The sequence below is a fragment of the Hyperoodon ampullatus genome (genome assembly GCF_949752795.1).
Source record: "Hyperoodon ampullatus genome assembly, chromosome: 19".
Classification (NCBI taxonomy): domain Eukaryota; kingdom Metazoa; phylum Chordata; class Mammalia; order Artiodactyla; family Ziphiidae; genus Hyperoodon; species Hyperoodon ampullatus.
The window spans coordinates 23,381,227-23,525,405 of NC_136932.1; positions in this window are offsets into that span (position 1 = coordinate 23,381,227).

Here is a 144,179-nt window from a genome sequence, read left to right on the forward strand (position 1 = left end):
AACAAATGCCTAAGAGACGGCTCAGGCGCAGTGGGTAAATGGGACAGGCACTGCTCGTGTACATTATGCAACATCTATCTATGGGAGCCAGATGAGAAGGCAGACTGAGGATCACAAGAGGAGATATTTCTTGGAAACACTGACTTCATAAAGAGTACGTGAAGGAAATGTCACAGGCAGGACAAGCAATTTTTCACTTAAGAAGCCTGATGTCAATCAGCCTTAATTGAATCAAGACTCTCTGGGACTCCGGATGTTTCTATGAATGAGCACATCTTATCATGAGCAATAGACATGTTTTAAACATTGTAAAAGATCCCTTAAGTAAAGACTTTCATGTCACTTCAAGGCATGAGAAGGGCTGAGAATGTATCCAACGCTGGTTTTCCCAGTGGGACATATGGCACCCGTCCCTTACTGCTCCCTGCCAGCCTAGCACCTCACAAACATCAGTAAATTGACTGAGACTCAGGAGAAGAGAGAAAGGGTATCAAAATACAATATTACTGGCTGTGTCCTAGAAATATCACATCAAAACCATACATGAAGACAGCTCTCCAGCTATGAAATCAATCTTCCTTCACCTTATTTCTTTTAATCCCCAAACTCAGAGATCATTATGAAAATTTTGTTTAAATATTCAATAGCAATGTTAATCACCACCATTGACTCATCAGGTAATTTTCAAATTTCCAGTAAAGCAATGGATAATTCTTACATATGCTTAGCTTTGAAAAGCTATTATAGTGTTTCAGTCTGATTAACATTGTAAAATAGTGATTAAATGTGAAGTTAATTTTTTTCTGCATCTGCCAACTACCTATTCTCCAACTTACTTGATATTAACAAAAACGTGAAATGTGGGTCTCAGTTAAATTTGAACATATTTTCCCATCCAAACTCAGAAGAAAGCGCATCTTATGCTTCTGCTATAGTCTCCAAAGACGGCCGCAAGATTAGAGTTCTGATTGTAGACAAAACTGAGTGCATTGTGTTCCCTTTCCTGTTCTCTTCATAATCACTGCAACATGAATAGCTGTCAGTGGGATGTAGTTGGACAATCAAATGACAGTAATCACAAGAGTGTAAACAAATCAAGGAAGATGGGTGGGAATGGAAAGCGAGGCTGTGGATACTTTCCTTCAGGGAGTTCATGCACTCAGTATCAGTTGACTTGATCATCAGGTCATCAAAAGTAAAAGCCTGTGGATCATTAAAGCCTCAGAAAATGTCTCAGGTCACAGACTGATAGGCTGAGTGGTGGAAATCTAGCAAAATATAAATGGATCAACCCTAAATGTCCATGATTTTCCTTACAGCAAACTTCTTACCGGCTTTCTTCTGTGCAGTGCTAAAATGAGTACTGTCTTTCCATGGCTGACTGAATTATTCTATTCCAAAGAAAACTGGTTGTTAATCAGAATGAAAACAAGAGGGGGCAGGCCAGTTCATTGAGCATCAAGATGATTTTTGCTAAAGTGGAAGAAATCACTTATTGCTCTTTTCATGGAGCTATAACCAAAGAAGCATGTGGATGATTATGAAAGAACTGAGTGTATCCAAGAAAAGTAACAACGAAACACTTTGCCGGAAATCTCAGGAAAGTTCTGAGACATGAGCGTGCATAACCTGCAGACTCCATTTCCCACTTCTGCCTGTCTGCAGCAAAAGTCTGTGTCCCTTCCAGAGACCCTCTGGCTTTCTTCAATCCCCCAGCCACAGCAACAAAGTTCATTTGCTCTCCAAGGACTTCAGATTTCATTTTATTTTGATGGAAATGGGATATTGCAGAGTAGGTAGCTTGTGTCTAAGAAACTGTGCAACGAAATAAAATTTTAAAGTGTACTATATCCTAACATTTTTTAAATTTAGTTTTTATTTTATAGTGGGGTATAGTTGATTTACAATGTTGTGTCAGTTTCAGGTGTGCAGCAAAGTGGTTCGGTTATACATATACATACGTGCACACCACTATACATAAAATAGATAATCCACAAGGACCTACCGTATAGCACAGGGAACTCTACTCGATACTCTCTAATAACCTATATGGGAAAAGAATCTGTAAAATGCTTTAAACTTATAATACAAACTGAAGAAAATGGTGTAGAATAAAAGTCAGAGAATGTAGATGAAGATCACTCCCATTAAAACCAGCAAAAAGGAAGAGATGGATGATGCAAACATAATCAAAGACTAATCATTATAATTGTCTCTGTCTTGCAGCCGAGCAAAATGAAGTGAATCCATGGAATTGTCAGGAATCCATAATCAAATTAGCATCTTTGCACTTGGAGAGCACATTGTGTGACCTTACAGTTCTTCATTCCCAAAGTCTGAAGCCACGTCTCTGCTTAGATGAAGCACAGACTTGGCCCTTGCAGAATCCTGAAACATGCTGTCTGAATGTGCACTGGCTATCAGAGACTCAACCTGAAAGCCACAGAGCATCTAGAATAACCAAACACTTTCACCTGTCTCTAACCAAACCATTTCCAAATATCTAAGGTTTGGTTTTAATTTTCCAGCACAACCAGGCAAGACCATTGGCATTGAAAATTTTTGGTCTCTCCACATCAACATGAATGGTGCTGCATCCTTATTTCAGTTGGTATGCATTATTAATCACCTTCTTGCTTTTACAGATGTCTCCTGTAATATATATATTCTCCAAAAAAAAATCCAATAAAAATAAAGAATGGGGAGAGGTAAGCAGCAGTCAGACGAAAAAGAGCAACTAGAATGCCATGTCTGAGTGATCAGTAAATTTGAACTCACAGCAGTCACTGGGACTCTTAGGGGACTTCTGATTTTCTGTAATTACACTCCTCTCAGCTAGTGTTACATTCTACCTGGTGGGGCCACTCTCGATGATTCTTGTAGGATGAGAGGTCTGACTCTTAAACAACAGCAGCCCACTTTAGAGATGTTTTTGGTTTCTAGCATAAAATAACTGAAAATTATCCAGTATCAATGGCAGCTCATGTTATTTGTGTCCCTCTGTCTCTGCTCCTGCCCCCATCCCTTCTTACCAGGTACCAACATACCTTTCAGAAAGCATAGTTTGAAATGTCTTATTAAAGTGCCTTTTCCCCCTACTTCAGTCTTAACTGTATATGAGATCAATGCACTCTTGTGGTGAGCGTATATTTAAGAAGATCTTACGTAACATCAGGGCCTTACCTTCATTTAGCGCTTTCATCCTGCTCATCACATTCATCCAAATAACATGAGCTAAAGTCATCATTATATCCTAGCACTGGGCAAGTCACCAGAGAGACAGAAACAGAAATAAGATATCACTGGCCTCCAAGAGCTTACAATAGATGTCATTTATAAGCATGTCTATTCAAGAGAAACCTTTAAGGAATGTAACTAGTTTACCTCCATCTGTGTCGATATATCTCCTAATGTATAATCAGACACAATGGTTTATTACGGAAGGACTGGCAGAGTCAAATGATAACTCAGTCTTAACCCACCCCGACATCATGTGTCCCATCTGCCCACAAAGTGAGTAGAGGTTCTCAAATTATTATATCTCACGCCATGTAACATCTAGTGGCAAAATTCCAAGTTTAAAGTCAAACAGACTATGTTTGAATCCAGATTTTGCACCTTCGTTTTACCCGGGCTAGGCACTTTCTTTACAAGAAGCCATCTGTATGTCACTGTACTTCACTGTCTAATTCTAAACTCTCAAGCAAACAAAATTCATTTTCTCCCTGTTCATATTTGATGTTCAAACAAACTAAAGCATTTTCAGTCTCAAGAAGCACACGGTGACCTGTGACCTCCGTGACTCTGCTCCTGCTGTGCCCCCCTGCCTGGAACACCCTTCCATTCACCCATTCCTGGCTAATTCTGACCCATCACTTCAAGACAATGCCCAGGCGTCACTTCCACCAGAGGCTTTCTTTAATTCTATAGACCTATTTTAATACTCTTCCTATGTTCTTTTGTAGTCAGTACCAAGTCTTTCTTTTTCATTGCCATGAAATGATGACTAGACTGATATTTATCACCTTTTTGCCTTCTCAGTGCCTAGCATGTAAGAAGTACTCAGAATTCATCAGCTTATTAATTCTCAATCAAGAGATTACAGCATGTGTTATCCCTATACATTTCTAATATAAAGGCAAGATCATCAGCCTAGGATCAGTAGGCTGTATATTTTGGGTCACTGTTTCGATGACAGTGGTAACATTGGTCTGAGACAATTATACACCCAATCAGCCTAAGGAAGAAGTGCGGCCTCGATGCAAACGTAAATATTTCAAAGAGCCCCACACAGTGCCATGTGAAGAAGAATAAACCTCTGACTAGACAGTAGATGATATAATTCCCCCAAGGATACATTGTATTATCATGCTAACCAGAGTCATCCTAAACACAGCAAAGACTAAAATTGCTCGTAAGGGCATAATGGAGAACCTATCTAACTAATTCAGGACTAAAAGAAATCTGTTTGCATTACAAGTTCATCAATTCTTAGAGACACTGCAAATGTCTGATTCCATAAATGAAGACCCTCAGGCCAAGAGGAGATATGCCTTATTGAAAACTACATACCTTTTAAAGGAATTCAACTTTGCTTCACAGGGCAAGTATTCTACAGTATCAAACTGTGGGCTTGGTCATCAGCTATAACTTCTCCATTTCGGTGGTCCTTATGTTTGACTGCACATCAAGATGAAATGGGGAGCTTTTAAAAAATACATATATAGGGAGATCCCTAGACCATATACCAGACCTATGAGATCAACATTTCAGGAGCTTGGATACTTATATAATATTGTTACCATAAGTCAGCATCAGGACCAGTACTGGGTGGCTCTCTTCTACTTGAAACAGATTTCGAGACACAACCCCCATCCCAAAAAATACCTTAAAGTATTAAATACGAAAAATAGAACATGAACAAGGAACAAAGTCAGAAAGATCTGTCAAAATGGTAACAATGGGAAATATGAAATTAATAAATTTACATATTTTGTAAGGCCAAAAATAAGCCTTCACATGTTAATGAAGATCTTGTTTATATGAATGCAGTGGGGGAACCTCAGGAGTAAGCTCTCAATAGTGCTATAACACACAGGAAGTTATATCAGTACTTGGGTGATACTTTGTCTCAACTCACAAGCACAACAGAGTATGAAATAAGCCACAGTGTTTATCTTTCCACTTTGTACAGAAAAAGCAGGATTACTGGCATGCTAAAGTTTGCTTTCCATTCTCAGTTAATATTCACCAAACCTACTACAAACAAGCTCATCTTTTAGAAAATTTTCAACATGTCAAAAAAAAATTTAAAAAAACGGAAACTTCACTCATACAGTCATTCCCCCAAATTAACAAAATTATATTCATTTCAGCATAAAATGCAATGAATCATCTGCCATGCCAGCACATTCTGCTTTTTAGGCTTAATATGATTGTGCTTGTTTACAGTCCTTGCTGTTACAATCATTAACACGATTCAGGCATGTTCTAACATCCGGAGCAATGCCTGAAACTTCCCTAGGTGGTCACAGACCAGTTACAGTTCACTCGTGGCTGAGTCAGGAGCTCTGGCAGCAAGTGTGGTCAGTTTCCTGAGCAGTAGAAGTCTACACTGCTTGTCTACACTTCTTTTGCGAATTCACTCTAAGATGTCGATTGGTGACCGAGTTTCTCTTCTCTTTCGTTAGACCAACTAAAAAGAGATTGCAGGGTCTGTCTGTTTCAGACAGAAATCAGTTGATGCTTCACAGAGACTCTTCTGACCTTATCTTATTGAATTCATAGTGCCCACGGTTTGTCAGGCTGAGTTAAAAGAAACTAATTGACAAGATATTAAGATGCTGACCATCAATCAAACAAGCAATCAAAAATTTTGAGTGCCTACTTTTACTGCTCAGCTAGATCTGCCATAAGGAAATATGACAGACTGGGTAACTTAACAGAAGTTTATTTTCTCACAGTTCTGGAGTCTGGAAGTCTGAGATCTGAGTGCCAGTATAATCAGATTCTGATGAGAGTTCTCTTCCTGGCTTGCAGATGGCTGCTTTCTTACTGGGGGCAGTTGCAGGGGAGGGTGCTCTGGTGTCTTTTCTTGTAAGGGCACTAATCCCATCATTAGGGCCCCACCTTTATGACCTCATCTAATCCTAACGGCTCCATCTCCAAATGCCAATCACATTGGGGGTTAGGGCTACAACAGATGAATTTGGGGCAGCACATGTTCAGCGCATAACACTTCTGTATGTCAACAAAGTCACCCAAATCCAGACAGATTCCCGGTCAGGAATATTCTAGCTACTACTACTCAGTGGACAGTCAGGTAAAGGTTTGTATTTCATGGTTCTTGACAAGTCAAGCCATGCTGCTGAGGAATGCAGCATCCATTTGACTGGCAGGTGCCAAGCAGAGCGATATACCACAACTGAAAAGATTTTAAACATGTCTCTCGTTGCCTTGGCTTGCTAATTATTATTACTTCAGAGAAAAGGAAACCCCAGAGGGATCAGGTGAGAGAAGCAGAAAAATAGAGCTTTGTCCTGTCGTTTTCTATAATAGGAATTAGCAGAGAATATCATATAAAACAAAACCTTCCAAAGAACATGGTTAATCAATACTAGGAATTCAATAATGAATTTATGCCTTGAATAAATGCATAAGCAAAGATTAAGAATGTTTTAGTGGCTAATAACATGTCCTGAAGCAAGAAATGGGTATTGTACAAGACTAAGTTGACCATCAGAGTAGATTCCAAAAATCTAGAGGAAAATTTCAGTCCCAACCTGAACTATATAACTACACAGGTTAAGAATTATCACTACATTTGGGGGCGGGGGGAGGAGGAACTGAAGACCCGTACTAGAAAACCAATTTTAGTACCAGAACTTTCTTGAGGAATTCGAGAATATTTCTCAAATATAAACTTGTATACTAAACTATATATAGTTCCCATAACAAACACCGCGGTTGGCTCTCAATACATTCTTTTTCATCTTGATAGAAAGTCCTGAGTTAAAATTTCTTACACCTGAAATTTTGAATACCTAGATCTGGTGGACCCTTTCTACTAGATTCAATATTCAGGTCCCCAGAGTGGGCAAAACAAAGAAGACAAACCTCTTTATAATTTTTTAGCCAAGCATATTTCTAAATATGATAACCACTACTCAAAGTAATGATGCTAATAGTAATGATGAAAGAAAGAGTAAAGATGAAGAAACACTAACAGTTTTAATAGAAAGCAATAATTAGAACAACAAAGCTGCAAAAGCTGCAAAAGATGTCAGTGGCCAATCAGAGAGATGTCTGGAATCTTACTCCACACTGCAGTAGCGTGTGGAGACAGAATACTACAGAGGCTCCCAAACATTCTCAGTTCACAGCACTCTCAGCATCTCAGGAACTGTTTCATGGTGCACTGAGGCCAAAAGAAATACCTAAAAATTCAATTTATTGAGTAGTTAGTTAAAATGACTTGGATATAGTAATCTACATGATATCTAAGAGATGATTCTCTAGAAAAATTAAATTCTCTAGAAAAATTAAAACCCCATCAGTTATCTATAATAACCCAGAGTGTGTCAGCACACAGTCTGAGAATCACAGGTATATTCTATTTGTTCATTCAGATTTTTGAGCCACACTACATAGATTGAACCCTGATTCCATTACTTTATTCCATATGCAACTTGTGCAATTTATACTTAGCCTTTTCATGCTTTACTCAATTATAAAATGAATCAGATAATAACACTTACTTTCTAGTGTTGTCATTATGAGTATTCAGTTAAGGTAATCTATGTACAGAGAAGTGGCTGATTCTAAGCTCAATAAATGTGAGCTATTTTCATGAATATCAAGCAGAATACATCATATAATACTCCCTTTCTTATGATTGCAATAAATCTAGAGAAAACTAAATGTAGGAGTGGGTACAAGTTTTTACTTCTCACTCCTCTGTAATAAGCTGGAGTTATATGGTTCTGAAGAGAGACTTATCAAGAGATTCCATGGGTACTTTCTCCCAGGACACAGCAGAAAGAGAACCAGGTCCTTGTTTTAATTAAGGCTTAGTCATGCAACCAGCCAGACTTTCCAAGAAAATAATGTCTCTATATCTTTAGTGTCTAATTAAATACAAAAAGAAATGCAAGAAGTTAGCCAAGCTTTTGATTGTAGACATGAAGAGTTTCCAACTCACTCAGTGGACTGGCATTTCACTCCTGCACATTTATCAACAGGAAAAGGTAGTGGGATTATGATGATTTTTTAAGAAAGAAATTGCTGAAAAAGGAAAACAGTCCATGTAATGAGCTTTTACAGATCTGTATCTAGTTCACTACATTTATTTTGCTTTGCTGAACCACTTACCTGGTCTTTAGTTGAAGGATATAGTCTTATAAGAGGATACAAAGCATAAATATGCCAAAGTTTGGCCACTGTCCTTCTCAGTTTTTTATCCTAACATGATCTATTACCTAGACATTTCTAGCTATTGTAATGATTATCTCTTTGAGCTTTAGCAACTGGTTTACAATCTTTCTCTTAACAAGAGCCTGTAACATGTGGGGTAACCCCAGTATCCAAGTTAGCAACGATGGCAGATGTATTATTCATTCACCATGTTTCCCTATGGGCAAAATGTACTTCTACACCACTGATTTGGGATAGGCCGTGCCACTTGCTTTGGCCACTGAAATGTTAGTGACTAGGGCTCCCCGCATATAGGCTGAACCTTTAATCAGCTTCTACTGTGATTCTGCCTCTTTGCTCTTGTCCCGCAGCATCAGAACAACATATCCTAAATGGGGCTGCTTGCTGGGCTTGGACATGCAGCCGAGGCCAGCAGAACCAGGTCAAAGCCAACTTCATCCTGACGTGAGCAGAAGCGGTTTGCATTTTTATACCCCTCTGAGATATTGAGGTCGTTTGCTACCACAGCAAGAACCGAATAACACCCCAAGCGATCCACACTACTCGAAAGCTGTTTTCATCTCCTCCCCATGTATGATGTTCGCCTCTACTATCCAAGACCATATTCTACATGTAATCGGCATCCCCGATTTCTTGACTTCTGAGATTTTAATCTCCAGTATTTCACTCCCTTTAGGGCCTTTCTCACTTAGGACATCCGAAGGGTTATAAGAGCTCTGAGACAGAAGTGGGGCAAAGATCAAGATATATCTATCTATCTATATATATATATAAATCACAAAATCAACCCCCGGCCTTCGAACACAGATCTCTTATACGAAAACAATCATAAAAGTCACGAGAAAATGGCACACTACTAGAATCCCAGTCAGTCATGAATAACTATCCAGTCCATCATCGTATCATATGAAATGTCTCCCAGGCTGAGGAGACAGGTTTCTATCCAGCTTGTCAGGTTCCAAAAGCAGGAGTGGTCTCAGTAACACATGGCCCCACCCCTTCAGGTGTCTGGCATAATAGAGCTAAGAGACAATATCACCTCTTACCCTGAACCTCTTTTGAGACGTTACTTAATATTGGATTTCCCTCCTTCCATAACATAACTCGCTTATTTATTCTCTTACTCCCAGCTGCTATGTACCCTTCTCTCCGTTTATCCCCAATCTTTTCCACCTTTGGGAGGGACGCTGGGCTCAGCCCCTGTGCTGGACTAGACAGCAGGCAGCAATACTATCCTAGCAAGCCCCTCCCCCTCGGTCCACCCCTGTCCACACAGAGCGGGTGACAGAGCTTACAGAGGTTCACCTAGTGGGCGATTTTTACCCCAGGCAATATAGATGAATTCACTGCTAATCCCCATTTGGCAGATGGGATGAAGGCATATCCTACCCCATCAGGCCCTCAGGAAGTGGGATATAAAGGTTTTAAAAACGGTTACTATTCCTTGCTTTGGAGTCCTCCCTCCTTCCAGCCCTTGGAGTTGCAGCGCTGATCCTGTGGCCACTGAAGCAAGCAGGGGGAATGTTGAAAAGTGGAGGTGATGTGGGAAGGAAAGCAGAGCAGCCCCTTCCTCACCTGCTCTTCCCAGATCCACCAGGAAAAAAAAGAGGAATCTATCCAGTGGGGACGGACACTCCTTTAGCCCCACCGTGCTCATGCTGAGTGTGAACACACACTCACGAAGGCGTGTGAGCCAGCCCTTCATGCTTGTATCTCCCCTTGTTTGGACAACAATGTTTAACTGCCAGGTCCAGGTCTGAGGAGGGTATCCCTGTGTCCATGGTTGGGCGTTATTGGCTGCGTCAACTACAGATTGGCACTTGCCATCTGCCTCTACGAGGATTAAATCAGGAGCTGCTGCAGCCGCTGACCTTCAACCCTCCCTGAAAGGAGCTCAGGGTGGAGACCAGGAATGAGGCGCTCTGTGCTCTGGGAGAAACTGGCAGAACAGGCCTTCAGAGAGTTAGATATTCTCAGGAGCAGACTTTAGGAGCCCAGTTCTTGCATCTCCTCGTATCTAGAAAAGCACTGAAATCCTTCACGGTGACGTCTGCTCCTCGTGACCAGCAGCCAGGCTCTGCCACCACGTGTGCTCGACTGAGCCTACCCCCTAGCTTCACTAAAATCAGATGTAACCCTGACCTTCTCCCCTACCTCTTTGGAGCAGTTCCTTAGAACTATCTGAAATACTGTCTCCCGGGCTATAGTCCCCATTTAGCCCCCAATAAAACTGAACTCACATCTCTCACATTGTGCATTTTCTTCAGTCGACAGCCATATAAGTGAGTGCCTTGGTCTGAAGACGTGATGCTGAGCCATCCACATGGATACACTGTGTTCCGCTCCAGTTCTTTTGTGGCACACGGAGCACTGCATCGGCTGTCGGGGAAGCAAAGTCCAGTCTCGAGCCCGTGCCTATTCCCCTCAAGCCCCACCTGGGCCCCCCGGGGCTCCCACATCGCTCTCCCTGGCCAGCTGTGCTCAGGGCCTTCCCACCAGGAATGTACTGCACAGCTACCTGCAATCTCTCTCTCTTTTGCTGGCAGACAGAACAGCTCCTATTAGCATTCTGTGCCTCAGAAGGAACAAGAGGAATATGTCTAGATTCAGCCCATCTCTGCATTGCTGCAGACTCTGATGTCCACTTAATTCACGGATCTGGGCGGCCAGCCACCTTAAGCAAGCCCACGGCGATAGCTGCTCATCGTTTCCAATCACCTTCCAAAACCGGAAGGGGGTTCTTCTGACGGGCATTGTCATGTTCTACTTTAGGGCACCCCTCAAATTCCCACAGGGCCATGCCCCATACAGGCATCCTTTCAATAGGCCAGGTTTCCAACTGCTGTCTGTCTGACCTTATGGCCAGGCCACTGGCTACTACTGCTCATGAGTTGGTAAAAACCCAAACAGAGGGGCTCTTACCACTGTTCAATTCTCCCATCAGGGCTATAGGAAAACAGTGTGCAGTTCAGCCCACCAGGATGTTCTGTGTTTGCCTTCTCCCAGTCCAGCAGCTCCTCCCACAGTCCCAGAGTCAGTCTTAGAGAAAAAGAGGCTCCCTGCTAGGGATTACTCCTCCTCACATTCCCCAGGGAGCACGATCCTGTATAAATCATTTCCATTTGCTTACGGAACTCTTCTGGGTATCGCCACTCTCATTCGAGAGCACGTCTCTGACAGCACCCAAGACAATGTGGGCATTTCAGGTTTTAAGATCATTTTATGTCAGTCTTAGCAGTAGCTTCCATCAGTAATGTCAGATAGCAAGGTAGTAAATGCCCCTCAAATGGAAATGCTCTAGTGCAGAGGACCGGAAGTCCTCGATGGGAGGTGATCGCAGCCCCAGTCTAGAGCGCCGTCACACGCGGTCTGTCTCCACCAGCACTCCAGTTTCTAGTCTACACTGTGTGGGCTCAGGCAATCTTACTGATTCCCAGTAAGCATGTCCAATTGATGTCACTCAAAGGGCAGATTTACAGCCTTCTGTTTTACAGTACTAGGTGGGGAAACGTTCTCCAGCCAGACACAGTCTCCATCCCCATCACACAAATAGGTAAAAGAGAGGACAGCACATTACAGAAAGCCTGTTCACACATACCAATTCTCCTACAAACTTTTACCTTAATTCCACCAACCCTTACATTGCTAACTGTGGCCTTCATTAAGATTTCATCAACACATTTTGGTTTTACAATATTAGGTTGAGGAAGTGTTCTTCATTAATTCACCCTTTCCCTCCTCGTTCCTACTCCTGCCACCCTGGTGGGTGATTTCAGCATCCACATGAAGGGCTTACCCAATACCCTGTCCTCTCCGTCTCTGCTCCTTTCTTCCAGTGACCTTCTCCTCAGCCCACCTTGAGCACTGCCAGAGTCGCACCCTTGGTTTTGTCATCACCAGTAACCTCACCACCTGCATCATGTTGCTTTTAAGCATCTGGCTTCCTCACTATCACCTCCCATTTTCCAAATTTAGTTGTACTCAGCTTCTCTTGCCAACTATTCTCTGTGGTCAGCTGAACATATAATTTGTTGACCCAACTTCTTTTATATGTTATTCATGATACCTTTTTGTATTAGTTTGTTAGTGCTACCATGACTACAGAGTACCACTGGGTGGCTGAAACGACAGAATTTTATTTTCTCACATTTCTAGAAGCTAGAAGTCCTAGATCAAGGTGTCAATGGGGTCAGTATCTACTGAGGCCTCTCTCCTTGGCTTGTAGATGGTCGTCTTCTCCGTCTGTCTTCATGGGGTTGTCCCTCTGTGTGTGTCTGTGTCCGAATCCCCTCTACTTATAAGGACACCGGTCCTTTCGGATTAGGGCCCACTTTAACGACTTCACTTTCACTTAATTACCACTTTAAGGATCTGATCTCCAAATACAGTCACAATCTGAGGTGCTGGGCATTAGGGCTTCAGTGTACGAATTTGGGGGGCACACCATTCAGCCTATATATCACTCTCTCATCTCCACATTTTTCCACCTTATCCAGCTTAGATTCCGTGGTCCACTACTCTGCCAACACCTTCAGCCCCTTGCATCTTTTTCTTTCTGCCGTACTCACCTAAGAAAACCCCAGACTAGTTAAACCTGTTAAGGTTATTTCTTTATCCCAGACTTGTGCCCATGCAGCTGCATGGAGATGGAGAAAAAATAGGTAGAGCCATGCTTTCTAGTCTTCACTTAAATCAATAACCACCTCTCAGTGTGGGCACTAAACACTGATTTGACAATCTTATTACACATGCCTAGGGTTTCTGAAACAACCGTTTTATACTTTCTCTTACTGCCTCAGCTTCCACTACTTTTTCCTCTCACGATACTCTTAACTGGTAATCTTTCCTCTATTGAGAAAACAGATATATGTTGAGGACTCCCTTACAGACCCACCACAAGGCTAATGACCTACTCGTGTCTGCACGGACATTGCCTACCATCCTTCCTGCATAACAGAGGCCTCTTTCAGCCAACCCTGCCACTGCTCCCGGGATCCCACTTTTTCTTGTCTAATCGAGAATGAGGCTCCTTACAAAAAGGAGTGAAATCATGCCATTTGCAGCAACATGGATGGACCTAGAGATGATCATACTAAGTCAAATAAGTCAGACAGAGAAAGACAAATATCGTATGATATCACTTATATGTGGAATCCAAAGAAAAAGATACAAATGAACTTATTTACAAAACAGAAATAGACTCACAGTCATACAAAACAAACTTATGGTTACCAAAGGGGAAAGAGGTTGGGGAGGGATAAATTAGGAGGTTGGGATTGACATATATACACTATTATTTATAAAACAGATAAACGACAAGGAACTACTGTATAGCGCAGGGAACTCTACTCGATACTCTGTAATAACCTATATGGGAAAAGGATCTGAAAAAGAGTGGATATATGTATATGTATAACTGATTCACTTTGCTGTACAACTAAACTAACACAACATTGTAAATCAACACCAATTAAAAAATAAATAAAATAAATAATAAAAAATAAAAATTACCCTATAAAAATTAAAATAAAAAAAGAATGAGGTTCCTTGATTTTAACTTACCTCTCTTGCATTATTAATTTCTTGCTCTCTACAGGATCATTCCCATCAGAATTTAAACACGCTCAGAATATTCCGTTTTAAAAAGTTTCTTCATCTTACTTCCACATCCATCCACCAACATTTTCTCTCCCCTTCAAAGTAAACTTCCTGAGAAAACTGTCCACGTTCTCAGAACCCATTCGCTCCCCAGCCCACGTTGACCAGGCTTCTGTCTCCACCCCTCCATTCAAACTGCCCTCCCAAAGGTCACCAGTAACCTCTGTGTGGCCAAATCCAGTGGTCACTTTGCTGAGTCTGCACTGGATTCAGGCCAGAGCAGGATTTCAGCCCACTTACGGCTATGTAGTTGTTGCAGTGCCGTCTCTGCTTGGCTCGGGGCTCCACTCTCCTGGCTTTCCTCCTTGCCCACGGCTGCTACAGTTTAGCCTCCTTGACTGGCTCCCTGATTCGGCGCAGGCTGTAAACCTTTGAGTGCTCCACAGATGAATCCTCATTCTGCTGCTTTTCTCTTTCTGTACTTTCTTCCTAAGCTACATCTCCAGCTCCAAGCCCTTAACACTTCCCATATGCTGATGGCTTCCAAATTCATTTCTCTACTACTTACAGTTGTCCTAAGCTCCAATTTCAGATCTCCAACAGCTTAATGTATATCTACAATTGTGTCTAAGAGGCACTTCAAGTGTAACATGATTTATGCAGAATTCTTTATATATAACCCCACCCCTAAAAAGCTCCTTCTTCCTTAACTCTCCCTTGGATTACTGAAATATACTCTGACTGACTGCCCTGCTCTCACCAGCCCCCAAATCTCCCACAGCCTAAAGAATGATCTTTTTAAACTCATAATCCTACCATACCACTTTTTTTTTTTTTTTTTTTTTTTTTTGCCTAAAACCCTCCAGCAGCTTCCCAATGCAGTAAGACTTTAGTATTAACACCTTATACTGGCTGCAATGTCTCACATGAATGGCCCTGACATGCATCTCACTCTTACTAACCTGACACTCTCTCCATGAGTCCACAGAGTTCCAGACATTCTGGCTTTCCTTCTGTCCTTTGAAATGACAAGATCTTTTCTACCTCAAGAGCTTTGCACTTGTGCTTCCCTCTGCTTGTAATGTGCTGCTCCAGATCTTTATACACCAGGACACATTTTGACATTCAGACCTCAGCTCAGATATTCCCTCATCATTGATATCCTCCTGGTCACTCCACCTAAATGAGACCACCATGTTTTAGAGCATCATTCCATATTATTTTTGCCATAACACATAATCTGAATTGATTATTCATTTGTTTGCTTATTTATGATCTGTTTCTTGCTCCTGAAAATGTAAACTCTACAAGACAAAGTTGTGTTTTTACCCTTGAAATCCCCTGTGCTTAAGTCAATACCCACCATAATGTAGGCACTCTATAAATGCTTGTTGAACAAAGGAATAAATGAATGAGTTCTGATTCTGGGAATTTATGGTAATAAGATGATCAGATGACAAATGTTCATCCTAGTGCTCTTCAAATAGCAAAGAACTGGAAACAATCGAAAGGAACACAAGAGTAACTAAATAAATAGTGTCACGTCCACGTAACAGAATAAATAAAACAATAAAACCAAGAACCAAGTAGTACATCCATATTTACTGACTTGGAGAAGTATCAACTAGATATTGTTGAATAAAAAAGTGGGTATTGGCACAAAAACAGACACATAGATCAATGGAACAGAACAGAGAGCCCAGAAATAAACCTATACACTAACGATCAATTAATCTATGACAAAGGAGGCAAGAAGATACAATGGAGAAAAGCCAGTCTCTTCAATAAGTGGTGCTGGGAAAACTGAACAGCTACATGTAAAAGAATGAAATTAGAACATTCTCTAATAACATATACAAAAATAAACTCAAGGGACTTCCCTGGTGGCACAGTGGTTAAGAATCTGCCTGCCAATGCAGGGGACAATGGTTCGAGCCCTGGTCCAGGAAGATCCCACATGCTGCGGAGCAACTAAGCCCATGCACCACAACTACTGAGCCTATGCTCTAGAGCCCGCAAGCCACAACTACTGAGCCCGCGTGCCTAGAGCCCGTGCTCTGCAACAAGAGAAGCCACCGCAGTGAGAAGCCCGTGCACTGCAACAAAGACCCAATGCAGCCAAAAATAAATAAGTAAATTAAAAGACAGATAAATAAATAAACTCAAAATGGATTAAAAACCTACATGTAAGACCAGACACTATATAACTCCTAGAGGAAAACATAGGCAGAATACTCTTTCACATAAACCACAGCAACATGTTTTTTTGGATCCATCTCCTAAAGAAAATAAAAGCAAAAATAAACAAATGGGACCTAATTAAACTTAAAAGCTTTTGCACAGCAAAGGAAACCAGTGACAAAACAAAAAGACCTACTAAATGGGAGGAAATATTTGCAAATGATATGACCGATAAGGGGATAATATCCAATGTATATGATCAACTCAGACAACTCAACATCAAAAAAAAAAAAACCCACCTGATTTAAAAATGGGCAGAAGAACTGAATAGACATTTTTCCAAAAACGACATACAGATGCCTAACAGGCACATGAAAAGATGTTCAACACTGCTAATTACTAGAGAAATGTAAATCAAAACTACAATGAGGTATCACCTCACACCTGTCAGAATGACTATCAAAATGTCTACAAGTAACAAATGTTGGCAAGGTTGTGGAGAAAAGGGAACCCTTGAACACTGTTGGTGAGAATGTAAGTTGGTGCAGCTCCTTTGGAAAACAGTATGCAGGTTCCTCAGAAAAACTAAACATAGAACTGCCATATGATCCAGCAATTCTACTCCTAGGTATATACCCGGAAAAAAGGAAAACACTAATTGGAAAAGATGCATGCACCCCAATGTTCACAGCAGCACTATTTACAATAGTCAAGATGTGGATGCAACCCAAGTGTCCATCAACAGACGAATGGATCAAAAAGATGTAGTATACACACAAAATGAATATTCTATTTTGTGTTTTATTACTCAGCCATAAACAAAACTAATGAAATTCTGCCATTTGCAGCAACGTGGATGGACCTAGAGGATACTATGCTAAGTGAAGTAAAACAGACAGAGAAAGACAAATGCTGTATGATATCACTTGTATGTGGAGTCTAAACAATAAAACAAACAAATGTATACAGCAAAACAGAAACAAACTCACAGATACAGAGAACTAACTAGTGGCTACCAGTGGGGAGAGGGGAAGTGGGAGGGGAAGATAGGGGTAGGGAAATATTATGGGATGATATGAAATCGTGTGTGTGAAATGTTTGAGAATTGTAAACCATTATAGAATTTAAAGATCATTTATTCAGTTAAAAAAAGTTGGATAAACAAAGCCCAAAGTGTGCAGCCATTTATGTAAAATTATGTATACACAATATTATATATAAACTAAATATTTATACACACATACATGCAGTTAGATGTCTAGAATTACATCTGGAAACATTAACAGTGGTTATCTCTGAGAAATCTGGAGTAATTTTTACTTTCTTCCTATACTTTTCTGAATCATTTGAATTTTTATATGAGCATTTATTATGTTCATAATCAGAAAAAATAAAAACTAAAATGTCTACTCCTAGTCTGATTTTTGAGGGGAAAAAAAGCAGCTTTTTTCAGTACGCTGATTCAATACACTGATTCTCTATTTCAATTTCATTTATTTTCCCCCTCTCTTGTTTTTCTTATTGTTATTGGGAGTGTGGAAACATTGTCAGCATTGCAAAAAAATGAAATAAAATAAATCCAAAAAATATTATTAGGCTGAGTTTTTCAAAGTGCGTTTTAATATAGCATCAAGCATGTTCCCATTTTTATTACTGATTGTAATGTTCAGCCGCGTGGGACACGACAATTCAGACTTCTTGGCAGACGGAGCCCAGTTTCCATTTCTTTTAGTACAAGATGTAGGGTGTGGAAACTTTCTACTTCCTTGGAAACTCTTCTGAAAACCGGTTTTCACTCAGTTCAGCCTCTAAGTGTTTAAGAGGTGACTGAACTTCTGAAAGTGGTCTGACTGTTTTAGTGCCGCTGGCAACCACTGCAACTTTCACACTGCGTGAAAGGGGGAACAATCTATATTATTAAAAATTTGCCCTAGATCTCTTTCCCATTTCCTATTTTTTCATTGAGGCCAAAATATCAAGATAATTTTCCTATGGAAATGTTTAAACTTGGCATCGAAAATTACTTATTTAAATAACTACATCTCTGCATAATAATGATAATAATAATAATAAAACTGAGAAGGCAGCTCCAAAGAGAAGAGAGACGTAAGTTCCGTGCAAGTTTTTCTTTCTGTTTGTTGGTTCAGTTTTGTTTTTAAAACCACTATACTACCGAACAGGTTACCCATTTCTATTCAACTGCCTGAGTGAGAGTCAACAAGAGACCTGAGTTACATACATTTTTTTTTTATGGAAGAAAACAAAAACGTCACTTTTAATTAACTCCTTAATAGGGCAAGATATATTATCATAAATTTCTTGAAATGGAAATAGCTTCTGTCTGCTTCAATTATTCAGCAGTAGGTTGGCTTCCTAGGACAAAATCCTAAAAACAGGCAGCTTTTATGTCTGATCTGGTTGTAGCACTTAGCTTCTGTGGACTAGCAAGGTAGTATTAGGACTTCCCAGGGAGTCCTTTTGCATTCTCTACTAATGAAATTCAAGAGGATGCTAGCCTTGAATTTGGAGGCGGAGGTGGGCGGGTAACTAACTCTGTTTCCAGAGTGAGGAGGGGGGAGGGTAGATTATGGTGAATGATCCAAATCATTCTACATACTTTGGTGAATCTTCAGAGATTGAATGTGGGCTTCCTAAAGCCCCTGTGAGTTTATTTCCTTAAATGCCAGCAACTCATCAATTTCCATGGTGTCCGTGATCAAGGTATCACTGATGAGCTGATACTTCTAAACCCTCAGCTCCACACCTCACTACATCCTTACACCAGGTCCACACGGGTAAATGCCTTCCTGCAAACTCAGCATGTCATTCACCACGTTGCAAGTTGATTCTATCCTGTCCTTCAAAGATCTGGTCCTTTTCCTGAGTTCCCTATGCTGACTGATAGCATCACTCAATATCCTTCCAAGCTGGTGTCTAAATCTGAAACTTAAAAGTCACAGTTAACTCTCCCCTTTTCTTCAGCTTTACAGATTGTCTTCAAGACCTGTGAGTTCCACAGGGGCCACATCTCTGAAATACCTCTGGTAATATTCCTACCTTTCTAATCTAAGTGTCGCTTTTACAGTCAAGCACCTGTTATCTCTTGTCTGGACCTCGAACTGGCAAACTATGGGCCATAGACTAAATCCCACCCACTGCCTGTCTTTGTAAGTCAAGTTTTATTGGATTGTCTAAGGCTGCTTTTGGACTACAAAGTCAGAGTTGAGTAGTTACAGCAGACACTGTATGATCCGCAATGCCAAAAATACTTACTATCTGGCCCTTTACAGAAAATTTTATAACCCCTGGTCTAGACCACAGCAACAGCCCCTAACAGTTTACATTACTTACACACTAAGTAGAGAAGAAGAAATAGACAGTTAGGCAAAGGAAAGGAAAGAAACACAAACACAACACTTCACTCCTCAATAATAAACACTATAAATCATTCTATGCTTTTTCTGGGCATATGCTTTTATATTATTTCTTATAATAATTTTATTATACATACTATTTTTGATAAATTGAGTCTTTCTTGGCAGCAATTTTAAATAAAATTTTTCCTTTTATAAACTTTCATGGTTATATAATATTAAATATTACAAAGATTTTTTTTCATGTTTTAAGTTTGATACATATTTTCAAATTGTCTCAATTTCAATTTTCAAGTTGTCTCTGGATAGGTTACACATTTACATTCCCATCAGGATTGGGCTTAAAAGCTAAACCAAGCTATAACTTCTCCAATTATAACCACATACTGGTATCACTTTTTTTTTCTCTCGGTACGCAGGCCTCTCACTGTTGTGGCCTCTCCCGTTGCGGAGCACAGGCTCTGGACGCGCAGGCTCAGCGGCCATGGCCCATGGGCCCAGCCGCTCTGCGGCATGTGGGATCTTCCCAGACTGGGGCACGAACCCGTGTACCCTGCATCGGCAGGCGGACTCTCAACCACTGCGCCACCAGGGAAGCCCTGGTATCACTTTTTTTTAAATGACATGGTAGCTCGTTGCTATATTTATCTTTATTTCCGTGATTAATAGTACAATTGAATATTTTATATATTTAGTAACAGTTTGCACTTCTCCTGTGGGAATTGATTAGGATTATTATTTTGCACTTCGCGATTTCAGTGAACATTTTTCTCTTAATTATATACCAGTATTCCTAACAGAATAAAAGTAATCTTGGTCCAAGACCAAAAGGGGACACACAGTAGTCCCTGCATGGAATCCTAAATGTGGCTCTTCTTGATCTTGTGAATTTAAAAACAAGTTGTCTTATCCATACACCCCCACTATATATAATAGGAATTGTTAATAAAACAAAAGCAATAATAATAATGTAAGCACTTTACATATATTAACTCATTTTAAACCTCACAGCTGTCCCATGAGCAGTGACTATCCCTGCTTTATAGATAAGAAAACTGAGGTACAAAGCAATTAAGAGAGTCCAGGGCTAGCTTGGCTTCAAAATCCTTCTTCTTAAATAAGACACTACCACTGAGTAGTTATGGCCATATGGCTTACAAATTCTAAAATATATACTCTGACTCTAAGAAAAAGTTTGCCCATCCCGATATAGCTAAATAAAGACAGACAAAAGCCATGTTGTTGTGACATGGTGACACTTCCCAAGTTTAAGACATTGAACTTTCATAACTTTTAGATATTCTACAATCTTTATAATTACATTCATAAGTAAGCAGGTATTGAAATAGAGCAGCTAAATAGAGCTTAGCCTTTTTCTCCATTATTTATTCGAAGTAAATTTATCAACACTCTGCAAAACTATGCACAGAACAATCCTCTTGGCATTCTAAAAATACACACATAAATCAGATCAAATCTCTGACTGTAGAAAACTTAACTCCATGTTATCAATTCTAAAAAACTATCACTCACAGAGCTGTCAGATATATATTCTTAAAACTTACCATCAGATTATGCATCACAGCTTCCCCAAATTCTTCAATAACATCCTAGGTCCCACAGGAAAAAAAAAAGGTAATTTTCTTCGACATTCCAGATCATGTTAAGATCTAGTTACAATATGCCATTCTAGTTCATTCCTTACTATTTCTCCCTTTCAACAAAATCAGGTATTCAGCCTTTCCAGAAGATATCCTACATTTTTGTGTCCTCCTGCCTTTTCTTCTCACCTCTTGTATATGCATGGAATGCCTGCGCAAATCAGATGCATTATTTGCCATCAACCTTAAATTCTGTCTCCTCTCAAAAAACTCCCAGGGGGCTTCCCTGGTGGCGCAGTGGTTAAGAATCCGCCTGCCGATGCAGGAGCACAGGTTCAGGCCCTGGTCCAGGAAGATCCCACATGCCGCGGAACAACTAAGCCTGTGCTGCCACAACTACTGAGCCTGTGCTCTAGAGCCCGCGAGCCACAACTACTGAGCCTGCGAGCCACAACTACTGAAGCCCATGTGCCTAGAGCCCTCGCTCCGCAACAAGAGAAGGTACCACAATGAGAAGCCCGCGCACTGCAACGAAGAGTAGCCCCCGCTCGCCGCAACTAGAGAAAGCCCGTGAGCAGCAACGAAGACCCAAGGCAGCCAAAATATAAATAAATAAATTAAATAACCATTTGTAGGTTGAGCGAGTGGGCAGCAGATAACTTGCCCCCTCTGCTCACAGGTCTTCAGAATCAGAAAAACTGTCTTGGAGGATTTTACTCATGGAACTGCAACTGCAGAACCTCATGCACTTGGACGTGATTTAAACGATAGGATCCTGGACCACGACCCTGAGCCTGATGCCATAACGAGGTGAGTTCTCAGACGTCTTGAGGAGGGTATGAGTTTACTTTGCATGTAAGAGGGGTGGGAATTGTGTCGACAAAGGACAGACTGTATTTCCAGAAAACTGTCCACAGCAGTACTCCTAGTCCAGAATCTTCTAGTCCAGACACTCCACCAAAAAGAAGTGGGGTGTATTTTCCCATCCCTTGAAATCAAAGGGCCTTGTGAATTTCAAAATTCTATTTCAAAGAATGGAATTTGGTGGGAGACAAATGCTGCATGACACCCAAGGCTGGGTCATAAAAGGGTACACAGCTTCTGCCTGACTCTCTGCCTCAGGGCACTACAACCCAGCCACCACATTCTAAGGAGGCCCAGGACACATGCAGAGGCCACATAAAGGTGCTTCAGTCAACAGCCCTACCTAAGTGTCAGCTGCCATCACCTTCCAGAGATGTGAATGAGCAAGCCTCCATCTAGCAACTCCTCATTGCCCTTAAAGACCCATCTCTGGCGTTTCTGCTTTTGGAAAGCTTTCTCTCGTCACCTGCTATGGATTCCCCTCCTCTGGGCTCATGGCACCCTACGTTTTTTCTAACAGTGTGAATCATACTCTACGTTGACTGTTACTTTATTACCCATCTCCCCCATTAGAAGTAAAGATCTTAGTAACAGTATCTGCCTTCCTTACCTTATATCCTAAGTACTTAACATTATGTCTGATGTGTAGTTTGAACGAGAGTGAATGTGTTGGATAAATGAGATGATCAATATAAAAACAAAAATAGTGTAAAATAGCACAACTGATCAAATAAGATAGTTGAGGTGGGAAACCAGCAGACTGTTGTTTTTGGTTTTGGTTTTAACAGAGAGGCTGAAAGCTCTCTGCAAATAGCCGTGAACACTCATAGCAGTCTGACATGTGGGTGAGGAAGAGACGCCAAAACGACCAGCTCAGTACTGAGCCAGCTTGACAAGGAATCAGGACCGTGAAAGAACCAAAGTGCCCAGACCTACTCACACACAAGACATTAGATTATATCAAGGGTTCTTAAACATGCTGCTCTTAAGACATTTAGTGCCTTTAAAAATCACTGAGGGTCCCAAATTATGTGAGTTACATTTATCAGTATTTATCTTATTCAAAGTTGATACTGAGAATTTTAAAGTATGTTTTTGTACTCACTTTCAAATGACAACGATAAACCAATTATACATTAGTATAAATAACATAGTTTTATGAAATATAAATACGTTCCCCCCCAAAATAATTTAGTGAGAAGAGTAACACTGTCTTATAATTTTCCAAATTTTCTTAATATCTGGCAGAATACAGACAGCTAAATTCTCATACCTGCTTCTGCATTCAATCTGATATATTGTTTTGGCTGAAGCGTATGAAAAAAATCCATCCACACATAAATAAGTGGTTGGAAAAGGGAGGAATATTTTAACAGCTTTTTTTTTTTTTTTTTTTTTTTTTTTTTGTGGTACGCGGGCCTCTCACTGTTGTGGCCTCTCCCGTTGCGGAGCACAGGCTCCGGATGCACAGGCTCAGCAGCCATGGCTCACGGGCCCAGCCGCTCCGCGGCATATGGGATCCTCCCAGACCGGGGCACGAACCCGTATCCCCTGCATCGGCAGGCGGACTCTCAACCACTGCGCCACCAGGGAGGCCCTTTAACAGCTTTTTTAAACCACTGTGAATACTCATATTTGATACTTCACCAAAAGGCAACAAGTAGTAGTTTCTTCAAGGTTAGCTGCTATGTAGAATCTGAAGCAATATTAAAGAACTTTCACACTCTGTTATGGATACTTTAAAATTCATTGGCCTATCCTGCACTTTGAATGTATCATTTAGTCACTCGTGACTTTGCAACATCATGCACTGGCCATTTAGAAAATATTGGTTTATTGAGTTATACAGATCTTCCAAATATTGACATATTTTATTATTCAATATCAACAATTACATTGTTAATTGTAATTAACAACCCCATCAGCTAAGTTGTTAAATACTGAGAGAGTGTCAAGGTCAAAATCTGAAAACTCAAATTTTATCATTAATATCAAGTACTGTCAGTTGTTTCCCTTGAAGTGACAGGATCACTCTGTTCATTTAAAAAAAAAAAAAAACTCTCAAATACACAAATCTGAATATCCAAAGTTTATCTCTCAGCTGTTATTTCAAGTAAAAATTGTGATCCATTAAAAAAGTTACTAATCTAGCTCACAGCTCAGTCACTCACTCAAGTGCTTTTACTTTAGACAACCATCATACTTTGAAATGTAGCAGAGATGCTTTCCCATTTAGTCAAACAAAGCATTTTTTAAAAGGAGTCAAAATTGAGAGTTAATAAACTTAATAATTATCACTGTGTTATCGAGGACATTCTTCTGTAAAACTGGCAAATTTTTTTACTTTTTTTTTTTTTTTTTTACTGCAAATGGACAGTGTTGAGTTTTCAGTGACTACTGGATCAGTTTGGTGCCATTGCCTTGACTCACCATTGCTTTCACACCCACCAGGAAAAATGTCAACAGACTAAAAAAGCCAAACATAATCTAAGTACTATGAAAATAGTTTTGTCCTCACGAATACCCTGCAAATGTCTTGAGAAGAACTGCACTTGCCCCTCCAGTGCTCCATGGAACATACTTTGAGAACCACTGCACCACACCTTCCCGGGCTTCATTAAGGGCATCACTAGTTTTCCAGTATGAAAAATAAAAGAGAGTATATTTCAGAATACTATATAGTTACATCCCATGTCTTACAATAATTTACTGTACCCATCATAATTTTTTGAGTCATATTTAAGAGAAATTCATATGGGTGTATCTCAACTAATTCACCTGAAGTAAATAATAATAGTACATACAAATACAAACAGGAACAGGATGTGGAAAAAACAAAGAGAAAAGTTAAGTCTTCGATTTTGTAAATATTCAAGAAATTTTATACTGGCACCTTGTTTATTGGGGAAAATGTGCTGGTAGTTCTCACATGTTACGGGCATTATTATACATGTCTCTTACATGTATGCATGTGAATGAGTCTAAATATAGTGACACAGAAGAAAGACCACATAAAGACAGAAGGAGAAGACAGTCACCTACAAGCCAAGGAGAGAGGCCTCAGAAGAAACCAACCCAGCTGATACCTTGATCTTGGGCTTCTAGCCTCCAAAATTGTGAGAAAATAAATTTCTGTCGTTTAAGCCACACAGTTTGTGGTATTGCACCGTCCTCTGAGCGTCCTCACCCAATGGCCCGCTTCAGGAAGGACGCTCACAATCAATGGGACTTTAAACTTCAAATTTGCCAAATTCCAAACTGCAGGTGGAACTTTTCTAACATGAAAACTGCTCTGGGAAAGTGAGCAAGTCCTCATACCTATTATTTCCTCTGTCCCCCCCCAAAACTCTGCTCTGTTCAATCATAAAAGGCAATTCAACCAGAACTATGGTGGCTTTCTGTCACCCCTCGTTTCTCTCCTCTCTTCTGTGTCTCTCTATCACTTCTACTTAATGAACCAGTGAGAAAAGTTTGAACATGCTCCAAGTCTCTTCTTCATTCATCCACTTATTCATTGATCTTCTTACTCACTGAATAGTTGGGCAAACACATCCTGAGAGCCAACTAGAGTCAAGGAACCATACTATACCCTGGCAATACACATTTTAAAAGATAGTTCCTGCCCTCACAGAGCTTACTTTCCATTAGGGGAAATACACAAAATATCAATAACAACGTTGATATCGACTATAATAATAATATGTTGGGTTCTTATATTCTATGAATAAAAATAAATTAGACACAGGATAGAATCCTGGTGAGCCATGGTTGTTTCATTTAGAGTGGCCTCTCTGAAGAGGGGAGAGTTGAGTCCAATCTGAATGGAAATAAAGGAACGAGCCAAGCAGGTATCCGCGAGGATACGTTCCAAGTAGCAGAAAGAGGAAATGCAAAGGCCCTGAGACTGGATTTGTGGAAGAAGTGCTGTGTGCCCAGAGTGTACAAGGAGGAGAGGGAAAAGAGAATAGATCAGAGACACTGGGAATTGGCTTTGGACATTATCCTGAGGAGCATTTGACTAACTCAGAAGATAGGAAACCATGAGATAGTGGAGTGGTCTGGCCTACCATTTTAATAGCCCCGCTTTGGCTGCTGTTTAGAGAACTGGCTGAAGCTGGAAACTGGCTAAAAGACTTGCCACGATCCAGGCAAGCAAAGAGACAGTGGCTTTCTCTAATTCTCCCACTTGCCTGGTAAGAGTCGCCTTGGGTCCTTTTGAAAACACTCATTCCTGATAGCCTTCCTTTAAAAATCCCGATTCAATAGGCTTGGAGTGGAACTCAGCGATTCATAAATTTAGTAAGTGCCAGGAGCGTTTCTTCTCACAGGCAAATTTGGGAAAAAGCACAGATTCAAGGTGAGCGGGGATGAAGGAGGCAAGAAAAAGATGGCAGATTCTGGGAAGATGCTTTCAAGATGAGATGGACATGAGTAGGTGCTGCGTGCAGGACTAGAAACAAAGCCAAGGTCAAGTCCAACAATTGGGACCAAATACAGAGCAGGGCACCGAGAATGGGTTTTCTCCTGGTGGAGGAAATATTGGGGGACCCCCCCCACCCACAAGGACAGTCCAGCTAAAAGTCTTACGTAGGGTTTGCCAAGGCAACTTTCCAATCCCCTGGACAGAGTCATTTGTATGGATTCCTTCTCCACCACCCCCATCACATCCACCCTTGCTGATGAGCCCTGTTAGGAGCCTGGGGAAGTGGGAAAGCCTGAGATGCTCGTCCAAGGGGGTAGAAATCACAAGTTCAATCATTTACAAGCACGACTATACAATCTTTAAGCAAAGTAAAACATATCCAATTCAGAGATGTTTATTAGGAACATTTTTTACCAGTTTCCTTTAAACTGTTGAATCTCCTTCTTGACTGTGAATCAGTACATGTTTAAACAATAATTAGTAGAAGTGGCTTCACAGTTTACCTTAGGGTAACCTTCTTTATGTAACAAAGCCTGAGTGAACAAACTGAGAGCGGTTACACAAATAATTCTTCTTCTCATAAGGAAATGTCTAAAATTCTTCTTCTAACCCCAAAGAAAGAAATCTTAAATTTGATACGATTTAAATAGCAGATTTTGTGAAGTGATTCATGTTTTTCTAGTGAAGAAAAGTAAACTTCTCCACTATAACTTTGGTGTGTCTCCTTTACAGAAAGGCATTTGTTTCTTGTTTTGTTCTCATGTGTCTTTCTGTACAAAAGCCAATGCATTTTTTTTTTTACCATCAAGAGCTGACTTTCTGAATGTAAGTCACATTGAATGGTATCTTTCAACTTTATACTAGAAAGTTTTCTGTTTTCCTTAACTTACAGAAAATAAGAAAGAAAAAGAAACCATTCCATTTGCCAGAAGTCATGATCAAATTTCAGATGACTTTTTGCACTCCACAATAAGCAAATGCCAAATTTAAGCCAAAGAATCTTCTGACAATGCTCAGTGATATAAGGTTTTTAAGGGATCATAGTTTCGTGTTGCTACATACAGACATCCAAGTGTACACTGATCACAGGAATAGCTCAAGATGGGTAAACAACAATTTATCCCCAGAAGCAATTTTTTCTTCCACTGTGTTGGCAATCTCTTCAGGATTGTTTAGCAAATGCTATAAATCGTAATTAGTGTCACAGTGAGCATCATCGATTGGTGGAATCCGGGAATCCAGAATTTACTAGAACACTGTCATCCTTCATCAACAGGTACTAATATTTGATGGACAGTAAAAACATACAAAAATGGTGAAAAGTACGCAGCTTCTAACAAAAGCAGAACTATCCTTTCTAACAACACTCCCTTTCCACTTTCACGGGCATTTGTTTCTTATCAAGATGCCCGAAGTAATAAAACCATACACAGGCCATATCAGATCTGCCTTCCAGGAGCATTTATCTATTCCTTCGTTCAACAAATATTGTGCACCTTCTACATACTAGGTAATTTCCTCAACATTGGGGACCCAGTGGTAAACCAGAGACAAATTCATCAAAACCCTTACAGAGCTTACATGCTGGTGGGAAGATGGAAAACAGACAAATAAAAATGACCAAATAATATAATGTCAGATGGTGACAGGTGCTATGACAAAAATAAAGCAGGGTCCTCCAACAACAAAAGAATGTTCGTGAAAAATTGGTGAAGTCTGAGGGAGACCTGCAATTTAGTAAGTGATACAACAATGTCAATTGGTCTGTTCGTGATTACCATACCAGGGCTATGTAATGTGTTAATGCTAAGGAAAGAAGGGTACGGAGTAGAAGGGAACCCTTTGCGCTGTTTTCACAACTTTTCTCTAAATCTAAAATTAGTTCAAAATTAAAAGTTTAAGCAAAAATAAAGCAAGAGAGGAGAGTAGTTACCAGGGCCCAGAGGGGACAATTTTCTGTAGAGTGGCCAGAGACCGCTTCTTTTAGGAGGTGACATTGGAATAGGCTTCTCTCCACAAAGATTGAGGAGAGAGGTCCTCCAGACAGAGGGAACCGCAAGGGCAAAGCCCCCAAGGTAGGATGAGCTTTATAGCTGTAAGAAAGAGAAGGCAGGCCGGTGTGGGTGGAGTCAAGAGCACAAGTAGGAAATTGACCACAAACGAGGCAGAGAATCAGGTGTGGTCAGATTACGCCAGACGACATAGGTCCTCAGTGCTGGGAAACCACTGGAAGTTTTCAAGAGAATCATGTGATCGGATTTAAATATTTCAAATATTTTAAGTCAAGTGGAGACAGAATGGAGGAGGACAAGAGCAGAAGCCAGGAGATTTGACGGGAGACAACTATAAAATCCCACACGTTACTGGGAGAGTCTCTGGAAATACAGGACCCAGGACAGAAATGGTGAATTCTCAGGATCAGTTGTGAAAGTAGAGTCAGTAGCATTTACGGATTAACTGGATGTTGGGTCTGAGCAAAAAGCAGGAGGTGAGTATGACTCCTAGATGTTTGGCCCGACTTTCATTGTATGACTGCCTGGAACACTGGTGATGCTTTCAAAGCACAATCTGACATGTGAGCGCAGTTTGTATTGCATATTCTAGAACGTCTTAGAGAATAAAGATCACAACGTATTGATCTGGCCGTAAATATGTGTTTCTCTTTTCATCCTGGGGCATCGATGCCATCAAGTTACCTGGATTACAAACTTCATTACATCAGAAAACTTGTGTCGCTCACAAGTTGGCCTTCCCAATGGACAATCTGATTTCCACCTCTCTCCTACCTTAAAGCAGGACTTGTACATCCTCATATTCACCATAAAGAATCCATTCCTACCACACATTACCAAGTAATACAGGGTCGAATTACTATTTTAAAGGAAAACTGGAGAGGAAGGTTCAGGCCATACATTGTAACTTAGCAAAAGCTCCCTGTATCGCTGCAAAATAGGTGTTCCTCTCCAAGGCTGCTCCATCCTGTAGCTGAATATCTATTTTCTCCTCTCTTTCCCCTATAAAGTATTCTCTCTCTTCCATTTTTCCAAAAAAAGAAAATTAGTTTTGGCCCTTAATGGGCCTATTCCACTGGAAGAAGCAAACATCCTGCAGGGAACCGGGCCATGTATTTTGGAAGACAGTTGGGGCAGCTATTGTTACTTGAGGTTGCTAGTTGAAAGCCTCACTCAGGTGTCCCTTCCTACCGCACAGAATATACTTCCTTAGGGAAGTTCTAATAAACAGAGTTTTGTTCAGGTCATTACAGTCACAATATGGTGACCAGAAAGTCTGCTGGGACATAAAGGCAGGTGGACCATCACGGGAGAAAGGAAAGAGTCATGGATTATACAAGGGTACTACAGGAGCATTCCCATCTCGTGACTTTGGGGAATAACTGTATCCTAGGAGAGATTTTTCCTCTATTAGTTCATCCTTATTTTCCATGTTGCTGGTAGCCTGTTGGGTACTGTGGTGTATACTGTGTTTCTTACACACATACTCTTGATACATTTTACAAACTGAATAAGATGTGCATCCAGGAAGGAAGGGTTTCTCATCCTAAGGGTGACAACAGGAATTGCAAAGTGAGCTTTGGCAGCTTGGAAATGTGTGAGCTACCCTGAGTGATAAAGGAGGCTGGACTCAACAGTGAAAGGAGCACCAGGCAGGGACTCTCAGCAACTCAGTTTCTAAATCAACCCAATGGAGATAATACCAACCATAGCTACCACTCTCACCATATGCCAGACTCTGCTCTGCACTTCACATGGACTGTCTTGTTTAATCCTCTCAATAATTCTGTGAGACAGAGGTTATTTGTAGGAATACTATTATAGTCCTTGAATTATGTGAGGGAAAAGAGGCTTAGAGAACTTATGTGGGTCATCGGGTAGGGACGCGAAAAGGGTAGGGATGATTTTAATGCAAGAAACAAAGAACAAGTATAAACAAGCTTCCATTACTTATGGGACTATGGTAGTGCTGGTAACAGAAGTAGGAAGATAGAGATACAGATACAGACACATATAGAGATACAGATACTGATAGAGATACAGATACAGACACAGATAGAGGTACAGATAGACATAGAGATAGAGATAGAGATACAGATACAGATACAGATATAGATATAGACATAATCTGTCCCATAAAGGTGAAGCTATTGAGCCTGTATGGCTTTGTCACTGGTATACAATCACATGGTGGCTATCAAATTTTGGGCAGAGGACAAAGAAGGTATCACTAGGTTTCCTGTAATATAAAAACAGAAAAAGAGAAAAGAGTTCAATCTGAAGAATCCACGAAGAGATAGGACAAGAGCTGTGTTTGCTGCTAAAAGAAACTAGTTGGACATGCTTTGGATCCTGGAAAGGGAAGACACTAAGTCAGCCTGAGTCACAGAGAGCAAGCCACTAGTGATGTCTAAAAAAGAAAAAGATGTCTGGGTTGAAAAGCACAATGTTGACCATGCAACCAGAAAGGTAAGTGTAGAAGATGTGGATTTTAGAGTTAGAGGCCACACTTCAAATCACAGCTCTGCTACTAACTTGCCTTGGGCAAGGTCTTTAACTAATCTTAGCTGTGGATTTCCAACTGTGAAATGATCATAATAGTTCTATCCGTTTCTTAGGATTGTTATGATGAATATAGGAAAAGATCTAGGGACTGCACCTGCAGAGTACCTAGAACATTCTAGATGTTCAGTAAATGAAAGTATCCTTCTGCTTCATGCTTCATTCTTTACCAAACACACCTGTATAACTCCTCATCCCAAGTTTACACCGAATGTTCAGAGAGCAAAGCATGCCATAGACCAAAAATGACAACACTGCAGGGACTCGAGACAGAAGGCCAGAGAAAGCACACACCTCACGGACTCTAGCAGATCCACTCTCCCCTCCCAGCTGCCAGCATTGCCACAGACTCCGGATCACGTAACTCACACTGCAGAGAGTCTGTTTGCCTTGACACCCTCACTGCAATATACTTCTAGTGTTTGTGGGCTTTTATTTTTCCTAGCTGTCTCTTTTCTACTTTACCCAACTAAGAATGCAAGAAAACTACTGTTACTAGTTCGTCCAAGAACATATTTCCTGGGAAATACTGGTTTTCCAGATGTGGAGTCAAGCAAGAAAAAAAAAATGTGATAATCCCCCCTAAATAATCAGCAATTATATTATCTTTCTGTGAACTTAAGGATTGTCTCAGATGGATGGATTTCACATTAAAAAATGGAATTTCATATGCAAATCCTGACTTAATAGTCTTCCTTCTAATTAAAAGTACAAATCCACATATGAGAGCTGATATGACATCAAATTAAAGAAGCTCATTTAGGCAGTTCATGGCCTCATCCTCTTTCTCCAAAAATATATTTACCTTAGGCCTCCTCCAAAAAAAGTCATTATTTGTCATTTATAAAAATAATGAATGAAGTTTGGAGTTGATCCAATTATCTGAATAATTTGGACTTGAATCACATATGATTCCCATGGAATAGAGGTACGTAATCCATAGCCCACAAAAGTGATGGCTTTCGACTCCCTAAATTTGCATCATTTTTGCTCTTCTCTTCCTCCCCATGTTTCCTTCCCCTAATCCTACTTTTTGGGCCAAAGATTAGAAATAAAAATTAGTGTATAATAATGTGAATAATCTCAGGAGTCTATATATGTAACTGAACATGTGTGAGAGCTTCTGGCTTTTGGCTACACCGAGAAGGAGAAATGGCAGATGGCACAGGAGAAAAGGGGGCTATTTGGGGAAAGGGTATTTTTTGAGCTTGAGGCACACAAAGTGTTCCCTCAGACCCACGCAAAAATGTGACCCATGAAGGTGTGGAGGGAACACCAGCCACCTCTCCGTAGCTTTATTTTTTCTTGACAATTCACCAAAACTGAGGGAATGCAGAAGGAGCAGGGTTGGTGTTACCAAGAGGAAAGTTATAACAGAGGAAGAAAAGACGCGAGTATGGTTATTTTGTGATAGTAGCTGGTGCTGCAGCCCACCGTCTCCTCCCCTCTGGCGGCAGACCCACAGGGTGTTTGCTTTGCCAGGAGTCCACTCCCCTACTCTGAGCCCTCGTGCTTCTGGCAGAGCTAATACCAGCCCTCAGCTCCCAAAGTGAAACACAACCAGTCTAAGGCAATCCGTGCCTTCTGCATCCCAGGCCACCAGTGCAGATGTGAGCCCCACATCAGACCAACCAGAGCCATGGAAGCTCAGCTGGGGGATTCCATTTGAATTACTGGAGAAAAAGACGTTCCTTTCAATAGTTCTCTGAGTATGGTGTTGAGAATGTGGCCACCACAAGGGCTTGACAATGGAGACATCTAGAGAAACTGGACACAAGAAATGGGTCTTACTGACATCTTTTGAGCCTCATTCAAGTGTTGCAATAAGCTAGTCCTAGCCCTGTACATATACTCCCTTTTGGTTTAAGTTAATTGGAGTTGAGTTTTCTATCACCCATAAGGGAAAGAGACAATATTCTCCAAATCCCCAGGATGAGACCGATTTAAACCACTCGTCACCAGCAACCTGGTAATGAACGGCCGTGTATCTCTACGGTTACGGTGAGAACAGGCAGCTCCTCCAGAGGTCTGCACTGGAACCAGTGGGAACTGCCAGTAGGGACTCTGCAGAGCCTAAAAGTAGGATGTCTTGGAAAATGAAAAATCCTTAAAAGGAAATATAAAGACACCAGAGACCAATTCTGGCTGACTCAGAGTTTTCCCTGGAGCCAACTGACTGTGATATTTTAATTCAAATTGCCAAAAGAAATCATCACAAACAACACACACGTCCTCAGTATCGAACTGGGGCTATGCAGCATTATAAGATCTGGTCACGTCTGTTCTATAGGTTTAAAATCCAAATGAATCAAATAATTGCATCAACTACCTACTTTAGCTGAACACCACTGAACTTGAAAAATTAAAGGAATTAAGTACAGAACAACTGGATGTACTAACCTCTGAGATACCCTAACAGGAACAGTATTAATTGCTGAAGGAGATCATTGAGAACAAAGGCATAATGGAAGAAGTTCAAAGATTAAAACTCCCAAAACGTCAAGGGTATAGGCTTTACACTTGTGGATTTGAACCTGAGGTAAGCAATTCGAGGTAGTATCTTGGTATCAAAATAGAAAATGAAATGACAATAAAATATCAATCTCATGATTTCTGGTGCTTTGAATAGATAGCCCCCATAGAACCACTGGAAGTTAGAACACAGAATGTTTAAAAAAAAAAAAAAAAAAGCCTCCGAGTGGGAACAAATGTCCTGTTACGAGAAATACAAAATAAAGGCATGTGGTAGATCACCTCCAAGATGGCTGTCATGAATTGTTCCCTTCCTGTCTATGCATACCAAACCCCATCAAGGCTATTCCTCCCCTCCCCTCAAATCTAGTCTGGCTTTAGTGACTTGATTGACCAGTAGAATAAGGTAGAAGAACATCCCAGGACTTCTGAAGCCAGGTCCTAAGAAGTCTCTCAGTTTCCACTTGGGCCTTTTGGTAGTATCTCCTTTGGAAAGTTCCTTCCTGGGGCACCAGGACATCTGACTCTCTCGAGCCACCATACTGTGAGGAAATGCAAGGGAGCATGTGGAAAAGCCCTATGAAGAAAAAGAGAGAGAGGGGAATCGCCTGTCAGCCCAGTGGTTAGGACTCCACGCTTCCACTGCCAAGGGCCCGGGTCCAACCCGTGGTCAGGGAACTAGGATCCTGCAAGCTGTGCAGTGCAGCCAAAGAAAGAAAGAAAGGAAGGGAGGAAGAGGAGAGAAAGAGAGAGAAGGGAAGAGAAAGGAGGAGAGGGGAGGGGAGGGAAAGGAAATATATCCTTGTCTGGCCCTATTCTACCCATCCCAATCCACACTGCAGACAGGTGAAGGAAGAAGGCCCCTTGGACATTCCATCCCAGCAAAGGTGTTACAGAGACAAACTAAGGAAGTGAACCCAACCAGCAACTCACACCAATGCCCCAGCCTCGCCATCCCACCCAACTCAAGCCACCGGAGGCCCCAGTCATCATGGAACGTAGATGAGCAAGCCCAGCTCTGCCCTGTCCGAATTCCTGACCTGCAAGGCCATGAGCAGGATGAAAGGATTGCTGTTCTGTGTCACTAAGGGCTAAAGCAGTGTGTCACGCAGGAATAGGTAGCCAGGACGGCCACGATCATCTGAAGTCAATATTTCTGGTCTGGATTAGTACTTTCAAAACGAATAACTCACTGAATAACTCACTGTGCTCTAATATCTGCATCAGGAAGCAGAATATTTGCATGTTTCACAGAAGCAAAGTCAAAGCTGAGACACCAAGTTTTTTTTAATTGCTGTACTGTGCTGTGTTAAAGCAGGAGAGCAAGTAAACCAAATTTCACAGATCGTTTTAAGGAACAAAGAACTGGAAGCGGTACTTATGAACCTGAGCTCTGAGACCTAATCATGAAACATTAGAGACCATTAACCATTAAAAAATCATGCAGTCAGCAACTCATTTAAGAAACGAAAGTCTCTCATGATCTGTTTTAATTTGTCCAACTTAACACATGAGATGAAGCAGTTTTGCCAACACAGTCTGTGTTTCTGATTTTCTAAACTTACCCCATCTCTGACCTTTATGATTAAAATCTAATTAAAAATATGGTTATTTTTAAAAGGTAGAGATGGAGTAATTGTCTCATCTATTAAAGTTATGACTAATTGTTAACCTATTTAACTTGCTGATTCACTGCCATGCCTTTCATTTCAACCTTTTTCAAATCAAGGTCCAAAAAAATTCAGATTGCAAAACAAACTCTGCTGAAAAAAATACGCAATTCACTTTCACTGCATGATCAAAACAACTGGAAAGACTTCTACAAATTTACAAGTCTAATCTTCCAGAATTGTGAATTAACTGAGTCTTTGATTCAATTACCCAACTTTTCAATTTAATCAATTAACCAAAAATTTTATTTAACAACTACTATGTGTCTATCCTTACATTGGGTGCCATGAAGGAACACAAAAGTATTATATGGCATTGTTCATACTCGGGATCTTGAAATCTAGTTGGGAAAATAAAACCTGTGAATACAGACAAATTCAATGATAAGAGAGATCTGCTTTCTTCCAGGAGTATAACTCACCCATAAATAGAAGAGGAAAATCATATATGCAGACAACAATCTTCTAATCCACTGAATGCCACGAGAATTCTCCCTGTGTTCTATCTGGATACTATGTAACCTTCCCTGCAAGGCTTACAAGAATCCTGAACTAGTGTGAAACAAGTGCCCTCTCTGCTGTTACCCTGGATTATAGAGTTGCCCATGTGAGAAACAGCCAGCACAGAAATTGCAACGTTTCAGACCTTCTTCTTGACATTTGATTTGGGGCTCAGATGTGGACCCGCCATGTTCTCTGTCCATGGTCCTCAGTATAAATTTCACATCTATTCTGAACAGTCATTAGGACCTCTGGTCTATCTGGTTTCATCTCTTCAAGAGGATGACTCAGTATCTCTTTGATGTGGCTCCCAGGGGGTCTCCAAAGTTAATCATGTGTGGGCAACATAACTGCATTGGAAGCTAGAGCATCACAGATATGCTGTGCAAATCTGGCGGAACAGTTCACAGCCATCCTTGTATAAAGCACTGACAAATGCAACTTTACTGCTTAATTTCACTTATTAAGATACAGAAAGCATTTAGGAAGGGCTAAGTATATTTGAGTCACGTTGCCTTCAAAAAAAATTAGGAAAGTCTGAGTATTATCTCCTCCAATAATATCTTCTTTTTTTAAGTGTGACTGCTTCCAGAAAAGTCACAAGCACAAGGTCAAAAAAGAACAGATAAAATGGTATTGCTTTGATGCTCTTCAAAATACCATCTGCCTTGTGTCCACTCCCTTGGTTCAGGGACCTCACACACAGCCCCCAATGTCCTGATGTATTTCCTAGAATGGCCAGGACTCTGCTGAACCCCACCATCGTCCCTCTCTCTCTCTACACACACACACACACACACACACACACACACACACACACATTCTACCACTGAATTAATTTTTTTCTTTTGAAATACCTCACCTCAGATTCTCACCATTACCTCAGATTCTTCTAATAGGAGATAGAAGATAGACACCTTAGGAATGTCAAAATACTTTACTGAATTTTTTTACTTTTAATGCAACTCATTATAACATATTTCAGTATTAAATGTTTCAAAGCCAAGACAATGGAGAAAGAGAGAGAGAGGAAGAAAGAGGGAAGGAAGGAAGGAAGGGAGGAAGGGAGGGAGGGAGGGAGGGAAGGAAAGGAAAGGAAAGGAAAGGAAAGGAAAGGAAGAAAGAAAGGAAGGAAGGAGAGAGGAGGGAAAGAAAGAAAGAAAAAAGAAAGAAAGAAAGGAAGGAAGGAAGGAAGGAAGGAAGGAAGGAAGGAAGGAAGGAAGGAAAAAAGAAAGAAAAGGTCACCAGTCCTTCAACAGCATCTGTAAACTTACAGAGAATCAGAGAATTTACATTTTTCTCGTCTGCCTAATCTAAAATTTTCAATGTGGATTTTAGGTTTGTGAAAGAAAGCTTATTTTTGAGGCAACACCCCCCAAACTGATCCACGTAAGCCTCTCAAGCAGACACTTTGTACCATGAAAGTATTTTATCTGAAGCACAGGATTTGATTCTTTGATTTGACTTGAGCTATTGCCACTTGCTTTCCTCATCTCCTTCTTTCCCACTCTCTCGCTAAAACAAACTCTGACTGTCCAATCCTTCATGATTCCTGTGGGAGCATTCACCAACTGGGACCATCTCTCATCCCACCCATTTTCCAAGTTTAGCTGTTTCTCTGCATCCTTTGGAGTAAGATTTGAGTTACGAAAAGTGGTCTAGGTCATCAAGCATCCTCTATTGCTTCTTTAAGGGTTATTTCACAAGATGTCCTGGGTACCTCACCCCGGTTAGGCTATGATATCTGAGACATTTTCCCCTTCAAATCTAAACTAATAGAGAGGGTTTTTTTTAAAAGAATGGATCAACATTCCAGAGAGGCTCTTGTTTTTTCCTGACAGGTCTGCCCATCCCTGCAAGTTGCATTTTTGTAAGAACAGTCCCCAAGTGAGTCACGGCAACAGAAGAAACAGAGAGTTTCTCAATGTGACACAGGAAGAATTTTTTTAGTTGAATTTGCATGTTGTTTATATTTTCAAACAGGAACTGGAAGAAAAGGGTTTCACTCTCATTGAGCCTCTCCAGTCATGAATTCTCTTTAAGCGTTGCTGTTTGTTCATTCCCCTCAGCAGTGAGTGTTTGGACGGGGACGATGACTCAATTTCCCTTTTGCTTTCATCTCACTTACTCTCTCATCCATCTTCCCAGCTGGCCAGGAGGAGAGTCTTTGCCAGTGTTGATTCCAAACTGCAATTCTAACTACATCTCTCTACCAACCCCTCCCCATCTTGGAAAGTCCAAGCTTCCACCCTTCCAAAGTTCTTCATAACCCTGCCCCATTCTCTGTTCCTCCCCTTTGCATGTCACCACCTCATGTAACCTTCTCTGTGTCCTTTCTCTCCTCTTTCCTAGAAAAATATTTTTCTAAAATGCCTCATTCTCCTCCCCTTCAGGATTCGGCCTCCAGGTCTATAAATAACCATTGTGAATTTCACCTAGACTCCTTCTGGAGGAAGGCGTTTGCCTCCAATTATTACATTTTTACACATGATCTGCCTAGCGCACAACGCACTGCCTGGGATGGACAGTCTTCCCATAAGTCTTGATTTAATAAATGAATAAATCATGTTGGTCCTGGTTGCTGCCAGTTGTATTAACAATAACCTTCCTTGGGTTAAGTATAATGCAAACCCTGACTGTGTGTTCTGGTTTGTTCCTGCTGCCAAGATCAGTGCATGATGAACACATCTGACATCTTATTGAGAGGCACGGCTGTGCAGTAGCCCAGGAAAGCCGGGAAAGGAGCTCTAGCCGGGCAGGTGTCCATGGGTGGGAGAGAAGGAAGGTGGTGGACAGAGAAGCAAGAGGACAGAAGGAAAGCAGCTTGGTGGGAAAATGACTAAATCCAAAATCATCGTAACATTCAGTCTCATTATAGGGAAGCGATCTGTACCCAGTCTGCAAGATGAAGCCGAAGACACGGTAACATAGAGGAAGCCCTATGTGGCAGCAGGTGTAGAAGCCCTATTGACGGAACAGAGGAACTGCCGTAGGAGAAGTACAGCTTGAGGGAAATTCCAGGTCATTCAAAATGGAAAATGGAGTAAGGAAGCCTTGTAGGTTACGCTGGAGTGATGGAATTGGACCTGGCATTTATTTAAATGCTTCTTGGGTCAGGATTAGTCAAGGAAATCAAGTGAGACTGGCTCTCTAGATAAGAAGATACGTCAGTCCACTTTTGAAACTAAGAAACCCAGAGGGAGGAAAAATGAGAGAGAGACTGACAGTCACTTCAAAAAATGGGTCGTTTTATTCCTTGGGCTTCAATTTCTTAATCTAGAAAACGGAGAATGCAGTGTTTGCCCTTTGGCCCAGTTGGATTGTTTTGAGTCTTACATGAGAAGGAGGTGAAGAGCCACTAAAACCCAAAAGATAAATTATTACTGTTGCTAGTATTTTCTGTTTGGGATCAAAAGTTTCCATTAGCTCAGTCTAGAAGTTAACGCACTACTAAACACTGTATCTTTAACAGCTGAAAAGGAAGACACCATACATAAAACACAACACACCAATAAGCAAGCAAAAAAAAAAATGACACGCACCTTCCAACACTTTGTTATAAAATAGGCTTTGGGGTAGATGACTGTGCCCAACTGCGGGCTAATGTGAGTGTTCCGAGCACGTTTAAGGTAAGCCAGGCTACGCTAAGATGTTAGAAAAGGTACTGAAAAGGACGATCAGGTTCACGGAGCTACTGTCTGGAGACAAAGTTACCATGTTCAACACTTTTGCTACATTCACAGAAGAGCTACAGTTGCCATTAAAAATAGTATCTCCCCTATACCAGGCAGAGTGCTAGCAGCCTCACCTCTCAATTTCCTTCAATCCTCACGAAAGCCCCAGTGTGTAGGTATTCTTATATATGCTCTTCAAGTGGAGAGGTGGATCAGCTTGCCCAAAGCCGTCCTGACCATCTGGCTGCAGGACTGCCTGATTTCAGCGATACTGCTGTTGCCGCTAATCCAGTTATTTTAACAGAACACTTTTTCTTTTTCCCCCACTAAACGCTACTCAGAAATCCAATATGAAGCAGCAGAGCTGTTCTTCTGAAGTGGGGGTGAGCGGAGGGGAGAGATTCCAGCCCCATTGCTTCTTCCCCACACACTCCTCACCCCCAGAGACACTTCCAAGGCTCCCTCGGCATTCCTGGAACACAGTCGGGAAGTTTCTATGTCACACTGTGCCTCCCTGTCCACTTTTTAATGCCCACCGAAAACGCAAGGGCCATCCAACTGAAAGGAGGAGGGAAACAGGCTTCAAAGAGCAAAACGCTTTTCAGCCAGCAGTTTGTTTAAACAAACGTGCATCTCTTCACATCAGTACTGACGGATCCCCCGCGGGTCATTTAGGAGACATTCACTCAGTACCTGTCATGCGCCAAGTACTTAATCAGGCTGATTATTGCTCTCAGGCATTTCACAGGAAAGGGATGCAAGAGAAGATAACTCGGTGTGTGGCCTCGTGAAAGAGACTTGGGCTGGTCCTAGAGCCCCGAGCCCGGCTGCCGTCTAGCTGCTGCGTGGTCTCAGGAAATTCACCAGCATATGGAGCCTCTATTTCTCATTTGTGACAATGAAACGAGACGTGGTTGGGTCAGGTTCTGACTGAGGATTTTCTCATTTCCAGAGCCCTCTGTATGTGTGAGAACCGCCCCAGCCTCATTCATCTCTACTCCCCAGTCCAATTCTCTGTCCCAGCCAAAGCACACCGGCCCCTGAACGGGTTGTGTTATTTCTTTTTTCTCTTGTTGGTATACATGGTCCCGCCTCGAGTGTGCTAGTACACACTTAACAGTGTATGATTTTACCATCATTATTATTTTCTAAGAGTTGACTGAGAAACCACAGGGCTCCAGGCTTCCGCAGGCACCATGGCAGAAGCCATGGAGAATCCCAAGAGCTGACGTCCTTCTTTGCCTGCATTACTCACATGTACTTTCCAAGTCTCCGCTCAGCTGTCACCCTTTCTAGAAAATCTTCCCCCCTTGACTGGGAGTTTGGGGTTAGCAGTTGTAAACTATTAGATACAGGATGGATAAACAACAAGGCCCTACTGTGTAGCACAGGGAACTATATTCAGTATCCTGTGATAAACCATAATGGAAAAGAATATTAAAAAAAGAACATGTGCATAACTGAGTCTCTTTGCTGTACAGCAGAGATGGGCACAACACTGTATTGATAAATCAATTATACTTCAATTTACAAAAAATTAAATTAAAAAAAAAAGTCTTCCCTCATTATAACTCCTGAAGGGGGTTCCAATGTGCTGAACCACCACTGGGCACCAGAATCCCCTAGGGAGCTTTATTTTTACTATTATGATTATTATTATTGTAAGGACACTTGACATGAGATCTATCCCCCTTAACACATTAATAAGTGCACAACACCATGTCGCTTGTTATAGGCACAGTATCGTACAGCAAATCACTGGAATTTATCCATCTGGTGTAAGTGAAACTTTACACTTGTCCAAGGGCAGCTCCCCATCTCCCCCTCCCCCGTCACCAACTTCTCGCAACGTTGTTTAACTCTGATTCCACGAGACACTTCACTGAAGTGGAAGTGCCCCGTATTGGTCATTCTGTGACTGGATATGGTCACTTAGCATACTGTCCTCTAGGTTCATATGTGTTGTCACATATGGCAGCATTTCCTTCTTTTTAAAGGCTGAACACTGCTCCACTGAACGTACAGACCATGTTTTAAAGGGTGTCCCAACCCCCGGGGGGTAAATACTCCACCACGGCCCATGTCTAGCTACCACCCCACTGAAGGCAGCGTTGGGAAAGGCAGCACACCGTGATCGAGGATTCCCACCACCCGGATGCAACAGACATGGACAACCTGGAGGGCACAGATAATAAAACAAGGTCATAAAACTGCCATTAGGAAGTGACCAGCTTTTTTGTTTTTTTATTTGTTTGTTTTTGGCTGAGGCGCGGCATGCAGGATCTTAGTTCCCCGACCAGGGATCGAACCCCAGCCCCCCCCTCAGTGGAAGCGCAGAGTCGTAACCACTGGACCGCCAGGGAAGCCCCCAAGGAAGTGACAACTTTTGAGTGTCTCTTACCTTTGGTTGTAATGTAAACTATTTAATTTAATTTAATTTTTTATAATGATTCACTCACCACATTCCCTTTCTCTCTGTGTGTGTCTCTCTCTCAGTTGCGTAATCTACTACAAGTCTTAAGTCTAGGTCTCTTACACAAAACAATAATATAAAATCGAAATATCAGAAAAGTCATCTGCTGTAGTGCAAAGAAATTAGTCCATCAACTTAGAGAGACAGAAGACCTGCAGCTTGCAGCTCCATGTACTTGGTTTAAAGCCCCACGATGCTCAATGATTCGAGAGAAAATTAATTCGAGCACCTGACAACCACTGTGGAAACACTGGCTACACCTATGTTGGTTCTATTGCATTAAAATAAAATTAAGACAACAAAGAAGGGCTTTGGGGGGCATGTCTGTGTTCCTGGCCATTTCCTAAGGATTTACACAGGTGCTCAATGAATAAGACAAATAAATTTGAGAAAGGAAATATTATGAATTAAGCAAAAAAAAAAAAAAAGAAATCTGGAGGTGGTGATAAAAGCATTTTTGAGATCCTGTTCACTTTTTCAACTTTCTGTTGTTGCTGTTAGCCTCGGTTATGGTACCAGCCTACTCCGAGCTAAGTACGCATGTAACACATGAAGTTTCCAGATGAAAACCAGGCTCATATGGAAGAACAAGATATTCAAAATTATATCTTCATTTTTATTAAAGCAAAACACATTGCAGAACACAAATAATTCTAAGAAAGTAATAGCCATTACCTCACACTAGTCACTCTGCATGATTGAAAATAACAGGGAAATTTCACCAGGAAAAAATTACAGTCATTTTCTGTGTTTGTTTCTATTATTACCTACCTAGGCAGTAGGTTATGAAACAAAGAATTGCAGTAGAATTTGAACAAGAGCGAACTCCCCGTCCACGTTTGCAACAAACAGAAGAGTTTCCACCAACTAAGCAAGTGCTCACGACCAAGTCAAATGGTAAAATGCACATCTGATAAAGAAACATTGGACTGGGAATAAATAATAATTAGGCAGGAGTCTATGAAAGCTGTAAATAGTAACAAGGTTTCACGGGAAATGCTCTCTGACTATATTAACAAACCTTCTCTATTTGAGCTAAATGATCAAAACCTTTTCCCTGGAACTCAGAATAAAGCACGTTTATTTGTTTTAATGAACTCCCTAAGGTTTCGGTGACGACCGTGTCTTTCTGTAATACTCTGGTTACCCTGCTTCTAAGGAAAGGTACCGTAATGCACGGCTACCACACCTTCCTCAGATGTGCACCTTCCCAGGAGCAGGACAGAGGCAGATGTGGTGTACGAACAGTGCAGGAGCTTATTTCTCTTAAAGCAAAATGGAAACTGACAACAGGAAGAACTCTGATGAAAACATAACAAAACTGTGTTCAGATGGTCAAACAGTAATTGACACTGGCAACATGGCACAGGACTCTGCTTAGGAACTCCACACGTTTTTGTGTTTTATCAGCCCAGAAGTGCAATCAGGCATCAGGTCCTTTTCTGATTCCTGGAGCAGATTTGATCCTCCCTTTTTTTTTTCTTTTGCAGTACGCAGGCCTCTCCTGTTGTGGAGCACAGACTCTGGACGCGCAGGCTCAGCGGTCATGGCTCACGGGCCCAGCTGCTCCACGGCATGTGGGATCCTCCCGGACTGGGGCACGAACCCACATCCCCTGCATCGGCAGGCGGACTCTCAACCACTGTGCCACCAGGGAAGCCCCTGATCCTCCTTTTAGGCACATCCCTCAGGAACAGTGAGTGGGAGTTTCTCAGTGTACCTGTCCCTGTCTTACGAATTCCCTCGTTCCCCTCATTTCTGCTGATAAGCTTCCTGGGCCAGGTCCTACATGGGTAGCTGCTTTGGAATTTAAATGTGTTATGGTTTTCGCTGCAGTTGGTGTAATAAATTGAAGCTCCTCTCCAGGGTCAAAAAAAAAAAAAAAAGACCAGACTAGTGGGGAGACAGGTGAACACCAGACAAAAATGGAGTCTGGAGTCAGTCAGACTTGGGCGCAGGCTACTAACACCATCAGTTATTGATTGGATGACCTTGGCTCTCTTGCAGCCCACTTCCCCAAATACCAACGTACATCACAGCTATGCAGTAATAACTGTGGGTCCCTTGAACTGGACCCCTCAGATAATAAAGAGAAAACTGTATAACAATCTCCCACTTGCCATTTCTGTAGAGTCCACAGGGTATGATGCAGCCACCCTGGAATGAGAGTGAGAAAAGTATCTGAGCTAGACTGTATACAGTACTATGTCATTCTGTAAAGAATGGGATAGTTGAAAGTGGTTAAAAGCAATAGTCTGGAACTAAAAATGGAAAGATTGGGCAAGATATTAAAAACAAACCACCACAGCAACCTCCCAAGTCGTAACAAGAATTGGGCAACAGGAGGGTGGCCTGAGTCACTGTCGAGGAGAGGCCGCAACGACAGGTTAGAGAGTGGATAAAGCATGCTGGAGAGAGGGCAGAGGAAGACGGCTTGAGGCTCAGGATGTGAAATGGTTTTTCCAATCCCAATCTAGTTTATTTTTATCTCCCTCATGAGACGTAAAATAATTCACATGACAGTATGATTGAGACCTTATGGGTACCGTTTCCATTGTGCAAGACGGGAATATTTAGGGCAGAAGCCTCCTGCCAAATGGTAACAGAAGATGGCCAGCATGAGCAAGCGTCAAGTAGAGAGTAGGGCAACAGTTAAGTGAATCTGGGGAGAGGAGGCCACCTGTGTGGATCATCAAAGTCAATGTTTTATTGTCATCATAAGAATCGCCTCTTGTTTGTATCACTCATGGACTTAAGGAGGGAGGAAGTCATAAAAGCCTAAAAGTCAGGACTTCCGATCCGTGCCCTCTAGTCTGCAACATTAGGGTGCCATACAGGCAGTGTCTGCACGTGTCCAAACAAAACCCTTGGGAGCTCTCAGATGCTCCAAAAGCTTAACTGTTTCTACAGCAGGGCCTGAAATCTATGGGAAATTGCAAAGTTCAGTACCTTTGGATCACAAGTCACTAGCTGTGTGTCCTTCAGCATTACTTACGTGGTATCTACAGCAATCTAGATGAGACCTTAAAATCTCTAAAAAAGTCTAAAGGCCAGTGTAGCCCTAGCTTTAGACAATCTGTTCCTAATTCTGCTTTGCCCTCGGAGGACTATTAAGAGTTTTATAAAAAGGATTGCCATTTCCATGCTGGCCAGCTCAGGCCATTTAAGCCTCAAATGTATGGTAGAGTGTGAGAATAATTAGAGTTATGAAAAATCAGGCCCTCCCATCAACTCCCAGGTACAGGCTGTACCGTTGTTGGGCAATCTCACAATCTCATTTGCACATCTGTGTTTGTTTAATGTTTGAGTGCATTTGGATGTGCTTTTACAAATGGCTATCTATAAATCCCCATCCATTAGGTGGACTGAGACTTTCACAAGGGGATCCAAAGAACTAATGAAAAGAACATTTTGGTAACAATTCTCTGTTTATAGAGAGGATCTTTTTTTTTTTCCCCAAAAAATGCTCAAAGTACTTTTCATTAAAAAATTACAGCGTGTCTATGAGGTAGGCAGTAGGTTGGAATCAGTAGCTCTATATTTTATAGGTGAGCAGCTAAGCCTACAGCCAGCATGAGAGAGTCCTTAGGGGACAGAAACAGAAACTGCCAGGCCAACTCAGCTGACACGCTCTCCACGCTGTCGCTTAGAAGTGCACAAGCCAAATAAAATGTGAATTTAGGTCAACTGCAGAGAAATGAGTACTCAATCTCCCTGTAAAATGTATTTCCCATATATTTCTATAAAGCACCCTTCCCAGATATACAGGTTTTCAATAATATTCTAATAATAACATCAAGGACTCTACATTTATCTCTCAAAACCAGAGAGATACCTTTGTATGTGGTAGGGCGAGAGACCTGAGAAATAAATCACAAAAATGTGGGAACACCAAAAAAATTCTCAAATTTGCCTTTTTGAGGAAGATTGTTAGTAAGACACATTTTATAAAACACATCTGGTGATACTCACCATATGTATATAAGTGTGTGTGTGTATTCTTAAATATAAGAAAAAAATGACTTAAGGTACAGTAGAAAAGACTTTTGTTTGACACAAGGAAAACTGTTTGGCTACCAGAATGAAAAAATATCTCTAGAATGAGTTACCAAGAAAGGTTATAGGCAGACCTACCCCCAAATATTTGCAGAGCTTGGAACAATAGTACAGATGAAGCTTGATTTCAATATTCTCTCCCCCTACTCTGAAAAACAAACCTTCATCATGACAAGACAAGAAATGAAGAAAGTTATGGTTATCGTGACAGTGAGAACTGATCAAATATCTAAGAGGACTGAGTTTAATTCTTATTATGTCTGGGTGTTCTGTTGATAAGCTGGCACTATTTGGATAAGTACCAAATTAAAAGCATACATAATGTATAACTTATTCTATAGTTATCCCATAGAATTTATTTTTCTTGCTCTCAATTCAGCAAATCCATTAATTACATTATTGTAATAATGATTTTCACCATAATTTATGATGTCCTGAGAGTAGTGACTAAAGGATTAAAACAGAAAATATAACTGTATTCAAAATATATGAATTTGAGTGTATTTTCATTAAAAAAGAAAATTAAATGTAAAATATAAAAAAAGAATTGATTTCAAAGAAGTTATTTTTCTTCTAGGGATTTGAAATTCTCTATTAAAATGTAAAAAGAAAATTAAAAATTAAAATATATTTTTGTAAAAATAAAATTATTTGCTATTCTGGTACTTGGGATCTGTCCAGTTGGCACTGTAAAGACTCAAAATTACACATCACACCTGTTATTTACATACATACAAGTGTAAGAGTAATATGGATTGTTCAATATTGTGAAACATTCCTCAGCTTGCAAATCTTGAGTTCCTCTGGAATCACAAATTAGATCGTGAAGAGAGTAAGAAAATGAGTGCTTGGCACTCTTGGGAAATTATACCTGGTTATGCAAAAACCTAGCGCATCCATACTATATAATTCTATATCATATTATTTGACGAGTTAAATAAGTTTGCCTTTCCTTTAAATTAAGCCCTTCTACTGTCCCAATGCTACCTCTGCTGTCAGCACAGGTACGATCCAGAAACCTTCATGGCATCTGGATACGGTTTCTTTGGTTTTGAGGATGTACTGTAAGGATTATGGAGGAGTTTTTCTCTAGGGCTGAAGAATACTGGTCACAAGAGCAGATACCACCAAGTGCTGGATCCCTAATGACAAAGAAGGCTGTGTGTTCTTGAATAAATTTAGTGTGTGTGTACACATGTGTGTGCTATGTGCGGCCCTCTAAAGCACAAGCCCAGAAGAGCCCTTCTGCCTGAGTCTTAGGGTGTAACTGGTTACAGGATCTTGGAACCCCAGCGTTCAAGATGCTTCTTAGAGCCACAGGCGATTCAACTGAGGATGTTTGGGGGACTGAGAGAGAGGAGGATGCCCACATCTTAAGGACTGATTTGTTTTTCTAGTAAATGTCTGGGCAAAAGGCATCTCAGATGGGTCAACCAGGTGGTAGGACTTAAACATCTGAATACAGTTCAGACAAAGATCCTCTGTAAGATTTGAAGAAAGGGCATACGGTGAAGTGTTCTAATTTAACGGCAGCAAAAGAGAGACTCTGTTTTCTTTTAATTTCATCATTAAAACCATACCCCAGGATAACAGTGGACATTTCGATCCAAATATGTCTACACATCCACCAAACACCATGCAGATCAACAAGCAGAGCAAGTAAAATCTGCCATTGCCCATGACTCTTGCAAAACTGGAAAAGAGAAATACTACACACTCTGATTTTCATATAAGTAGGCAGAAAACCACTGAAAGCAGCAGTGAAAGATCCAAAACTTGCGTCAGGGCAAAGAATCAGGGGAAGAGTGTGTGATAAAGAAGAAAGTGTGATGGGATCCAGGTCATGGGAGAAACCAGATTACATCACCAACAGAAAGAGAAAGACCCATCCTGAGCGGGAAAATACAGAGAATAGGTCTGACATCTGAGGAATTAGACCTCTGGTACTGGGCTTGAAAGTGTGCAGGGCAGGGTCAGAGACAGTCTCGCTCAGAAGGTAGCCCTTCTGGGAAAGAGGAGGTGACAGGGGAGGGAAAAGCATCTCCGGGAGGCTGGGTGTTTCTATCAGGGGGCAGGAGAAGGGAGAAAGCAGTGGGCAGTTGGGGTTCTGGGCAAATGAAAATCACTCCAATGGAATGACATGCTATTTCACTAGATGGATTACCAAGCACATTCTAAGCAAATGAAGAGAAAATATTCCAGATGAAACAAGAGCGTATACATGCTCAGAGTTGCTCTTCTGTGCTATTCACACCGCAAACCTTGCTTTATAATGTTGATGAGTAATCCTGCTTTCTTTTCCTTCCACAATTCCCGGGATATTAGACATTCAACAGGTGATCCTAGGTGTTGACACAGAGTTGAAGTATTCATGCAATAACTGTTGTCGCTTCCAATCAAAGGGACAGCAAGTATAAGGAAACCCATTTATAATCCTCCGGGTTGTTTGTTTGTTTGGTCATTTATGAGAAGATGGACACTTTGAAGCGAGGATAAGCAACATCCCTGAGATCACAGGGCCAATGAGACCGACCTCTGAACAAAACGGTCCGCTGCGTTAAGACCCAAATCGCCATTTTCTGTAGTGATGACCTCAGAGTTCTGCTGATAAAGAGAGTAAAACACTTTGGACTGAAGTTCTTTCCCTCTTAAAAAAAAAAAAAAAAAAAAAAAAACAGCTTCCAAATCCTGCCACAGATGTTGATCCAAAATTAAAGAGAAGAAGGAGACCCAGTGTACCTGGAGTATTTTTTAAAGACATTTCTGCTTCTTTCTACCCACCTCCACCACCTCCAAAAGCAAATTCATCTCAAAAATTATGAGAACAAAAAAGAACTGGCAGGTTATTCAAACTGCTCCTGGATACATACTGCCTAGAATTCTGCGTTCTTTTAACAGATGTTTGACTTCTAGAAAGTTTTATTTTGCAGAGATCTTGGATTCCAGCTCACTTTTATATACATATCACCTGTGAGCCAGCTGTTAGATAAGCCTGGAACTATGGGTGGTTTCACCACCTGCCATTACTCAGACCAAAATGCAGATGATTTTCTGCAGACTCAGCTGAGAGAATGAGGGGACAAGTCTTCTTTTTGACTCCTGGTTCCCTATCAATCACTTCATGAACAAAAGAGCAAGGCAGCCATCAGCAGCCAGCTGGCTGGAGTGACAAGTCATCAAATGTGCCATGGGTCAAAAGAATGATGGGAGTGACCTGCTGGTCTCCTCCAATGTCTGAGACATGAGAAAATGGCTCTAATTGGTGGTGGGAATAAGTTGAAAACGGCAAGTTATTAGCTACTTGAAATTTGGAGGCACTGAATGGATTAAAGGTAAAGAGCAAAATCTCCCCCCTCAAGTACTGAGCAAAAGAAGAAACCATAAAAGGAAAGATAATGATAAGAAGAAGAAGGTCAGGGCTTCCTTGGTGGTGCAGTGGTTGGGAGTCCGCCTGCCGATGCAGGGGGCGCAGGTTCGTGCCCCGGTCCAGGAGGATCCCGCGTGCCACAGAGCGGCTGGGCCCGTGAGCCGTGGCCGTTGGGCCTGCGTGTCCGGAGCCTGTGCTCCACAGCGGGAGAGGCTGCAGCAGTGAGGGGCCCGCGTACCGCAAAAAAAAAAAAAAAAAAAAAAAAAAAGAAGAAGAAGGTCTAACATGCATTGCTTACTTACTAGATACGAGACATGATGATAATTCTTTATGTGCATTATCTTACTTAATCATTATATTGATTTTTATAGGAAACATACTATTATTTTCCAAATTTACAGATAGGAAAGTTAAGGCTCAGAAAGGTAAGACAGTTTGTCCAAAATTAGAGCTGAGACTCAAGTCCACGACTTCCTGACAGTATAGTCCAGAATCTTCACTCTTATATATTAAGAAAGAAAAAGCAGTAAAAAAAAAAAAAAAAAAAAACTAAAAATAAAGTTATAAAACCAGTTGGAGAAAATATTGACAATACTTGTGATTGAAATATAGTTAATATCCTTAATACAAAAATAGTCTTCAAAAACCCATAAGGAAAAGATAAAATCATCAAAATAAAAGATAAGCTAAGGGCCAAGGAAAAATAAAACACAAAAATAAGAAACAAGCATGAAAAAATAGTGATTGCATTAGTTTCCTGCTGTGGCTATAACAAGTTACTGCAACCTTACTGGCTTAAAAAAGCATACATTTCTGATGTTACGGGGAAGTTCTGGAGATCAGAAACCTGAAGCAGGTCCACGGGACTGTGCTGCTTCTGGAGGCCCTCTGGGACCCCGTCCTTGCCTTCCCCAGCTTCTGGAGGCCACCCTCCTGGCCTACGCATGGATCCTTCCCCCACCTTCACAGCCAGCAGATGCCCCTCTCCCCACTGAGCTCTGCTCCATCCTCACATTTTCTTTCTATGACTTTGACCCTCCTGCCTCCTTCTTCCAAGGACATCTGACTGGCATCAGGCCAACTAGACAATCCGGCACAACCTCCTCATCTCAGAATCGTTAACTGAGTTGTATCTGCAAAGTCTCATTTACCATATAAAGTAACAGGTTCAGGGGTGCTTAGGACACGGGGATTAGCACATGGACAACCTGGGGTGGGGTGGGTAGGGCAGGAATCAGCCTACCACAGTAGTAACCAAAAATTTAATTTAAAACAACAAAGAGGGTTTCCCTGGTGGTGCAGTGGTTAAGAATCCGCCTGCCAGTGCAGGGGACACGGGTTCGAGCCCTGGTCTGGGAAGATCCCACATACCGCGGAGCAACTAAACCCGTGCGCCGCAACTACTGAGCCCGCGAGCCACAACTACGAAAGCCCGCGCGCCTAGAGCCCGTGCTCCGCGACAAGAGAAGCCACCGCAATGAGAAGCCCCCACACCTCAAGGAAGAGAAGCCCCCACTTGCCGCAACTAGAGAAAGCCCGCGTGCAGCAACAAAGACCCAACACAGCCAAAAATAATAAATAAAATAAATAAATAAATCTATTTTTAAAAAAAAAGGCTTCAGCCACACATTTTTGGATCCACATCTTCTTATTATCTGGGGCTCACAGTGGAAGGACTTTGCAGAGGAGCAGATAAAAATCTTTAAATCAGAAACCCTCACTCTGGGGGGAGAACTTCCATCACACAGACTTATGTTGTTCCCATCTCCACTGCAGGCTCTTCCTGAGAGTGTACACCCTCGGCCAAGATCGCAGACTCATAGGACGTTGGTGGGAAAAGACTTTAGTAAACATCTAGCCCAGCACTTTCTTCTTGCTGCCAAAATGTTGTGCTTTGAATTCCTGTCCTCATGCCACTTCAAGTGGTTTGAAATTGTTTTTGATTCTGTGCAAAAGTTCGGGAGACCTCAGGGACAGGCTGCCTGGAGACCTGAAGTTGCTGGAGAAGACTGTGCCCAGACCAGCTGCCGGCGGGCAGATTAGGATCATCCCTTCCCAACGGCTAGCGACAGACAGCCGCAGGCATACACGCAAGCCCCGCCCCTGCGCCTCAGCTTTCCCACTCAGACCACGAGGGTGCGGAGTCATGCCACTTTGGAAGTTCTCCCTAGCTCTGGAACTTCACCAATAACCAGGCTTCATCCCCACCTCCGTTTTAAGCAGAGTTTTCTTTGCTACACAAAGCGAACCTCTGTTCCAGATATGCGGTGTGTTGGAAAGAACAGAAGATCTGGAAACAGAAAGATGTACGTTTCACTCCTGCTCTCCATTTTCGACGGGTATGATATCTAAGTCCCCCGCTTCATTTCCTTGTCTGTAAAATGGGCTAATAATACTGTAGGAAACAAATGACACATGGCACAAAACATCCTTGGTGCAGTATGAGACACGTAGTTAAGTGCTAAATAAATACAGTTTATTATAATTAGTGTTGTGGGCAAACTATCCAAAGTTACAAGCTTCCCCTCCTGCTACACGAAGTCTTATTTTTCTTCTAGGCTATCTTTTTTTTTTTTTTTTTTTTTTTGCGGTACGCAGGCCTCTCACTGTTGTGGCCTCTCCCATTGCGGAGCACAGGCTCCGGACGCACAGGCCCAGCGCCATGGCTCACGGGCCCAGCCGCTCCGAGGCATGTGGGATCCTCCCAGACCGGGGCACGAACCCGCGTCCCCCGCATCGGCAGGTGGACTCTCAACCACTGCGCCACCAGGGAAGCCCTAGGCTATCTTTAATATCTAAAAACTCTAAGATAAACCATTTTAGGTGGTCATTTTATTTCCAATTTTAGGAGATCCTCCCTTGGTCCACTTAGAAGAGCCGATCTCTGCCTACGAATTGCAAACCAGCAGCATCTGAGTACACAACCAGTACCCTGGAGTTTTATAATCCCCCCCCCCGCAACTCACCAGCAGGACACTTCATAGAGAATGGCCCCTTTTAAGTGACCTTAAATTCCATCCACACTGTTTCCAGCATTTATCATTCTCTGCACTATCTGCATAGTCCAGATTTGCAAACTGCAAGTTGTAGTCCAACTTGCAAATTGTCCCTCAAGGGAACAAGGGCATGTACAAAACAGGGACAAACCCTGCAGAGAGGCTTGAGAATGGCTACCTACCTTAGACTTCCGAGAAGGTGTGGGTCAACTGCTTGCTTCCTGTGGCCTAAAAGTATAAGTCGTGGTGAGCTTCAACATGTAATTCTTATTCTGAACTACATCTAATATTACACTCAAGAACAAGACCTGGCTCACATCAGCAAAGCAGAAGAGCATGATGCCCAGAGGATGGCAGAAACAGTTACGATGCACCAGGGGGCCTAGGGTGCACAGGCTCAGGCCCGGGAAGCCCATACGACCGTCACAGAAATCCCCACACTGCCATTCCAACAAGACTGAGAGCAGGATACTATCAAACCCAAGGTGGAGGTCTCTCTGTTTATCTGTCATGACTCTTCCAAATTTGGTGGTCACCCAGAGAAGGAAGATTCCAATAAACAGAAGCCTAGGACTCTCAGAAGATGAGCCTCACTTATCCAGCAGGCCACCTGACAGCCCCAAGGTCACTAACTCCACCAAGAGAACAAGCACAGATGATGCTCCTGGGTGGAGGATGATTACAACGCTGTAGAGTGAAGTAGAGTGGCCTTTGCACCGGGATAGAATTAGCTGTAGAAACCTGGGCTGCATTCCTATTAAAGATGCTAACCTGCTCCTACCTTTGCAAAGCCTGAGTAACATTCTCTGTGTTGCTGACTTCTAATGACGATTTTGCATCCCTGCCCTAGAGCACCTGCTTCACACCTGTGCCAGCTGTAGCCCACACCTGTGCTGACTACATCAATGGCCCAACTCCTGCCGGTCAACCAAACTCATGAGGATTTCCACCCTTCCCTCCAGGCCTTGGTCTGGTGAGCAGTACACTCCTCCCTCCTCAATCTCAGTTTTTGCTGTCCCGGTACCACCACACAGCCCAAGAGATGCAGGTCCAAAGCCAACATTTCTTCTGCCATTGAGTTCAGATAAAGCAAAACGCACTAATTAGATCATATTCCAAACACCAGTTTTCATACTTTATGACAGATTTAGGACTCCTGGAAATGAGAAGCTAACGATAACAGCAGGTCACGCCAAGGAAGGGCCGTCCGTGGGGATGGACTCCTGCCCACGGGCGCTGCCAGACTCCGAGGGTGCACAACACACCCTCACCTAGTCTCCCAAGATGTCCATCTCAGTCCCGACCCTCAACACATCTGGCTGGGACCCGACGGCCCTGGGCTTTCTGAGAACAGCCATCAGGAGAAGGGAACAATCTGTCCAACGGTTCCGTGGCAGGCAAGGGTTTTTGCCTTTGGCAACTTTCTTAGATGGTTGAAAGATTTAAAGAGTTTTCAACCCGAGTGCACGGCTCTGACTTCCCCACTTTCTCGGAATCCCCTTCTCAACAGCCTGATCTCTGGTTTCCATCCCCCAGCACTCCAATAACACTGCCCTTTCCAAGGCCATCCACAGCCTCATTCTGAATAAATCTCAAGGCGATTTCTCTGTTCTCATCCTCCTCCTCCACACTCGCTTTCTTGAAAGTCTCTCATGTCTTCCCTTGCAACGTGTGGGCTCTTTTCTCTTGAGCTGCCTCCTTCCTGCCGACCTCTCCTCTGCACGCTATCCTTCTTCTCTGACACTGCTGGGCTGTGCCTGTCCCCCTAAGCGTTAACCTTCTCCTTCTTCTCCTCCTTATTCTTCTCCTTCCCCTTTTCCTTCGTCTTCTGTTTCTGTATACACACCCCCCCAGCAATCACCTCTGCTGCAAAACCACTTAGAACTCCCCAGGGGAACTTTTATCCCCAGCTGCAAACACTCCCGGCACTGGCGGAGCCCTACTTGCTTTGGCCACCGGGCTAAAATCCTGACCTGCCCACACTGAGGACAGGGCAAACCCTGACAAAAATAAAATGCCTTTTGTTTGGAGATGAGTGATCCCACCTCTATAATGCTGCCTCTCTGAACCCCCAAATCAATGTTTAGTTTCAAAATTGAAGTTCAGAGCCTGGTTGATGTGAAATTCACTTCCTGTCCTTTAGATCCTGCAGACTAAAATTGACGCTGACCTTGACTTGTTTCCTTCAAAGCCCCTTCCAAATGGTTGGCCTCGGTCCCATCTTCTTAACGTTAAACTTGGCACCTCCGTCTTAACGTGACAGCGCTCTCAGCCTCTTTCCAATCTAGTTCACCTTTATTCCATCATCCAGGGGCAAAAAGATGCCTGAAACAGAGCCCTACTTCTCGCTGAGGGGCAAAGTAGGCTGAGCTTACGTAGAATTTACAGACTGTGGTCAGGGTTAGGAAGGAGAGCTTCACACGCAGTGAGAGGGGGTCACAGGCCTAGCTGACCACGTCGGAGGTTGAGGGGAGAGGGCGCCCACAGGCTGGGGCCGGAGGGAGAGGCGCAGCCCACCCCCAACACAGCCCAGTGGGAAGAGCCTTCCAGGAGGCAAGCCTGGGACGGGCAGCCGCCCTGCAACAAGAGGACTCATGATGCATCTGGGGGTCAGAGGAAAAGGCCAGCATGACCGGACTGCCCAGAACAGCTTTGGCCTAAGAGATGAGACTGGAGTCAAATCAAGTAGGGCTTTACAAACCATGCTGAGAAGATTGATTTATTTTATTTCCCCCCATAAAAGGATATTACTCAATTACTTTAATCTTATTTTAAAATTTTTATTGGAGTATAGTTGATTTACAGTGCTGTGTTGGTTTCAGGTGTACAGCCAAGTGATTCAGTCATACGTAGACTTGTAGCCACTCTTTTTTAGATTCTTTTCCTGTACACATCATCACAGAGTAATGTACATACAGTAGGTCCCTATTAGTTATCTATTTATATATAGTAGTGTGCATATGTCAATCCCAATCTCCCAGTTTATCCCTCCCACCCCCCTTAACCCCTGGTAACCAGAGTTTATTTTCTACATCTTCAATTACTTTAATCTTGACATGACCAGAATTGCCGTGCATGCAGAACACACTGAGGCCTGGGTTGGGGGAGGTGCAGGAAAACCAGTTAAGAAGCATGAGACGCCTACGGCACAGTGACTCCTTAAAGGAGCTCAGAGTTAGTGGGAGAAATTATTACCAATCAGTCGAGCAAGACTTTGCACCTCTCCCCTTACCTGGAAAGATTAAATCTCTAGTAACTGGAATCAAGATCTCCAACTTTAGCTCTTTTGCATATTTCCCTAGTGATTTTCACCAAAAATGCCTTCCTAAAGATTCCTACGGAAATATTAAAACATAATTACACAATAATCCTAAAAGACAAGGCTATACATACATGTGATATCGCTGCTGCCTGAGCTGACCTTTCAAATTGTAGCCTGCACGAGGGAGTGTAACAGATTTAGGGAAACCGTGTGAAAAAAGCAGCCTGGAAACTCTTGTGTCTGTGTTCTTATAACATGCAAACACAACAACAATAACAATGGTTGCCACACCTCAGTAAGCAATGTGGGGAGACAGCCAAACGGGCGGGATAGCAACGTGGAGAGGGCGCTACAGCCAGTTCACCCAGGGCCACGGAAGACGGGCTGCTCACTGGCTCAGGGGGGCATCTTGTTTCAGGCTCCACCAAGCTCAGTCCGGGCACAGGCACTGAACAGCAAAGTCAGAAGGATTAAGTGACTCTGCCGCCTGCGTGTGTGTTGGCCCTATAGCTGGGTCTAGAAGATGCCAACTGACACTCAAGCCGAAACCCCCTTCTTAAAGAGAAAAGAGCACTGCCCTTACTCAGACCAGAATTTCTCCTTCTGGTTTAACCCCTCCTAGAAAACCATCCTCGGCTTTGCAAACCTATGTAAAAACCCAGCCCCTGCTCCCCGGCTCCCCTGCCCTCCCCGACGTGCATCTGCAAACCCCTCCTAGGCACAAATGCAAAACACTTGCCAATCGTCCTTTTGGGGATTCGTAGGGCAACCAGCCCACTGGCCACCAGCAGGTTATTCACACCGCAATAGGAAACAAATTTCTTGCTGCAATTATCCTTACATTTCTACTGTTTACCCTAGGAATAAACTAATTGCTGCTGTAAAGCACCCTTTCCCACACTGTCCAGCACACGTCTGTAAATTCCAAGAGGGATGGGTGTGAGCTGGCTGCCAGTTGGCCTCTGGAAAGGAATATGGCGGCTGGCCAACTGGAAGCCAGTTTATTATTCATGGCGGAAGAGAACTTGAACTTCTTATTGCAAATACCCCACCTGCTTCGGTGTTTACCTTTGAACTACACAGCTTGGACCTTAATTTGTAATAAGCCCGTGTGGACTGCTGGCTGTGGACTGGTGGCAGAGGCATAGGGAAGGGAAGACAATAGCATATCTCAAACATTTACTGAATACCTATGAAACGCCAGGTGGCGTGCTGGATGCGGACAATTGGACATGGGAGTTTTATATTCTCAGAGGAATTCACAGAACTGGGGTAAAATGCATTCTCTCCAATGCCGCCAACTATTAAACCTGTAAGTGCAGGTTTTGTTCCAAACACCCTTTCAACTTCTCTTCCTTTTGCTTTCATCATCAAGACTGGAGGTCTTACCAGGGTTTTACAAGGTGTATGACAAGAGCATCTTCGGAAGTAGCTCACCTTCAGAAGGTTTGTGCTTTTGTGCCTTTGAACAAACTATTGTTTCTGCCTAAATCCTCTCTCCCCTGCTTCTCTGAGCGTGAAAAGCATACACATCTCTGAAGACGCAACTCAAGTGTGGGAGGTGGAGACAGACACAAGCATCCTGGAAGGATACAGTAGACAGCTTCACAGGCAAAGGACCAAGACGAGCCCAGGGTTGTGAAGATGGGAACTGGGAAACCTACAGGGACCAACACTTTCAGTACGTCTTTCCAATATTGTAAGCTACCATTTGTCCTCCGCTTTTTAAAAAAAATTTTTATTGGAGTATCGTTGAGTTACAATGTTGTGTTAGTTTCATGTGTACAGCAAAGTGATTCAGTTATACGCAGACATATATCCACTCTTCTTTAGATTCTTTTCCCATATAGGCCATTACAGAGTATTGAGAAGAGCTCCCTGTGCTCTACGCTATATGGTACGTCCTTATTAGTTATCTATTTTATATATAGCAGTGTGTGTATGTCAATCCCAATCTCCCAGTTTAGCCCTTCCCCTGACTTTCCCCCTGGTAACTGTAAGTTTGTTTTCTATGTCTGTGACTATTTCTGTTTTGTAAATAAGCTCATTTGTACCATTTTTTTTTAGATTCCACGTACAAGCTCTACTTCTCTCTGCCTCTTTTCTGGCTCTTCTTTTAGATGTCCAGCTTCTTCTGCTTGCCGTGTCCAACGTAAATAGTAGCACGACGGCTGTATCACCTGCAAGGTCCAGTGCTCAGCATCAGTGATTACACTCTGTGTTGCTTAAATACTTTAAGGGAGACTCTAATACACTGCTGATGTATAGTGGACTGACCCTCCTTGGGTCAAGGGTCCCACCCTGGATGACCAGCTGTGGCTGGAAGGCCGGGTTCCACGGTACTAACCACCTAGTCCCTACCACTTCAGTGAAGCCACGGACAGGTTCACGGAAGGTTTTGTGAGCAACGCAACAAAACGGTCTGTTATGTAACTGGCCACACCCCCGTGGTCACGAATGGCTGTGTCCACCCCCCATGCACACTCCCCAATCCATTAGGCTACACAGGCCCCCCCAGGACCACGTTAACTTCCTGCCTCGCTATCCCTTGGCTTCGGCTCCGGCAAATAAATAGGCTCTCAATGTTTGTTGAGTAAGCCTTTTAAAAATATAAACTGGATTATGTCACTCCCTCACTTAAATACTTCAGTGGCTTCCCACTGTATCTAAAATAAAACCCAAATTTCTTTTTGTGACCTCAGAGGCCCAAAGGGAACGAGACCCTCCTCTGTCTCCATGTCAGTCAGGTACCTCTCACCTCTTCCTTCTCAGTGCTCAGGCTTTTTCTTTTATTCCCTCTAACACATCAAAATCTTTCCAGGCTCAGGACCTTGACAAGTCTTGTTCCCTGTCTGGAATGTTCTCTTGTTCTTCACGCAGCTGGCGCCTTCCCATTCCTGCTTCGGAATCCAGCTGAAATGTTACCTCATCAGAGAAGCCTTTCCTGACCAGCCAGTCCAACAACATGCTCACTCACTCTGCTCCGTGGGGTGTGTTCATAGCATGTACCGCAATTTTGGATCGTCGGCGAGTCGGCCTATTTACTTCTCTGCCGTCTTTACCCCCGGTGGGCTGTGAGCTCTGCAGAGTTACACAGGTCTCCCTCCTTCTTGCCCATACAGATGGGGCCTGATACAGTGCCTGGCACGCAATCAATATTTGTGGGTGGACGAATGTATCAGAAGATAAAGATTCAAATTCTGTCTTGATCACTGACAGTAATCTTGGGCAGAATACTTCTTTCTTTTCTTCCTTTTTAAAATTTTTAATTTTAATTTCTGGCTTTTATTGAAGTATAGTTGATTTACAATGTTGTGTTAATGTCTGCTGTACTCCTTTCTAAGTGTCCATTTCCTCTTCAACAAAATCAGCAGACTCCAGAATTATTCTGATTCACTAAAAACTACTCAAGCCTCCCTCTCTGAGATGCCTTCCCTAACTAACCCGTCTCATTCTGACGTTGAATGCCTACGCTGAAATACTATTTTGCAGCTGTTTTATGGTTATTGTAAGGTCTTTGGAGACAGGAAGCAATGGTGCTTGGAAAAGGAGAGAATTCTGGGTCACCTGGAATTTTTGAGACTCCTGAAATATCATCAAAGAAGGTAGAAATTCCTAAATATGTTTACAAAACGTATGATAAAATATTAATGCTTATAGTGAACGCATTCATGTTTTAAACACAGAAACGTACAATGCAATGTAGCTATGCTACGTGTAGAAAACTGTCCATACTTCCTTCAACAAAAACATTATTCAGGTGCTTACTGACTGTCAATTACGAGCATTGAAGACCATTATCCACCTGCTATCACATTTAATATGACAAAACCTGCAGGACAGACTGTTATTTCAGGGATCCCAGTGACCCATGCTTTCCAGTATTTATACCCTGCGAGTCTCCACACACACTGAGGCTGAGCTTGGCCATGGGACCAGCTTTGGCCAATAAGACTTTAGGAGGAATCATGCAGGGGAGCTCCCACATCGGGGGTCATCCTGGGCTTGTCCTCATGAGCTGCTCCTCCATGGAACCCATACACCATGATTCAAGGAGGCCCACTTGGTGGAGAATCCAGGCCCTGGTCCTAGCAGAGCTCTCAGGCAGCAGCCAGCACCACTTACTAACCACGTGGGTGAAGACATTTGGACCTTCCACACATCCCATGAAGTAGAACTGCCTATCAACCAACCAAGAGAATCAGGAGAAAAAAAATAATGCATTGTTGTTTTAGGCCACCACATTTGGAGGTGGTTTGCTACTCAGCAATCAGATAACAGAAACACCCTGAAAAGTAGGTATCATCTCATTTGCACAGAGGAGTCAGAAGTGGCAAGTGACCAAACTCACATCACTATCGTGATTCTAATCTTTACTGACCACCTTCTCTGGAGGAAAGCAAGTTAACCTTCAAAACAGCCAATATGTCAACAGGTCCCAGTAAAGAAGAGCCTCTGTGCGGACCATCTGACCCGGTTCCCTCCACCCCAAAGCCATAGACAATTGAAAGCAGTTGGCAACGAACTCAAAAACAGCCAAATCATCAACTGACCTACAACCTACACTATGGCTTGCAACGGCAGAAAAAGTCATACTAAACCCATCAGATTCCCTTTCTCAAGAGTTCTAACTAAAAATACTGGATGACTATGGCAGCTGAGCAGTAGAAACTGAAGCCAACATGGTAGCATGAGTTAGCATAAGACAGATCATAACACACCAGAGCTAGGAGAAAACATAAAATAAAATAATATGAACAAGCAGAAGCTATAAAGTAGAAAAAATAACAGCGTTCAGGTAAATAACTTCTTAGTAGACATTCAGAAGCAGAAGGGGGCAGAGGAAACAGTCCAAAGAAGCAGAAACAGGAAAACGTGCTATGTGTTGGCATCTCCACATGGCTCCCAAGAGCTGCCTGGTTTCCTGATGGTTTTCCAGTTGTGATTTTTAAAAGGTTATGGTCTTATAATAAACTGATCTTCTCTTAAAGTAAGCTGAGTAATCTTCTATTCCCTGCAGCCTTGAGAGTCACACTAAAACTAATTTCAAACAGGAAATAATTCCCACTATGGAAAATTCACCTAAGAAAGATTATGATTTTTCTAATTCTTTTTAACGAGGGTTTAATTTCCAATGAGCAGGTTCCCAGGATTATTAGGTGGGGGCAATAAAGGGGAAAAAACCTGGGAAAACTTCGTTTCCCATGACAGCTTTCTACCCAGAATGACTTTATGCTGGACCCAGTAACTTGATCTATCCTCATTATTAGATTGTCAAAATGCTGGATTTCAAGTGTAAGGGCCCAGTGCCTTCTTCAGACACTTGGATCCAATAACTTTCCATTTGATCCAATTTTCCTTGTGCATGAGTGTGCACTGCACACATGGTAACTCACTACCAAAAATCTGTATCACTCATGAGCAGCTATATCTAACCTTACAAGTCTGGAAGAGAAATGAATAAACTAGTCAACGGGGGACAGGAGAGATCAGAGCTGCAAGAGAGATTAATCCTACAAATAAATTTTTGTATTAAACCTGACTTTGATTAGATGATTTGAACACTCAGAACAATTTTCTTTGGTTTTTCTTTGTCAGATTTATGAAGTTCGCCCCTTTAAAAAAATGTGTATATTGCTGAAAGACTGTAAAATTTAATAGCAAACAGATTACACACTTAGGAATAGACTAAGCACAATTAGCGCTCACATTCCTCCCGCTCCTATAAATAACTTGGTTTTCTTTCCATGTCTGCAAATTTCATTAGAGTGGTGGAAAAAAAGGTGGGGAGAGGAAGAAGGAAAAAAGAAAAGCCTTCTGACTCTCTCTCATTGCAAAGTATAGATCCAATCACTCAATCAGGGGCTTTGTACTACGTAGGAAGGGGAAAGTAACTCTCCCACCTTCCCCATCATATACCACTAGCTCTGGAAAGAAAACTTTTCTATATACGGATTTGAAATTCACCTGCTAAAAAAAATACACATATGTTGGCTATTCTAGCAAGCAACCTGCTTTGTGGGCTCTTCCACAACAAGCTTCAGTGATCTGAGAACAAAGGTTTTGTCCCTCCCATAATTTTAAGCTGTATATACTCTGGACAAGCTACCTAATTTAGCAGTAATTGTTAATCATATCTGTAAAAAGAAAAAAAAAACTTCTAACTTCTCATTTATTAGAAGCTAAAAACAAGTATTAGTGGGAGGAGGAAACTTGGAAAGAGTCAAAGTCTGGAAGCATGGGATACATGAGTCCCTTCCGAGTCTCATAAGTTCCCTCCCGAGTCTCTTAAGTTCCCTCCCGTTCCCCAATCCTCTCCAGGGAAAGGTCTACGCCGAAACATATTTGGCACATATTTGAAACATATTGGGTTTATGTTCAGTTCTTGGATGGGGTCTATTTATATAAAGTGAGGGGAACAATTTGTATCATGTGAAGGAAAAAACATTCTTTTATCACGATCTGAATATTTCAAAGTACTTGGGTAAAAGTTATTGATCTAAAATTGTGTGAGAACTTGGACTTAATCTTAAAATTCTAAGCTGGTTACTAGCAGCTCCCAAAAAACCAAGCCAGTCCCTAATAAAATCTGTAGGGATTGATTTCATGGAGTGGGCCCTTTTTTTAAACAGTAAACGTGACACAAAACACTAAGAAGGGGCTTCCCTGGTGGCGCAGTGGTTGAGAGTCCGCCTGCCGATGCAGGGGACACGGGTTCGTGCCCCGGTCTGGGAAGATCCCACGTGCCGCGGAGCGGCTAGGCCCGTGAGCCATGGCCGCTGAGCCAGCGCGTCCGGAGCCTGTGCTCCACAACGGGAGAGGCCACAACAGTGAGAGGCCCGTGTACCGCAAAAAACAAAACAAAACAAAACAAAACACTAAGAAGAATTGAGATAAAAAGCAAGAATTTCTTGATGCTTTCATGCCTTAATTAGAGATATTTGATTACAAAGAACAGAAACCCATTTTAATAAGCTCAACTAAAAAAGAAGTCATTGCTAACATATATTCTGTAAGGGGTTAATAACCAGAGTATATAAAGAAATCCTACAAAACAACAAGAGTAAAACAAACAACCTGATTTTAAAATGGGCAAAGGACTTGAACAGGTATTTCTCCAAAGAAGATATACAAGTGGCCAACAAGCACATGAAAGGCACTCAACATGACTAATCATCAGGGAAATGCAAATCAAAACCACAGTGAGATCCCACTTCATACCGATTCAGATGGCTAGTGCCAAACAAACAAAAAAAAACAGAAAATAAGTGTTGGCAAGGATGCGGAGAAATCAGAACCCCTGTGCGTTACTGACTGGAGAGAATGTAAAATGGTGCTGTCCTTGTAGAAAACAGTATGGTGGTTCCTAAAAGAAATTGAAAAGAGAATTACCATGTGGTCTGGTAACTTCACTTCTGGATATATTCCCAAAAAAACTGAAAGCAAGACCTCAAAGAGACATTTGTACACCCATTCCCATAGCATCATTACTCCAAAAGGTGGAAGCAACCCTAGTGTCCATCGGTGGATGAATGGATAAAGAAAGTGTGGTATATACATTCAATGGAATACTATTCAGCCTTAAAAAAAAGACAACATTCTCATCATATACTATCACATAGATGAATCTTGAGAACAGTATACTAAGTGAAATAAGCCAGTCACAAAAAGGCAAATACTGTAGGATTCCACTTATATGAGGTATGTAAAGTAAGCAAATTCATAGAGATGGAAGGTCGAAGGGTGTTTGCCAAGAGCCGGTAGAAGGAGAGGATGGAGAGTTGGTTTTTAATGGGTATGGAATTTCAGTTTTGCAAGATAAATAGAGCTCTGGAGATGTGTGGCGCTGGTGGTGGTAACACAACAACGTGAATGCACCCAGCACTACTCAACAGTACACTGAAAATGACTAAGAAGGTAAATTTTATGTGTGCTTAACCAAAATTAAACTTTTAATTTTTAAGAGAGGTCATTATTATAATGCTATTGGGAATATTTTATATGACCCACTTTCTACGAAGTAGAGCCAGACCCCTCATGAGAGTTCAAAAAATCATTAGGTGGTTCCTCCTCCATATATCTGTCTGTCTGTCTGTCTCTCTTTTTCAATGTCTCTCACTATTCTCTTCTTGGATCTTCTCTGTTTCTGCTCTGTGGCAGACAGATGCTAAGAAAGCCTCCAGTAATCTGTTTTCTGGTACTCACATCATTGCGCAAGCCAGCTTTTGCTCAGTAATGCTGAGTAACAAACATCCCCATCACCAAATCCCTTTAGTGTGGACAGGACCCATGACTTACTCCTAACCAATGGAATATTGCAAAGGTGATGGTATGTCACTTCTGTGATTACATTACATTACATTGTAACTTGTGTCTTGCTGGCGGACTCCCCCTTGGTGGCTTGGATGAAGCAAGCTGCCATGTTGTAAGCTGCCCTGTGGAGAAACCCACATGACAAGGAACTGAGGCCCACAGGCAAGGGCAAACCAGGAAATGAATCCTGTCAACAGCTATGTAAGTAAGCTTGGGAGTGGACCCTTCCCAGAGGAGTCTTCAGATCAGACCTCAGTGCCAGCTGACACTTGAATACAGCCTCGTGAGAGACCGTGAGTCAAAGAAGCCACTTAGCCCATGCCCAGATTCCTGACCCATTGAAAATGTGAGATAATAAATTGTGCATTGTTGTGAAGTAAGTCAGAAAGAGAAAAACAACTATCGTATGTTAGCGCATATATGTGGAACCTAGAAAAATGGTACAGATGAACCAGTCTGCAGGGCAGAAATAGAGACACAGATACAGAGAACAAATGTATGGACACCAAGGGGGGAAAGTGGAAGGGTGGGGTGGTGGTGGGATGAACTGGGAGATTGGGATTGACATATATACACTATGTATAAAATGGGTAATTAATAAGAACCTGCTGTATAAAAAATAAATAAAATTCTAAAGTTCAAAAAAATCAAAAATAAAATAAAAATTTGAGCTCAACTCCAAAATCAATCAATCAATCAATAAATGTACATTGCTTTAAGCCACTAAGTTGATGATAATTTGCTGTAAGGCAATATATAACTAACACATGTTCTGTTCTACTCTATAGAAGAGTCTTTTCCACAAGGATTTTCGCTTTCATATTTACCTAAAATATAATCTGCACCTGGCTACGGCACTGACTCTAGCTCCCAACCTGCTCCTCAGAGGCAACCCCACTGGTCTCTGGATCTCAGGTCCTAGCTCCTAGGAGCATCCAACTAGCCAGCTATGATGAAAGTTATCCATTCTAGAAGATGGGCACCTGCTGCTAACAGGTTTGCATCCCATCTGTCATCAGGACCATAGTGGAAGGTAGACTTCTTTTAAAGGGAGAGTGGCCAGGAGACCATGACCAGTGTCTTGAGCACATCATACTTGTCCTCTCCCTGTTTTCTCTTTTCTTTCTTTTGAAAAGAAGTTGAAAACTGGATTATTATCAAAGTTGCCCTGAGACTTCAGAATTCTTCCCCATGGATGAAATAGTGTAAGTAATAATAACAATATTCACATTATCTAAGCTTTGCAACCAACTAAATAAATAAAACTAAATAAGCTGTATAATCAATATCCGAATTGCCTAATCTTGCAACTAAAATCTAACTTTTTATATATTTATATATTATAGCAGACTTCACAGATGCCTGAAATGAAATTAGCACCCAAGGTAAATTTTCTTATTTAGAAAACTTACCAAATGGCGAAATATTCACAGTATGGTCAGTTCAGCTTCAATTAGAATACTTGTTTGTAACACTCACCCAAAACTTTATTTTCCTAGGCATAAACACCAAAAAATCATCCAATAATCCCCCATATCACCAGTTTTTTCTTTGTGTGTATTTTGGTTAGCTGCCTAAAATACTTTTCAAAAGAAGTCTTTATTTATAAAATAAAAGGAGAAAAGTTCTTCTCTTCTAAAGGCCTATCTATTTTGCAATCAACAGAAGATGAGGGGATATTTTGGAAATGTAACCAGCGCGGAGGCAAAACTGAAATGCTTGGGTCCTTGGACTTTTGCCTAAATGCTTTTTTTTTCAGTCTTTTTATTTTTTTTTTATTGAGGTACAGTTGATTTACACTGTTGTGCCAGTCTCTGCTGTACAGCAATGTGACTCCGTTACACACATATAGACGTCCATTTTTTAATATTCTTTTCCAATAGGGTTTTTTAAGCTGCTCCTGAGCGGAACTAGGTGGCAGCCGTTGGCATGTGGGTGCGTTTTGCTTAAACCAGGAGGTAATTGCTAAATCCTCTGGTGCTTCCAAACACAGAGCAGACTTCTACCTCTTCTCCAAAAATGTTGCATAATTAATAAAATTCATATCATCGAACCAATTCTTTGCTCTTTCTGCTTGCAAAAGTCAAAGTTTATTTGCCTATTCTCCCTTTGAAGAAAGACACTTGTGATAGATGGTAGATGACGGTCCAGGAATTTTACCAAAATGACAGTACACGCCCTATAAGCAGCTGTGGGTTGGCTATGGTTCCGTCTTTTGTGCACATCTAGTGTAACGCAGCCAATGGAAAGAAATAGTCACATCTGAGTGTGCCATGAATCCAAAGGGCATTTGCACTGGGTGTCAAATACACACAAACGCAGTTGCTAGAGGTCTCTCTCTGGCTTGTAGTTTGAAACAGGAGAGAAGGCGGGACACCTTTGACAAACTATGGCTTACAACTGCTCTGCAAGTACCCTGTGTCTGATTTCAGTTACTTAGATATGGTGCAGCCGGCAGGCCCTGGACTGAAGGCGTGGTAGGGTGGGACCAGCCCATGCTTGGGACTCGGGTCAGAATCCACACCAGGAGGTACGCAGCAGTCACCAGTGTCCCCACCTCCTGTGTGCCAGTGGCCTGGGTTGCCTCACTGCCCCGGCTACGCCAGCTTCCTCGCCTGCACGTGACACCACAAGGGTGGCCTCTCACAAGTGGCGGCAGGTTGGGAAGGAAGATAACTGTGTTTGTTTTTTCCTTCCTAAGAGGAGTCTCTTACAGCCTGAGAAGGGGGAGAATCTCAAATTTGAAGGCTGCCACCTATGAGGCCATTATTGGTAATTTACACGTAGTACAATGATGTGATGCACCCATGCCCATGATCTTGAGCATCTCATAGACATACATCTATATATCTATATCTATATAACTATCTATGTAGAGATATATATATATATACAGTAGATAGATAGATAGATAGATAGATAGATAGGTACAAGACTCAGCTATGTCCCAGGGTCTTTTCCCCCGTGAAGAACTGATACAACATGGAGCCCTTGTTTCTAACTGCTGGAGAAAATATCATCATGTTGTATTCCTAAAACAGTGACATTAGCACCAGATCAGCATCATTTGGGGTGACTTCTTTACAAAGGCAGATCCCTGGTCCCATCTCAAGATTCTGGCTCAGTGGATCTGGAGCCGAAGCCCAGAAATCTTCATGGAATAGAACACCCACAGGTGATTCTAGTGCAGCCAATAATGGACTCATTCTGGAATCAGCATGTAGAACCACTCCCAAACCGTTGAATTATTATGAAAATATAATGTTCTGGACTTCTGAAAGTCTGTGGTTTGGGAGACGCCTCCCGTTAATTACGTCCTGATTCTACCAAGAAAATCTACAGCCCCTGGAAAAACTGCTGACACCTCTCCTTCCTCCCTATTTGCATTTCTTTTTTACTTTACATTTCTTCTTCTTTCTCTCTACTTTTGTTCCTCTTCTTGCACTCCTTCTTTACTCTTACCTTTTAAAAAAAATTATTTCTACTTTATTTCTCATGCTTCAGCTATGTGAGCAGATAGGCTTTTCTGATATATTAGCCAGTCAAAGAGTGAGCTGACTGCTGTACATATTCTTACCAGAAGAAAATGCATTCTTGGGAGCACAGAGATCTGTGGCCCCGGAAAGCTTTTGGGAGGCCCTGGGATGGATTGCAGTGGCTGCTACTGCATTCTCCAGTGTGTCACTGCTCCCTAGTTGAATTCAGTTGAAAGTTGGGAAGTTATGCAAACTGCTGACCCATGGGATTATGCTGCCAGCAGTCCTAGCAGTCCTAGAAGTCCCCAACAGCCAAGATGCCCAGGACGAGAATTCAGTCTAAAAGCAGTCCAGCTTTCACCAAAAGCAGCATTCCAAAGCAGGCAGTCATTAGGTGGACACCCAACATCCACCGGGGTTGTGGACAACTAGACCCTAAGGAGCAGCTTCAACTAAGGTCGTTCCTAGTAAAACCCGGCCGGCCGCGTTCGGGAGGGCAGGAGGGAAGGAGGAGGGGGCACTGGCCGAGCGGCCCCCTGGTACGTGCCACGGATTTACACACGCGTCGCTGCCTGTGATCTTCACCTGTGAGGGTGAGTACCTTTGCCCTGGTTTACTGAGATGCAAAGAGATGAAGCATAATTCTCCCAGGGTCACATCTTTGCTACATGGAGTCAACTGACTCCAAATTCAGAGCGGTTTTTATTTCATATCCCTTACACATCTCAAAGGTTCCGGCATTGTGAGGACCACCAAGGATTCACAGAGGGGGAGGGGAGAGTTGCCTGGTTCAAATCCACTTCTCTGTGAGGATATGCTGGATTCTCCTCACATCACAAAACCACAGCGGTCAAAGGGCTGTTAGAAATCATATAGTTAATATCCTCACATTTAAGATGAAGAAGCAGAGACCCGGGGATGCAACGTGCCTCGCCGAAAGTCACGGGATGACAGATAGAAACAGGACTAGAACCAGCTCTTCTAATGTGTAGGTCAGTACGTTTCTGTCGCTGTGGTGTTTTTCAAAAAGTTACCACGTTCATTTGAAAACTATATCAAAACTTCATATGTGGCCATGTAAAGCTTACCCCAAGTCGTTATCCTAGGCACAACATGAAATGAGCCCAGGACCTCCTAAAACATATGCCCCTGAATTCCTGCCTGTTAAGCTGTGTGACTGTCTCCAGGTATCTGTTCCAGTTGGAACCACCTAGAATTGCTACAGATTCTGTCATCCCTTGAAGGATCTTGCCACGCAGCTGCTCCCCACCCAAGCTAGGCCTCCAGAGTTATCAAGTAGTCCTAGGAACCTCTAGCTTTAAGGAAATCCCATGCCCACTTTATGTGAATGGTTGCTGAGGTCAAGAAAATGGGAAGCCTGCAGAGTGATACCTATACCCTATAGGTCTCAAACTCGAAGTCAGAAGACAAGAGAGAAGAAGAGGTGTGTGGGGGGGAGAGAGAGAGAGAGAGAGAGAGGGAGGGAGAGAGGGAGGCTAGACAATTCTCAGCACTTTCTAGTTCCCACTCAATCCTCAACCCCGGCAGGGAGTGTATATGTATATATGTATGTGTAAACGTGAATTAATGTGTGTGTGTGTGTAAATGTAACTTAATGTATATATGTGTGTGTGTAAATGTAAATTAATGTATGTGTGTGTAAATGAATGTATATATGTGTGTGTAAATGTAACTTAATGTATGTGTGTAAATGTAAATTAATGTGTGTAAATGTAAATTAATGTATACATGTGTGTAAATGTACATATATATGTGTGTGTAAATGTAACTTAACGTATATGTGTGTGTGAATGTAACTTAACGTATATGTGTGTGTGTAAATGTAAATTAAAGTATATAGTGTGTGTGTAATGTAACTTCACGCTTCCTCTTTCTGTATCAGGTAACTCCTTAAGTTGATCCTTTCTTGCCCTTCTTCCTAATTTGTATCAGCAGGAGGATGGTCTGGAAGTTCATGGTGCAATGACACCCAGGCCGCTGAAGCAGTTTGTGCAGCTGGGTATCTGAGATGTTCAGATCCACAGGATTTAGGCATAAACTTCTACATGACCATGAAAGCCTCTGCATCTGGCTTTTAGCCCAGTATGTGCATTTCTCCTTCCTACCTGTCCTTCCCAGTAATGACTTACTTGATGCAGGTATTCCTTAGTGTTTGATGGGTTCCCTGAAGACAGGAACCAGCCCAGGTGGCTTTTTGATGACTGTATCCCCATACTTAGAATGGTGTCTGGAACACAGAAGGTAGTCAGAAAACACTTTCTGGACCAATGAATAAATGTCATAGCGTGATATGACAGGACATTACGTAGCAAAATCGTTCTACTTCCACTCATGACTGGGGCCTCAAAACACAAGACTCAGTTTTCCCAATTCAGTTCATATTCAGTAAGTAAAAATTAGTAAAAAATCATAAAAATTAGTGAGTAAAAATCGGCTAATACCACTGTTCATTGCTAACTAGTGCCAGGTCTAAGAGAACCTCATAAAGATCTTACGGAAAATCAATTGGGTACCTCTGCAGTCACAGATCAGGTAATAAATAATAAATATATCAGAAACAAAGAGGAAATCCCCAACGTGTAGTGAAAATCAGCAAGCTGACCGTAGGAAAGAGAAAGGTTAATATTACTTATTTTAATATTACTTGCTTTAAACATGTTGGAAAAAAGGTGTTTGTTTATGCAATGTGACTACAGTTATATTCATTTTTTCTTCACTCAACGTTTTGTATTTTGAATTATCTGTAAGGCCATTTGTTACCTGGGGTGAAAAAAATGTGTTTAAAAAAAGGAAGGGAAGGAGGGAGGGGGAGAGAGAGAGAAGAAGAGAAGAGGTGGGAGGGGGAGAGAGAGGGAGGGAGGGAGGAAAAAGACCTCATAAAATGAAAAAAGACAGGCTATTTCTTCATGGCTTTAAAACTGCTGATTGAAAATGGATGAAAGTCAAATCAACTGGTTGTTTTGTCTCCATGACACTAAACACTACTGGTTTTACTTCTTCAAAGAATATCTTGAACTGATTAGTTATTCTGGCATCATGGAGACACGCCACCATGTGAACAAGGAAAACAACACACAAGCAAGTGGGGAGAGCCCCGGGCCCTGGGGAGTGATGCCAGCTGAGTCAAGGAGACCAAGACCCAGAGCTCACTGGTGTATCCTCATCTTGAGACACTGACATCCTTTAAAAATTCCTCCAGAGAATCGGTATGTTCCAGTCAATGGACAATATCTGAGACTTAGGAATCTGGATCCCTGAGTTCTGTTATGCATCCTTTCGACAAATAGATCTGAGAAGTAAAACAGGTATCTCCAATGCTCCTTCTTTTCTGCAACAACTGGGGTAATGATTTCTGCCCTATTTATTCTCAGAGTAAGAAAGCCTAGGTAGGAAAGTGTATAGAAAATGACACTTTCTAAGTTAGTGAAAACTGGTATTACTGATACCGCCAATTATTATGTCCCTTCAAGAGAAGACAGAGGGGTGAAGTATGCAGACAGTACAAGAATCAGAAGAATATGTTTTACTGACACCACAGTCTAGTTAATGTCAGAGCTTAAACCAATACCCCAGGACTACTGTCACCTAAGGATCTCCATCCAGATTGTACATCCTGACTACAGTGTGCAGATTCTCTGCCAATTCAAGTGTTAATTTCATGTCAGATGCCCACCCTTGATACGGCCAATCCGTTACAGATCTGGTTTAAAGAGTTCACAGCACATATGAATGGGTTGAATAAAATAATTGCCTAATTATGACATCACCATGTGCAATCAGTGGAATATTTTAAAGTGCTGTTTTAAATCTTCGTGAGAGGATAACGTGAGAGCCCTTATAGTTATGTGTTAAAATTTGTCACACAGAGAAACAGCAGTGGGATCAAGCAGAGTAGCTTCTCGGTGTGCCTTTCGTCTTAAACGTACAATATTGTAGACGAACGTAAACAAAGCTGTCGCCCTACATGACTGATTAGTTTCTGGAGCATGTGCTTTGCACTTACTCTTGTTTGGATTTCTTACACACAGTAATGTCTTCAAAACAGTAGGTACTTTAAAAAAAAAATTTATTTGGGTATAGCTGCTTTACAATATTGTGTTAGCTTATACTGTACAACAAAGCTAATCAGCTATATGTATACATATATCTCCTCTTTTTTGGATTTCCTTCTCATTTAGGTCACCACAGAGCACTGAGTAAAGTTCAAAAAAAAAAAAAAAAGTAAGTTCTAAGTTTTTCTGTATTTAGTGACATTTAAAAATCTCTCTGAGCGAAGTAAGTCAGACACAGAAAGACAAATATATGATATCGCTTATCTGTGGAATCTAAAAAAATGGTATAAATGGACTTATTTACAAAACAGAAATAGACTCACAGATGTAGAAAACAAACTTATGGCTATCAGGGGATAAGGGCAGAGGGAGGGATAAATTGGGAGATTGGGATTGACATATACACATAACTGTATATAAAATAGATAACTAATAAGAACCTGCTGTAGAGCACAGGGAACTCTACTCAGTACTCTGCAATGGTCTATATGGGAAAAGAATCTAAAAAATAAAAGAGTGGATATGTTTCTATGTATAACTGATTCACTTTACTGTATACCTGAAACTAACACAACATTGTAAATCAATTATACTCCAATAAAAATTTTAAAAAACACCTCTCAACAAATCAAAAGGGTTAAAGTAGCCGGTCTCTACTATAAATGAGAATTTTCAATAGTCTTTCGTCTGAGGACTATGGTAATGAAGTTTCTATGGCAACTAAGAAGGATACGCTTGAACCCCAGGGTTACCCGCAGTCACCGCAGTTCTTGATATCCTCCCCATCCGGTCTGCACAAACGTGCTTGTGCGGTAAGCCCCTCCACTGTCCAACAGAAACGGATGGCCGTGACTTACCAAATGCAGCAGCAAGCACCCCTGCTTTCCACAGGATTCCATAACATGCTGATGGAGCAGGAAATAGCTATAAAAGTTCCCCTGAAATCCTCTAGGGATGTCCTGTAACCTTTTCCATGGAAATGCCATAAAATATTCCACACCATTAGTTTCACTTAAAGAAACATTAGTCAACGTGCTTTACCTTCCTATAGGTGACCTTTTTTTTCTTTAAATACGTGTCATTTACAAAAATACTTTTGTTCTTTAACAAAATACATAGACATTATTATCGCCATGGGATTCTGATTGACAGAAAGCTAATCACAGCAAAATTACATTCCACTAAAGCCAAAGTAAAATTAATCAGTGAGGAGCAGAGTTGGGGTGGTAGAATACAGAATGTGGATGAAAAATTATAAAAGGATATTTTTGGTTTTTTTTTTTTTGAAAATCAAAGCCCTACACTTTCAGGGGTCCATTTTCCAGTTTCAGAAAATACGAAATTTCCTTAGAAAGACTCACTGTTACCCACGTGACCCTGGAGAATTCACAGGCATTGAAATTAACTCCCAAGCTCCTCCCCATCTGACACCAAGAAAATATGCTGCAAATCAACCCCTATTTTCCAGAGCAGGGAGTACTGTTACCACATGGACGCCACATGCTGAGGATGGCACACAGGTGTGTGGGTGAGGCTTCCTGACTGGAGCAACTGCACGCTCGATCCCCAGCTGTCTTATCCACAGCCCGCTCCAGATGCAGGTCACTCCCAGCCGGTGTGCAGTGATTTTCCACTGGGAACCCCAGGGCTTTCACGGGGCTGCTGAAGTGCAGGATCACCACATGACACTGCCCTCGGAGCCATGACCCCTTCGCCTTCCTGCCACTTCTTCCAGAAATCTCTGCCCTCTGCAGACTCTCAGGACCTTGCCCACTTCTGCCCAACAGCTACCTGCAACTGCAAATTACCTTGTCTGGGATTAGTGGGTCGTTTTGTCAGGGTTCTGCTTAGACTTCCCCATTTCATTGGTTTTTCAAAACTCTTCTTGCTGTTCTTTGGTTGGACTCCACCGTATAAGGGACTGAGATGATTCATCCAGCTTTGAAAGGCATTTTTTTTTTTTAAGTTTGGAGAGACTAAAGCAATAGGGAGGGTGGGGAGAGCTAGCCCGTGGACAGGAGTCTTAGACTCGGTGCATCCAGTCACGAGAAGGACTCGCTGCTGAAACAGATGCAGAAAAGGCTGAAGATGTACCCAAGGAGCTGAGATCAGCCTCAGAAGACAGGGGCAGAGACAGGCATCAAAATCTAGTCTGCAAAGCAAGAGCAGATTGGAGAATGTGACCCACTAGGAGATGCCCATCAGAAACAAGCAAAGGCAGTGTCAAGCACATAGCGAAAAAAGCTAAAACGTATTAAAAGAATGAGCTCAAAAGTCACGATGAGTACATGGTGCTTTCTAGACAGCTTTATATGAACAGTGAGCTAATTGCATGCAACAAGGGAAGCTGGGGGCCTAATTGTGTCACTCTACCAGTCTGAGCCTTCAGAGAGTTGTTGTATGACATGATCTAACTTAGTGATCAGGACAGATAAATATATATATAGACAGAAGGACTGAGATGTGAAAGAGGACAAACTCAACATCCAAGCTGCTCCCAGGGTGCTCAGAGCCCTGATATCCATCAAGACGACACTCAGAGAGGGGCATGTCATCTGTGACTGTGCCAGGGCCTAAAGCCGGCCTCCCTGGCCCAGGTCTTTCTCTTGAGGCTGACGCAGCTCATCTAGCCACCCATCTTATGTGTAAGATCAGAATTGTGGTTTATTAATTTACACGGAAAAAGGAAGCGGTCTCAGAAACTGAATTACCTACTTGTGAATGAATAATGTGAACTATCCCTGTTCAAGGTTCAACAAAGTTAGCCAAGAATACTCATCAGGCCGACTGGCGAGCGTAGATTATTACTAAGGATAGTTAACAAGTGGTCTGAATGTTCCATGCACTCAGCCTAAGAAAACACAACACAGCCACCTCAACAACGGGGATGGACTTGCCAGTGAGTCAGGAGTATTTAAGTCCATCTACTAAAGTTTCGTCCCCACCCAGACAGCATCTGAAAGAACACTGCCAACATCTGACTCTGTGAATTTTTTGTTTGCATTGCTCACGTGTCTGTTTGACGTATGCTCTTTAATACATTTCATCAGGCCACATGCAATTCAGTCTTCTAAGCTGAAGAGTCTTGCCTTCCCCTTCACTGGTCTTTACCCAACTGTGCTGTGATCTCTGTAATAATAGACTGATTTAAAAGTTTGACTCCTAGAGATCAATCTCACATCTCTATTTTCCAAGACTTACGGGGGAGAAGGCTGGCAAAGGTACTTCACCATAGTTCTCAAGTGCTGGAACAGAAGTGACTGGCTTTCCTTCTTATTTAAAAAATTAATGGGATTTTAAAAAGGCCTATTATTGCACTTTCTCATTTATACGTTCATATTAACAGCCCCCGAATCATTTTAGTCCTCCCAGGATGCTGGAGGCGGAAAGGAAAAAGTTCTTTTTATCAAGGTCATTAATGAATTCACACTCACAAAGGAACTTTATCTGTGTTACGTTCAATATTTGCAGAAGCAAAATTGTGAGCTTCTCTAGAGAAACCCTGGCAAGCGATAATCAAAAGTATCGAGGAAACAAATGAGAAAAGAAGATAAGTTCTGCAAATCACTTTTGTGTTTTAGAAAGCTGGAGTTAAAAGAGTAGGGCAGATGGAAGGCAAACTCCGAATCATACAATGGAAAAACACTGCACCGAAGATGAAAGGCCCGCCTGCTAGAGAGATAATGCCAAATTTGATGAGAAAATACATTACATTTCCTTTCCTTTGAAAGCTTAGTTGATATTTTCCACTTTTACTGGAAAGAAATAAGCTCTAAGATGTCACTCAGCACTGGAAGAGAGGAGCCTCCCTCTCCAAATGCAAAAGCACGGAGGAAGTGCCGACATCATTTTTTCTATGAAGTACAAGCCCCTGAAAAGTTCAAGATCAGCTCACAGACTGTGAAAAATCTGCTTTGGGTCTTTTGTTGTTTGGCTGTGAACATTTTTCTCTCTATGGACAACTTGTAAAGGGGCTGGAAGTGGGAGAGAGAAGGGGATGAAAAGAATGAACTTTCTCGTTCCTTTTAGACGGGTCCTTTTCCTCTGGCCTTTTGCTTGGCCCTTGCATTTGTACTCACCGTTTACCAGGGCATTAATTTATCAACAGTTCACCTCTGACCTTTCTCTCGCTAACCGACATAGATTAGCGAACAAGCACACCAACTTCCCCAAAATAATAACAGCTCTCGCCTTATCCAGTGATGGCTCGAGGGCATTCCCTGCTCCCCGACAATTTCTCCACCAAGCTGAGTTCAGGTCCCAGTTCCCTCTTACTGGTTCCTCTTGGAAGCATCACAAAGATTAACCTGTCAGCTTCTGGCTCTGCGCTCTGTGCCCAGGGTCAGCTTCACTGAGGGCTCCCCCTGCAGTCACATCGGGGCCCCCTAACCTAAAAAGGCTCTGTTGTTACCATCTTGAAATTCTGAATTAGTTGTTCTCAACAAGGAGTCCCACAGTTTTATTTGCACTTGATCCTGCAAATTATAGAGCCGGTGCTGTTCATGACTATGTTTCCCTGACTGAGAGCTAAAAGCACAATTGCATTCCTGACCTGACCCACGCCAGTCTAATGGGGCAAAACACACACGGCTGGTCAAGAAAGCGCCTGGGTTAAAAAGCTGAGCTCAGCCAGCCACAGCTCCAGCCCGCACAGGCTTGTCACATTCGTCAAATATTCAAGAGCATGCATTCATTTGCTTGGTCACTGCTCTGATCAAACTAGAGGCCTCCAGCCCTGTCACATGCTAACATCGAGGAGAACCAGAGATCGTGATTTGCACTAATTGGAAAGTTGTGTCCGGCCCTTGGCCCTTGCTCCCAGAAAGTTCGGGGCAAAACTCATGAATTCCAGGAATGCACGGAAAGAGAACCAAAGAGCAAAATTGGACTTCTACCTAAGTTTAGAAATCAAAGGCTACTGATCTAATCCTTTAGCTGAAATCCTTTATTAGAAATGGCAATAAAATCAGGTTCATCAACTAGGTGCCTTTACACAATCATTTCATGTTGACAAGAGCCAAGAGCTCACGGATAGTATTATTTCCTGGCTTGGAATAAAGATGCCTACCTTGTTTCTGCTGGGGAAAGGTTCCCCACCCTCCTCTGTTTTCCTGTGTCACTTCCCTCCCCTCCCCCAGATATCCATAATTTGAAGCAAGCTATACCTTTCTCTCATTTTTCTTACTTTTTACATCTGTAAAGCATATTAATGGAACTATAACTGTTGCTTGCCTGTGGAGGATTCCAGGGAATTACGGTTTGTAGCAGATTTGCATTTGAAGAAGTTAGGACCAAAGGATGCTGCGGGGCAAGCGTTTCAGAGTGGACCAACCTCACTCGCCAACCTGATCACACAAGTGTAACTGAAACTTCTAGCTCAGACGCGGATTAAAATCCTACCCCACAATCAGGGAAATCCAGATGCTGACTGGACACTGGACAGCATTAAGGAATTATTATTTTAATTTAAGCATAAAGCAGTACTGTGACTATATTTTTACTAAATATTCACCGTTTGGAAATACATACAGAAATACGATATCTGGGAATTGCTCCAAAATAACCCAGTTGTACAGGAGGCTGGCGAGGTGGAGGAGAACAAGACTGCTAATGAACTGATCATTTTTGAAATGAGGTGATGGGTCAGGACAGTAAATTGTAATAGGCTCTCAACTCTTCCATACATACGAAACTTTCCGTAATAAAGCTTCTGAAAAGGTGTTTCTTTGTATTCTGTATTTAGTGGGGTCCTATCATTTCTTAGCTGCGGAACATTAGGCAAACTGCTCTCTGAGCCTATTTTCATCTGTGTAGATTTCCTGGTCTGAGCTTCCCCTCGGAGTTGTGAGAAATGACGGGGACAGTGCATATAAAGTGACCAGTAATAGCGGATAGAAGGAAAGGGCCCCTTCACCATGGCCCAAGGACTTCGACCAGCTCAGGGTGTCCTTCAGTGGGACCTGCTACTGGCCCTCAGCTGAGCAGGTTCCTTTCTTTTGTCTACATGTCAGCCAGAGTCTACATGGAAGTTCCAACTTTTGCTTACTTCGTGAAACCAGTTAGGGCTTTGAGAATTCAGCTTGCTGTGGAACGCTAGAGTCTTAACCTCCTGCACGATGTCCCTTCCGACTGCCACACCTTTTCAAAAGAACACAAATATATATTTGGATTTTCCATAAACAAGAACACATGCCAAGCAGGTTTGTGAAGATTGTAGAAGAATGTCCCTTTGATGCAGATCCTGAAAATACATCACCGAATGACTGTACTTGAGAAACAGCATCAACGAGAGCTCTCTTCAGGCTCAAATCAACAGATAATTGTTGAGCCTTCTAGTAATTTTCTGTTGCTGCCCACAGTGCTTGCCTTGTGGTCCCCTTTCCCCCTCTTCAAGGCCAGCAATACAGTGTCTCTCTGACCCTGCTTCACTGTCACGTCGCTTTCCCCGAGTCTCTTCTGCCCCTCTTCTGCTTTGAAGGATCCTTATGATCGCATTGGGCCCAACCAGATAAGCTAACACAGTCCTCCTACTTTAAGGTCAACTGATTAGCAATCTTAATCTCCAACTGTCATTCCCCCTTGCCGTGTCCTTTAACACATTCAGAGGTTCGGGGATTAGGAAGGAGACACCTTTGGGGGACGGGGACATTCTTCCGCCTTCCACAGCCGTCTTTGTCCTATGTGCTAGCACTGTGCTGGGTACTGAAAGTATGAAGGAAACAAACAGAATACGCACTTTCAAGAAAAATTACGCCATCAACCAACATTTATGAAGGGTTTCCTGTGTTCTGAGTATTACTCCAAACACCATACATATGCATTCATCTAACAAACATCAAGCCACCTACTATGCGCTGAGTTGTCTCTTGGTGCCAGGGATGCGCAGTAAATAAAACACAGAAAAGTCCTTGCCCTCATGGAGAAGACACTAAACAGAGGAAAATGAATGTACTCGTCAAAAAAGTTCTATGAGGTGGGTACTTTACAATTCCCATTTACAGAAGAGGAAACTGAGGCACAGAAAGGTAAATCACTTCCTTAATATTCTGGCAAGTGGTAAAGCTGGACTTCAAATGTAGGTAGTCTCTCTCCAGAGCCCAAACTCTTACCATTATATTATGACGCCTCCTATAGTTCGATTTTGCCGCCCCCAACGGTCCCAACTAGAGTGGGCCGAGTCGGACACTGTAACCTAGGAAACTCTGATGCAGAGACACACCTGGATGGATTGCTAGACTGATGAACTGAGAGAAGTATTCAGAAGGCAAGACTTGGTCTATTGAAACCCACCCTTGGCTGCTCCACTCCCCAACCCAGGCCAGCTCATCAATTTGACCTTCCTTCCTCCTCTGCTTTTACTTCTGTCTTAGCATTATCATCATCAAATGGTAAACCCTTGGAGTGGGAAGGGCTTTGAGATCATTCTAAATCCCCTTTAAACTGAGAACGAGCTAGAGCCTGTGGCTGGCATCTCTATTTCCAAATCTAAACTTAAATCTGTAAAGCCACCTATCACATTTCTAATTCTTTTTCTCCCTAACCTTTCTGTCACTCTAATCAAAATCACAATTGTCACAACAGCTCTGGGCCTAGAAATTTCAGTCAAATTCCTACGGAATGTAGGCTTTGAAATACCAGGACTGCAAGGGCAAGTTAACTTTGGCAAAATAAGGGGTACACCAAATTTCCTGAGAAACTCATAAACGTCGTGCAATCCAAAGTAATCGGACATCTATCAAAGGGGTTCATATCGTAATTCTCCTGAGAGATCAGTATAATCTACTGGTTTAATTCCCCAGAAATATAGAGCTCAGGTTGACTGGCTTAGCCCTCAGCCTGCTGAGTAAAGCAAAGCCTGACCTGCCGGCAGCCTTTAAGACTCTCCTCGGGCCCCGCTGGCCCATGGGAAACTCTTCTCACACTTCTGCAGTCTTTTCCATTGACTTACGCCCAGGATGAATCACAGAATCTCTACCTTTACTCCCTGCTTCAGGAGACCTCTAACTTCTCCTTCAACAATCCCCACCTCTTTGGCAGCGCCAGTGTTGTGAACAAGTAGGTGTTGGTATAAAGACGTGGTTTTTCCTGTGTGTCTTATTGTCACAGAAAATCATCCCTATGGTTGTAAAAGATAATACCTGCCAGTTGAGCGCTCTACTGTCAGAAAGAGGAATGAAGACTTGGCTCCAAGACCAACAAAGATGCCCAGACACATACTGTGCTTTAGTTTGATGCTTGGATGTCCTAGATGCCTTTCAGCCCCTTCCTCAAGGTTACTTGGAAACCAAGCCTCCTGTGTCACCACTAGATCGTCTGAATCTGTTGCTACTGCTCTTCATTTGCTTTCAACCTTCCTGGTGGATTAAGGACAAGAATGCGCCATATTCCAGATCTTCACCAATAGTCTCAACATGGGCTCAAGCCATTAGAAACATCACTCCTGTTTCACAATGTGGTTTGATTTGATTGACTATTTGGGTAGTACTGGAGGAAGCTGTGTTTTTAAAATTCCTTTCAGCTATCATACTAGCCTCACTATAATATATTTCTTTATCAAACAATCTGAACCAAATGTTAGGAAACTGCACGGAATGGTGTGGGCATTAGCTCCTTCTACCAGGATTGATCCTTAAAGTCAAAAGCGAAGACTGTCCTTGTCTTGCATGTTTCTCACTCTGTTTGTCAGATTATGCATTTGTTTTTATCAAAGGCTATTAGAAATTCTTTTTAGTTTACAAACACAGACCCTTCTCGAAAAGTAGCGATGCTGGTTTCCTGGATACCAGATCTGACATTTGCGAACAGACACTGGTTTTCCACACTATATTTTAAAGAAATTATTATATCATTACCCACGATTTAGTCCACTCAAAGGGACCTCCCAGGCATTGTTAAGTGAAGTTTGCCTTAGCCAACTTTTAAAAGTCATAATGCCCTCCTAGTATTGACTCAGGGACATTTTATCCATTCTTTCTCTGAAAAAAAGACCACACTGCTTTCCTTTCATGCTTAAAAGCTCAACACAAATCACTAAGCAGTGTTAAGGCTAACATGTCCAGCAAAGGCCATCCTTTCAACAGCCAGACTCAGCAAAGGTGCATCTGCCATGGCAAACAAAGGGCCCAGAATTGAAAACATCTGCTGGCTGCTCTGGTCCCAAACTGTTCATATTTTGAAATGAACGATTCCAAACACTTCATTACCTATAGGTGCTAGAGATGCTATTTATAGGTACATTATCACTTACATATGATTTAATTTAATGTCTTGATTCCACCGGGTAAGTGCCTAATCCATAGAGTACCAATGATTTATCACGATCTCTAGATATTTATAGCATTGCTAACATTCAAAAAAAGTTAAAGCATCCTTTTTCAAAAATGCTTAAAAGGAAACAACAGCATGTAACTGCTTAGTGGGGAAGAAAAGAAAGTAGGATAGAAGATTACTAGATATTGATGTCTTGCTTACAAACAAATAAGAGCTTAAAAAAAAAAGTTTTGCAATACCCAGAACTCCTGCTTTGGGCATAATTTATGAGACTTTGGACAAGTTAATAACCTGCCTTTGCTGTTGGCTTTGCTTTGACTTACTTCCCAATTGACTCATTGATTTCTGGGCTCCAATGCCAAGAGAACACCAAGGCTGGTCGCACTAGATAAATTAGTCGATGACTCTCTATCACTGCCACCAGAACTCTGAGCAAAACTGCAAAGTACAAGAAGTTTGAGTGCTTCAATTCAGTTTTTTCTTTGACCAGTTTCTCAACAGAAGGAAGAGTATACTCGGGGCATGACAGGTCTTTGTGTGGTCCTGTCCCCTGCACTAGCAGGATGGTTAGCACCCACGGCTCAAGGCACCAAATGATAGAAGTACCCCCCTCTCCTGCACACGTGTGCGCAAACACACACACACGTGCACACACAAGCCTGTATTCAGCCACATAACACAGTTCCAAACGCTAAATACTAGGCCTTCTGCTGTCTTGTAGCTGTTTGTAGCTGTCCAAAGTGCCCACCCAAAGCACTCCATTCTCCCAGAGTTTCTTCCCTTGTCCAAGCCTCCCTTCCTCACACACAACTGTCAAAATCCTGGTGGAATGCCTCAAGCAAATAGTTCCGTACAATCTGTTGAATTAAGGGTTAAGGCCTGTTCTGCTCCCTACTATTTGTTAAAGGCATAAGCAATTTAATGATCCAATTAAAATAATTAACAGTAAAGTCTCAATGATGAATAGACTTCATCTTTTTAGTTGTAACTGTACATGAAAGAGAAATGTCCCCACCCCTCTTCTCTCCCGACACCCCCTACACACACGTGCACGCGCACACACAAGATATGGAGTCAAGAACGCAAGTCTCCATTTATCAGAGGTTGACGGCTCCCCATACTGTGGAAAACTTAGGAAACTCTCTTTCTGGTTATGAAAAATAAATAACCACACAATCTCCTTCTTCCCGTGTCACTGAGAAAACTAGAGCCAGATTAGAGCCATTATTTTCTCATTCTCAAAGAGAAAGGCAAAGAAAGTCAGAACTAAGGGAGAAGAAACAAAAGGCCCTGAATCTTCGGTTTATACGTAAAATTCCTGGGTCTCTCTCACTTTCCTTGTGACAACCTAACCAGAAACCCAGGATATAGCTTTCCTGCAAATGTCCTGAGGTTCGATTTTATTTGGCTGCAAAGGAAAAATGTAGTTTTATTCAAGTTTTATTAAATGCAGTCCCTCCACCCATAAAAATTATAATAAAATTCAAAGTCCAAGGATATGGCAAGTAATATCACCCTTGGGAACAAGTACATAAAATTTTGGAGGGATAAAAAGGCTTGGCTTTCATTTTATAAAAAGCTATGGTCAGAGCTTTCTCCTTGTGAATCTGCATTGCTGTCTTCAGAATTACTTCACAAATACTCAGAGAAAACTTTAGTGATTTGAGCATCTTTTTTTTCTTGGAGGGTCTCAGTCCTATTGTGAAATGGAATAACTGAGTGGCAAGATAAGAAACCAGCGTGTTCTCTGAGTTATTTTCCATCTGTCCCTTAGAAGGGCACTTTGACATCACCGACAGTCAGTGAGGGCAGAGATGGGCTGTGGTAAGTGAAACCACAGCTGGAGGAAACGCACCAGATACTGTTTGTACTGTTTCTCTCGAGGTGTCATCCAGCAGTGGCAAAATTCACCAAGCACTCTGGTGTAAGTAGCATTCAAAAGACTAAACCCCTCCCGTGCAAGAACACAGGCAGGTTACGCGGTTGTTCCTGGAAAACTTGTGCCCGAAAGAAACATCACCACCCCCCTGCCTAGAGCGGCCGATCATAAAAACCCGTCCACGCTGTTTAATTCAAGCTCTATGATTTGCTCCTTTGAGGAAAATCCATCTTAAAGCTTAGGGCTATTCCTGAAGACACTTGTAAAAATGACTTCATTTAATTGTGGATCCCTCTAAACTCGGTGATTCTGTATTATAATTAGGAGACTTCTATAAATTATCCTTTGCAAATGGAAATTACAGGTCACCGGCTAATTAAAATGTTCACTTATCCGGGCTTCAGCATAGACCGTGAGTAAAATGTAACACATTAAAATCGTTTCCTCATTATCATTTTATGTGAGTATCTGTGTACACATGTGTGTGGAAAAGTTTTTATTTCTTTTTTTATCATATTGTAAAAAGCCATGAGGAGAAGACACGGAATCCACTTGGCTTATTTTCATTAAGCCATCAAGTCCTATGCTTTAAAATGTTTTAAAATACATCTTGCATTAATTTAGAAACACCAAAAAAGTATAATAATTATATAGTGAGCACCTATGTACCCACTACCCAGTTTAACAAATAAAGCAATATCACACAGCTGAAACTTCAAGAAACCTCTTTCCAATTATCAGAAGTTAACCACCACTGTCAATTTGGTATTTGTTATTCTGACGCATTTTTTTTTTTTGCACTTTTGGTGTCCACATTACTCACATACATGTCTCTACACTATATGTAAGTGGCATGTTTTTACCTTTTTGTGGCATTATATCATATCTTTGTCTTTTGATGCTCTGTGCTATACTTATGAGCTGCATCCTGGTATCGTCTTCCATGGAATAATATGTAATAGTGAAAGAACAAGAAGTAGGGATGATCTGTTGTACTTGCTCATTACTAGTGCCTTATTTTCAGCCTCTCCACACTTTACACTTGGATCGTTATCACAGTTTTCTCACTGGCCTGGCCTGCCTTTAGTCTTTTCCTAGACTAAAACAATTTCCATTAAACCACCAGGCACGAACTTGAAACATCAAGACATTAAGATGTGCAAAAATATTCGGTGAATCCCTGTCCTTTCCCACATCGGGTCGAAGCTCCTGTGTTTAACTTTCAGAACGGATTGCAGTGTCATGCCCATATCCTGCAGCCCCCCATGGAGGTCACCTGCAGCATCACTGGGCAGTTCTCACGCACACTGGTGGTGTCCTACCTGAACCATCTGCTACTCTGTCTACCAGAAGGCTCTGGCTATAGCTGCAAGCTCAGCCCACAGTCGGTCAGCCCAGAAGTGCCAGGAGTTATTGCTCTAGGCAACCAGTAGGGACTGAAGCTGGTGGAGAAACATCCAGCTTTCTTGCCAACAGGGGGATGACCAGCAGGATGAAACCCCCGTGGTCCATGGCACCCCATTTATTAACATACTTTATTGGCTTTCCTTCCTTTCTACCTCCTCTATCTACTTTCCACATATGCCTGCTGGGTTCAACTCCAACATAAGCTACTGGTACTTGAGCCCTCATCCCAGAGTTTGCTTTTTAGACAATTGGATAGAGAGCCTCAGGAGAGACACTGGAAGTGGATCACTCGCCAAACGGCAAGAGGCCTCCTATTGCTGATGACAAGTTGGGGGGGGGGGGTGATAATCCTGGCCAGCTGCAGGCTCACAATTACTAAGATGCTCATCTGGGGTGGATCAAGTCCAGGCAGAAGAGGAAGCACTGGCTTATGCATTTTCTCTAGTTCTGGAGAGATATAAGAACAGTGACAATTAAAAAGATTGTAGAGTTGGGTAGCTTTTGTTAAATATCCTGGAAGCCTTAAAGAAAGAGAATTACATGCTGAGACAGCCAGCTGTCAACTCATGGCAAGGCATGGGAGCCAGAAAGCCTACAGGCAGCTTTGGAGAAACCTACATATCCTGCAGCCAGCAGGCAAGCTGTGCTGAAAATGAGGCCCAAGCTTTGTTCTTAAGAGTGGTGGAGTTACAAAGGAGCCTGAATTTACAGTTCAAAACATCTCCTATATGAAACTCATAACCCTAAAAAGGTGGCAACAGGACTTGGGACAGGGATTTTGGAGGGTGGATACTTTTAGAAAATTGGAACTTCCGTTGTCCCATGAACCATCCAGGTGTTGAGAAGCCGTCTCTTGTCGTTGCCAGTGAAAAATCGCATCCTGTGGCCTGAAGACTCTCATCTAAGGAAGATGTTGTCTGGCCTCTCAAGATGTTCCTTTGGCTCCTCTTGTTGTTTCTAGCCCAGTAACTAGGATCAGTGCTCAGCATAGCCCAACTGGGGAAGTCTACTCGCTGCTATGGGAAGAAATGGATCATCATCAAAATAGTTGAAGGATATGGCTTCTCCATACCTGTGGCAACTAGGAGGAAATGCCTGGAAATTGATGTTGGGGACACAGGACTGGAGGCTGGGAGTACACAGCCAGAATATAAACCTGGATAGGAGAGAATTTTCCACTAAAGGGCAACGCTCCCATGTCTTAGGATTTAACATCCTGGCAAAGACACCTGGAGCCTGTCTCAGTACATTGTTGGAATGGTCCTTTGAAGCTTAGAAAGGATGATGTTCTACAGAGGAAATTAGGTGGAGATGCCAGGCTGTCTTGGCAAAGTATTAAGAAGAGATCAAATGGCCCAGTTTTTGCAACAGGTTGATACCCTGAGAGTACTGGGGAGCTCTCCTTCAAAATGTGGCATGTACTTTAATCGAACAGTCGATTTTACAATGCTTTGTGCCTGTGGCTAGTACATGGTCTTAGAACCAAAGCTTTTGTTTACCACATTAGAAATTAAAGCTGAGAAATTTATTAAAAATGTCTTTATCTGTTAAAATATAAACTTATTCCATGGTGACATAATATATTTTATTAATAATAACTGTATTTTTCCCAAAAAAATTTAGTGAGAAGAATGCAATTGTTTTACATCTTGTAAATCTCTTTCATGTCTGTCCTAATTAAAGACTAAAATTTCAGGCTCTCATAACTACTTTTGCTTTTACTCTGTCGTGATATGTCGTTTTGGTTGAAGTGGTTTAAAAAAATGGAAGCTCACAGGTAATGTAGGAAAAGGGAGGAGTATTTTGATGACCTTTTTATATAATTGTGGAAATTCATCTTCAGCACTACACCAAACTTGACAAGTGGTAGTTTCTTAAAGTTAGTTTCATTGTGATACCTGAACCCATAACAATAAACTTTTTGTACTTAATGACTTCATTAAAAGTCATTGGTCTACCTTTCACTTTGATGGATCTTTTACCCATATATAATTTTGTATCATCAAGCCTTGGTTATTTGGAAGATATTAGTTCAATGGGATTTGCAGATTTTCTGAATGCTAACACATTTTCATTAGGCAACATCCAAAATCACATTCATCAATATCACCTCCAATCTCATCAGAAAAGTCTTTAGGTCCTGGGAAACTTAATCAGGCTCATGGTGGCACATACCTGTTTTCTAAAGATTCATATTTTTGCTTGAGGCTCATATTTTTAATCATTGGTAAAAAAAAAAAAAAAGAAAAAAGTACTGTCAGTTGTTTTCCTTGACATTATTGGGGTCGCTTCATTTATTTTCAAAAAAGAACCTGTCAAAACCCCATAGTTTTTCTGTCAGCTGTTCTTTTCAACAGAGCATCCCATAAAAAAACCCAACTAGTTCTGTTTGCAACAATCACACAAGGGCTTCTCCTCAAGACAATCACTGGAGTTTGATAGGCAGCAGAGTGCTTTGTGCGTGCGTTTCATTTCATCACACAGTATATTAAAAAGATCTGTTCTCACTGCCTTGGTTTGTGCTAAGGCACCCGCAGTTTTCCACTGTTGCCTTTGTACCATCAGTGTAAATGTCAACACAACAAAAACACAAATAATTCTTAGTATTATTATAAAAATAGCTTTGACTTTGTGGACTTCTGCAAGGGTCTTAGGGACCTCCAAGGGTTCATGAACCACATTTTGAAAACAGCTGCTCTATGAAAAGGAAACAGTAACAGGAAGGAGAGAAGATTCCACGGCAGTGATCCATGGAGGAAAGATGTAGGGAAGGCTTTCAGAGTGATGATCACTGAACACTAGACCAGGGGTCACATATGGGTCCAATGCTGTCCAGAATTACTGACTGAATGATCCAGGGTTACCCTCTGTAATCGAGGGAAACAACCACACCTTCTCTATGGGTGGCAAAAATAGGCCAAAATTACAGCCCCAGTCATAAAAGGAAAAAGAGACGTACACTATACCCCAGAACGTCAAAGGCCATCAGGCTACAAAATTAAGATTCCGAGAGCGGCAGCCCCCGCTGTTTCCTTCCGCCCAAGAAAATAAGAACGATTCACATTCTCACACAGACATATACTTAGAAGTGCTCAGATGCCCTTTAAGGCTGTCCAAAGTCGGCCGTTTCTATCAGAGGGAACAGGTGAGGAGTGGTACAACTGGGGGAAAAAACTGCTCCATTTTTCTGGCCACACTCCACACACAATAACACGCACAAGGGCATCAGCGGGGCCATGGTCACACAGGTCGCACTGCTCTCTGCCCCAGAACACCACCCCTTACTTTAAGTTTAACTTTTCACGGACACTTCCAGTTTACCAATAATATAATTACCTTATTTTATAAGTGTCTAATGATTCAGTTAGGATCTCCACAAAGTGTTTCTTCGATAATTGAAACCAAATAAAAAAATATCAATGTGGCAATTTAAATACCCACCTGCTAAAATTAGTTTCAACTTCACCCATTCAGCGTCACTGAAAACTGACAAAGGGTACACCTTGCCTCTCACCCCCCAAGCTTATTTTTCACATCTTAGCCTTCCTCAATGTGTTTTTTTGTTTCCACTGATAAACCAATTGATCTAACAGAAATTAGTAACCCAAAATAAAATTCTCTTAGCTGTAAAAAAAAAAATAAAATAAAATACATGTTATATGAAAATACTGAAAACAAACAGAAAAGTAAAGATTATTCATTTTCCTATCATTTTTAATGAAATAACATAAGAAGTGAAAATACCCTCCACCTCTCCATACTAGCCCAGAAAAAAAAACTTAATGGTTTGAGACAACATCCTCAATATTACAATACCGATCCAGATATATCTATCCATGCACATGTGCAAGTTTAGAAAAGAAAGAACAACACCAGAAAGGTTATTTTATATTCTAGGTATGTTCCACCCCACCTCCTTTTTACCACCTAACAATTTCATGGATATATTTGGTCTGTGTATGTACTCTCCCTACGAGTCAACTGTTTCCCTATTGAAAATATTTTCTTTGGGGTAAAAAAAGAAGAAAGAAAGAGGGAGAAGGGAAGAGAGAGAGAGAGAGAGAGAGAGAGAGAGAGAGAGAGAGAGAGAGAGAGACAGAAAGAGGGATTTAAAATAATAATAAATAAATAATTTATTTATTGCTAAATAAATACACATATTAGTATCCCAGTTTTACCAATGAGGAAAGTGAAGGAAACACAGAAGAATTAGGTATCAAATGGTACAATCAACCCTCAGATGATCATGTCCCTTACATAAAATGGTGTCGCATTTGTATATAACCCACGTACATCCTCCTGTACACTTTAAACCATCTCTAGACTGCTTAGAATACCTAGTACAATGTAAACGCTATATGCAAATAGTTGTGAATAGAATATAAATGGCATGTAAATAGTTGCCAGAGCATGGCAAATTCAAACTTCGCTTTTTGGAATATTTCCCCACAATATTTCCGATGCCCAGTTACTTGAATCCAAGGATGCAGAACCATGAATCAGGAGGCCCGACTATGGTGTTGGGACAAATCTTAGACATTCTCATTCTAGAATCTTGACACTATCTCTATACTATTCTACCCCTTAAGAAGAAAGCAGTCAATGCATCAGCTCTCATGGCAAAGAAGTCACATCACACTTGGCTTTTAAAGGAGAAAACATTTAAGATGTGTTTACCAAACCCTTCTGGGACATACAAGGTTTTTTCAAAGGAATATCAGTCTTCAATAGAACGCAGTCTTGGGACACCGGTCTGGAAACTCCACATGCTGTAAATGGAATATCTGAGCCTGCTGAAGCTTCTGCTCCTCCCTCTTACATCATTCAGGCCTTTTGCTCTGGGCTTTGAACTAAGACTTAGTTGGGAGACAAGACATTTCAGGAAAACCTAGAAACTTTTGCTTGGAACATCAGCTCTATCCTGAGGTTTGCAGCATTCTTACTGAGACCAGCCACCTGCCCTGGAGACCCAGGTCTTAATTCTAACCCTTATAACTTGAAAATAAAGAAATGGTTCCCTCTTCTCTCTAATCCTCAAAACTAGGCAACCTGGGGCATCTCTGGCAATGAATGGAGATGCTCCACTCGATCTATGAGAATCCATTTCTTAGGAACCAAGACTATATGTTTCACAAGTGTACAGGTGAGTTGATTCTCCGCTGGACGTAAAGTGAGAAGAAATTGAAATCATTTTCCTCCACAAACCCCAACCGAGTCACCCTCCCACGAATACCCCATGCTTTACGGGAAAGGAGGCAAAAGTAAGAGGATGACAAAGAGAACAAAGTAGAGAGAAAAGAGGAAATGTCAGGGAAAATAGATGGGGAAGAAAAAGGAGAGTTGTAAGAAAAGTCATCGAAGATACGCCAAGGAGGACATGGGAAACACTGAAGGTTGCCTGTCCACTTTCATTTCTCCCCTTTCCCTGGTTGGCAAAGACCTGACTTTGTTCAGGTGTCTAACTGTCCCCACCCCCATCTCACTCCATATATAATGTTCAAAAGACAGTCAAATGACACAAAGGAACTTATCTACAAAACAGAAACAGACTCGCAGACTCAGAAAACAAACTGATGGTTACCGGAGGGGAAAGGGGGGTTATAAATTAGGAGTTTGGGATTGACATGTACACACGACTGTATATAAAACAGACAACCAGCAAGGACCTACTGTACAGCACAGGGAACTCTACTCAGTACCTTATAATAACCTATAATGGAAAAGAATCTAAAACAGAACATACATATACACACATACACACACACACACACACACACACACATATAACTGAATCACCTGAAACACACTGTAAATCAACTATATTTCAATAAAAAGTTTAAAAATAATAATAATACTGTCTTGTGTATTTGAAAGTTGCTAACAGAGATCTTAAAAGTTCTCATCACAAGAAAAAAAGTTTTCTGTAACTATGTGTGGTGATGGATGTTAACTAGAGTTACTGTGGTGATCATTTCACAATGTATACAAATATAAAACCATGGGCTTCCCTGGTGGCGTAGTGGTTGAGAGTCTGCCTGCCGATGCAGGGGACACGGGCTCGTGCCCCAGTCCGGGAGGATCCCACATGCCGCGGAGCGGCTGGGCCCGTGTGCCATGGCCGCTGAGCCTGCACGTCTGGAGCCTGTGCTCCACAACAGGAGAGGCCACAACAGTGAGAGGCCCGCGTACTGCAAAAAAAAGAAAAAAAAAAAATATATATATATATATAAAACTATTATGCTGTACACTCGAAACTAATGCAATGTTATGCATCAATTATACCTCAATTAAAGAAAACAAACTATTAAAAAAAAAAAAAGACAGTCAGCCCTCCCGGCTGAGGAGACACAGGTCGACTGCAACGTTACCATCTTCCAAGTGACGAAGTTTAGAGGCAGGCCTGTGACCCATTGCTGGTCAGGAAGGTGCCAGAAGAAGTCTGCCACAGAGCTTCTGCAAAACGCGCCTCTACTTTTAAGGAAACACAGAATGAGAGGCCTCTTGGCTGCCCCTAGCTACTGTCACATCTGGGGGCGATGCTCGGAGCTACTGCTGTCATTCTCCAGCCACAAGGGAAACCAGCTTCAGAAAGCAGCCTTCGCTGGCAGGGACTGGAGTGGAGAGATGGACGGACTCCGGGTTCTAAAATTAGTCATTTTTTCCAGTGGCAATAAACAACTCCAATGTGTTAGTGGCTTAAGGCAACACAGATTTATTTCCCTTTGTCCTACGAGGGCTGTGGGACTCTGAGCCCTGGTCCCCCGCAAGTGTCTTCTCCTCCCAGACCCGGGGTAAGCAGCAGCCGCTATTGAGACCTGCTGCTCTCCTGGCAGAAGGCAGCCCCTTTCAAAGGAGACATGAGCCGGCCGCTCTTTGAGAGCTTCTGTGTGGTGTCCCGCCTGCTCTCTTACCACTGGCCAGAGCCCAAAGTTCTGGGGGGCTGGGGAGGGGGGCAGGCGGGGAAAGTGGAGCTTATTCTTCCCATGGGGTGGGCTAAGTCAAATCAACATGGGCAGGCATGCTGAATCCTGTTCCAGGGAAAGAACGGATACCCGGGAACAAAAATCCAAATCAGCCGAAGTCCTTAATGACATTATTAATAAAAGGCTCCTAGAATCCTATTTCTGGATTTCCACTTCTATGAGATAACATACTTCTTTATTGCCTAAGTCTGAGTTTTCTACGACCTACACATTTTAGGGAAGGGCATCTTAACCAATACAGAGAAAACTCCCATGGATTAGCTCCTATTCAGAAGTAGAGAAGAAAACTGAACTGTTAATAGACCAGATAAAAGACAACCTCCCAACCCTCCAGGCACTGACCGTCCTTCCTACTTCTCTCTCCAACTGTGAAAAGTAGGACACAGCTTCCTATAATGTTGGAATGGCTCTGAGCTGAAGGACAAACACGAAATGGAGTGTCTAGCAGTGTGATGAATGTGCGCAGGAGCTTTTAGAGATTTTGTTCCCGTTTCATTAAAGGCATGCGCACCAATGAGTCTGAGAAAAAAAGGAACTCGAACTGATATTATTTTGCTTTACCAGTTCAATCGGCCATCTTTCACAAGAAGAAAAATAAAATGTATTTGTTCATGTCTTCTACTTAATCTCTCATTCCAATACTGGCCAATACAGTGGCCAAAAAAATTAATAATCAAAAAAATGTACATAGAGTACTAAATATATAATTGTATGTATGTATGTATGTATGTATAATTTACATCAGACGGTAGATTTTAGAGTCTATTTGGCTGATAAAATACAACTTCATAATAGGTAATTTGGGAGATCTGCATAGGCCACTGCTATCCTAAAACCTAGGATGACCTTATGAGAACTTTTACTGAACTCAGTGAAAGGAAAAAAAATTAATGAAAACCTTCAAACTGTACAAGAGGACAGAACGGAGGGAGTCACAACAATCATCTTGTGTTGTGTTTTGTTTTGTTTTTTCTCTCCTTTCCTTTTTTAAGAACGCTGAAGCTGTAACCACGGAGGTGACTGGAGAATCACAGCCTCTCCAAGTGATATCCAAACAGAAAATTTTCCAATACATCTCCTAAAATCACAGAGCATGTAATTCCATATTAGCTCCAGGAAAGCAGCGTCTTTGCTCAGGATATGGAAATTTGGAAGCTCACGGCTATAATCTGTGGTTCTGATTTCAAGCTCCCCCAGTGATGCCGGGAATAAAACCACAGACTCCTAGTGCTAGGAGCCTTTATTGTAATCCAATAAAACCTTAACAACCAGTCTTGTTTTTTATGATAAATTAAGGGCCTCATTTGCTTTGAAGCAGCCCCTCTGCCCTAGCGTTTACCTCGATGTGGAAACAGTCCTAGAGAAACACTGAATTTAGATGGGGGGGAGCTGGTGGGGGGATAACAGCCCAGATTCCCCACCTTGGTTTCACGGATTCAGAAACTACAAAACAAATAAAATGTTCTCTCTTTCTAAAGAACTGATCTTACAGGATGAGCCTCTGCTTGGGACTTCTGACAACATTTTACGAACAAACCACGACTTCTGAACCTTGTGCCCTCATCACAGGCCACCTTGAAATCATAAATTTGACATCTGGGATGGAGGCCACGTGTCCTCTTCACCCACTTTTAATTTTGTTTATTTTTTTCTTTTTGCTAATTTGAAACTTTATTCAGAAGCTCAAATTCTGCCCCAATTGCCAGTATTTATACTTCCCTGCGGTGTCATCTTTGTGAACCCATTTGTTACGGAATGACTTCCAAACTCAAAACAAACTTCAGACAGGGTTCATATTTATTTCACAGCCGTAACTCCTTGCTAAGATCCAAGGCACTGGATCAAACTACCCCAAAACCTACATGAGTGTTTGTAAAGGATTCCAGAGGCCAACCCAGAAAAGAAAGTTTCAAACCCAGCAGCGGCACTTAAAAATAAGCATCCATTTGCTTAACATGAAATCTTGGTCATTTCTGGCTAAACATCAATTTAATTATTTCCATTTTGATTCTGTTTACCTCAGAATTATTTATTACTATCTTCAGACTGTGTTATACATAATTATGCCTTGCCATTCTTCCTATTAACATTCTTCTTATTAACATATTTGATACATATTTTAATTTAGTTGGATGGAATGTTTATGTAAAGAAGGAAATCATTATGAAGTTGAATAGCATACTGTTAAACTCGTTTCACAAAATTAAAATGAGTTGGTGTTTTAGAAAAACTGAAGTATATTTTAAAGGATCTTTTTGTTAGTTATTTGGCTGTTACCAAACACATCTGGTAGTTTAACAGACCATTTGTAATTATATAACTATTAAAAATTAGCTATCAAAATATCTTTTTTCTACTTCTTTAATTGTGCATCTCTATGAGATGATGGATGGTCACTGAACTTACTGTGGTCATCATTTCATGATGTATGTTAGTCAAATCATGATGCTGTACCCCTGACACTTATACAGTGTTGTATACCAATTATATCTCAATAATCAAGAAAAAATTAGCTACCAAAAATAAATAAATAAAATAAATAAAGTTTTTTAAGAAAATAAGCATCCATTCCCAGAACATTCATTTTAATATTTAATATGGATGACGGAGCCAAAAGAGTTTGAAAACAGGAAGAGAGACCAAAAGGATATCCTGGATAGTAGAGAACATAAAACTCAACTCCCAACTCCATCTTCTATGTTCAAATATCAGAAAAGACCACGGATAACTTCAACCCTTGGGACCTCAGCTCAGTCCCTCCTGCTCTTGTTAGTAGGTAGAAACTTGATATATACATTTAAAAACCTGGGTACTCTTTTATGCATGCAAAGCTTTTCCATGTCCAGTTTATTCTCAGTTTTATCATGCTTTGTGATAAGTGGGAAAAGGAGAAGAAAAAAAAATAACCAAGCTGTAAAATTTTAGATGTAAAATGCTTAAAAATTAGTGGTTCGAATGAGGTTTCTATTTCTCTGTGCTTTTTTCCTTCTCACCATCCCTCCCGACCCCAAAATCCCAAAGATAATAATGACACTGTGTATTCCAAGGTGGGGTAGCTTTTGAAGGTAACTGACAACATTGGCCAATGGTTCCTGGCTGTCTCCAAAAGAAACAATGGGTTTTGGAATTCCAGATTCTCTCATTTCAGCAGTCATATGATTTCTCTGAGAACAGTAAATTGGCCATTATTACAGATTCTCTGGCAAATTGAAGGTGTTAATATAGTACCCCAGAGGACAATATTTTCACTTTTAAGCTGTATTCACAATTCACAGCTCTTCATTCTCTCTCTGGTGTTCTCATTTAATTAGCAGTTGATGCATTAAGGTTATTTTATTTAAATAGGAATTCCATTTGGAAATAGCATATATTTTCTTGGTCTTATGAACCCATCAATATTTGCTCAACTAAGACACCATTTGACTCCCCGTTTATTCTAGTTGTGATTACAGTCCTAACCATTTCTACTCCAAATCTTTTTTTGTTAAATGCTCGTTCACGTTGTTGATATTGATAATAAGTTATGGCGCTGACAATAGCCATCCTATCATGCTGCTCTTTCCATTTTTGGTTCTGGTCCTGCCTGTCTCTTTTAGAAACATAACGTATCGATGTCATATATTTATGGAGTTTAAAAAGTCAAATGGTTCTATATAACTTATTTTGAAAATTGGCAGTTTTCTTCCCCTCCATCACTCTATTCCCATCCCCCAGAAGCAACTACTTTCTACTCTCTTAGATGTTTCTTTGGATAATTCCTTACAATATCTAAGCAACAAGTACTGCTATTTCTTAATTGTTCCATTTTAGAATACTACCTGTGGGCTTCCTGCTACAGACACTAAGGCTCTAACTCATATACCACCATCTCCCTCTACAGCTAGTCTCCACACATTCTTACCCTCCATGCAGACTCCCAACTCATTTATATCAAAATTTGTCAGATTAGTACTTAATAATGATATCATGATTACTATGCAAATATAATGCGGAACGAAGCCACACCATATAGTTCAGACACATTCCCTTTCTTGGGATAAGTTTGATTATCATGAAGTTGATATTTATTTTGTTTTCGTTTGTTTTCACTGTTGGTGCTGATTTTTCTATCTGTCCATCACCATTTTGTACCCAAATTCTCTATCATTAGTAATTCTTCCTTCAGCCACATTTCAGGTATTCCCTCATTTTCATCTTAGAGACATTCCTCCTGGAACCCTGTGTTCTCCGGTTACAATGCAGACAAGTTGTTCTCTAGACTCAATGCTTTGCTCTCACCCTTGGATCTTTCTTCACCATCTTCCTGGAGATTCCTTTCACCTCCCCTGTGTTACATGCCCTGTGACCTCCTCTGTATTTTACTCCTTCTTTTTGTTGGAGCACACTCCTTAGCATTATTATTTATTGCACTGAGTTTCAGTTTTAGTTTACCTATCTTACCTTAGACTTTAAGAGCAGAACTTTTATTCCAACACATTAAGTAGCTTGTTAAACATTAAATGAATGAAAAAAATACCAATAAATATGAGATGTTCGAGGTCCATCCACGGCACTAGAATTAGGCATGGCTGAAAGGCAGAGTATGATGCAGTCCATCACAGTCAGGCCACACAACTCCAATGTGATGGGAAAGTTCTTAAATATGAATCTTTGCTACTGATGACATAATGTCCACATGCAACAACAAACTCAGACTCACTGCATTTTAATTTCAATTGTAGCTAATTAGTTATCTTACTGAGGATGCAGAAACAGTAAGAAGAACAGATTTCTTTTTGGAAAGCTGTACCTAGACATCCATTCTTAGTCATAAAGCCATGAAGCATGATCCAGGCAGTAGATTAAAAGAAAAGTACACACAACCATTATGATTTGAGTGGGCTTCCTCGACTATTTCAGTTATGCAAACACAGATACAGAAAAGCTTGGTTTTATATCATTCATTATTAAACAAATGCAATTTGCTGCAAGTCAAACTATATGTCTTGTATGGATACATGTCCCATATAAAAGGATATCTTAGTGCTGATGTCAAACTTGATCATTAACACTAGAGTTAAAACAAGTATTTATCATTATGTCATCTGTTTTTAAAAAATTATAGTGCTACAATTTTTCTTATATGTCAGCATAGATGTCCACTTGATCTAAATTAATTTTAAAGTTGCAATCCCAACAAAAATACTATCAGATTTTTCTTTAGAGCCAGACTTTATAAGCTGATCATTAAGGTCATTTGGAAAAACAAATAAGCAAGAATAGTAAAAAATGCCATGAAAAAGCAGAGCAATGAGGTAGTGAGGGCAGAGAGTTAGCCCTGTCAACATTACAATATATTATGAAGCCTCTGGAATTAAAATAGTACAGTATCAGTACATAAATTGTCAGAGAATAATGGAACATATTAGAAATCCAGAAATGGACCCAAATGCAGATGCAAAATTAATGTACAATAAAATCAGCATATCGTATCACTGGGTAAAAGATGGTCTAGTTAATAAGTTGTATTGGGCTAACTAGATAATCATATAAAAAAATAATAAAATTGGAATCTTTCCTTACATCACAGTCCCAGATAAATTCCAAATGGATAAGATATCTAAATGTAAAATTTTAAGCCTATAATACTAGAAGTGAATTCCTTTACAACCTAAAAGGAAGGGAAACTTTCCTAACAGTGACTGAAATCCAGAAGCAATAAGGAATTAGATACATAAATTTGGTAACTTAAAAATTAAAACATTTCCATGACAAAAGATCACAAAAGTAAAAACCAAATAAACCAGGAAAATATTGTTATCACAAAGTTTTAAAACCTCTAATACATGACAAGTTTCTAAACATAGAGAAGTAAAACACTAACCACTCAATAGAAAAATGGGCTAGATTAATGAAAATGAAGTTCACAGAAAGAGAAGTGCAAGTAGCTCTTAACCATCACAAAAGAAAGACAAACTAAAGCTACACTGAGCCAACTCTTCTCATCTATGTTTTTGTCAAAATCCAAAAGTTTGAGAATATTCACCATGGATGCGTTGTGATCATACAGGCAATGTTGTTAGAGGGAATGGAAAAAGGAGAATTTAGCAATATATAATGAAATTATACATGCATCCATCATTTCACCCAACAATCCCACTTCTCAGAACCCATCACAAAGCTACATTTAAACAAACAAACAAAAAAGGTATATGCACCAAGCTGTATACTGCAAGACTTCTTGTAGCGACAAAATACTGGAAACAACCCATACGTCGACTAGAAGTCTGATTGACTGAATAACCTATACCACATCCAGACAATGGAGAATGACTCATTTCTGCAAAGGGATGAGGAATATCTTTATATACAGCTATGGATGATGTTGAGGATATACTGTGAAGTAGGAAGGGCAAGATGAAGAAAGTTGTGATAAACTATCACTCGTCTAAGATAAGCAGATATAGGAATATATTTAAGTATCCGTTTCTATTTTGAAATGAACAGTAAAATAATAAATATATAATAAATATAAAAATAAATGTATATCTGATCTGATATATATGTATCTGCTTATCTTTTAAAACAAACAGTAAAATAATGACTATATAATAAATATATAACAAATATAAAGATAAATAGATATCTGATATATATATATGTATATGTGTGTATATATATATATGTGTGTGTGTATATGTGTATATATATATATATATATATATATATATCTGCTATTTTAAAACAAGCAGTAAAACTATATATAGAGAAGTTTAGCCTTGCTTGAATCTACATTATTCTGGATATTTCCTTTTGAAACTATGCAAATGTTTCAGATAATTATAAAACCTAGTTATTTTTAAAATACAATGCCAAAAATTAAAGTAAATGGTTTTAGGGGCTTCCCTGGTGGCGCAGTGGTTAAGAATCCACCTGCCAATGCAGGGGACACGGGTTCGAGCCCTGGTCCGGGAAGATCCCACATGCCGCAGAGCAACTAAGCCTGTGCTCCACAACTACTGAGCCTGCACTGTAGAGCCCGTGCTCCACCACAAGAGAAGCCACCGCAATGAGAAGCCTGCCCACAGCAACAAAGAGTAGTCCCCGCTCACCACAACTAGAGAAAGCCCAAGCGCAGCAACAAAGGCCCAACACAGCCAAAAATAAAATAAATAAAATAAATAAATTTAAACAAACAAATAAATAAAGTAAATGGTTCTAAATATATATCTAGGTGGTAGCATAGTCACACATAGAGAAACCTAACTATCCTATGTGACTTTAAAGCACAATAATTTGTCTGCACGTACCTGAAGCATGGACTCTTAACACTCTAAAGGACAAAGAAAACTACCAAAACAAGTTGCACATTGCTTTCTATAATCACATAGTTGGCAGTAGTGTTGGTAGTGTTATTCTTGGACTATTGGAGTACATCAAGGTATAAAAGAGTATTTATGGAATATGCTAATTCTAAAATTCCTAGTGCTACTGAGAATTGGGGTTCTAGAGTAGAAGAAAGAAGATAGACATGTGATATCAAAGGAAGGTTAGCACAGACCTTAAGCAGCCCTGAATTGAACCTGGAAGTATCAATAAAAACTCATGATTTTTTTATTTTTAAAAACGTGTCTACATTTTTCCTAGAATTGTTCACTGAGAAAGCAATCTCAGCAGCAATGATGACCCCTACAGACTAGAATATGGTGTCCAAATATTTTTTCCTACTAAAAAGAACCAGGGCTTCTTAGAGAAATTACTGATTACAGATACGAAATAGGAAATGTACAGAAGAGGCTGAAATCCTACTACATGACAAGGACCCTAAAAAAGACCACAGGCGTCTTACCAAAGGACCCAGGAACCAACCTGAGTAAGCTCTGCCCACTGCCCCCAGTCGAAGTGGGATACTTTGAACATCAATATGAAAAATAACCATAATGGGTTGAAACATACTAAGGGTGTAGGTTTCATGTGTGTATACATGTATGTTTGTATGTTTTTATGTATAATCTATGAATCACAATGACCCCCTCCAAATAAATAATCACACTATCTGATCATAGTTGCTTATTAACTCATTATTTTAAGAACTAGTAAATATGGGGGCTGGGGGGGAATGAAGCGTTTGTCCTTATTTTCCTGTGTAAAATGTACCACATGGGAGAAAAGTTGGAAATGAGAGACATTTCTCTTTAAAGAAGTTTCTAGTTAATACATGAAAAAAAGTTGCTACAATTAGTCTATAGCAATTTTGGAAACCCTAATTAATGAATCTAGGTCGCTAACAGCAGCATCTACAAACATCACAAAAAGAGAGAAAACAAGGCTCCTTACAGAAGAACCTAAACCATCCACAGGTCTTCTTTGCCCTTCCCAAAATCTATTGTCAGATTTACTTTATCAAGCCTCCAAATAACTATCAATTTACAGGAAACTCAAAGGACAGAGCCACATGGGGTGCAACCTGAAAAATCCAGACCCTGGACAAGTGACCCAGTTTATTCAATAAATAAATTGCAAGGAAGGAACTCCCTGGTGGTACAGTGGTTAGGACTCCACGCTTTCACTGCTGAGGGCCCGGGTTTGATCCTTGGTGGGGGAACTAAGATCCCACAAAAAAACAAAACAAAAAAGAGTAGAGAAAAAAAATAATAAAATAAATTGCAAGGAAAGAAAGAGATAAAAAGAGAGAGTGAGCAAGAGAGAGAGGGCACCTGTAAATTAAAAATTATTTGTAATATGTGGAAATTATCTGGATCCCAATTCAAATAAACAATTTTTAAAAAATTAAAAGTACAAACACACATTTGTAACTTTTATGAGATAACTGGAAAGCTGAACACTGGATATTTGATGACACAGGCATATCTCATTTTATTGTGCTTCACTTGATTGTGCTTTGCAGATATTGTGTCTTTTTACACATTGAAGGTTTATGGCAACCCTGTATTGAGCAAGTCTGTCAGCGCTATTGTTCCATTTGCTCACTCCTTATCTCTGTGTCACAGTTTGGTGATTTTCCCAATATTTCCAAACTTTCTATTATTATTTTATTTGCTTCGGTAACCTGTGATCAGTGATCTTTGATGTTACTATTTTAATTGTTTTGGGGTGCCATGAGTTGCACCCATATAAGACAGTGAACTTAATGGATAAATGCTGTGTGTGTTCTGACTGCTCCACCGACTGTCCATACCCCGTCTCTCCCCTCTCCGTGGGCCTCTCTGTTCCTTGAAATACAACAATACTGAAATTTGTCCAGTTAATAACCCTGTAATGGCTTCTAAGCGTTCATGTAAAAGGAAGAGTTGCACATCTCTCACTTTACATTAAAAGTTAGGAATGATTAAGCTTAGTGAAGAAAGTGCGTCTAAAGCTGAGACAGGCTGAAAGCTGGGCCTCTTGCTCCAACCAGGTAGCCAAGTTGTGATTCAAAGGAACAGTTCTTGAAGGAAATCAAAAGTGCTGCTCCAGTGAACACACAAATAATAAGAAAGCAAAACGACCTTACTGCTGATGTGGAGAAAGTTGCAGTGGTCTGGATAGAAGATCAAACCAGTCACAACATTCCCTTAAATGTAAAGCCTCATCCAGAGCAAGGCCCTACCTCTTCAATTCTGTAAAGGCTGAGAGAGGTCAGGAAGCTGCAGAAGAAGAGCCTGAAGCCAGCAGAGGTGATTCATGAGGTTTAAGGAAAGAAGCCACCTCCATAACATCAAAGTACAAGGTGAAGCAGCAGGTCCTGATGCAGAAGCTGCAGCAAGTTATCCGGAAGATCTAGCTGAGATAATTCATGAAGGTGGCTACACTAAACAAAAAATTTTCAATGTAGAAGCAGCAGCCTTATTTTGGAAGATGCCATTTAGGACTTCCATATTTAGAGAGAAGTCATTGCCTGGCTTTAAAGCTTCAAAGGACAGGCTGACTCTCTTGTTAGGGGCTAAAGCAGCAGGTGACTTTAAGTTGAAGCCAATGATCATTTACCATTTTGAAAATCCTAAGGCCCTTAAGAATTATGCTCAACCTACTCTGCCTGTGCTGTATGAGTGGAACAAAGCCTGGCTGACAGCACATCTGTTGACAACATGGTTTACTGAATATCTTAAACCCATTGTTGGGATCTACTGTTCAGAAAAAAGGATTCTCTTCAAAATATTACTTCTCACTGACAAGGCACATGGTCATCCAAGAATGCTGATGGAGGTGTGCAATGACGTTAATGTTGTTTTCATACCTGCTAACGTAATAGCTGTTCTACAGCCCATGGATCAAGGAGTAATCTCGGCTTTCAAGTCTCATTTTTTAAGAAATACACTTTGTAAAGCTATAGCTGCCATAGGCAGTGATCCCTCTGCTAGATCTGGGCAAAGTAAACTGAAAACCTTCTGGAAAGGATTCACCATTCTAGATTCCATTAAGAACACCCGGGGCTTCCCTGGTGGTGCAGTGGTTGAGAGTCTGCCTGCCGATGCAGGGGACACGGGTTCGTGCCCTGGTCCGGGAGGATCCCACATGCCGCGGAGTGGCTGGGCCCGTGAGCCATGGCCGCTGAGCCTGCGCGTCTGGAGCCTGTGCTCCGCAACGGGAGAGGCCACAACAGCACGAAGCCCACACACCGCAAAAAAAAAAAAAAAAAAAGAACACCCGTAATTCATGGGAAGAGTATAAAAATCAACATTAACAGGATTTTGGAAGAAGTTGATTCCAACCCTCATGGATGACTTTGAGGGGTTCAAGACTTTCATAGAAGAAGTAACTTTTGTAGTGTAAACAAAACTTTATCTATAAATAAAGTTTGATTGGAACACAGCCATGCTTGTTTATTTACCTACTTTCTATGGCTGTTTCTGTGTGCAAGGGCAGAGTTGAGTAATTGAAATAGAGACCATACAGTCCACAAACCCGAAAATATTTATCATCTGTCCCTTTGCAGAAAAAAATTTACTGACCCTTGCTTTAAGTAAGGGGGAACCAACAACATATTATTTTGCAGAAAAATCATGATCAAATTTACATTTTAGGATGGTTCAAATAACACAAAGTCAAATCTCTGAGTGAATACAGTATTTTCAAACTGGCCTTTAGAAAGTTACACCAATTTACAAGGCCACAGGGGCTTTAGAAGAATGCCCAGTTCACTAACTGGACACGTGATTTCAATAGGTACCGTCACTGAGCATAATCTTGTCTTTACTCGCCACCTTAAGGCGTTTCAAAACTAACGCTGTCACATTATTTTCATTTAAAATTCTTTGTCATGGTGCACATCTTTTTCATACTTTAATAGCGATTTCTACATTCATTTGCCAAATGTCTGTATTCTTTACCTATTTTCCCATTTTAACCTGACATGTAAGAACTCTTTATATTACATTTAGCCATTACCTACAGCATGGGTATGTTTTAAATAAGGTCTGAGTAAGCAGGGTCAATCAAGGTCTCCTGGAAGGGAAAAGTGTGTTCCAGTGATTCTGAAATTCTGCTTGTGGGATACCAGTTCAGTCAGTTCATACTGTGAACCATGCTGATATAAAATGGCCATCTATAAAGTCAGAATAAAATAATCAATGCCCACATTCATCTCTTTGACTCATTTTCCTTTAATTTTGTGTATGAATTTTCCTTTGTTCTTGTTCTACTCTGTGTTCATTTTCCTGTTTGTTTTTCCTTTGGGCATAAAATTTGTTTCCAAAAATTCCAAAGCAGTAGAGTTAACACCTTCTGATCATACCTTATCTGCCACTACCCATCTGTCCGGGCCAATCTGGATGCCTTGAACAAGCCCGATGCCTTACTCATCAGGAACACAGTTTCCCGCTGCAGCACTGATAGCCATCAGTATCACCATTTATTGTAGAACTCTCGAGGTTACTTCTATGGAGATATCCCCACATTCAGTATTTGAAAAAAGCCACTTGACTCCAAGACAGTGAGACTGGATCATGGCCAAAGAAACACTATCCTGGAATTAAATGTATACCTACAGAACCATCCAGTCACAGTTAAAGACTCGGCTCCGCATCACTCTAAACCTGCTATTTCTGTTTTCACACTCCGTGGTTTTCTCTTCTGCCAAAGGACCAAGGAGATGAAGAAGGAACAGAATGGGGGTGGAGCCTTTTCTCTGAACAATTCACAAGTGAAAATTATAAACAACGTTATTAAAGCTTTTATACCTGCTAAAGAAACGGCAATGTGAAATCCCATTTCAAACTGTTTTTAATCTTCAATCCCTTTATCCCAAATATTCAAATTTCATTAGAGAAGACCAATTCCAAAATCCAAGATTCTTCAATTAATGTGCACTTTAAATTACTAGATAAAACTTGAATATAATCTCTTTCTCATTAAATTTGCGCAGCTTCTGTACTCCCTTTCATGGTGCATAATTTGAATTCATAATTTCTATGGAAAAGCTAATATTCCACTGAGATAAAGACGCATCTAATTTTTGCAGCCAAGGACATTACAGAGAACACTCACATTCTGTAGAAGAGAAATAAAACTTTCACAATAGTCTCTAGAAGAACACAGTGAAAAACCAGCTGCATGAAACAAATTCCACCTGCTCTAGAAAGATTAAGAACCACTGGGGTTTGGTAGGGGGGCTGATGAGGAAATAAGGTCAAGTCAAATGTACTACAGCAGAAAATGTTAAGGGAATTCTCGAAATTCACTGGTTGTATAAAAAGAGTATTGCTTCCGTGGTCCTCTGTGTCCAGGTCAGAAACCCGAAGCCCAGGTTCCTAGGAGTCTCTATATGGACACAACACTGTCCTGTGCCTGTCCTCACCCCACACCCAGACCTACGTGTCTAGGCTTCCAACCCAGCCAGATTCCTTCGTGGGATGAAAGTGTTGTTTCAGCCCCTCAGTCATTCAGGAAAAGTGAGATACTCTAAATCCCTGTCCTCTCCTGGCCCCAAACTAAAACGTCACTTCCTTCTCTCTCCCAGAAAACTGTCATGCATGGGCGATCCTCAAACTGCATGTGGTCTCACTCCCAGCTCCCTGGTGGCCACTCGCCACTGTCCAAGGATTCCCAAGTCAGTCAGTGATGCTTGGGACCCAACATCACTTTCTCAATCGTCTCCAGAGGCAGTGCCTGCTGACGCCCTGCTGAGATTTCCACTGGCAGGGGCTTAGCCCGAGTGCTGGTTCAAAGCTCTGGGTCTCATGTCACCCTTCTAACTGCACTATCTGCTCCCACCTGCTGTTCTCTGAGGTGAGGTACATTTTCAGGAATCTTCCGTTGAGCTCTCACACTTCTTCACGGGGCCTTCCCAGGAGCTGCAACGTGAAATTCCTCCCTAGCAGTGACATCATCAAGATGACATCGTAGGTTGTTCTGAATTCGGTCCTTGTCACAAGAAGACAAACTCGTGTGAAAGAATTTCTATCGAAAATAAACTAGAGGATATGAAATGGAGACTCCTGTGCCTGTGCCCTCAGGAAGACAAAAAACTTCAAGACTAAGAGACTCGGATTGTGGGGTGTTGATCAAAAGTAGTCCCATATCATCCTTGGGAAGTTTTGCCAGAGGCATGGATGAGAGATGACCCGGGTCGGATTGGTCTCACCAAGAGTGCTGAATTGAGCTTTGCTTGTGTGACTAGACTGATTTTGTCTGCTCAAGAAGTTTTCCAGGCTGGTCTCTGTTTGTTGTGGATTTTAACTGACTCTAACTAAACTCTCCCCCCTTTACATTCTCTGCCTGTAAATACAACCTACCCCAAACCCTCAATGGACTCGCCGTGGTTCGCTACCACTTGCTTGTCCCAAATTGCAATTCCTCTGTTGTTCCCAAATAAACTCATCTTTTTGAGCTTGCCTCAGTTTACCTCTTTATAGGTTAACACTAGCAACTATCCACAGGCAAGACACCACCGTAAAAATCCTGGAACTTGAGGGTGATGCTAAAGCTCCCCTCTGGACCACAGAGGCTGAGAAGGACCCCATTAGAAGGGTAAAAGGAGTGGCTGCACTTTCACGGCATGGCCCCTCCTCCAGGCTGGCAGAACACTGCACAGAGAGGGCCCCCTGGGCCTATGGTTTCTCCAATAGGAAAAAGAGAACCCCAAGTGGACATAGAGCTCTCCCAGCATTGCAAGACACTTCCCAGGAGGCCCACTCAGGTCTAACCTCATGGGGGTCACTGGAGGAATCTACAGAGCTCAACCTGGGGATCAGAGAGACATGGAGAAGGGGAGGTGGGCATACAGCAACCAGTACTCAGATCCTGGTAAATGGTATTCCTGCTTACGGCAGCACCAAAGCAGTCTTTTAGTTACTACTAATTTGGGTGGTATGTGTTCATACTACCCAAAGTCGTCTGTAGATTCAACAATCCCTATCCAAATTCCAAAGGCACGTTTCATATAAGAAAAACAATCCTAAAATTCATATGGAACCACAAAAGATCCCGAATTTAAGAAAGAAGAACAAAGCTTGAGGCAACCCACTTCCTGATTTCAAACTATACTGCATAGTTATAGTAATCAAAACAGTGTGGTACTAGCATAAAAACAGACATACAGACCAAGGGAAGAGAACAGAGAGGACAGAAATAAACTCATGCATTTATGACCAATTAATTTATGACTAAGGAGCCAAGAATACAGAATGCGGGTAGGATAGTCTCTTAAATAAATGGTGTTGGGAAAACTGGGAAGCCACATGCAAAAAAAAAAACAAAGAAAGAAACTGGACTCTCTTATGCTGTACACTAAAATCAACTCAAAACGGATTAAACACTTAAACATAAGACCTGAAACCACAAAACTCCTAGAAGAAAACGTAGCAGGTAAGCTCCTTGACAATGGTCTTGGCAACAATTTTTTGGATTTGACAACAAAAGCAAAGGCAATGCAAACAAAAGTCAATAAATGAGACTACATCAAACTAAAAAGAAACAATAAAAGAATGCTTTTATTGTTTCTTTTTATTGTTTTTAAATTCTTCTCTCCATAAAAGAAACAATCAGCAAAATTGAAAGACAACCCATGGAATGGCAGAAGATACTGCAAATCATTAATTTGATTATATATATGTCCAAATATATATGCATATATATGTATATCCAAAATATGTAAAGAACTCATACAACTTAACAGCAAAAAATCCAAATAATATATTTAAAATGGACAAATCACCTGAATAGACATTTTCCAAAGAAGATATACAAGTGGCCAACAGGTATATGAAAAAGTGCTCATCATCACTAATCATCAGGGAAGTTCAAATCAAAACCACGATGAGTTACCACCTCACACTTGTTAGAATGTCTGTTATCAAAAAGACAAGACATAAAAAGTGCTGGTGAGGATGTGGAGAAAAGGGAACTCTTGTATGCTGTTGGTGGGAATATAAAGTGGTACAGCCAGTATTTGAAAACAGTATGTAGGTTCCTCAAAAATTAAAAATAGAACTACATTATGACCCAGTAATTCCACTTCTGGATATATATCCAAAAAAATGAAATCACTGGGCTTCCCTGGTGGCGCAGTGGTTGAGAGTCCTCCTGCCGATGCAGGGGACATGGGTTCGTGCCCCGATCCGGGAAGATCCCACATGCTGCGGAGCGGCTAGGCCCGTAAGCCATGGCCGCTGAGCCTGCGCGTCTGGAGCCTGTGCTCCGCAGCGGGAGAGGCCACAACAGTGAGAGGCCCGAGTACCACACACAAAAAAATGAAATCACTATTTTGAAGAGATATGTGCACCTCCATGTTTATTGTAGCACTACTTACAATATTCATGACATGGAAACAATCTAAGTGTCCATCAATGGACGAATGAATTTTACTTAATGTGGCATATATACAATGGAATATTACTCAGCCATGAAAAAGAAAGAAATCTTGCCATTTGCAACAACACGGAATAAGCTTGAGGGCATTATGCTAAGTGAAATATCAGACCCAGAAAGTCAAATACTGCATGATCTCAAGTCAAATACTGCATGTTGAAATTAAAGTTCATCACTCCCACCTCTCGGGACAGGATGCTATATTTTAGCCCCTTGCTATTCAAAGTGTGGTCAGAGGATCAGGTGCAGTGACATCACCTGAAAGCTGATTAGAAGTGCAGAATCTCACACTCAACCCCAGGCCTACCAAATCAGAATCTGCATTTATCAAGATCCCCAGCTGATTCATAAGTACATTAAAGTTTGACAAGCACTGGTGGAGGTGCTTCTGCAAATGAGTTTTTGTTTCTGTATGTCCAACTCACTCACCTATGAGACAAAGGAGCAGATATCCACGGCTCCTTTTGGGACTAATCCTAGCTTTTATCCAGTAAATTTCCAAGGAAAATGTAATAAAAAAATTAGATAACCAACAAGGACCTACTGTATAGCACAGGGAACTCTGCTCAATATTATGTAACAACCTAATTGGGAAAAGAATTTGAAAAAGAATAGATACATGTATGTGTATAACTGAATCACTTTGTTGTGCAACTGAAACTAACACAACATTGTCAATCAACTATACCCCAACATAAAATAAAAAGTTAAAAAAATCAATCAATCAATTTGAAAGAAAAAAGAAATTCACTTCACAGAAAGTAAGAGAAAATGTTCTCTGGAGACCCAATAGGTTTATTTTCCTTTGTGAAGAATCTGATGCTATATATGTGGAATCTAGAAAAATGGAAGAGATGAACTGGTTTGCAGGGCAGAAATAGAGACACAGATGTAGAGAACAAACGTATGGACACCAAGGGGGGAAAGCGGGTGGGGAGGCGGGTGGTGGTGGGATGAATTGGGAGATTGGGATTGACATATATACACTAAAATGTATAAAACAGATAACTACTAAGAACCTGCTGTATAAAAATTAAATAAATAAAATTCAAAAAAAAAGAATCTGATGCTAAAATTAACTCTGCTGTAATTTTGCTGTTTCTGCTCTGTCTTCTGAGAATAAAGTATGAAACTGCAAAAAAAAAAATGGATATCTCTGAGTTACACCTAAATGAAGCATTCCTTGAGGTTAATAAGCGGTTTTCTGATCAAACATGGGAAGCAATGGCATTTGATGTCAGCTGATTTACTTTGCAAATCATATGTCATATTCATGCAAATAGTGACAAATAGGCCCCCTTGTCACTCCACCAAAACCAACACTTGTAGTCACACATGATTTCTGTCCCAATCTCATGAAACTGTTCATAATGACACTTTCATAAAACCATTTCCAGTGAGAGGAAGAAAATCTGAAAATTATTTTTTAAATATTCCTTGGGAGTTATCTGTAACATTACAATAGTTGTTCAATAAAAGCCAGAAGTTCCACAAACTCGACTCTTACCTCAATATGCCCCACGACTGTTATCTATGATAAGAATAACCTGGCATAATAAAAAAGAATGAAATGTTGTCATCTTCAGCAACATGGATGGACCCAGAGAATATCAAACCAAGAGAAGTTAGAGAAAGACAAATATTATATGATATCACTTATATGTGGAATCTAAAAAAATAATACAAATGAATCTATTTACAAAACAGAAACAGACTCACAGACATAGAAAACAAACTTACAGTTACCAAAGGGGAAAGGATGGGAGGGATAAATTAGGAATTTGGGATTAACAGATACAAACTACTTTACATAAAATAGGTAAGCAATAAGGATTTACTGTATAACACAGGGAACCATATTCAATATCTTGTAATAACCTATAATGGCAAATAATCAGAAAAAATATACATATATATGTATAACTGAGTCACTTTGCTGTACACCTGAAACTTCCACAATGTTGTAAATCAACTACACTTCAATTAAAAAAAAAAAAAAGAAGAACCCAGCATATTAATACCCCAGCTTCCTCTCACCCAGGCATCTTTGGGGAACAGGCCTGAAAAGCTGAATGCTTCACAAGACCATGCGTGATTCTTAGCAACAAGAAATTGTGAGAAACTTGGCAAGTTGTTCTGACATGTTAGAGGGTATCAGATTCACCACGACACATCTTTCATTAAAAAGAGCACGTTTCTGGATCCCAGCCTGAGATCCTGATTCAGTGAACTGGTGGAGAAGCACAAGACCTGCGTTTTAAACAAACTGCCCAGGTGACTGACTTTAATGAAATGTTCAACACCCACCTCTGGAAGGGCACTGAGTGGGGACATCCCCCCACCCCTACAGATTTTGGCCCCCTCCCACAGCTGTTCCCAGGCAACAGTTTACCGGATCAGATTTCTGATGGTTATGGATCAGACCTTTACAGCCCAACTTAACACAAAATGTGTTCTTGCCTCAATGACGTTGCCGACTAGCTCCCTGTAATTTTCCTATCAACAACTGAACTCCCGAGCAGTCCTTCCATCCGTCAGCAGTTAAGGTTCCCATCCCCAAAGCCCAAATTACCCTTGAAAGGTAATGGAAAAATTCCTCATGCCCCATCCAGCGCCAGCTTCTGGACAGACCCTTGCTGTCTACCTGCTGCTTGTCTTGGGGAGCCCTGTCAATGTTGTTGGCCTTTTCTTTGTTTAATTGATCAGTGGTTTTCATAGTTATTTTTAGCTATGAGACTCTTTTTCTTTTTTTCAAGAAATATCTTATATGGAACTCCAATAAAATACAAATAAAATAAAACTGCTGTGAATAAGATGGTGGGGGAAAAGGGAATGCAGGCAGCCTTCCCAATCTCACACACACACACACACACACACACACACACACACACACACACACACACCCTCAACCCCAAGGCAGTACTATATACAATCTTATGGCTCCATGGAAGACAACCTGAAAATCTCTACCCTAGGTCATGCATTCAACTTTGGGGTACAGCATTGGACTGCCTTCCTAGGTTTAAGTGTCTGACTTTAAATCTACTTTCAAAATGTTACAGATGAACTTATTTGCAAAGCGGAAATAGAGTCACAGATGTAGAAAACAAACTTATGGTTACCGAGGGGGGAGGGGACAGGGGGTGGGATGAATTGGGAGACTGGGACTGACATAAGCACACTACTACGTATAAAATAGACGACTAATGGGAACCTGCTGTATAGCACAGGAAACTCTACTCAGTGCTCTGTGGTGACCTAAATGGGAAGGAAATCTAAAAAAGAGGGGATACATGGATGTGTATAACTGATTCACTTTGTTATAAGCAGAAACTAACACAACAATGTAAAGCAACTATGCTCCAATAAAAATTAATTAAAAATTAAAAAAATAAATCTACCTTCAAAAGTACAGTGGACACTTGAAAAACATGGGGATGAGGGGTGCCGACCCTCCGTACTCAGTCCAAAATCCAAGTGTAATATAGTTTGCCATCGGCCCTCTGTATGTAATACCTAGTTCGTCCGTATCCAGGATCCCACAGCTGCAGACTCAACCACTGATCATGTAGGTACCACAGTATTTACTATTGAAAGAGCTCCAGGTCTAAGTGGACCCACGGACAGTTCAAACCTGTGTTGTTCAGGGTCAGCTGCGCTGTTCTGCGTCTTGTAAAAATGACCAGTGAAATTGACACCTATGTTCACAATTCCAGTTCTAACTTAATCCCACAGGTTTGGTTAAAATTCCTTTCCAAACATTTTTTAGTCAGGCCCACTCAACTACTTACCAAGCTTGGGTTATTACAGACTTATATACAGTCTCAGAAAAAATAAATTAACAACTTAGAGTTAGAAATCATTATCTGCAACGGCATCGTGACTGATGCTATTTTTAAACTTACACTTTTTCAGCACTAGTATACGGGAATACAATTGATTTTTGCACTTTGGCTTCCTATTCTGCAAACTTGCTAAGCTCACTGATTACTGTCAGTACGTTTTTCGAGGTTCTCTGGAGTTTTCTACACAGGCAATCATGTTATCTTCTAATGTTAACACTTTTATTTCTTCCTTTCCAATCTACAAGATTTTTATTTCTTGTGCATACATAACGGCACTGGCTAAGACCTCCAGTACGATGTGGAATAGGAGTGGTGAGGGTGGACATTCTTGCCTCGTTCCCAATCTCAGAGGGAGATCACTCTGTCTATCATGATTAAGTATGACGTCAGCTGTGGGCCTTTTGAAAATGCTCATTATCAGGTTAAGGAAGTCCCACTCTATCCTTAATTTGCAAGAGTTTTTATCATGAACAGATGTTGACTATTGTCAAAAAGATAGTTTTCTTCTTCTTCTGTATGTTGATATGGTGAATTTTACTGAATGATTTTTGAATATAGTTTAAATCTTCGTTTGGGTCTCAAAGCCTTTGCTGTGTCTCAAAAACGTGCGGCTCAGAGGTGAGCCTTGGACTTCCGTGGGTTCAGACACAGAAGCGGGGTCCCTCATCACCAGCCAACTTCTCTCCGGGATGCTCCTACCCTCTCGCATGCTCACGGCCTCTTTTCCTGGATGCTCTGGCCAGAAACACAGGGTTTCTCTGAGTTTTAGCTGCCTGCACAGAGAGTGTTATGCTTCTCTGGGACTGAGGCCTGCCCTCAGAGCAAGACAAGAGAGAAAGAGAAGAAAGAAAACGAGGGTCCCCCACATGGTTCAGATCACAGGGGCTCCTTTTTCTAGTCCCTCAGGGAAGACAGGTGGCATTACTCTAGGAGTTTTTACCTCCCATGTCAGGCTGTGCAGTTCAGGGCCATAAGAGAAAAGACTAAAAACTGGAAAACACAATCCACTTTCGGTCACCTCTCTAGTATCTCACTCCCCAACCCCTCTGTTTATGTTTACTTCTACGTGTCTTCAGGTAGCTGGGGTGTTTTTTTTTGTATTTTGCCCAAATATTTTCAGTTGTAACGGGGGTGGGGTGGATGTAAGTTTGCATTATACTATCTTGGACAGAACCAGAAGCCAGAAGAATCTGTACATAAAACTCCATCTGCATGGTCACACGTAAAGTTACCAGCTGATTGCCTGCCTTAATCAACCAATTTCTAGAGCTAAGGAATGACGACCCTGGAGCACAGTTTCACTGAATAATTGTAACATCATGGACGTTCAATGTAGGCTCCAGAGGACGACGTGAGAACTTCTAGAAGATACTCCCAGTCCCTCCCTTACACCTGAATTCCACAATTTGTGTGTATTTGGGGGGAAATCAAATCCACCTATATATCTAATCCCTTAAACTTCTGTCAACCAAATTTTGCTTTTTTTGAGCCATTTTGATATTTCAGACCTTAGTGGAGGTTTGGTTTTTCCCTCCCCGTAAGACAGGAAGTGGCCATCTGCCAATGTGAAACTAGCATGGAAATCTTCAGAGGGCCATGTTGGGTTGGCAACTTCAGATGCAAAAGTTCATGGATGCATTCTAAACTTGGCAACTATTGCTTTTTGTTTTTGTTTTTTTATAAATTTATTTATTTTTATTTATTTTTGGCTGCGTTGGGTCTTCATTGCTGTGCATGGGCTTTTCTCTAGTTGTGGCGAGCGGGGGCTACTCTTCATAGCAGTGTGCGGGCTTCTCATTGCGGTGGCTTCTCTTGTTGCAGAGCACGGGCTCTAGGTGTGTGGGCTTCAGTAGTTGTGGCTTGTGGTTTCAGTAGTTGTGGCTCACGGGTTCAGTAGTTGTGGCTCATGGGCTCTAGAGCGCAGGCTCAGTAGTTGTGGTGCATGGGCTTAGCTGCTCCGCGGCATGTGGGATCTTCCTGGACCAGGGATTGAACCCGTGTCCCCTGCACTGGCAGGAGGATTCTTAACCACTGCGCCACCAGGGAAGCCCCTCGGCAACTATTGTTGATTTGCCTTCTCCACTCTACAAATCACCTGGTGTTACGTGTGTTTACAAAAATTAGAATTATTCAATCTTAAAGGTATTCCTACATACCATTTTTCATAAAAGAAAGGGATGGGGGGTAGGCACTGAGCGAAAAAGCAAAGGAAGTTTTGTTGAATGTAAAAAAACTGGAGTAATCTGAGCCAAATAAATAACATAAGATTATAACCCGACATGTAAAATAAATAACCATGAGTCCATACTGGTATAAATAAGTCTTTGAACAAATAAATAATAAATTGATAAATATGAGGTAATAGACAAATCTCCCAGGCAAAAGAATTTCAAATATTTTATGTAGCTATTCCCCCCTGAAGGAGATGGAGCATAACTCCCCATCCCATAAGTGTGAGATGCAATAGTGATTTCTTCCACAGAGCACAGGATGGAAAGAGGGGAAGATAGAAAGAGTAACTTTATAATGGAGAAACCTGAAAAACACCATCTCATTCAGGTGATCACAGTTAGCAGAAACTGTAATAAGTCATTTTGATAGCATATACCCTCAGTAAGATGTGATGAGAATGACCCTCTACCTCTGTGGTCTTCCTCTCCAAAACCTAAAACCCTGGTATAACTTTGAGAAAATACCAGAAACATGCAATATAGTGGATGCTACAATATACCTGACCTGTACTCTTCAAAACTGTCAAGGTCATCAAGAACAAAAAAGCCTAAAAATCTGTCACAGCCAAGATGAACCCAAGAAGACAAGACAACTAAATGTAATGTGGTGTCCTGGATGGGGTCCTAAAAAAAAAAAAAAGGTTAAAATGAGATAAATCTGATTAATATATGAGCCTTATTTGATAATAATATACCAATATTGGTTCATTAGTGGTGTCAAATGTACCATTCTAATGTAAGCTGGTAATAATAGGGGAAACTGGGTGTGGAGCATATGAGAACCCTCTGGACTATCTTCATAACGCTTCTGAAAATCCAAACCTATTCTAAAATAAAAAAGTTTATTTCAAAAACAAATTCAGTCTTCTGTTGCTTTTAAGTATTATAAAATTATTTATTTATTTATTTATTGAACAACTTTATTGGAGTATAACTGCTTTACAGTGGTGTGTTAGTTTCTGCTTTATAACAAAAGGAGACTGAACAACAACAAAATTAGCCAAAAGAGAGTAGTGCAAGAATAATGTAAAAAAAAAAAAAGATATAAAAATGAGGACCATTTTTTCTTCCATTATTTACCAATAATAAAATAACAAGAAGTACTTGGGAAAAAAAAAAGCAAATTCAAGGCTGAGTTTCTTCTGCAACCACCCAGTCCTCATCTGAAGTAAAGAACATGTCTTCCCATTTTAAATTTGTAAAATGCAAAGTGAAAACAACACTTCCAAAATGCCCCTTTGGATCATCCTCAAAATTGGCATATGGCAAGCTAATTTAGTGTGATAAAAACATGTACTTTGCTGATTCTGTATTTCTCCCTACAAGAAAAATAGTCAAACCTTAGCGTTCCCTTGTCTGTAAGGGTTTGTGTTGCCGGGTAAAATCTGAAGTTGTCTGAAGATGACTTCAGTTTCTGGCTTATGTTTCCAAATCCTGAATTCTTTAAGTATATTATAGTAGGCAATCCTCATGTGGCGTGAGAGAAGAGAGGGCTGTATGGGAGAAGATGGGATATAGGAGGAGAGAGAGGGGAAAGTGTGGCTCCTAAATCAGGTAGCATGGGGACCTTAGAACTGTCTGAGTAATAGGATCCCTAAACCTGCTTCCTCTCAGCTTCCTGGAAAATGGCCAGACCTCAGTGGACAAAATGGACCAACCTAGGAAGTCTGGACTCAAAACACCGGATGTCCAGGTCTTAGCAAATATGCTGATGTCCAAACTGACAAGAAGCTGCCGAAATGCCAGTACAGAACACTCAACCCCCAAGAAACGCCAAATTTGATTGAGATTCAATTTCTTGCTAATCCACTGAGTTAGCAACTGAGGGTCAAATGTCATTAGATTTTGTAAAAATAATTTAGTCTTTTTCACCGTTTGTTCAGTAAAAATTGCATCTCCTTCAGTTACAAAGCATAATAGAGCACTACCCTAAAGAGCATCAACCCCTCCTGCCCTCTGAGCTGAAGAAGGAAATGTTGCTTGTAAATATCATACCAGGCAGAAGAAAGCACAAGGGCCCTTAAAAGATGCTCTCAGCAAGCATTTTATAATAAAAATAACATTTACAGAATCACTATTGAGCAAACTGATTATATGCCAGAAATGTGCTAGTACTTTGCAGATGTGATCTCAATGCTTCCTATTGTGTGGAAAGAGGCAGGTAGGTTAGTCTCACTCTGAGATGTGGGAGATGAATCTCCAAGATGAAAGTCACCTGCTCACAGTGATGCTGATAATAATTGTCACAACGAGAGCCAATCCATGGCTGCAGACATGGGACGCACTCTGAGCCTGTCCTCTCTTTTTTTTTGAAAGGATTCTATTTATTCTTTTTTTTTTTAACATCTTTATTGCAGTACAATTGCTTTACAATGGTGTGTTAGTTTCTGCTTTATAACAAAGTGGATCAGTTATACATATATATATGTCCCCATATCTCTTCCCTCTTGCATCTCCCTCCCTCCCACCCTCCCTATCCCACCCCTCTAGGTGGTCACAAAGCACTGGGCTGATCTCCCTGTGCCATGCAGCTGCTTCCCACTAGCTATCTATTTTACGTTTGGTAGTGTATATATGTCCATGCCACTCTCTCACTTTGTCCCAGCTTACTCTTCCCCCTCCCCATGTCCTCAAGTCCATTCTCTAGTAGGTCTGCATCTTTATTCGCATCTTGCCCCTAGGTTCTTCACGACCTTTTTTTTTTTTTAGATTCCATATATATGTGTTAGCATATGGTATTTGTTTTCCTCTTTCTGACTTACTTCACTCTGTATGACAGTCTCTAGGTCCATCCACCTCACTACAAATAACTCAGTTTCGTTCCTTTATATGGCTGAGTAATATTCCATTGTATATATGCGTCACATCTTCCTTATCCATTCATCTGTTGATGGACACTTCAGTTGCTTCCATGTCCTGGCTATTGTAAACAGAGCTGCAATGAACATTTTGGTACATGACTCTTTTTGAATTATGGTTTTCTCAGGGTATATGCCCAGTATTGGGATTGCTGGGTTGTATGGTAGTTCTATTTTCAGTTTTTTAAGAAACATCCATACTGTTCTCCATAGTGAGCCTGTCCTCTCTTGAATGTCAAGCTTCACAGCTTTCTTTGACCTTCTCTGCATCTGCCATTTCATCCTGGGCTTCTCCTTCCTTGCCCGACTTGCCAAGATGGGCAAGCGCATCTCTGTTTTTCATCTGCTGTGTCTTCCTTGGATGAAGGCAAGATCGGGGCCAAAAGAAATTCCCTTTCATTTTGGAATCACAATCAGTTGATGGAAAAATGAAATTGCTACATAAACTATCCCACACACTGCAAAGTGTGGACTCATAAGGGATCACTGAGGCACCCCAAACACCCTTGTGTGTCTTCAAGACACACCCCTTTCACTGGATGGAGAACATTTGGTTTGGGCATCAGAAACCATGAAAACTGAGCTGATATTACAGAAGTTGGACATTTTGGGTCAGACAAAAATCACACAGAAACTTTCTCCAAGCCAGAGGAGGGCAACCATCACTGCCTGCACTTACCTCTAAACCAGCTCCCTAAGGGGAGACACAAAACATCACCATGTCCCTCTACCATAACAGATGTCACCAAATACACAAGCACCCTAGAAACTGAAAAGGTTTTGAACATGAAACATCTCTTTCAAAAATGATAATATAATAAATGATGGTTCTTAGAGATTATGACCTTACGTAAGGGACGTTATTAGAGGCACTGCAGCTGTTTAGTGAAAGTGTGTTTTTTTTCCTACTGCTTCCTGCTAATTTTTTTACCCTTCTGTGCCAAGAAAATTTACTACATTTTTTTTCATTATTTCCCTTGTGTCAAGTGGAACTTTCTCATCCAAATCTCACTGCTCAGGCCCATATGTCTCTTCTTTCTTCTTTTTGTATTTTTTTAAGATACCACATAACAAAAATGTTTCTCTTATATTAATTTTGTTACTCAGGCAAAGTAAACCATCACTCCTCGGTATGTCATATAAAAGCCAGAAGAGTAGTGACTCACTCATGCAGAGATTTTATTTAAAACATTTGCTCTGTGGTTGGAGTAGATTAAAGACAGACCAGGTTGCCCTCGGAGCTGTGCTGGGGCAGTGAGTGAAAGATGCTGCCACTTGGCAGATCAACCACATGCAGCTCCTATGACAGTAACTGTCCTCAGTCCCCTCTCTCCCTCCTTTGACACTGGGACACCTGCATTCAGCAGACTCAGGTGTACCGACCTTGTGAATATGAAGGGCTCCTGGAAGGATCCGACACTTTCATTTGGTGACCAAAAGTGAGATGGCGAGTGAAAGAGGATTGGGGTTTCCCTAAGGGACCCAGAGGGCATGCAGAAAGAAAAAGCAGAAAACGGGGAGGGATGAAAAGGGAAAATCAAAAGAAAAATGAAAGGAAAGAAATAAACCAAGACAGAGCACTAAGACAAGTTTCCATTGTTCTTCCTCTGTGCCAGAGAGAGTCTGGAATTTTAAATGATTGCAAATTGAGCAGCTCGTGGGTAATCGATTTGGTCTCCACTGGTAGGGGTCAGAAACCCATGACATGCAAATAATATTTATACAGTTGAAACAAGGAACAGATGAAGTCCATGGAACAGAATGAATCCCTGGTTTTTGATTTTTATAGAAAAGCACAAATTCCAACATCTGAGACAGATCCAGTCAGAAAATTGCACAGGGTAGAAGCTTATGTGTGGATAAATATCCGTAACTTTCAGTGCTATGAGTCTATGTGACATTTATCTCAGGTCTATCAAGTAAACCAATTCATAAAAAGTCACTCAACCGATTTTGTGTTAGTGCATCCATTTTCAAATGTACACTTGTTCTAGAGGCATTTTTCTTCGTTCCTTCCATTACTCCTCCATTTTTAATTCCTTTAAAAATATATATATATACAAAGCAAATCACTGATTTCTTCGCACGTAAATTTTCAGCTGTTGAAGACGGAAATTGGAAACTGTCAATAAGATCACAGAATCTGTCAATTAGAAAGAATCCCAGTGCTCATCTAGTTGGACCTCTGACTCAGGGTTGTTAATATAACATATATTAGTATCTGTTAATATATGGTCACCAAAGAGAACATACTTGTATATTTTCACGAATAAGGAACCCACTGTTTCATGGGTCCATTTTCCCATTGTTCATGTATCTATGTATTAAATACATATTTTAAGCACTTCCATAGGTGCTGGGAATAACGTAATGAATAGGAAACTCACAAGGCAGGGATAAGTGGAATTCAAAGCACTGAAATAGAATAACGTGAGTGACTGCATAGCTCCTAAAGATCAGGCAATCAAGGATGGCTTCTTGTAGGAGATGACATCGGGGTTCAGAGAGAAGAGTGTTCTAAGCAGAAGGAATAGCTGAGATGAAGGGTCTTTAGCAAAAGAAGAGGTGAAATAAACAATGTAACAGAAAACGAGCGCTGGATCAGATCAAGGATGCTGAAAGACAAAGCTGGAATGGTGGGCAGAGGCCATTCAATGTTGGCCTTTGCAGGGTGGAATAAGGATTGTGGGTTCTCTTCTAAGTGCGATGGGAAGCTGGTATTTAAATTTTTAATTAAACAATTTTAAACAGGAGACATTAGTGCTCATGTGTAGAGAATAGAATCCAAAGCAATAGGAGTAGAAGCAAGGACACCAATTGCAAGGTTATTGTGGTAAATCAGAAAAAAAATACATGTTCTGAGCTTGGATTGTGACAGTGATCCTGGTGATAGAAGTGGGTGGATTTGGAATATACTGCAGGATCAGGGTTAACAAGGCTCTCTAAGACATTTGCTTTGGATAGCTGAGCAGGTGGTGGTACAGTTTTCTGACATGTGGAAAACTGAGGGTTGACCAGGCCTGCAGGCAATGTATGTAACCCAAGAATTCTGCTTTGACCCTAATGTGTTTGAAATGCCTGCTGTGTAGACAACTGGCTGTACAAGTCTACAGTTCTAGGCAGAGACCAGATTCTTGAGGCATCTGCATCTTGCAAGACAATTCAAGTATTAGTACGCTACTCCTAATACTGAAATGAGATTTTCTCCCCTACAACTGCCTATTGGTCCTAAGTTTGTCTTGGGTCAGGGAGGAGCTAGCTACTTGCTTCACAAGCCTCCAAATATTTGAAAGAATGAAAACCACTATTTCCTACACATCTGGTATATGCCAAGTACTTTGCATATAATTTCTTATTGGGACATTATAGGATATATAAGGGCATGCGTTAGTGTTGCAACTTTAAAGAAAAGTAAACCGGGGCACAGAATGCATCTCATCCAAGATCACAGAGCTGCAAAGTAAAGGAGCTGAGTTTCACTTTAGGTCTGTCTGTTTCCCAAGGTCATGATTACACTCTGCCTACCAGACACAGATGAATAAACACTAGTGCCCTCAAGTGTTCCTCGCGCAGCAGGGCTTCCAGAACACTTTACCATTCTGAAGTCCCCTGGCAGCTTCCCACATCAGCCAGATCCCTCATTAAATTCTGGTCCTTCCAATGAACACATCTGATCTGACCGAGGAGGAGTCCACCCGTCTTCGGGTCAGATGCCTTCTTAGAAGGATGCTGGACACTGCATTAGAGCAACCACATCACACCACTGGCTCATATGAAATCTGTGGTCAACTACTGTCTAGCCAGGCCTCCCACATCCTATACTTGTGCTATAATTTTTGTTGCCTAAATTAAAAATGTCGAGATATTTGAAACCTGAGTCGTTTAACTAGCATATTAGTTATTCCTTCCACTTCGGTTGCAAATGCAAGTCTGAGAAATGACCCTTTTGTCTATGTCCCATTCATTGATTGAAATAATATTTGAATTATAGAATCAAAACTTTAATGTCATAAAAATCACAGCTAGGATGTATTGTTTCAGATATTATTCCAAGTCTCAGTTTTCTCATCTGTAAGATGGAAATTGTAACAGCAGCAAGGAGCAAATGACAAACCGCCTGTGCAATGCTTAGCCATGAGGTCATGTTTATCTATTGCTCAAAATTTTGGAAGAGCACCTTATTTTAAGATGTCGTATTCACTCTCTGGTAGTAAGCCACTCTCTGGTCTAACCATGGAACGCTGCATTGAAAAAGTATACAGAAACCAAAGTTAATAGGCCAAAAGCAGCTTTTCCATAGAAAACAAGAGCAAAGGACTTTAATATATCGTGGAGAGTAGCAACTACTGCTTAACTGCCTGCTGGTAGTCACACCGGTAACATGCCTCCCATTCTATCCCAGCAAGGAAATGGGTTATTTTAGGAACCCACAGTAAGAAGATCCTGGGGAAGGACAGTAACCGAAGGAAGGCTCTAAAGTCCCTCTCCCCACCCCACGCGGCCGACTTGTGTCCCACACACAGCCTGTGCTTCTGTCTTAGCTAGGGTTCCCCAGAGGCAGATCATGTGACAAGGATTCAAATGCAAGTTGTTTAAAAGATGATCGGAAGCACCAAGAAAATGGGGAAGTGAGACTGGGAAGGAAAAGAAATAAAGCATTGTTACTAAGCTAGTTCCCACTGAGAGGAGATACCCTAATTCCTGCTGGGGAGCTCTGGGATCCAGCACAGAATTTGTGCCTTGGAGTTATCACACCCCAGTTAGTTCATTATACACTAACTCCCATCAGGCACTGGATGAGCGTTTCAGGTGGGCGCTACTTCCCAAGCACTTCCATAGTGTCCTGAGCACCAGAGGAAGCGGTCAGATAGCTGTCATGCAACTGTACTACAATATGTAGTGTGACCTGGGGGACTGCAGAAGAACCACAGCCAGAGAAGGTTTCCCTAAGCCTCCACACTCTCCAACAACCTAGATGATCAGATGTCCATTTTCCTTGTCAGGATGCATGGCCAAAAGAAGCCTTAACATGAAACATGTGAACTCTGGACGACTCAACCTGAACAATAGCAACAACAAAAACTTTAAATAAGTAAAGGACATTTCTCCAAAGAAGATACACCAACGGCCAATAAGCACACAAAAAGATGCTCCACATCATTAGTCATTTGGGAAATGTAAATCAAAAGTGAGATACCACTTCATGCCCGCTAGGATGGCTACTATCCAAAGAGGGGAGGAGGGGTGACGACAGGAAGTGCAGGGGAGGAGGTGGGGAAAGTGGAGTCCTTGTGCATTGCTGGTGGCGTGCAAAAGTGCAACCACCGTGGTAAACAGGAAGTCTCCCCCAAAATTAACTCAAACAGTTAAGCGGAATTAGCATATGATCCAGCAATGTCACTCCTGGGCATAAACCCAGAAAAAGAAATGAAATGAGAGACTCATACAGGTACTTGTACATCAATGGTGGAAACAACCCAAGTGTCAACAGATGAATGGATTCTTTAAACGTGGTATACGCACACGATGGAATATTACTCAGCTAGCAAACGGAATGAAATTCTTTTTTTAGATTTTTTTTTGATATGGACCATTATTTTTAAGTCTTTATTTAATTTATTACAATATTGCTTCTGTTTTATGTGTTGATTTCCTGGCTGTGAGGCATGTGGGATCTTAGCTCCCTGACCAGGGATCGAACTCACACCCCCTGCATTGGAAGGCGAAGTCTTAACCACTGGACTGCCGGGGAAGTCCCAGGAATGAAATTCTAATACATGCTACAACATGGATGAATCTTGAAAACATTATGCTAAGTGAAATAAACCGGATACTAAGGACAAATATTGTATGACTGCACTTATAAGAAGTATCTAGAATAGGCAGATTCACAAAGACAAAAAGTAGAATGGTGGTTACCAGAGGCTGGGGGAGAAGGAATGGGGAGTGATTGTTTCATGGGTACAGAGTTTCTATTTGGGACGAGGACAAGTCCTGAAAATGGGTAGTAGTGATGGATACCCAATAATGTGAACGTACTTAATGACACTAAGTCTTACATTTAAACTGATCAAAATAATAAATTTTGCTATGTATATTTTACCACAATAAAAAGATCAAACAAGCTCACATTTTTAAAAAAAATTAAAAATTGCAGAAAAATTCTTAACAAAGAAAGTTTGGAACCAAGCAACGCAGCACATTTAAACCAGGACTGTGGGGACTTCCCCGGCGGTCCAGTGGTTAAGACTCCACGCTTCCACTGCAGGGGATGCGAGTTTGATCCCCGGTTGGGGAACTAAGATCCTACATGCCACGTGGCGGAAAAAAAAAAAAATTAACCAGGACTCCTATCTGAATGCCAGAAGCCTAAATGTATACAAGCATGAGTTTGCAAAGTATCACATTTCAAATGTGGGAACATGTACATTTTAATAAGCCAGCAACTTTTACACCTGGTGTCAGATTTCTCCTTCATTATTGCTATGAACTTGAAAATATGACCATTTTCTTTCAAAGTTTCATTGCTATTACATCACCAGGTCTTATCTGGTCAAAATTAACATGGGATCAAGTCCAGAGTAGCATTCGACCTTCATTTCTTGCTAAACTATCAATATTTTAAATGTGAATCTTTCCCCAAAATTTCATACGCCCATAATTTACCAACTCCTCAACTTTCTATTTTGCCTTCTCCTTTACGAAACTGGTAAACACATCTTGTCAACTTTTGCTTTAGTAGAATAAATGTTACAGCGAGTATGAGGCTTTTTCCATGAAGATGCTCCAACGGCAAAGTCTGTCTTCTACCCTTTCTTCCCAGTATCCTAGTCCACCACTTGCCAACCCCTCTGACACGAACCTTGATCTTCCCCTCATGACGAGTAGACATTTCCATTCATAACAAAATAAGCCATCCTATATTTGAAAGCCATCCTATATTTGAAAAATAGCAGCTATAGGATACTTTACCAAATGCTTTCATGCTTCAAAATGTAAGTTATTCAGTAAACGAAGTAGATGTATAAATGCTGATTTGAAAAGATACAGCTAGTGACAAGGATGAGAAAGGGACCTGGTTTGGCTTGCATGCCCTTCTATAAATACAGCACATTGTTTTCACTATAAAGACAATACGTATTTATGCTAAAAATTCAAACAGTGTATAGAGGTGTATAGTGAAAAGTAATTTCCCCCTCCAGCTCTCAGACTCCCATTTTCACTCCCCAGAGCTAATCACAAATTGTATTTCCTAGGTATCCTTTTCAGACATTTTATATGTAAATATAAACATATGCATAAATCATATCTATCATGCATAAATGCTGATTTGAAAAGATTTTGAGTGGAAAAACCCAACAAATTATATGCGTATGCATACTATAGTCTCATTTGTGTAAAGTATGATGTACTTATGCATATGTATATTTTTATAATTGTATATAAAATGTCTGAAATGATACACAGGAAAAGAATTTGTGATTATCTCTGGAGAGATAAAAATACGAGTCTGGGGCTTCCCTGGTGGCGCAGTGGTTGAGAGTCTGCCTGCTGATGCAGGGGTCACGGGTTCGTGCCCCGGTCCGGGAAGATCCCACATGCCGCGGAGTGGCTGGGCCCGTGAGCCATGGCCGCTGAGCCTGCGCATCCGGAGCCTGAGCCCCGCAACGGGAGAGGCCACAACAGTGAGAGGCCCGCGTACCGCAAAAAAAATAATAATAAATTTAAAAAAAAAAAAAATACGAGTCTGGAGACAGAGGAAAATTACTTTTCACCATACACTTCTACATACTGTTAGAATTTTTAGCATAAATATGTATTGTCTTTATCACAAAAATAATGTATTTATAAAAAGACATGCAAATCAAACTGGGGTCCCTTTTTCCTCTCTATCACTAGCTATATCTCTGCAAAGTCACTTAATCTTTCTGAATTTTATTTTTTCCTCCATAAAATGAAATTACTAATTTATTGATAAACCAGTGGTTCTCTAACTGGAAATCCCTAGGGTGTTCTGTAAATACAGATTCCACCCCAAGTTGTATTAAATTGGACTCCCCAGGAGTGAGGTCCCAGAAGGAAAATCTACCAAAGTTCTCCAAATGATTCTGTTACCCAATGATGGTTACATTCTAAATTATTTTCTATAACTGTTATTTGTTTCTCTCCTGTATTCAGTCATTCAACACTTTTTTAAAATTAATCAATTTATTTATTTTTGGCTGTGTTGGGTCTTCGTTGCTGTATGCGGGCTTTCTCTAGTTGTGGTGAGCAGGGGCTACTCTTCATTGTGGTGTGCGGGCTTCTCATTGTGGTGGCTTCTCCTGTTGCGGAGCGCCGGCTCTAGACATGCAGGCTTCAGTAGTTGCGGCACGTGGGCTCAGCAGTTGTGGCTCGCGGGCTCTAGAGCGCAGGCTCAGTAGTTGTGGCACACGGGCTTAGTTGCTCCGTGGCATGTGGGATCTTCACAGATCAGGGCTTGAACCCGTGTCCCCTGCATTGGCAGGCGGATCCTTCACCACTGTGCCACCAGGGAAGTCCCTCAATGATATTTTTTGATATTGAAATATCATCATGTTTATGGAGGCACTATGCTCTGAATGTTTGTGTCCCCCAAGAATTCACCTGTTGGAATCCTAACACTCAAAGTGACGCTTTTTAGGAGGTGGAGGCTGTGGGGGATGATTAGGTCCAAACGGTGGAACGCTTGTGAACGCGATCAGCACCCTTATAAAGAGACCCTACAGAGTTCCCTCACCCTGTCCATCATGTGAGAAGTCTCTCCCGACCATGCTGGCACCCGATCTCAGACTTCCAGCCTCCAGAACTGTGAGAAACACATTTCTGTTGTTTAGAGGCTACGCAGTCTGTAATATTTTGTTACAGCACCCTGAAGGTGCTAAGACAGTGCTAAGACAGCAGTCTGTAATATTTTGTTACAGCACCCAGAAAGTGCTAAGACACGGCGTTAGGAGTGAAACACAGACCTGAAGGAATTTTCCGTCTGGCAGGGAAAACAAATACAGCAGAAATACCAGAACGAACCAGAGCACGTATCACGTGCCTCAAGATATACTAACACCAAATTACATCCCCCCATACCTTCTTCTTCTCCCTGCCAGCAGGGAAGCTTGGCCCATTTCAGACTTTCTTACTAGCAGATATTTCCTACCTGGTTCATGCTTTTGTACAGCCTGGACTCCTTGATGGCACGACACTAGAAGTTCTTCCTCAGGTGGGAATAGACAGAAGGCTGTGTGATTAAACAGAGAAAAAGGAAAGTCACCCAAGCTGAGCAAAGGTTCACTCTTCTCAGTCAACTGAGTGGCTGGGCTTGGCCACTGCTGGTCAGAAAGCAGGACCTCAGGGGGACAGGGCACAAGTCCTTCAGGAATATCAGACCCCAGGCAGACAGTCTCCCAACGCTGGCAAAGATGGCAGTGCCCCAAAGTGGCACAGAAATAGCAGAGGACAAGCTCTGAAGGTACCATAAAGCCTGGGACAAAAGGTATCTTGGCGATAACCAGTATCAACTGATGATGCTGAGAAACTGTCCCCTTCATTTCCCGTTATCACCTGGATGCTGTCCGTGACCTTGGAATCTTTATGCAACACCAGCGAAGGTGGGTGGGGGGAAGAGAGGGAGGAAGAGAACAATAAAGACAAGGAAAGTATCCCAATAATTATCGAAATATACGTCTCCTCAGGCAAGGGGCAAAAAGAGGTTCAGGGTCATAGCTAAGTTCATTTAAGGAAAACATAAGACTATGAAATATAGAACACACTTGGATTTTCTGATTAGATTCATGCAAAGTGATAAGGCATTCAAGATCCTGGAGAAAGGAGAAGGTACAAGTATGTGAATAACTCGGAAAAGAGAGAATTTTAAAATACGTGAAACACGTCTCTTCATGTCTGAAACCCCGGGTTAAATCCATTTCACCTGCCTTCACTAATCAAGGTCGTTTCAAGACTTGCAGGTCCTCCAGTGGCGCGGAGCCTAAACAGTAAGATGTTTGCCTAGGCTGCTTTCCAAGACCTTGGAGCCTGCTGCGCTGAGCCCGGTCTGAGCCGCTTAAGACTGGACAGGACCACCGACACTTGACTGGGCATGCGCGAGGGTCCGGTGACCTTTTGCAGGTGCACATGAGGCAGCCTAATGACGCCTGCGCAGAACACTGACGACCGCCCCTTTCCCCACGCTGCCCACGCGTCCGACTGCCCTGTTTCTGTATTCCTTATCCCGTAAATTCCCCAAGCCCCTTGCTTTTGGCAGGTGCATCTGAGATGTGTCCTTCCTTCCCACCGCTTGGCCGCCTTGCAAGTAAACCCTCTCCTTGCTTCAAACGTCGGTGCCTCGGAGTTTTGGCTTGCTATGCATCGGGCAAAACGAACCTGGTTCAGTAACAGTCCTTGCACAGTGATGATGACCCTTCAGAGCGCGAGTCCTACTTTCCTATGGGTGCTACTGGGATAAAGCTGTTGCTTATCATTTATTTGAAATAAAATATTCGCTTCTTGAAATTACCATTTAATTGACAAACCTTAATTTTACCTAAGATAATTTTAAAAATAATTGTATCTAGATGATTTGATCGTATGATCTTAACTTAACCATAAATAATTTTATCTAAATGATTTGATCGTATTATCTTAACTTTACCATCTAACTTGAATTAATCTGAGAAATTCCCTGTTCGTAAATCTTACTTAGTACCTGTGTTCCCTCTTCAAAGCCCCTTAAATAGGCAACTTTTCAGAACACCAATTGTGCAAATCAAGACATATCTTTCACGGGTGTAGAAACTTAATTCTCAGTAATAAGCACCCTCTCTTCATTTCATGGGCTGATGTAAAAAGGTAAAAGATCTAGACCTCGTCTGTCAGCAATTTAGAATTACATTAGGAAAACGTGATTATTGGGAATGAGGAAGGAGATGGTTAGAAGGGATGAAAAAGGAAAGGGGAAGGAAGTAGCGAACAGAGCCAGTAAAGGTATTCTTAAAATAGAGTTTGGAAGAGGTAAAGAATGACACGCCACATAGCTATCCTGAATATCTGGGGACTAAGAAGGATTTTTGTAAGAAGGCATTTCAAGTTGGTGTCCAGAGATCTATCACACATGAGCGCAAGGTAATCCTAGCTAAACGTACACCCTCCTTCCTTGCAAGTGGCTTCAGCCAGTGCCGTGTGCCTAATTCTGAACTTCCTGATGAAATGTCAGGAATCGTGGATTAAAGCCCTGTGACGGTTCATGTGGAGTGTCCACCTGGCCAGGCTACGGTGCTCGGTCGCTCGGTCAAACACAAGCCTAGAGGTTGCTGTGAAGGTATTTTTTCAGGTGGAACTAACATTTAAACCCGCCGACTTGGAGTGAAGCAGTTTACCCTCCATCACCTGAGGGAGGCCTTGTCCAATCAGTGAGAGGACTTAAGGGAAAAGACTGAGGTTCCGGAAGGGGAAGGAATTCTGCCTCCAGGCTGCCTTCAGACGAGAGACTGCAGTATCCCTGGGTCTCCAGCCTGCTGACCTACAGATTCCAAACTTGCCAGCCCCACAGTTGTGTGAGCCAATTCCTTAAGATAAATCTCTCTATATATCTATCTATCGATTATTCGATCCTATTATTGGCTCTGTTTCCCTGGAGAACCCTGGCTAATAAAAACTGTTTCAGAGTTAAGCAACACTGCAACATTTAAGGGCATTTCCTTTCTTATCAAAGACAGCCACCCTAAGGGAACTTGAATTTCCTTTGTGTTAAACTGCTCGCCTTGCCAACAGTGGCTATGTCTAATCTTTGTAATTTTAAGTATGTGAACACTGATCAATTGATGCTAGCACAGAGACAATTTCCCAAAGCTAAAATGTGGAGCTAAATGTTACCAGACACTGAGAGCTCACAGTAGAATACGGAAAGGACCTTTCCAAGTAAAGAGTTTCAAGTTAAGGATAAAGGTAGCAGAAGTAGCCTAACATTTCCCCAACCCCCCCCTTTTTTTTTGGCTGAGTGTTGGGAGGTAACTACAGTGTAAAATACTGTAGTGGGAAAAGGTTTTTTTCTCTTTCTTGCATTAGTGTTATTCACCTACTTCATTTTTAGAGAGAGTTTCGTGATCAGCCAAATATCTTGTGATCAATTAAATCTCCAAAGATTGTATGAGCAGGATTGCGCTTTGACTGCTTTATTTCAGTTACCCAGGTCCCCAAATGTCCGTGGCTAATGAAAAGGGGATCTTGTTACCAGTCAAAGTTCCTATCTCAAGGAAATGAAAATGATTACTGGCTTGCATGCCTGTGGGTATTGCCCTAAAGTAAAGCCAAGAATTTCAATTCCAAGTGGTCAAGTTATTCTGTATGCTTCAAAGTTATGGTTTCTACATGGGACAAAAAAAAAAGGGGGCAAACCATCCAAGATTACAATTGCTAATCCCTAAATAAACAGTTCAAATAGATGCTATGGTACAGACTTAGAAGACCGAATGCATGGGAGGGTATCTTACAGTTTATTTGGGGTATGGAAGAAGGGTATGACTTATCTCAATGGATGAATGAAATCAACAAAACACAGAGATATGACCACAACTGGATCATAGATGATCAGGGACAAAGTCTACCAGTTTGACTTGAATAAGGAGACATGGGAGAAAAGAACAGAAAAAAACGAAAAGGTAAGAATGTAGAGAATTTCAAATGCCCGATTTAGTACCGTAGGCTTTATTTTGTACTGAAGGTTGTGATCAGTTCACTGGCATGTGATTGATAAATTGGACTTTTGTTACCAGTTCTTCCTACTTGTAATGAAACTATGTGTCCGCATCCCATCCCACATGGCTTTGCAGTGCCTGCCTCTCTTTCTTTGGGCTTGGCCACAGGACTTGACTTGACCAATGAAATATTAACTAATGGGAACCTACAGAGATGTTAAATACACCTACATGGGTCGGTTTGCTTATATATCTTTCCGTAGCCGTGAGAAGAACATACGCCGGGTAGCAGCAGATCCCAAGAGAAGAAGCTACGTGGGATAGAACTGAATTCAATACAGGTGTGAAGTCAAGCATAGGCAATCCTAGCTGTGCCCAGCAAAACCACCACCACTGACCCACAGACGTGTGAGTGAGAAACACGTGTTTGTCAGTGTAAACCACTGAGGTTCGGGGCTGTTTGTTACATAGCATTACTACAGAAACAACTGTCTAATAAAAGTGAAAAGTGCAATTTTGGAAAAAAATCAGTCTATCAGTGAGGATGAGGAATAAACTGGAAACAAGATAATTTAGAGACTTATTACAGACCCTCTAGAGATATTTTTACTCCTCTGACACAATAATCTATAATGTTTAGGATGCAATGGTCCCACAAGCCTGGCTTCCAGAGTCAGGAGACATGGAAGAAATGCCCTATCCCATCTACAGTGTGAAGGCAGTCTGAGCAAGGAATAAATCTTTGCTGTAAGAGGCCACTAAGATTTAGGGCTTGCTTATTTCCTCAGCATAACTCATATAATCCTAATACAAGAAGGATGTTCCAGGATGAATTCAGCAGCTCTCTGATGTCATGGGCTTTTGTGCTTCCCCTCTTCCCAATTTTTTCTTCTTTTGCAAACAGTGATGTCTCCCCTTAAAGCTTCAAGGTGATTATAGCAGGTCCAGTTCAGGATTAAGTGACATGCCCACATCTGGGTTGTGAGAGAGGCTAGGAAAACAAGAATATTTGCCTTTTCAATACCTGTACTGAACAACAGGCTCTGCCAGCCATGAAGAAGTTCGGAGGAACGGCTTTTGGGCAGGCAACCAACAGGCCCTCTGAATGTTGGATGAGATACTACCTACATTTAAGATCTCATCCTATTATTTATTGAGCACTTCATCTATGTTGCTTTCTTTCCATAGCTTAGAGACATCATTCCCCCCTGCCAGCCCCCATTTTACAGATAAGACACCGGATGGACTCAGGGAAGCTAACTAAGAATCACAAAGAAAAAGCAATGTATCTAAGATGAGTCAGATAGAAGGTGATGGAATAAAGGTTTGAACCTGTCAGGCCTGCCTATCCCTGAACCCTTTGATCCAAATGCCCTGCAGGCTAAGATTTCGGCCCTCATCATTCTTCAGTACTTCCAGACAGCCACTGATTCTGCTGCGTGATTCCTCTGTACTACAAAAGAGGCACGGGGCACAGACACAACAACAAAGTCCCTCCCTGGGGGTCTGAACTAGCCAAGAAGGAAAAAAAAAAAAGACAGATGATGATTTTTTTTTTTAATGCCAAAGCCGGCTCCAGTGAAGCAAGCGCCTGCTGTCCCATGACTTATAACAGTAAGCGATGCTCGGATTCTGCTGGGCTCCCGAGTCAGCATGCCAGGTCTGTTTGTAATTTCGCAGCTCATAGCATGCCTGTCAGAGGCTTTCCATTCATTTTCACTGACGATTCTCCGGCCTTTTGAAGGCTTTGCAGCTCTCAGAGCCAAGACCCCAGGCTCCAGATTCTCAGAGGTTGGCAGCCCTCATCATTGCGTTGTCCATATCCCTGGCTCTCCCTTTGCTTTCTCCAAAGAAAGGGCATCTTGCTACAACTCAAAAAGCAGCAGAAGCTGAAACTGGACAGGAAGTTGGGCAGTTAAGTCTCTGGTGTTGCTCATCCCCGGAGCATTATTTCCCCCTTAATCACCAGCGTCCTGGACTCTTGCTCTCTCGGGACAGCGGTCTGTCTTGATCTCTCTGGGAGAGGCAACAGAACGGCTGTGGTACAATTTGACGCTGTGTGCAGGACACTGCACTCTTTCTTCAGATTCCTAAATGGCTGCACTCCCTCCTGGGTGGCCTTCCATGCAGACCAGAGCAGTCCCTCTTCCCAGAAAGGAGGCCGAGCTTCCCCTCTGTGGCATCTTGGGGGAAGTGACATCGTTTTGCTGCAGGATCATCTTTTATTTTTCCACTTTGGAAGGTGGTTCCCAGAGAAGGAGACCAGGCTTTTTTCTGGAATGTTGATACTATTACTGCCAAGTCAACGGACTGTTCACCCGTTTGCATACTTCTCTCTCAATGAGATTTTTTTAAAGGGAGAATCAGGAGATCTCAGATGGAAGGCAGCAACAAGAGGTGTGTGCCTGTATGGGGGCAGAATTCTAAGACTGACTCTCAATGACTCTCACTGGTGTAGGACCCCCTCTCCTTTGACTGTGGCTGGAACTTGTGAATATGATGAGGTATTATGATGATGTTAGGTTATGTGTCCAGAGAGAGATTACCCAGGTGCGTCTAAACTCATCACACATGCCGCTGAAAGGCAGCCAGGTTTCTCTTGCTGAGAGCAGAAGTGGAAGAGCTGCAAAGCTTGAGGGGGATGCTACATGGGGGATCCCATGACCAGCCTTGAAGAGGTGATGTTGCAAAGGGGTCTGTGAGAAAGCCCGTGGCAAGAAGCTGCAAGAAACCTCCAGGAGCTGGAAAAGGCCCCCAGATGAGAGCCAGCAAGGAAATGGAGACCCTAGTCCTCCAGCAGCAAGGAAGTGGATTCTGCCAGTAATCTGAGGGAGCCTGAAAATGGATTCTTCCCTAGAGTCTCCAGATAAAAGCCCAGCCTTGGGTTCCGTCTTACAAGACTCTGAGCATAGAACCCAGCCAAGTGCACCCAACCTTCTGACGTACAAAACTGTGGGATGAGCCGTAGATGTTGTTTCACACTGTGAAGTTGCAGTAATTTGTTGGGAGGCCATACAGTACTAATCCAACCTGTGTACCCATTCGCTACAAACTGCACCTTTCCACTGGTGCCAAATTGCAATGCAGTGACTACGGGCTCTAGAACATGTAGGTTTTGCTCATCACATTATCTCCAGGATCTGTTATCCAGAGTAGGGATGAAATAACTATTTGTTGGCCAAATGAATGAAGCAAGGCATAAAAGCACAGGCTTTAGAGTCAGAGAGACCTGAGTCCAAATTCCAGCTTCATCACCTAATGGCACCATGACCTTGAGTGAGTCATTTAAGCTCTGTGAGTCTTAACGGGTATCCCATTTGCAAAGAGGGGGATAAGAATGATACCTGACCCATCCGAGTAGCATCACTATAGGACACAGTTGACCACCTGCTCCTTTTTGAAGCCCTCAAGAGTATGTGACCACACTGGACTCTACTGATTTCCCACCTACATCTCAAGCCATCTCTTCTCGGACTCCTGCTGGAGATCTCGTCTCCCCATCTATTCCTTAAATGTTGGAGTTCTTCGGGGTTTGGTCCAAGTATCTCCCCTTACCTACCTCTTTCTCTTCTTATGAAAGTATTGCATCAATTTCTATGGCTTCAAATACCACACACTTATTACCTTTATCAAGATCATCTACATCAGCTCTCTCTTCAGTGGCCCAAGTTCCAAACCCATATGTCTAGCTACCCGAGAGTTCTCTTTGTGTCTTTTTGGTTTCTCAACTTTAAAAAGACCCATTTTGAATTCATGTCCTTTCCTCGCCCCCAAATAACTCCTCCTCAATGTTTTCAATCCCCATAAATGGCTCTACCAGTCACTCCTACTTGGAAACCCGGGAGGTATCCTTGAAAACATCCTCTTCCTCGTTCATTCACATTCAGTCCAACACCAAGGCTTACAACTGTGCCCTTTAAAAATGTCCCTCATCCATTCCCTTCTCTCCACCTCCACTGCTACCATTACCCCAATTCAAGTCACCGTGTTTTGCTTGTATTACAAGAAGAGCATCAAAACTATATCCCACATTGACTCTTGTTTCTCTAAAATGCTCTCCCAGTGCTATGTCATTGTGATCGTTATAAAAGGCAAATTTAAGCATATCGTGCTCAAATTAAAATTATTTTACCTTATATTACCCTTAGGATAAATTATTGATAAAATTAATAACTATTAATAAAAGTTAATAATGAAAGAGCAATGGTCAGTGATTCTTTTTTAATTTCAACATTAAAAGACTATTTGGGGTACCTGCACAGCCCATACCCTCTTACTTGGAAGTGCCTCTATAGCCTTTGCTGAAGAAGTAGCTTCCCTTTTCTATCTGGCCAGAACTAACTAGATAAGAGATAGAGACAGAGAGACAGAGACAGACAGAGACAGAGATGACTGACATCTTAATAGTTCCTATGAGGGCAGTAGTACTTCCCACAGTCAGGTTTCATGAAATTCTCTTGGTTCCCTATAGTAAATTTCCTTTTGGTTAACATGGGTTTGTTTTTCTTGTAACCAAATAGCCCCTAAACAGAAATAAAATTAGCCTTTTGCCTTTCCTTCTCAACATAATCCCAAACTTGCATCCAAATTGTAATTTGCAAAGTCATCATATTTGAAAGCTCTAGTAGATTTCCCAAGTCAAGGGGTTCATTTGCTGAGTTCTTCACAAGCAAGCAATCCCTTGCCAAGAGAAATAAAAACTTCCCAGTTAAAGGATATATTTTTAACTTTTTATTTGGAAATAACTTCAAGTTTACAGATGAATTGTGGAAAAAAACATAATATGAAAAAAACTCATATATCCTTTACTCAGATTCACCTATTTTTAACATTTTACCCCAACTGTTCTATCATTGGTTCTTTTTATCTAAATATATAGCTACCTAGATATATCTATTTTTTGAACTATTTGATGGTAAATTAAATATACCATGGCCTTGACCCATAAAAAACTCAATGTGTATTTCCTGAGAATGAGAATATTCTGCTACATTACCAAAGTACAGTTGTCAGTCCTGACAAATTTAGTATCAGCAAATGTTTTTATCTAATCTGCAATTTGTATTCCAATTTTATCACTTGGCCTAACAGAGTCATATGAAGCATTGCCCTACCCCCACTCCAGAACAGGACCAAAGCTTTCCAGGGTCAGGTATTGCATTGAGGTCTCTGACCTCTTTTCCTCTGAAACATTTCCACAGCCTTTCTCTACCTTTCATGATATTGACACTGGGGAAAAATATAGCCCCCCTTTTACTTAATGGAAAGTTTCCCCTTTGGGACTTGTCTGATCTTTCCTCCTGATTATATTGAGTTTATGCATTCTCAGCTGAAACACTGCCTAGGTGATGTGACGGCCTCCTGGGAGCGTCACACCTGGAAGCACACAATGTCTACCTGTTCAAAGGTACAAAGTATGACCTGATTCTTCACTGCAGAGGTGCTAAATTATTCGTCTCCCTTACAACAGAGAAGTAATCTGTGGGAAGACATTTTAAATCCATACCAACATCCTGTTCCTCATCAAAATGTCTTTCTGTGTTTAGAATCCATTGATGATTCTTGCTTGATTTGCAAAGAGGGTTTCAATGATGGCCCGAATTGCATCTTGCCGCAATGGTTGCGAAATGATAGTTTTCCGAGTCCACAGTTCCCCTGCATTTACCAGTAGACCCTCGGCCTTCAACTATTAGCAAGAGCCCTCCTTTCTCTCCATTTATCTATTTAGTTTTGGTATGAAATCATAAGTTCCCATTTTTTTTCAATGGTTTGTAACTCATTATTGTTTAATTCATTCATTATTGTTTACTTAATAATCATATAACTTAATTATTTTAATGTTCAAATTGTCCTAGATTTGGCTAACAGTAGCCTTGTGACAGGCCAATGTGTGTGTGTATATATATATCTATATAGATATATAGACATATATAGATATACATATAGATATAGATACATATACATAGCTATACATATATATAGCTATATATACGTATGTAGGGGTGTGTGTGTGTGTATGTATGTATGTGTGTATGTATATATATATATATATATATATATATATATATATATATATATATATCTTCCTTACTTTATGTTTCAGGCTCATCTTGTACTTACCCTGCCCCACACCTGGAATCAGCCATTTCTCTTAATTATATTATAAAATTGAAATATTGTACATTAGATTTTCCTCAAATGAGGCACATGTATGCCTGTCTCACCCTTTGGTGTCAGAAAATTTTAGGTATACATAAGAGCAAAACAAAGAAATTTCAGTGGAAAATTCTTCTAATGGCTTATTTCCCCCTTGGTTCCTTGGATATGAAGGTAGACTGCAATATGGGTTGAATTCTACTTATTGAAAATCAATGTATTATTATCCTAATCTGCCGAGAGCCAATGCTTGGCCCACTTCCTCAGATTTTATTGTGAGTTACAATGCTGGTGATCAACTAATCCAATGCATTGCTCAGATCTTCCAGTTCACTAAGACCAAATACGATTGCTCTTTAAAAAACGCAAACTTGTTGGAATCCATTCCTTCATCTACAAGTAAAATGATTTTGACTAATTTCACACAAAAATATTGCCATGTGTGGGCTCCATAAATCTGTCTTATTTTGTTACTTGCTGCTCTCTCCAGCTGCTATGAGTTTAGCAGAAAATTGCCAAATCAAAAAATAAGCTGTCAAGTGTGGTAATATCCTCTTTGTGGGCATTTTTAATTTTTGTCATTATATATCTTGTGTTTAGAAATATATTGTTTTAAAATACATTAAACACATCTGAGCCTATGCTCCAGAAACAATTATTGCTACTTTTAAAAATGGAATTGAGAATTCAGGGGATGGGATGTTAGAACTTGAACTTTTTCTTAGGAGATTTTCTGTGACAAGTGTTAGCAGCTCATCTAATTACATTTGTTAGATTACCACTCATCTTTAGGAACAAAATGTTAATGAAAACTCAAAACACTGAAATGACAAAGAATGGGTTTTTTCCCTGGCCTTTACATTCATGCTGAATGGAATTTCAGTTCTTTGAAAGACAGGCTGTTAGGTGGTTGTGACAGGTTTTTGTGGGAAAGTTGGTCCCTAGGCACCTCCAACATAGTCCAGACTATTGTTCATTTTATTAAATTTCAAAACTCAGAAGAGGTGAAATAGGGGGAGACTCTTTCGAGTAACAGGTTTTTGAAATATAATTCACATACCATAAAGTGCACTCTTAATATGGATAATTCAATGGTTTTTAGTATAGTCACAACGCTGTGCATTGGTCACCACCATCTAATTGCAGAGCATGTTCCTCACCCCAAAAAGAAGGCCCACAGCCATTAACAGTCACCCCCCCATTCCTCCCTCCCCTCAGCCCCGGCCACCACAGATCTCCTATTCTCTCTGCGGATTTGCCTATTCTGGACACTTCATGTAAATGGAATTACACAATATGCAGTGTTTTGTGTCTGGCTCCTTTCATTTAGTGTGACGTTTTTGAGGTTCCTTGGTGCAGCATACATCAGTGTGTCATCCCTTTTCATGGCCAAATAATATTCCAGTGTTTATATACATTATAAAACATTTTGTTTATCCATTCATCAGTTGACAGATATTTGGACTGTTTTCACATTTTGGCAATTATGAATAATGTGGCCGTGAATATTTGTGTACACATTTTTGTGCAGATATGTTTTCCATTCTCTTGGATATATACCCAGGAGCAGAACTGCCAGATCGTATGTTAACTCTGTGTTTAACTTTTTGAGGAACTGCCAAACTGTTTACCAAACTAGCTGTACCATTTTAGATTCACATAATCAAGGTATAAGCATCCAATTTCTTCACATATTCACAGATACTTTTTATTGTCTGTCTTTTTCTTTATAGCTATCCTAGTAAGTGTGAAATGGTATTGCATTGTGGTTCTGATTTGCATTTCCCTGATGACTAATGATGTTCAGGATCTTTTCATGTGTTTATTGACCTTTCCTCCATCTTCTTTATTATCTACTCAAATCCTGTGCCTGTATTTAAGTTGGGTTGTCTTTTTTTTATTCAGTTGTTTGAAGAGTCCCTTATATATTTTTATGCAAAGAGTCCTTTATATATCAGATCAGTCCCTTATCTGATATATGAATTGCAAATATTTTCTCCCTATCTGTGGGCTTTTTCGCTGCTGATATCCTTTGCAGAACAGAAGTTTTTAATTCTGATGAAGTCAAATTTATTTATTTTTCTTTTGTTCCTTGTGTTTTGGTGTCATGTCTAAGAAAGCATGACCTAATTCAAGGTCACAAAATTTACTCCTATGTTTTCTTCTAAGAGTTGTATAATATTAGCTCTTGTATTTAGGTCTTGATCCATTTGAGTTAATTTTTGCATATGGTATGAGATAGGGATCCAACTTCACTCTTTTTTTTTTTTCTTTTTTTTGTGGTGTGTGGGCTTCGTGCTGTTGTGGCCTCTCCCGTTGCGGAGCACAGGCTCTGGATGCGCAGGCTCAACGGCCATGGCTCACGGGCCCAGCCGCTCCGCGGCATGTGGGATCTTCCCGGACCGGGGCACGAACCTGTGTCCCCTGCATCGGCAGGTGGACTCTCAACCACTGCACCACCAGGGAAGCCCCCAACTTCACTCTTTTGCATGTGGATGTCCAGTGGTCCCAGCACCATTTGTTGAAGAGATTATTCTTTTACCATTTCATTGTCTTTGATGCCCTTGTGAGAAGGTAGACTCTTGACTCAACATTTTCTCCCACAAAGATGAAGACCTTTAAAATTTTCTTTAATCCACAGTAACAATGTTCTGGGTTTTAAAGGATAAAAATGGTAATTTTTTTCCGTTAACAAGATTGGATTCTTCTTTACTGAATACCTGCAATAGACCATCACTGTGTATAGGACCTTATCTCAACCACTGCTCTTCTTTGACCACTGAGCACCGTGAAAAAAAAAAAAGTTGTCCAGCCATGGAATGTGTGTTTCAAAGCTTAACTGAGGCCCCAGAAACACAAGAAATGCCTTCATTATTGAATCATTTGACAGGATTTGGGAAAAGCGCAATGGTCACTGAAAAACTATAAGAGTTCAAATCTATGATCAAATGTTCAGATGAGCATGATATACTGGAAGGTTCTACCTTAACCAACACTTTAATTGAGAGAGGGTCAGGAAAGGTTGCAGGTAACTTCCTTCCAGAAATTTGGTTGCAGAAGGTTTGTCAGAAAGATAAAGCTGAGTCTGAATAAATCATTTGATGTCCTTATATTTACATCCAAGTGATTCATAACCTAGTCCTCTTTTGTCTCATGCTCAGCTCTGCACATTCACAGGCAGCTTCAGCTCTACTTCCTTCTTTGGACGAGAGCATCTATCCCAGCAGATCCCTTTGTAGTAGGCTGCTTCTAAAACAGCCACCGTGGTCCCGCCTCCTGGTTCAGTGTCTTGTGTAAATTCTGTCCCCACATTGTGGGTGGGCTGGTCCTAGTGACTTGACTCTAAATAAAAAGTGATGGGATATGACTTCTGAAATTAAGTTAGAAAAGACCATGACTTCCATTTTGCTGGTATTCTCTGGCTCTTCCTCATTTGCTCTTTTTTTTTTTTTTTACAACTTTATTGGAGTATAATTGCTTTACAATGGTGTGTTAGTTTCTGCTTTATAACAAAGTGAATCAGTTATACATATACACATGTTCCCATATCTCTTCCCTCTTGCGTCTCCCTCCCTCCCACCCTCCCTATCCCACCCCTCTAGGTGCTCATTTTGATAATGTCAGTTAACACAGGCTCAGCCTTCTGGAAAGGCTAAGTGTTAAGGAACTGAGGCCATTAGCCCTACAACTTCCCAGGAGCGAATTGTCCCAGCATTGTCTTGAGCTTGGAAGCAGATCCACCCTCATTAAGCCTTAAGATGCATGCAGCCCAGGCTGACACCTTGGTTGATGCCTTGTGAGAATCCATGAGCTGGAGGACCCAGCAAAGCCATGCTCAGATTCCACATAAACTGTGTGATAATATATGTTCTTGTTTTAAGTAACTACGTTTTGGGGTGATTTATTACACAGCAAAAGATAGTTAACACGTAGCATAACTTGGTTACCTATGGTTTTGTATTTTGTGCTATACTTTCTTAACAAACTGAAAGTAAAGTCAAAGAAATCTTTCCTAAATCCTGGGTTTTCAAATCCATTCTTGCAGCTATATCTTTCCATTCTCTCATCCCTATTCAATTCCTGGACCAAACTAGCCCTACTCACTACCTCATGGTCTCATTTTCACTGCATAATCTAGGAGCTCATCGTCTTACCACAAAAGTGTAACCGTTTATTCACAAACTCCTTTAACTTCTTAGTGTTAACTCAAACCAGGCTTTTTCAAAAACCACATCAAAGCTCTCTTCCATGGAGGAAACTTCTGCTCACCTCCCCCAGCGCACTCTCGCATCCTGCTCTGTTTCTGCCATTTACTAGTAATGGGAAGTTGAGCAAGTTAGATAACCCCTCAAAGCCTCCGTCTCTTCGTTTCTTAAGTAGGAATAATACCTACTTCCTAGGATGGTTGGAGAATTGGTAGAACGATGTGGGCAAAAGTGCTTATCCCTCACCACGGAGTCAACTGATACTGGTTTTCACTTCCCGATACCCAGTTCTCATTCTTCTGTGCAATAGTTTCTTACTGAATATTTCTACGGTCCTGTTTGGGAACCACGTCCTGGTGATACAAAGATGAATGAGTCTTCGAGGCACTCGCAAATCTGCCAGAGGAGATAGTATTTATCACACACAGATTCTCATTGTTGTTTGGCCCGTGATAAATGCACATACTCTGGGAACACAGAAAAGGGGTACTTCATTATCCTGACACTTCATCTTCGGTAATTACATCTGCCTCTTTCTTTCCTTTGTGCTAGAGTCTACAGGATCCTAAGACACCCTCTACCTCTCACCCTCCAACTTCCAGTCAGAGTTTTTCTTTCCACTCGTCTCTGTCCATCACTGCCTAGTCCAGCACGCTACCATATTCTCGCTACTTTTAGTACCTTTCTCTCACAATACCTAAACACTTTTTGAATTTAATGACAAGCCCACTTTTGTTACCCATTAATATGGCTTATCTTCCCTCCTTTCCCTCAGACCTCATCTTCACTTGGAAGTACCTCTTCTTCTTCACTTGCTATTTCTTCCCTCAGACACTTTTCTTTCCCTGGCGCTTGGCTAACTTCTACTCAAGCTGCTGCCTGCCCTCTACCCTATGACTCGAGTTGATCGCCAAATCCATCATTGTTTTCCTACAGACACGTGATGGCGCCAGGTACATGGCGCCACTCACTCTTCCCAGACACAACACACATCATGCTGCTGCTGACTTTGTGCTCATTTCTTTGCTCCATGAGGGATACCCTCTCCTCTCAGCCAGCATCAAGCCAATAGACTGTTAATCCCCCTGCAAGGTCCATTACCAAGGCCAATAACGTTTTTCTTGTTCTAAATGTGTGTGCTCTTTCCTTCCCTTTAATTTCCAAGAAGGTTATACCTCTCTTGTAATACTTAAACTACACTCCTGAGTCTCATGTGGTAATGTTATAGTTTCATGTTTGTGGTCTAAGGTCTACCTCCTAATCCTTGAAAGTCAAAATGGTGTCTGTGGCAGAATGAGAATGCCTGTCATAGATCTTCAGCTACAGGGAAGATAAATGAACAAGGGCCCTGTTTGCTGAGCTCGGAAATGCAGTGTCACGTGTCTGCCAAGGCTCTATACCTCCCACAGGCTGCTGCTACTGACCAGTAACTGAATGTGACGGATACTCAGGCAAAGCCCTTCTTTGGAGACAGGGGGTCCTCCGATGGCCAGCTCTGGCTTGAGGACACCCCCGCAGTGCCACGGAACTTCCACTGGACTGCAGGGCATCCTAGGACGTCTGCTCTCCATTCGGGGTCAGACTGGCTTCATGGGCTAAAGGTTCTCCCAGTTCCCCCACGCCCCTCCCTATTTCCCCTTCTATGGCAGATCCCCAGATGTTCTCAGATGTTTCCCTGCATGTTTAATCCCGTCTTGGCATCTACTTCCCAGACGACCTGGAATAACAAAAATGGTGCCAGGGCTGATCCACAGAAACAGGCGATGGGATGAGGACTTGGACCGGCCAACCCGCCACCCAACAGAAGAAGAGGACAGCCAGCCTCCTGGTTGGTAGGAGGGGCATGGATAGTCCCTGGCACAAGGCAGCCCATCATTGTTTTAAGAAGAGCTAGCAATTTCCACTACGGTTGTCCCTCTCCCGTAAAACAGCAGGTGCCTGTGGTAGACAAAATAACAACCCTCCAAAGATATCTCTATCCTAATCCTTGGAACCTGTGAATATATTACTTTACATGGCAGGAGGGACTTTTTTTTTTTTTTTTTTTGGCGGTACACGGGCCTCTCACTGTTGTGGCCTCTCCCGTTGCGGAGCACAGGCTCCGGACTCGCAGGCTCAGCGGCCATGGCTCACAGGCCCAGCCGCTCCACAGCATGTGAGATCCTCCCAGACCGGGGCGTGAACCCGTGTCCCCCGCATCGGCAGGCAGACGCTCAACCACTGCGCCACCAGGGAAGCCCCATGGAGGGACTTTTTAAATGTGATTAAACTTGAATCTTGAGATGCAATGATGATCCTGGATTATCTGGGTGGGCTCAGTGTAATCACAAGGGTCCTTAGAAGAGGGGGGCAGGGTTAGTGTCAGTGAAGGAGGTGTGACAATGACAGCAGAAGTCAGAGAAAGAACAAGAGAAAGAGAGAAAATGAGAAACAGACAGAGACAGAGACAGAGAAGCATCTGAAGATGCTGCAGGCCTTGAAGATGGAGGAAGGGGCCATCAGCCAAGGATGCAACTGGCCTCTAAATGCTGTACAAGGCAAGGAAACGGCTTCTCTTCCACTGACATCTTGATTTTAGGACTTCTGACCTTTATAACTGTAACATAATAAACTTGTATTGTTCTCTGTCACTAAGTTGGTAGCAATTCGTTACAGTAGAGTCATAGGAAACTAATATATTACCCCCATCACCCACTCCCCACGAACTGCCCAAGAGTTAAATGAGAAGAGTTACATCTCAACAGAACCTGCTGGGTCTGGTAAGGATGCAGAGAAGCTATGTACCTAAAGACCTATATTCCTAAGAACTGGCAGGGGCCGGGGGGTTCTCCTGCGATGAAATTTTGAGGGCACTTGATTGAGGGGGCTGGAAAGTCAAGCTGGATAAGCCAGACTTTATTGAATTAGGAGTATCTTACTTAATGCCATTCAACATTCTAGCAAAGAATCCAGGGAACTGGAAAAACGTGTCACTGGTATGGCTCTTAGAAGCCTGGGAAGAAAGACAACGGGCAGCTCTCGGCAATGTAGAAATACCTCAGTTGCCTGGGCAGGGGGTAGAGGAATAAAGGAAGAAGCTCAGCTTCTCTCAGCCCCTCAGGGCATGGCCATGCTGGAACGGAGAAATAATGTGAGTCCAGAAGACCCATTCAGAGGAGCAAGTTCCATGGGAGACGCAGAGAACAGGCACCTTTCACCAAGGCCAGGAGGAATGCACTGGGGACAAGGGACCAGTGTCACTAAGAAGTTCAGAGATGGCTCCCTCTGCAGGCCATGAGTGACCAGAGGACAGGTGGTTACAGAGTCAGGCTCCATAGCATCTATGGGGACAATGGGGCACATAGCTAACTATGTCAGCACATGCCATGGCAAGACGGACAGTCTGATCCACAGCTTCAAGAATGGGGCCTCAAGACAGGTGACTTTGGGGCTTCCCTGGTGGTGCAGTGGTTGAGAGTCCGCCTGCCAATGCAGGGGACATGGGTTCGTGCCCCGGTCCGGGAGGATCCCACATGCCACGGAGCAGCTGGGCCCGTGAGCCATGGCCACTGAGCCTGCACGTCTGGAGCCTGTGCTCCGCAACGGGAGAGGCCACAGCAGTGAGAGGCCTGCGTACCACAAAAAAAAAAAAAAAGAAAAGAAAGGTGACTTTGATCTATAAATAAGAAACGTAATGAGAAAAAATCCCAATTTTATCAGTTCTTAAGTAATTCACTGCTCTAGTTCACTTCATTAAAGTCTCCTTCAAACATTCTAGAGCCATGATGGGGTTCAGAAATGTTTGTGAAACAAAATTCTAGAACCACAAATAAAACTTTAAACGGTCTCTTTAAATAGAAAATTACAGGGACTCCCCTGGTGGTGCAGTGGTTAAGAATCCACCTGCCAATGCAAGGGACATGGGTTCGATCTCTGGTCTGGGAAGATCCCACATGCCTTGCAGCAACTAAGCCCGTGCGCCACAACTACTGAGCCTGCGCTCTAGAGCCCGCGAGCCAGAACTACTGAGCCCACGTGCCACAATTACTGAAGCCCATGCGTCTAGAGCCCATGCTCCACAACAAGAGAAGCCACCGCAATGAGAAATCCGTGCACCGCAACGAAGAGTAGCCCGTGCTCGCCGCAACTTGAGAAAGCCCACGTGCAGCAATGAAGACCCAACGCAGCCAAAAACAAATAAATAAAAAATTAATTAATTAAAAAAAAAGAAGATAATATATCTGTGAAAACAAACTTATGGTTACCAAAGGGAAAAGGTCGGGGTGGGGGAATGGATAAATGAGGAGTTTGGGATTAACATACACACACTACTATACATAAAATAAATAACCAACAAGGACCTACTGTATAGCACAGGGAACTCTACTCAATATTCTGTAATCCCCTATACGAGAAAAGAATTTTAAAAGAATGGATATATGTATATGTATAACCAAAACACTTAGCTGTACACCTGAAACTAACACAACATTGTAAATTAGCTATACTCCAATATAAAATAAAAAATTAAATTAAAAAGAAGAAAATAACATATCTGAAAAGATTTCATGTAACCTTATACTTTCATTAGCCTTTTCTTTGCTAGGCATTATGTGTTTAAGTAACAAACAACAGAGCATACTTTAATTAATCTTTGGCAGTCAAATATGATGCTTTGTAGCCAGATGGTAACCAATATGTACAAATTCTTGGCAGTTCCATGCTATGTAATCACCACACTTCGGCTTGACATTTCATACCTCATCAAAGAGGATGCCCACCTACAACAGACACCTCATCACAAGAGGCTGGTAAGACAGACACTGCATCTTGTCCAGGGGCACCAGGGTGGAACAGAAAAAGGATGGGTTTCCCAGTCCCACAACAGGAGATCTTAATGTCAATTCTGGCACTTCGTAGTTTTCTCACAGTCAACATATATGTATAGTTTCTCATCTACACATAAGGAAGAAATGCAGGTTTCTTGTGAGCAACTTACGAGATAATGTCAACCAAAAACTGGTCCAACAAATGCTGGCTCTGCTCCAACGTCCGCCCTCTCTCCTTGAGGTTTCTTCCCGTGCCCACCCCCATGCCCGTCAGCATTCCAGGCTCGCTGTGAGGGGCCACGAGGAAGTGGATCGGCAGAGACACAGAAGAAGCCAAGCCACCCCCACCTCCCCAGTCCTTCAAGCTCATTTCCATCCACTTTGGTCGGAAAAGCCTGCAGAAAACAAAAACAGCAAGCAAACAACAAAAAACCCGACCTCCCTGCTCTACTGCCGAAAGTTTTGTTTTTAAAGTGAGAGAGGGACATACCCTGGTACCCCTGAAAAGAGCCGAAGGTCACCTTGGAAATCACCAATGAAACTCCTAAACGTTCATTTCTGAAGCCAATTGTAAGCAAGTCAGAGGGCAAGTCGATACGGCTTTATTCCTGCTTTGCCAACTGCACTTCTAGTATCTAACCATGAGCATCTGCCTTGGTCTTTCTC